The sequence below is a fragment of the Oncorhynchus mykiss genome, chromosome 18, assembly GCF_057628025.1.
Source record: "Oncorhynchus mykiss isolate SJ-2025 chromosome 18, ASM5762802v1, whole genome shotgun sequence".
Classification (NCBI taxonomy): domain Eukaryota; kingdom Metazoa; phylum Chordata; class Actinopteri; order Salmoniformes; family Salmonidae; genus Oncorhynchus; species Oncorhynchus mykiss.
In genome coordinates this window covers 40,084,500-40,228,678 of record NC_143039.1, presented here as the reverse complement: position 1 = coordinate 40,228,678, position 144,179 = coordinate 40,084,500, and the positions used below count along the sequence as shown (strand labels likewise).

The following is a 144,179-nucleotide window of genomic DNA, read 5'->3' as shown; positions in this document are numbered from 1 at the left end:
CGTTCGACGTCGCCGGTATACTAACCTCCGATCCTGGATCCATCATTACACACACCTGGCATCAATCATTCTGCGCATCTGCACGTCATCATCATTGAGTAGCCTGGACTCCTTAACCTCACTCATTACCTCTGGCACTCCCTTAGGTTCTTTCCCCAGACAATATTGTTTTCTGTTGTTCATGTCTAGATGCTACTCCTACATTGTATCGTTCCATGTTTCTTGTCATATTAAACTTACCACCTGCTTCTCGACTCCCAGTGTCAGATAGCCTTAACTTTAGGCTATTAACTGTATTACAAGTATTATTATAGAATTGATATTAAATTGTGTTTGGTTGACAACGCAACCACTGGTTTATTACATTCTTGAATTTTTTTTTTTGAGTTGGAGACGTGAAACAAACATTTAATTTGTAAACTTGTCGACAAGTTAATGGTCTATTTATTGTATTTTAAAAGTGATATTGAATCGTGTTTGGTTGTCAGCATAAACAAATATCAAGATTTGAAGACGATATCATACCATTAGGAATTAGAATACCAGAATGGACATAACTTATTATGATGGGGTATAGGTCAGCCATTGTGATTTTCCAGTGCTGTGATAAGATATTCTGTAAAATAATGAATCTGAAGAATTTCTCTGCACTGTTTGTTAGCTAGCTAGTCAGCAAGTTTAAGAGGAATGAATCCATATATTGTTCTAATTAACTGCCAATATGACAACATTCCATTCAAACAATGCAGTCAATCTACAGCCATATATATAATGGCTGAAATCAGTTGATGATAGGAGTTAGACCGGTTTTACATGCAACACGTACTGAGATTGTACTGTATCATATAATAGCACTCAGCTTTCCAAGAAAACAATAATTGAGACATTTATGGTCTGTTTACATATATTTAACTTCTTATGGCTGGGGGGCAGTATTGAGTAGCTTGGATAAATAAGGTGCCCAGAGTAAACTGCCTGCTACTCAGGCCCAGAAGCTAAGATATGCATATTATTAGTAGATTTGGATTTGGATAGATAAACACTCTGAAGTTTTTAAAACTGTTGGAATGATGTCTGTGAGTATAACATAACTCATATGGCAAGCAAAAACTTGAGAAAAAATCCAACCAGGAAGTGGGAAATCTGAGGTTTGTAGGTTTTCAAGTCTTTGCCTATCCAATATACAGTGGAAAATGTGGTCCGATTGCACTTCCCAAGGCTTCCACTAGATGTCAACAGTCTTTAGAACCTTGTTTCAGGCTTCTACTGTGAAGGGGGAGCAAATAAGAGCTGTTTCAACCAGGTGTATGGCAGAATCGCGCGTTCACGTGAGAGTTAGCTGCGTTCCTTTTCCTTTCTAAAGACAAAGGAATTGTCCGGTTGGAATATTATTGAAGATTTATGATAAAAACATCCTAAAGATTGATTCTATACATCGTTAGACATGTTTCTACGAACTGTAATGGAACTGTCGTCTGAACTAAGTGCCTGTCCCTTGTGAATTTGGATTTGTGAACTAAATGCGTGAACAAAAAGGAGGTATTTGTACATAAATGATGGACTTTATCGAACAAAACAAACATTTATTGTGGAACTGGGATTCCGGGAGTGCATTCTGATGAAGATCATCAACGTTAAGTGAATATTTATAATGATATTTCTGACTTCTGTTGACTCCACAACATGGCGGCTATCTTTTTGGCTGCTTTGTTGTCTAAAGGCTGTACTCAGATTATTGCATGGTTGGTTTGCTTTCTCCATAAAGTTTTTTTAAAATCTGACACAGCGGTTGCATTAAGGAGAAGTTTATCTAAAGTTCCATGTATAATAGTCGTATATTTATCAATGTTTATTATGACTATTTCTGTAAATTGATGTGGCTCTCTGCAATATCACCGCATGTTTTAGAACTACTGAACGTAACGCGCCAATGTAAACTCACACATGTATTGTGTAACATGAAGTCCTATGAGTGTCATCTGATGAAGATCATCAAAGGTTAGTCATTAATTTTATCTCTATTTCTGCTTTTTGTGACTCCTCTCTTTGGCTGGAAAAAAATGGCTGTTTTTCTGTGGCTTGGTGGTGACCTAACAATCATTTGTGGTGCTTTCGCTGTAAATCCTTTTTGAAATCAGACACTGGCTGGATTAACGAAAATGTTATCTTTAAAATGGTGTAAAATACTTGTATGCTTGAGGGATTTTAATTGTGAGATTTTTGTTGTTTTGAATTTGGCGCCCTGCACTTTCACTGGCTGTTGCGGGAGGGTTCTGCTAGCGGAACCCCAGTCCTAGACAGGTTAATTTATGAAGTCCAGTGTTCATTAACAATCTGGAGGGAGGGTTCTCCTCACACTGGCAGGCAGACCAGCATTTCACACAGACACCTTTCATGGAATGGAATGTTGTCTTATCACCAAGCCATCGCAAATCAGTTTCCAGCCCAAGCTTCAGAGGCTCCTCTCAGTTCACAGATACACAGATGAGAGAACCATTCGATGCAAACAGCCACAAAAATCATCATGTTGATACTGAGCACACTCCAATTGGTCAGTGTAGTGGAAATTAGAGGTTGACCGATTATGGTTTTTCAACACCGATACCGATTATTGGAGGACCAGAAATGCAGATACCGATTAATCGGACAATATATTTATTTATTTATTTGTAATAATGACAATTACAACAATACTGAATGAACACTTATTTTAACTTAATACATCAATAAAATAAATGTAGCCTCAAGTAAATAATGAAACATGTTCAATTTGGTTTAAATAATGCAAAAACAAAGTGTTGGAGAAGAAAGTAAAAGTGCAATATGTGCCATGTAAGAAAGCTAACGTTTACGTTCCTTGCTCAGAACATGAGAACATATGAAAGCTGGTGGTTCCTTTCAACATGAGTCTTCAATATTCCCAGGTAAGAAGTTGTAGGTTGTAATTATAGGAATAATAGGACTATTTCCGTCTACACCATTTGTATTTCAACAAAAACTTTGACTATTGGATGTTCTTATAGGCACTTTAGTATTGCCTTTGTAACAGTATAGCTTCCGTCCCTCTCCTCGCTCCTCCTTGGGCTCGAACCAGGTACACAACGACAACAGCCACCCTCGAAGCAGCGTTACCCATGCAGAGCAAGGGGAACAACTACTAGAAGGCTCAGAGCGAGTGACGTTTGAGAGGCTATTAGCGCGCGCTAACTAGCTAGCCATTTCACTTTGGTTACACCAGCCTCATCTCGGGAGTTGATAGGCTTGAAGTCATAAACAGCGCAATGCTTGACGCACAACGAAGAGCTGCTGGCAAAAGGCACGAAAGTGCTGTTTGAATGAATGTTTACGCGCCTGCTTCTGCCTACCACCGCTCAGTCAGATACTTAGATACTTGTATGCTTGTATGCTCAGTCAGATTATATGCAACGCAGGACACACTAGATAATATCTAGTAATATCATCTACCATGTGTAGTTAACAAGTGATTATTTTTGATTGTTTTTTATAAGATAAGTTTAATGCTAGCTAGCAATTTACCTTGGCTTACTGCATTCGCGTAACAGGCAGTCTCCTTGTGGAGTGCAGAGGCAAGTCGTTATTGTGTTGGACTATTAACTGTAAGGTTGCAAGTTTGGATCCCCCGAGCTGACAAGGTGAAAAATCTGTCGTTCTGCCCCTGAACAAGGCAGTTAACCCACCGTTCCTAGGCCGTCATTGAAAATAAGAATGTGATTTTAACTGACTTGCCTAGTTAAATAAAGGTATAAAAAATAAATATATATATTTTTTAATCGGTGTCCAAAAATAGCGATTTCCGATTTGTTATGAAAACTTGAAAATCGGCCCTAATTAATCGGCCATTCCGATTAATCGGTTGACCTCTAATAGGTAGTCATTCAAAAATCATATTGAACACTACTATTGCACACAGAGTGAGGCCATACTTATAATGTGACTCATTACGCACATTTTACTGCTGAACTTATTTAGGCTTGCCATAACAAAGGAGTTGAATACATTTGAGATTTTCATTCATTTGTAAAAACAAAAAAATAATACCACTTTGACATTATGGGGTATTGTGTGTAGGCCAGTGGGGTATAGGCCAACCAAATCTTAATTGAATAAAACATGTATTCAGACTAACACAACAAAAAGTCAAGGGGTGTGAATACTTTCTCCAGGCACTGTATATGGGGATATTATATTCCACTAGTGCGGGTGTCCTGACAGAGAGGGTATTTGGTTTTAGCCATTCGGTTTGGAAGGTGGGGAACAGACGTGTATGGTAGGCTACGCATTTGGGCCGACTCAAGCCAAATCGGTTCTGCTACAATGTGATACTGAGCCAAAGAGTATTTTCTTAAAAACGATTTTATTATGTTTTGGTCACATGAATGCAGTCATCAATGATTACCCTCTGCACCTTTATTCAATAAATCCTGCACCTGTAATGTGTGTAATTTTAGTCATTGTTGCAGCAGTGGATGCCAGTGGATGCCAAGGGAAGCCAGGCTTTCCCAAAACGTTGAACTTTTTTTTAAACTAAAAAAAAACATTAAAATTGCTTTCGTCTCTTGTGTTTTATAATTTTCCTTCAGCTCGCAAGTGTTTGAATGGATCTCACCCCAGAAAGCATCCTAGCGTGCAAAACACCGGCCCTTTGTCTCAGTATGTGTAACCCATGATTCTGATTCTGTCTGGCCAAAGAAGGTACAGTATGACATTGTTACCGCTCGTAGCATTGAATTCAATAGTAAGTAAAGCCAGCGAGCATAAAAATATATAGAGTACCAGACAAAAGTTTGGACACACCTACTCACTCAAGGATATTTCTTTATTTTCACTATTTTCTACATTGTAGAATAATATTGAAGACATCAAAACTATGAAATAACACATGTGGAATCATGTAGTAACCAAAAAAACAGTTATACAAATCAAAATATATTTTAGATTCTTCAAAGTAGTCACCCTTTGCCTTGATGACAGCATTGCACACTCTTAGCATTATCTCAACCAGCTTCACCTGGAATGCTTTTTCCAACCGTCTCAAAGGAGTTCTCACATGTGCTGAGCACTTGTTAGCTGCTTTTCCTTCACTCTGCGGTCCAACTCATCCCAAACCATCTCAATTGGGTTGTGGTCGGGTAATTGTAGAGGCCAGGTCATCAATGCAGCACTCCATCACTCTCCTTCTTGGTCAAATAGCCCTTACCCAGCCTGGAGGTGTGATGGTTATTGTCCTGTGGAAAACAAATGATAGTGGCACTAAGCGCAAACCAGATGGGATGGCGTATCGCTGCAGAATGCTGTGGTAGCCATGCTGGTTAAGTGTGCCTTGAATTCTAAATAAATCACAGACAGTGTCATAGGCAAAACACCCCCACACCATCACACTTCCTCCATGCTTGTCGGTGGGAACCACACATGCAGAGATAATACATTCACCTATTCTGTGTCTCAAATAACCATGGCGGTTAAAATCAAAATTCGCAAATGTGGACTCATCAGACCAAAACCCAGATTTCAACCAGTCTTATGTCCATTGCTCGTGTTTCTTGGCATAAGCAAGTCTTGTCATCTTATTGGTGTACTTTAGTAGTGGTCCTACAATTCGACCATGAAGGCCTGATTCACGCAGTCTCCCTCACTAGCTTTAAACACCAGCTGTCAGAGCAGCTCAAAGATTACTGCACCTGTACATAGCCCATCTATAATTTAGCCCAAACAACTACCCCTTCCCCTACTGTATTTATTTTGCTCCTTTGCACCCCATTATTTTTATTTCTACTTTGCATATTCTTCCACTGCAAATCTACCATTCCAGTGTTTTACTTGCTATATTGTATTTACTTTGCCACCATGGCCTTTTTTTTGGCTTTACCTCCCTTATCTCACCTCACTTGCTCACATCGTATATAGACTTATTTCTCTACAGTATTATTGTCTGTATGTTTGTTTTACTCCATGTGTAACTCTGTGTTGTTGTATGTGCCGAACTGCTTTGCTTTATCTAGGCCAGGTCGCAATTATAAATGAGAACTTGTTCTCAACTTGCCTACCTGGTTAAATAAAGGTGAAATAAAAAATAAATACATTTCCCAGTTTTTATGTTCCCTGTTATTTTTCATTGTAGAAAATAGTAAAAATAAAGAAAAACCCTGGAATGAGTATGTTTGTCCAAACTTTGGACTAGTACTGTAGGTCAACCTTACTGACTGAGTTCTACCATTCAAGTGTCATCCCAGATTATAATTTTTAAAATAATGTATAATTTATGTGTATGTTGCCCATTACAACAACCTGAACCTCCTTGCCATCCAGGGGGGAGGATAAACCCACTTGAACACCACAGAGTACATGTACTATCTGCAAAAGTACAATGGAATTACTAGGTTTTACACCGGATTTAGCTAGTTAAAATAAAGTGTATCTTGAAAGGTACTTACTTGCAATGAATGTGTACTTACAAAAGGTACCTTACCATCCTAACAGCTTGGCCATTCATTTGAAAGCTTCTGGGAGAAGTTGTGCTAACAATAATGAACTAGCTGCTTACATTGAAAAGGAACTACTCGTAGGTGTGTTGACACAAGTAGATAACTAAATCGCTAACGTTAACATGCTGAGTGTGTCTCACGTTATACCATTTGATACCGTACGGATACCCTGAGAACAAGGTTCAGGGAAGAGAAGACCATGGAGCCCAGCTAGCTAGCCATGTGCAAGATGTAGGTAGCTAGCTGGCTAACGTTAGCTCTCATAGCATGGAAAGTATATTCTGTATATGTTAATTAACTAAGTTAGCTAGCTACCTAAATCTGTCTAAAAGCTAGCTAGCTGGGCTCCATGGTCTTCTCTTCCCTGAACCTTGTACGGTATCAAACGTGAGACACACCCAGCATGTTAACTTAGTTATCTACTTGTCAACACACCTATGAGTAGTTCCTTTTCAATATAAACAGCTAGTTCATTATTGATAGCAAGCACCATTTCCCACAATGCCATTTCCAACATGCCCTACCAAAAACAACAGCTAACTTTTGCTAGCTATGATTTAGGTAGTTGGCTAGCTAGCCAACACTAGGCTAGCTACCTGGCAAACGCTAGGTAGCTAACTACCTATGCTAAATGTACCAGCCCACTTTTTTTTTAATCCAAAAGCTCAATAAATTGCATGGAAAACCTACCTTATCTCTATTGTGTGGACGTTTTGTCTCCCTTACAACACTTTGTTTCTTTCGAGGAAATTGGATTTTGGATTTTGGATTTTATTCACAACCTTATTCTTGATCCCGGTTCTTTGCGCACTATCACTATGAGTCGGTGTCAACACAAATTGTGGGCATATTTGAGGTCCCCATTATTTTGAGTGCTTTGCTTAGATAGGCATATCTTAATGTGATGCTTAATTCTTAGGATAAATAAGTGCACCAATGGATCTCATCTAAACGTGAGAATGTTAATTTATACATTTATAAACCAATATTCAACCAAGTTTATAGGCTCAAAATGATGTAAACCCCTGTTTTTGCCCTTGCTCTTATAAGCTTCCATGCACTTCAAACAAAAGCTGAACCTGGGAATCAGACTCCAGAGCCCTTTATAGGAGAGTTGTGTCAATTAAGTGGTTTGGTTAAAATTGGCTTACAAACATTGGTTTGCGCAGGCTGAAAAAAATAGCTTTCTGGTTGCTATTGGAAATTTGAACACATTTGTAATGAGCCTGGTAACAAGCAATTCGTTGTTACACCTCTGTAATTACAGACTGCAATTACCACATGTTGTTAGTGCAATGTAACTATGAATTATTACAATTAATTACAATACGTGTTACAGTACAATTACATATCTAATAACACTGTAAGAAGGACCACCTTATAATATGTGGTTTTTCCTGGCTTGGCTTCTACAGTGATTTTACCAACGCACTGCTACTGCATCGCTGTAAATGTCTGAAATGGGACGTAAGCGTTAGATAAATGGTACTGTCCAACTTCATCATTGGAATTATAGTAGCCTGGTGCTATTTCTGTTTGCTCTGCACAATCACTAGAGAGCGCTGTCCCAGATGATTCCACTGTGAAACAAGGTTTCTGCTGCTCCCGGGCTCTATATTCTCACATCTCTACAATACTTCACAGTGAACATAATCCAGTGGTTTTGTATGCCTATATATTTTTTTGTCCCATGTTAGTTTTAGTTTTGGGAACAATTTTCATAATAGGGATATAATTCCTACCCCTTTTATTTGTGTATGTTTGTGTGATAGCCTAATATCAACCTATTAACCAATTCGTTTCTAAATCGAACGGAACATAGTGTCTATTTAAACACAGCGTTGTTTATGTGATATTTATCAGACCCCCAAATAAAAATGTAAAAGCTTCTTTAGGGTCAAATTTAGAATGTGCAAAAGTGGCATAAGTGACCAATGGGCTTCATCGGTGTCAACGCGAAGTGGCAGTGCTCTGTATTTTTCTTCTTGTGGCACGTTCTTCTTGTGGCACGACTGTCACTGCCAACCCTCTCCATACATTGTCCTCGTCGTACTTTGGTTTCACCGGCGGGTGCGTGCCTGAATAAGGAGTTTAGATAACGCCGTGGCTCTTTCCCGAGCTGTCTTTTCGTTCTACATCACCGGTTACCTCAGACGGAAAAATTATTGGCAGTGGGATTTGTATCGCATATCCCTTTCATATAACCGTTTGATTATGAGGACAATATCAGATGTTACATTAACTGAAAACATTGTTATTATTTTTTAATCTAAGAGTTAGGATTAAATCCAAATGAAAATGAAATACAACAAATCTAGAAAAATGTGGTTCTTTAATTAAATATAGGTTTAGGCTATTTGATCACATCTAGGCTAATTATTTAGCCTTTCCATTCAATTAATTAAACCATTCCCAAAAGTAGGCCTAGCCTTTATATTATTTGCTTGGTTGATAGCCATGATTGTTTAGGATATTTTCCCTTTTAATGAAAGGTTATTCAATTGCTCTCAATTGATGGTAATTTATGATATATGTTTTATGAGTAGGTTTTTGTGAGATTAATAACAAATTCATCTCAAAAAGGGATTATTTATTTTCATTGTGAAAACCACAGACCTCACAGGTGACACTTTCACTTTTTCACCGTTTCCTGTAAACAGGCTCAGAGCCACTTGACATATTTGCTGCTTGATACAAATCTGTCACTTCAGAAATAACATATGAGGACTGGAAGATGTGGCGTGCATAAGGATCTAAATAAAGGAAAGTTCTTTATTATTATGTAACATTTTAATTTCTTATAATTTGATTCCATTTGATTTTAACATGCACACTTTCGTAGAATTCGAAGAGAGATTTTTCAATAGCAGGCAATTCAATTTGACATGTGAAGAGTTCTCAACAAAGAAAACGACCAATAAGGAGTATGCATGGTATGCATGGACGCTTAGAGCACGTGCGGACTGATATGACTCTGACAAGAATTGTCTAATTAAAGGTTGCTAAATTCTAATAATTCTAATGGTGCACCTAATTTCAGTGTATGTAACACAACAAGCAAGTATAGTGTAGAGAATCATTGCACAATCTAAACCGCTTTGAAATATATTTTCCATAACAACAAATATTGTAAGCTATTTTCTGGCTGGTGTACAAAACCGAAAGTAAAAGAAGTAAAAACGAAAGTTAAGAACGGGAAGCATAGAAATAGGCCACATAGAACAGATCTACCGCTTCTTAGACTTGCTTTCAATCAGTATGACAGACCTATAACTTACATTTCTATATGAATTTGGTTGGGTTGCCCAAAAAGTTACATGTTGGAGCTTTAAATGCATGAGGTTTGTTGTTGTAACTTGGCAAAGGGTATGTTCAATTTCTTGCATACAATGTAGGCCCGACGAATGTGTAAAGTAACAAAATACCCCCCAAAATACGTAAAATATGACCAATACGTAAAATATGTTAGTTGTGTAAATAGTTCTATAAGAAAACAAATGGTCCCAACATGATGTCTCTAGCTTAATCCGATCAAAAGTTATAGGAGTTTTTACCCTTGTACGATGGCCACAGGGTGACAAAATCAATAGAGACAGAAAAGAATATGGTAAAAAATCAGGAAAATTGCATCACTTCAGCTGTGCAAGAATGAAGGCTACTGGCTAACTGACAGGTTCACTTTCCTGTTGAACTCATCATCTTTATTCTCGAATCCGCAGGACATTAAACAATATAGAGGCAAGATGGATATCGATTTTGAGACATGACATGAAGTATTTTCATATTTTAGATTACGTTTTTCGTATTCATTCCAAATTCCTGTTATTTTTCTCACAAAAACAAGCGTATCTCTGTGAAATGTCAACGAAGCACTGAGCATATACAAGCTTTTCCTTTTCAAAGCCTTTTAAATTTAATTCAGATCTTGTCATGCTAATTTTGCTTTTTGCGATGCGCGTAAATAACTTTGAAGAAGCAAGCACAAAATGTAAAATCCTCAAAAATTACAACAGAAACCACTGCTGTATCAACATAGCTTGGTGCTTATTATCAGATGCATTAGGTTACGAAATCCGAATTGTTGGATATAATGCTAATGCTATGTTAGAGAAAGACCCCACTGAATTATTATTGGTAAAAATGCATTTTATAACTTAAGGAAGTGACATTTCATCACCAAACCGTGTTTTCACCCACTCTGTGTGGATATCTCCCACTTTCTTTAATATATTTTGGGAAGAAACTGTTGATTTCCAGTCCTTCAGGCAAACTTTCAACAAACTGTAAAATGTTCATATAACATCGTTGCATATAGGCTAATTGCTTTTATCCAGAATATTAGCAAACATTGCGCATGAATATCCTAACAATTTAGCGAATTCAATGTCATCATATGCCTGTAGAATAGCCTAAATCGTTGTCAGAATATACGGAATAGGCTACCCAAAGTCCGTGCAAATGTGCAATGGATTTAAAATGGTTAGGTCAAATATGGTAGCCTATGTCTAATTTAATTAAATCCGTGAGTTTAACCAATGGGCATGGAAAGGGTTGTAGCTTATTACATGGATCCCCCAAAAGCTCCTCCCCTGACGCTTGCCATGAGTTGGGTGTTTAAAGAAGGTGATCATATAAGAGCCCTTGAACAATTCTTGAGCAGATCATAATCGTATAGTGTGCGTAAATCCGTAGGTGCAACTGAGAAGGTCAACGTTGGTTAGCAGAGGAGAACAGGGACGGCCACAGAGGACTCCTACCAGGGCGCAGTGGTGTAGCGTCTTGGTGGTTGCGATTGTAGCCTATTTTTGGATCCTTTAATTCTGTAGTGTTTGCTATTTCAAAAATAATGCAGCTAGAGAATATTCTTCCCAGCGCATCAACCATCAACTTACCCAAGACGTTTTACAACCTCACATCATCAGATAGTGCAAATAATAGCCCGGGGCCATCGCAGATCGAATATCAAGTTGACCGGACAGAATCCGAACCAAGGAACGGTCCTAATAAATATTTGAGCGGAGTGGGGAACGCCATGATGGGTGAGGGAGAGGGCGACGCCTTCACTGGGACTAAAGCCACCCCAGACGGAAGAAAAGGCTCACCGATGGTTGGTGAGGATGACCTGTCCACTGGCCGGCGGTACAACATAGATGAACTTGGCTCTGACAGATATTTCATCTCGTCCTCTCAGACGAGCTCCGATATGGCAAACCCGTGTTCCCTCTTTCCATACGCAGGACAAACGGGGACAGTGTACAGCGGGTCAAATGGATCCAGGTATTCCTCCCTTCATTACGGATCGGTCTTGCCACCGACGGGGTTTTCGTCCTCCGTGTGCACTAGCCGGAGTCAGTTTGGCAGCAGCTACCAGTTCGGCCAGGGTCCAGGATGCCTGTATCCCTCCTATCCGGGAACGGGTTCATGTATTGGTTCCATGGCTCTCCCGGGGTCCACACCGGGAGCGAGGGCTCAAGTTTATCTCTGCAACCGTCCCCTGTGGCTCAAGTTTCACCGATTCCAGACCGAGATGATCATCACGAAACAGGGCAGGTGAGCAGAGGCATTGAAAACAAAATAGCTTAAACTTCATGACTAATGTTCAAACTTAAACGTCAAACGGAATCAAGATTCTGGTCTAATGCTTCTAAAAATGTTAGGCATAACCGTGTTCATTGAGCTCTCAACTAGCGTTGCACCTCACAGATTAGGGTGTCTTTGGGGGGATCATTTGTACTGTGAGGTATCAGTGGTTTATTACCACCATGTTCTGAACTTGGTGGGACACTACACTTTAAAATTAAGGTTTTGGTTATGGTTAGACTAATAAATAATCTGACCTTCTCTGATGTTGCAATAGTTGTTAATATTTCGTTGTCATATTTGAATATGATTTACTTGTTTATTTATAAATAATAAGTTAGGTTATACAAAGTTTTAAAGCCTTTTTATTTTATTTTTATGTGAGGAAAATAAAGTGGCAAGTATTAATTAGTGCATGCCATGACCTAACCTTACGAATCTTCAGAAATGCATTGACTTAACTCTTGTAATTTTTGTTTTGAGTGCACCCTTGACATTTTTATTTGCAATAATTGTGCCATCAAATTTGTTCTTTTCTTTCAGGCGGATGTTTCCATTTCTCAGTTTCAACATCACTGGACTGAACTTGACGGCGCATTATAACGTGTTTGTTGAGGTTGTGTTGGCCGATCCAAATCACTGGCGATTTCAAGGAGGAAAGTGGGTTACTTGTGGGAAAGCAGACAACAACATGCAAGGTGAGACTAATATTAAATGCACCTTTAATGTACATATTTAGAGGCATATTTCGAAACGAAATAAGGCCTCTAGCCATATAGTCTACAGAAGCAGCACATCTACACTAACGGGGATTAAATTACATTTAGATCGGGAACGTTTCGTTAGATATTTCCCTGCAATTTACACCCAATCAACTGGCTATTTATGCTGTGTTCTTTGTTTTTGTTTGTTTATTAACCCCATTTTAAAAGAAAAAGACAACCATTCAAACATTGTTAGCTGATGGCATTCATATCAAGAGCACAACCTTACAACATGAACTCGTCCGTAATGTGCTTGGCCTGTTTTCAGTTTTCACGGAAAACAGATTCAATTGTAATTCATTATCAGAAATGTGTAATTTTGTACATTTATTTTCATATAATGTAAAATGGCCTGCCAATGTTTTAATAATATTTGAATTGTAAACTTCAATCTTCCATTTGCATGTTTTTTTGCAATTGAATCATTTTTAAATGTTATCCTAATAGCTCCACAGTTTCACATCTGATTGCTTTTAACGTTGAAATCCCGAGCACATGATTCAATAATAGTTTGACTGCAAGTTACTTGGTATAAATTGACAAATTGCTGTTTTTTGTTTTTTTTAATGTAAGAGAAGTTCAAGTTCAAGAAATGGAAAATATCTGTGGTATTCTTTCAATGTGTGTTTTGCATTTGTGCTGCATTGTACTTCATATGTTTATGTTTTATGTCCCACATCATTTACAGGGAACAAGATGTATGTTCATCCTGAATCCCCAAACACTGGCGCTCACTGGATGAGGCAAGAGATCTCCTTCGGCAAACTGAAGCTGACCAACAACAAAGGGGCAAACAATAATAATACACAGGTGAGGCCTACACCATCATTTAGCATTTTTTATTTTTTAATTGCGACTCAAATGACTTGGGCTACTTTTAAAAAGCTATCTTTGGTATTCTAGTAGGCATAAGAGATCACAAATGAGTCCAAAACCATCGTTTTCTTTTATTTTGAGAGTGCTATTGGCAAGAGTCTCCAAAATGTAATTGGTGATGTGACAAATGACCCAACCACAGAAACTGTTTCGAAAGCATTCCACGAGAACCCCAAGCTCTAACTTTTAATTCACACTTTTTTTCTTGTAGATGATTGTCTTGCAGTCTCTTCATAAATACCAGCCTCGGCTCCACATCGTGGAGGTCACAGAAGAGGGAGTGGAGGACGTAGGCAGTGAGGCTAAGACACAGACTTTTACCTTCCCGGAAAACCAGTTCATCGCAGTCACTGCCTACCAGAATACAGACGTAAGATACCCACTACTATCATCATATCTACATAAGAAACATCTTATCTGCTTAAGATTTTTCTTAAGTTTCTATATTGACTGTGTCTATAAAATGTGTTTTTGTCAACACTGCCGACCATGGCTTGAACATGTATCTTCTCTCCTTTCCAGATCACACAGCTTAAAATCGACCACAACCCCTTTGCTAAAGGCTTCAGAGACAACTATGACTCGTAAGTGACAATGACTTGCATCCTATTTTGCATGCGGTTTTGTCGCCATTTTTTACTGCTCTGCTACTTTTAGTCTGTCAAGTGTGAACTTGTTTTTCTCTTGCAAATTACTCATCCTTGGACCTTTGTCTCTCTCTTCCACAGGATGTATACAGCCCCAGAGGGTGACAGACTGACTCCCTCCCCGACAGCCTCCCCTCGCTCTCACCAGATTGTGCCGGGTGCCCGCTATGCCATGCAGCCCTTCTTCCAGGACCAGTTTGTAAACAACCTGCCCCAGAACCGCTTCTACACCGGGGAGCGGGCTGTGCCCCAGACCAACAGTCTTCTCTCCCCCCAGGCCGAAGACGTCGGGGCCAGCTCGGCTCAGCGCTGGTTTGTCACCCCAGTCCAGCAGTCAGGCTCTAACAAGCTGGACCTGTCCTACGACCAGGACTACTCAGCCAGCAGTTTGCTGTCCTACGGCATTAAGCCCCTGCCCCTCCAAACCTCCCACGCCCTCAGCTACTACCCCGACTCGGCTTTCGCCTCAATGGCGGCCAGCTGGGGCACCAGAAGCACTTACCAGAGAAAGATGACCACAGGCCTGCCCTGGTCCCCTCGGCCCAGCCCCCCAGCCTTCACAGACGACCAACTGGTTGCTAGCAAAGACAAGCTGCCCGAGGAGAGCACCGCAGCCTCCACCTGGATCGAGACCTCCCACTCGCTGAAATCTGTGGACTCTAACGATTCGGGCGTATACTCCATGGTCTGCAAGAGACGCCGGATGTCACCTGGTGGGTCGAGCACAGAGAACTCGCCCACCATCAAGTGTGAGGACTTGACCACAGCGGAAGAGTTCAACAAAGACAACCCCAAAGGCATGGGCTACTATGCCTTCTACACAAGCCCCTAAAAAGACTGTATTTATTCAAATCGTATAATTTGTTGTTTTTAATTCAGTGCTCCCCTTTACCTTTTAAACACCCTTTATTAACTTTTATCTAAAAGGTGCCAAAGCTTCTTGCTCCCAAGCAAGCTGCACAAGCTCACCCCACAACCCCATACCTGAACACACACATGCATTGTGACAAATTGTTGTTTTTAAAACATGTCCCCAGGTAATTTTATTTTTTACAAATGTGATTTTATTTAAAGTAATTTCGTTGTACAGTATTTGTGCACTTTAGTATGTGATGTATCTTGTACAAATTGTCTTCATGGAGGTGTTATGAAATGGGTAATAAAAACAATCTTTCATAAACAATCGTCCCACTTTGCAAATTGAGTCTTGAAATGACGTTGCCACAAGCAGCAGCGCATATATTTAGATGCAAGACTTCGCTCTCTTACATTCACACATAGTATCTGCGTATATACAAAGGTTCACTGCATGCTGCTCACAGCGTGGTAGCCAGGGTACGAAAACAGCAAAGAAGTTGAGCCTCACTCTTCTACACTCTTTTGTTGTGGAAATAAATAAAAGTTTATTTGTCGCCTACACAGTTTAGCAGATGTTATAGCAACGTGTGCAGCAAAATGCTTATGCTACTAGCTCCTAACAATGCTGCATAAAGTCAAACAGCACTAATAATCCCCCCCAAAATGTTTAGAAGAAGTTTTGGAACTAATCCAATTTAACAACCCAAATAGCACTGTAACAGTAATCCAAATGCAATCTATGTGTATATACACCATAAGAATTTAAACAAGATATAGTAAGAATGATGTGTGCATCAATATACCTATTAGTGAGCTATGTCAAGAATCCATTATATAAATGAATATGCGGTGTTTATAAACAGCAAATAAAATGCAATGTATAGTAGTAATATTAGAATGAGCTATGTCGAGAATACAGTGTTTAAATAGACAGTACAAAACCCCATTGCAAAAAGGATAGAATTGCAGGAAATTATCTTATGAACCAGAGTCCGGAATATACTGCGTACAAAACATTAGGAACACCTTCCTAATATTGAGTTGCACCCTCTTTTGCCCTCAAGAACAATCTCAATTCGTTGGGGCATGTGCCTTCGGAAAGTATTCAGACCCCTTCCAAACTTCTCTCATTTAAGAATGGCTTGATTTGGAAAGTCTCACACCTGTCTACATAGAGCAAAAACCATGTCCAGTCAATGGAAGTTACCACAGGTGCACACGAATCAAGTTGTAGAAGCATCTCAAATGATGATTAATGGAAACTGGATGCACCTGAGCTCAATTTAGAGTTTCATAGCAAAGGGTCTGAATACTTCTGTAAATAAGGTATTTCTGTTTTTGAGTTTTAATACATTTGCAAAAAATCTCCAAAAACCTTTTTTTTTCCTTTGTCATTATGGGGAATTGTGTGTAGATTGCTGAGGATTTATTTTTTTAAAGTAAAATATTTTTAGATTAAGGCTGTAATGTAACAAAATGGAAACTGTTGAGTTTGAAAAATACAGCAGCGTTGCAGTTCTTGACACACTCAAACTGGTGTGCCTGGCACCTACTACCTACCATATCCCGTTCAAAGGCACTGACATCTTTGTCTTGCCCATTCACCCTTTGAACGGCACACATACACAATCCATGTCTCATTTATTTCAAGACTTAAAAATCCTTCTTTAACCTGTCTCCTCCCCTTCATATACACTGATTGAAGTGGATTTAACAAGTAACATCAATAAGTGTTAATAGCTTTCACCTGGGTTCACCTGGTCAGTTTATGTCGTGGAAAGAGTGTGTGTTCTGTACACTCAGTGTATACAGTGCATTCGGAAATTAATCAGACCCTTTGACTTTTTCCACATTTTGTTACGTTACAGCCTTATTCTAGAATTGATTAAATTGTTTATTTTTCTCATCAGTCTACACACAATACCCCATAGTGACAAAGCAACATAATATATTTTATGAAATTTTTGCTAATATATTTAAAAAAAATATCACATTTACACAAGTATTCAGACTCTTTACTCAGTACGTTGTTGAAGAACCTTTGGTAGTGATTACAGCCTCAAGTCTTCTTGGGTATGACGCTACAAGCTTGGCATAGGTGTATTTGGAGAGTTTCTCCCATTCCTCTCTGCAGATCCTCTCAAGCTCTGTCAGGTTGGATGGGGAGCTTTGATGTACAGCTATTTTCAGGTCTCGACAGAGATGTTTAATCGGTTTCAAGTCCGATCTCTGGCTGGGCCACTGAAGGACATTCAGAGGCTTGCCCCAAAGCCCCTCCTGTGTTGTCTTGGCTGTGTGCTTAGGGTTATTGTCCTGTTGGAAGGTGAACCTTCTCCCCAGTCTAAGGTCCTGAGTGCTCTGGAGCATGTTTTCATCAAGTATCTCACTGTACTTTGCTCCGCTCATCTTTGCCTCAATCGTGACTAGTCTCCCGCAGCATGATGTTGAAACCAACATGCCCCACCATAATGATGGTGCCAGGTTTCCTCCAGATGTGACGCTTGGCATTAATGCCAAAGAGTTCAATCCGGGCAGCCAGCTCTAGGAAGAGTCTTGGAGGTTCCAAACTTCTTCAATTTAAGAATGATGGAGGCCACTGTGTTCTTGGGGACCTTCAATGCTGCAGAAATGTTTTGGTACCCTTCCCCAGATCTGTGCCTCAACACAATCCTGCCTCGGAGCTCTATGGAAAATTCCTTTGACCTCATGGATTGGTTTTTGCTCTGACATGGACTGTCAACCGATAATATTGAAATGGAAGGAGTATCAGACCACTGCAAATCTACCAAGACCTGGCCGTCCCTCTAAACTTTCAGCTCATACAAGGAGAAGACTGATCAGAGATGCAGCCAAGAGGCCCATGATCACTCTGGATGAACTGCAGAGATCTACAGCTGAGGTGGGAGACTCTGTCCATAGGACAACAATCAGTCGTATATTGCACAAATCTGGCCTTTATGGAAGAGTGGCAAGAAGAAAGCCATTTCTTAAAGATATCCATAAAAAGTGTCGTTTAAAGTTTGCCACAAGCCACCTGGGAGACACACCAAACATGTGGAAGAAGGTGCTCTGGTCAGATGAAACCAAAATTGAACTTTTTGGCAACAATGCAAAACGTTATGTTTGGCGTAAAAGCAACACAGCTCATCACCCTGAACACACCATCACCACTGTCAAACATGGTGGTGGCAGCATCATGGTTTGGGCCTGCTTTTCTTCAGCAGGGACAGGGAATATGGTTAAAATTGATGGGAAGATGGATGGAGCCAAATACAGGACCATTCTGGAAGAAAACCTGATGGAGTCTGCATAAGACCTGAGACTGGGAAGGAGATTTGTCTTCCAACAAGACAATGATCCAAAACATAAAGCAAAATCTACAATGGAATGGTTCAAAAATAAACATATCCAGGTGTTAGAATGGCCAAGTCAAAGTCCAAACCTGAATCCAATCGAGAATCTGTGGAAAGAACTGAAAACTGCTGTTCACAAATGCTCTCCATCCATCCAACCTCACTGAGCTCAAGCTGTTTTGCAAGGAGGAATGGGAAAAAATGTCAGTCTCTCGATGTGCAAAACTGATAGAGACATACCCCAAGCAACTTACAGCTGTAATCGCAGCAAAAGGTGGCGCTACAAAGTATTAACTTAAGGGGGCTGAATAATTTTGCACGCCCAATTTTTCAGTTTTTGATTTGTTAAAAAAGTTTGAAATATCCAATAAATGTCGTTCCACTTCATGATTGTATCCCACTTGTTGTTGATTCTTCATAAAAAAATACAGTTTTATATCTTTATGTTTGAAGCCTGAAATGTGGCAAAAGGTTGCAAAGTTCAAGGGGGCCGAATACTTTCGCAAGGCACTGTAGCATGCATCTGAGCTCAATTTCGAGTCTCATAGCAAAGGGTCTGAATACTTATTGAAATAAGGTATTTCTGTTTTTTATTAAACAAAAAAAATAATTGCTGAAGGAAAAAAACATTTATTAAGAATAAGGCTGTCACGTTACAAAATGTGGAAAAAGTAAAGGGTTCTGAATACCTTCCAAAGGCACTGAATGTATTGACTGTGAATGGTGTATAGACAGTATGGACAGTATGTGAATTATTGCTGAGCGATTAGTGCTTTTAGAAGTCGGTTCGGTTTCAGTTTGATTAGAAAAAAATGGTTACGGTTTTTGATTTTGTTTCGATAAAAAAAAAATACACTATGCATTATGTGGGTTAAATGCTGTAACAACACAGAATAAAACTATTAATACTAAGTAATATTAAGTCCCATGATGGTGGCGACTACCCATTACTGCTTGTTACTTATTAACCATAATCTATTACTTTAATACAATATTTCAGTTGTGTATATTCTCTGTTTTAGGCCTATTTGATGACTTTATTATTTAATTCCAAGTCGTCATCTCATCTCTATAGAACTGCTGCCTATGCTGTCTGACAAATCACTATTTTAGTAGTTCTTCAAAGTAAATGAGGCATATTTTGATACATACTATCAGTGGCGACCCGTCATTCAGGGCAGGTGGAGCAGAGCCCGACCTGTTTTGAGCCCCACATTTTGGTTCCAAAATTGCAAAGAAAACAAGACTCAAGTTTTTGTGATGGACCTCATTCATCTACAAAGAACACGACCACATCCATATTATAGATAATCATTTACTGATAATTATTGTTATTAATATTAGCCCATTATTACTACAATCGGTGAGTTCATTCAATGCGACACGACAGTATGGTGGTGGTTGTGTAAGGCCTGGGTGTCAGCATCGCAATAGTTCACCACCATCAAGCAACATACAAATCCAACAAAAACCAGACTGATAACTGTAGTATAATAAGACTGTTCACTTCTGTCAAGAAGTCATTACAGGATATTGTTAGGCCTACAAGTATGATAGCTAATTTAAGCATATAACTGGACTCAGGGCCGGCCCTAGGCAAAAGCCACATAAGCGGAAGCTTAGGGCCCCCGGCTGCTAGGGGGCCCCAAGCCCCCCAAAAAAGGAACTCAGTCGGGTCTCAGCTTACTGTTGAGAGTTGGAATGGTAGAATCGAAGAGAGAGGGACAATTGGGCCCAAAATCTGTCTTCTCCAGCAGGTGGCATTTCTTTAGTTTTTTTCGCTCACCAAGCGAAGAGTCTTTATATGGAGGTCAATGAGAGTGTCAAATTTTGTTAACAAAAAATGTAATGGCTTATTTGCAAATATACGTTTTGTAATGATTAGGTTGTTACAAGTGTATTGATATAAGTAGGACGTGACATCCCGGCAACTTTGAGAAAAAACATTATATCGGAGTTGTGCATGGTCGTAGTTACAACAGCCCAAAAGTTCTAAACCCCACCTATTTCTACAATTGATGCCTTAAAATGTGATTTTAAACCTAAACCTAACCTTAACTACACTGAAAACATTGTGCTTAACCCTAACCTTAAACTACAATCAAAAGTTTTACAATATAGCCAATATTGACATTGTGGCTGTGATAACTAGTGGAAACCGCTGTTGTTCACATGTATCTGCCCTCTCATTGGCTCAACATTTTCTTTTCTTTTCATTGTTTGAGCAGCCACTCGAGTATCTGTTCAATATAATGGATAATCTGTGGTAGAATGCACAAGGTGCAATTTCAAAATTTGGTTGTGTATCAGCAGTTTTCCTCTCGTTATGTCAGTCACTGACAGTCACTCAATTAGCCCATGTCAGCTATTTGTTTTAGATTGGTAAGTTAGTCTATCCAGCTCATGCAAACTTGTACAACTCATGGACAAATTACCAACCGGGTACGAAGGCCACGTGCCCAGGGGCCGTGACCTCCAGGAAATCACTATTGATTTTGTTAGTCACTCTTCCTCAGATATGATATTAACATGGCATAAGTAATGGGAACATATTTTAAATGTCTCTGCTCCATGGTGAAATGTGCAAAATTGCAGGTAACTTGCTTTAAAACCACAACAGTTTCTCTATTCCCAATGGCAAAACATGAGGAATTGCAGGAAATTAACTTTAAAAAGTCAAAATGTTCTCTCCACCGTCAAGAGGGGAACCACTAAAATGTATTGTCCGCGAGGTGGTGGCCCCCAACCAAATCTTCCTTAGGGCCCCCAAAAGGCTAGGGCCGGCCCAGATTGGACTTAAAAGTGTATTTGGAAAAGATGGTGTTCTATTGTTACCATCTCAGCCGCCTTTGGACAGCAACTCTGCTTCTTTCCTCATTATACTAACCTTCATATAAATTCACCAGTAAACTGGTGTAAATCAGTGTAAATAATGAATAATATATGCCTTTTTGCAGAAATGTATGCACTATATCCAATGTACAAATGGTTGGTTCTAGTAAAGGGAGAAGTCATAACATTCGCATTGAGAACACTGATTTAAATAACCCGTATTCTAATTAATTCTGTTGTCAGACTCCTTGACAGAAAGTGAAGCGTCTGACTAACTCCAATTAACACCTCCTAACAAGCTAGAGTTCTGATTGTTCTGGCCTCTCAGGAAGGAAGCATGCAAGAAATAGACTCTTGGGGGATGGAGATTGGAACAAAAATCGACCTTGTTTGCTCTGTGTTTATGTCAGTGAATAAACGTATTCCGGAGCATCTGAAGCATCTGATGAGCTAGATGCTCTTGTTTGCTCTTGTGTATTGACCTCTGCCTATAGCACCAGGCATGAGGTGTGGCCATACAGTCAACTATGTAGCTTGACATTTAGACTTGTCAAGTGAACACCCAAGATATTTGCCTTGAAGGAAATGAGTGCTTTAAAAGTAGCCTGTATAGATAGATATTGGAGGGCAATGCAGCACAGGGCCACTAAGATCTCAAGGGACCCAGTAGCCTTGAGCCTATACACTAGAGGGCCACTTGCATTGGTGGTGCTTGAGGACCTTTATAGCATATGGTCTGGTCCTTTTCTCTTGCAGTCCATAATATACAGTAAAATCCTGCTTTGAATATGACATTTGGGACCCACCAATCCTGAAGAAGTTCATAGATATTTCCTAGACAAAACAAGAGAGAGCCATGGGAGCCACTACAAGTCAGAACTCCGACAAGTCGATAGACTCTGGTTGCCGTTCACAACCATTCATGGCATGCACTTGAAACTCAGACATTGTTGAGTACAAGAGCTGGGTGCAGTGGGAGGAGAGCAGCAATAGGAAGTGGAGAATTTACTATTATTTTTCAACAGCCGATGTGCACATTGTTTACTTAGCTTCCCATAACAATATTGTTTTTATTCAGTATCAGTTAGGCTCGGTATTAGCCATCTATTTCATCTACATTGAATTAACTGGCAAGCTGTAATTTGAACAACTAGGCCAATTGTATTGGTATATGTCTGGGTATACAGGGACTTTGTATGTGCCCTTCCCCATAGGCCTTTATTGGTCCCAGTGTTCGGTTTTCACATAAGAACCCAACTCAAACCCCAAAGAAAATGGAGTCTCCGTACATAACTACAGCAACAGAGATATGCACTTTGGGGCCGTATTAATTATTCACTGTGGGGCTGGGGCGAATGTGGTTCCGCCTTTAGATTATGCACTGTGTGGCCGTTTTAATTACAAAGTATTTTGACTTGTTTTAGCTGTCAGTCAAACTAAGCAAAAGTGAAACCGAAATGTTAAATTCAACAATTAAGTTTAGGCATTCATTCCGAGTGGTTAAGGTAGGGGCTAAGGTTTGGGATAGGGTTAAAACAGAACAAACTTGACGGTTAAGTTTAGGCATTCATTCCGAGTGGTTAAGGTAGGGGTTAAGGTTTGGGATAGGGTTAAAAATATATATTTTAAATGAATGCCTAGAGCTGGGATTGAACTCGCGATCTTCGGAGCCTTAGCACACGCGCCTACTAGATGGTAATAGGCGCTCGCACTGCCCCTAGTGGACGGTAGTAAATTGCAGTGGAAATAATAATGACACATTGGAGTCTTAATCTGGTGCATATAGTTATGCACCAATGAGCAGTGGCGACCTGTCACTCAGGGCAGGTGGGGCTTGCCTGTTTTGCATGTTATTTTGGCATTAATACGTGTCACTTACCAGTTTGCAAACAATGTAAAAAATATATATATATCATTGAGTTAATAAAGCCGCATAAAAACATGGTCTCTTTTATGCAGGGTAGCCTAGTGGTTAGAGTGTTGGACTAGGAACCGGAAGGTTGCAAGTTCAAACCCCCGAGCTGACATGGTACAAATCTGTCGTTCTGCCCTTGAACAGGCAGTTAACCCACTGTTCCTAGGCCGTCATTGAAAATAAGAATTTGTTCTTAACTGACTTGCCTAGTTAAATAAAGGTAAAATAAAAAATGTTTTCTTGAGTAAGGGAGCTCCAAAATGTAGGTGTTTCAGCCTAGCTCAGTGCTTTCTGTGGTGGTAGGGCAAGCCAGCAGAAAATACGGAGCGTTGCGCCGTGATTGGCTCAGTGTTCTGTCACTAATGGGGACACTACGTCACCGCCAAGACTAAGGGTAGAACTCTAAAGTTCTAGCCCCTTGGGTGCTGCCATAGAGTTACATTAGAAGTGTCCATCCATGAAGGCTCAAGGTCATTGGCCACAGATAAAATTACATCAAATCAAGTTATATCTACTGTAGCTTTGATTGGACTGATCATGTCAACATCATACTTTTAAAATCTTAGCTAGCAGTCATCATCATGAATCAAGTCAACAATCTACTGGCAAATCCTTTTTAATCCTTGTCATTTGAAGATAAATAATGAAAAGTTATTATAGAGAAAATGTATCAGTGCTCAAAGTTAGAAATCGCAAACTCAACAATGAGTTGAAGGAATCAGTGGCAAACTGTGAGTTCAAGATAACTGGGAACACGGGAAAAACTGGGAAAATACGTTTTGAACGCCAGACTTTGATGACAAAGTTTGATGACAGAATTTGACCAGAAAGGACTGCCGTGCCACCTTTCTGTCCAAAATGTCCAAAAATGTCTTGTAAACTGCTGCATAAATGATGTAATATGCCAGGGAGATATGTACAGTTGAAGTTGGAAGTTTACATACACTTAGGTTGGAGTCATTAAAACCAGTATTTCAACCACTCTACAAATTTCATGTTAACAAACTATAGTTTTGGCAAGTCGGTTAGGACATATACTTTGTGCATGACACAAGTCATTTTTCCAATATTTGTTTACAGATTTTTTCTGTCACGACATTTGAAGGAACCGGACCAAGGTGCAGCGTGGTGGGCATACATATTATTTTTATTTGGAAAATGCACCGAACAAAACAATAAACACCACAAGACAAACCGTGAAGCTACAGGCAATGTGCCAGCAACAAAAGTCAACTTCCCACAAAGACAGGTGGAAAAAAAAGGGCTACCTAAATATGGTTCTCAATCAGAGACAACGATAGACAGCTGTCCCTGATTGAGAACCCTACCCGGCCAAAACATAGAAATACAAATAATAGAGTATAGAATACCCACCCCAACTCACACCCTGACCAAACCAAAATAGAGACATAAACAGGATCTCTAAGGTCAGGGCGTGACAATTTCACTTATAATTCACTGTACCACAATTCCAGTGGGTCAGAAGTTTACATACTCTAAGTTGACTGTGAATTTAAACAGCTTTAAAAATTCCAGAAAATTATGTCATAGCTTTAGAAGCTTCTGATAGGTTAATTGACAACATTTTAGTCAACTGGAGGTGTACCTGTGGATGTATTTCAAGGCCTATCTTCAAACTCTGTGGCTCTTTGCTTGACATCATGGGAAAATCAAAAGAAATCAGCCAAGACCTCAGAAAAAATTGTAGACCTCGACAAGTCTGGTTCATCCTTGGGAGCAATTTCCAAATGCTTGAAGGTACTACGTTCATCTGTGGAAGGCTACCCAAAACGTTTGACCCAAGTTAAACAATTTAAAGGCAATGCTGCCAAATACTAATTGAGTGAATGTAAACTTCTGACCCACTGGTCAGATGAAAGAAATAAAAGCTGAAATAAATCATTATCTCTATTATACTATTATTCTGATATTTCACACTCTTAAAATAAAGGGGCGATCCTAACTGACCTAAGACAGGTCCTTTTTACCAGGATTAAATGTCAGGAATTATGAAAAACTGAGTTGAAATGTATTTGGCAAAGGTGTATGTAAACTTCCGACGTCAACTCTATGTTGTATGTGGCGTAGTAAGCTGTTAGTAACCCATGTGCCTAACCCTAATAATTTGGTCTATAAGCTTATAATTTATTTTTGGGAAATGTAATCATCGAATATTGTAAGAGCTTTCATTGTCTGCTTATATGCCCCCTTTATTTGTCCTATGGTTCTGACTTGTGGTACAGGGAGAACACTGTAAGAACAGCCCATGTCCTGAATACTGTTGCTGTAAATTTCAAATGTGCTAAACAAATAGTTATATTGAATAAGTCCGTTCTAGCTCGCTCATTAATGTCTTAATCGAAATTATGGATTGCCTCTTGTCTGCCTGTTGTCCCCTTACAGTGCCTTGCGAAAGTATTCCCCCCCCTGGGCATTTTTCCTTTTTTGTTGCCTTTACAACCTGGAATTTTGGGGCGTTTGTATTATTTGATTTACACAAAATGCGTACCACTTTGAAGATGCAAAATATTTTTTATTGTGAAACAAACAACTTAAGCGTGCTAGAGCGTGTATAAGTGTTCACCCCCCCAAAGTCAATACTTTGGTAAAGCCACCTTTTGCAGCTATTACAGCTGCAAGTCTCTTGTGGTATGTCTCTATAAGTTTGGCACATTTTTGCCCATTCTTCAATGCAAATCTGCTCCAGCTCCTTCAAGTTGGATGGGTTTCGCTGGTGTACAGCAATCTTTAAGTCATACCACAGATTCTCAATTGGATTGAGGTCTGGGCTTTGACTAGGCCATTCCAAGACATTTAAACTAGTGTTGCTTTAGCAGTATACTTAGGGTCATTGTCCTGCTGGAAGGTGAACCTCCATCCCAGTCTCAAATCTCTGGAAGACTGAAACAGATTTCCCTCAAGAATTTCCCTGTATTTCAAGAATTTCCAACATCCATCATTCCTTCAATTCTGACCATTTTCCCAGTCCCTGCCAATGAAAAACATCCCCACAGCATGATGCTGCCACCACCATGCTTCACTGTGGGGATGGTGTTCTCGGGGTGATGAGAGGTGTTGGGTTTGCGCCAGACAGAGCATTTTCCTCGATGGCCAAAAAGCTACATTTTAGTCTCATCTGACCAGAGTACTTTCTTCCATATGTTTGAGGAGTCTCCCACATGCCTTTTGGCAAACACCAAACATGTTTGCTATTTTTTTCTTTCAGCAATGTTTTTTTTCTGGCCACTCTTCCAAAAAGCCCAGCTCTGTGGAGTGTACGGCTTAAAGTGGTCTTTTGGAGAGATACTCCATCTTTGCTGTGGAGCTTTGCAGCTCCTTCAGGGTTATATTTGGTCTCTTTGTTGCCTCTCTGATTAATGCCCTCCTTGCCTGGTCTGTGAGTTTTGGTGGGCGGCCCTCTCTTGGTAGGTTTGTTGTGGTGGCATATTCTTTCCATTTTTTTAAATAATGGATTTAATGGTGCTCCATGGGATGTTCAAAGTTTCGGATATTTTTTTATAACCAAACCCTGATCTGTACTTCTCCACAACTTTGTTTCTGACCTGTTTGGAGAGTTCCTTGGTCTTCATGGTGCCGCTTGCTTGGTGGTGCCCCTTGCTTAGTGGTGTTGCAGACTCTGGGGCCTTTCAGAACAGGTGTATATATACTGAGCTCATGTGACAGATCATGTGACACTTAGATTGCACACAGGTGGACTTTTTTAAAACTAATTCAGTGACTTCTGAAGGTAATTGGTTGGACCTGATCTTTTTAAGGTCCTTCATATTAAAAGGGGTGAATACATATGCACGCACCACTTCTAAGTTTACATTTTCTGTTTTTTGAAACAAGTAATTTTTTTCATTTCACTTCACGAATTTGGACTATTTTGTGTATGTCCATTACATGAAATACAAATACAAATCAATTTAAATGACAGGTTGTAATGCAACAAAATAGGCAAAACACCAAGGGGGATGAATACTTTTGCAAGGCACTGTATGCCATAGTTTGAACATCTCAATTATCAGTATAAACCACATTTGTTTAATCAAGTCAGCCACATCAGCTATGTTGTTTTAAAAGGCAGTAAATGTGGCTGAATTAACTGTTTCGCTGCCAGACAAGGCTCCGCTGATAGCCAGGTGTAGCAGTGGTAAGGTGTTGGGACTACTGTTAGGACTCTGCTGTATTTTATTTGTCCCACCAAGATTTACATGCTAAAATCGCCACCGCCTAGGAGTCATAATCCGTACGAGAACGTCATATAAGAGCCATGAGAAAGGCCACAGTGGCCTCTGAGACAGAGATACAATGACATCCTCAGACCAGAACCTGAGGCTGTTTCCTCACCTCTCCAGTCACACACTATCACTGCTCTCACTGGCTAAATGGGACCACAGGCAACAACATGTTTCTGGGTCAGGAGGATTCTAAAGCTCCCCTTCAGAAAGTAACCAAAGATACGCATTGGTGCATTGAGATAGTGGTGATTGTTTTAAAGATGTAAAGTAGACTGTGTCTCAATGGGACTTTTCCTGGTTAAATACAGGTTCAGTCAAATAAAACATTTATTATTTGTGATATTTCCTCTTTGATGTGTTGGATATTATGTCAGCCGATCTGTTAAGATCATTTAACGAAAAGTCGCAGCTCAACAGATCTGTAAAAAGATAAGACAAGCATTTGGTTAACAACATGGACCTAGAGTCACCATGTCAAAGTATTGCTTTATTGGTACCAGTTTAATAAAACTTTCATGCAGTTCTCGGCATATTTCATGCCCCCCAAAAAAACCTTGCAAGCAAGGAAAATGTATCTTTGACTTCTCTATTTTCAGGAACTTGTTCTTCACACATACATAGACTGATCACAGATTTTTAACTTCTCAGCTCGGTTATTCGATCTAGCAAGCTTTCGGTTACTGGCCCAACGCTCTAACCACTAGGCTACCTGCCACCCCATGAGCTCTGTGACACTTCCACATTCCTTTATAAGGGAGACCGGGGCTGGGTGTCACTTTTTACTCAGACGTTTTACTCTTGTGTGTTTTTCTCAGCGACAGTACAAGACTATTTTCAACATGAATATAAAAACCAAGGTCTTGGGGAGAAATGGTGACCGTTTTTATCAGTTTTCAGCGAGGTCCAGAGGGCCGCACTGAAAATGTGTTATATTTCCTTGCTGTCAAAATGTTCAAAAAATATTATTCAGCTGTCCCCATAGGAAAACCCTTTTTGGATCCAGATAGAACCATTTTTGGTTCAAGGCGGGACTCTTTGGGTTTCATGTCGAACCCAATGGGAAAAGGGATATACTTGGAACCCATTAGGGTTCTACCTGCAATCAAAAGGGTTATTTCTGGAACCAAAAAGGGTTCTCCTATGGGGACAGCCGAAGAACCCTTTTAGGTTCTAGATAGTACCTTTTTTTCTAAGAGTGTAGCCAACTATGTCCTCCTCGGACCCTGAGAGTTAGAGCCATTGAGGGTCCCACTCGGTGGCGCATGACTAATGCCGGAGTGAGAGAGAGAGTGTCCTGCGGCTAGGCTGCACTTAACAGTGCATTGATTTTAAACCTCCAGTGCTCTTCCCATGGGGTGGTGGAACGCACCTCTGCCCCGCCGCCTTCCCCCGTCTATCGCCACACCACATCCTGTACCCGCCTCTGTGCCCATTTGGGTGAACTAGATTGGATCGGTCTCTCCATACACCCCCCCCCCCCCCCCCCTTCCCTAGCTTCCCCATGCTGGGGGTCTCAGGGGAGCCATCCAAGGTTCAGGGGCACTAAATCTCCCACAAGACCGCAGACATGGTTTGGAGGTGGGATTGGGCCAAGTGGAGTCAGGAGACGGCTGAGTGGAACAGGTCTGTGGTCAAAATCAATGCATTGGCAATTTGAAGGAGCGCTTCAGACACATTTGGGAATTTCACATTCCCTATACCCTTCTCTCCTTGCGCCTGGTAGAGCTGCACAACTAGAGAAAAACAGACGGATTACCAGGACGAGTACTCAGAGAAAGTGTCTTCACTGACATTTTCAACCTCTCCCTGACCCAGTGTGTAATACCTACATGATTAAGCAGACCACCATAGACCATATGCCCAAGAACGCCAAGGTAACTTGTCTAAATGACTATCACCTCGTAGCACTCATTCTGTAGCCATGAAACACTTTGAAAGGCTGGTCATGGCTCATATCAACACTATCATCCCAGACACCCTGGACCCACTACAATTCGCAGACTGCCCCAGCAGATCCACAGATAACACAATCTCTATTGCACTCCACACTGCCCTTTCCCACCTGGATAAAAGGAACACCAACAGTGCATTCAGAAAGTATTCAGACCCATTTACTTTTTCCACATTTTGTTACGTTACAGCCTTATTCTAAAATGTATTACATTAAAAAATGTTCCTCATCAATCTACACACAATAGCCCATAATGACAAAGCAAAAACAGGTTGTAGACATTTTTGCAAATGTATTAAAATTAAAAAGAGAAATACCTTATTTACATAAGCATTCAGAACCTTTACTAAGAGACTCGAAATTGAGCTTAGTTGATCCTGTTTGATCATCCTTGATCATCCTTGAGATGTTTCTACAATGGGATTGAGTCCAACTGTGGTAAATTAAATTGATTGGACATGATTTGGAAGGGCACACACCTGTCTATAGTTGACAGAGCAAAAACCAAGCCATGAGGTCAAAGGAATTGTCCGTAGAGCTTTGAGACAGGATTGTGTCAAGGCACAGATCTGGGGAAGGGTACCAAAAAATGTCTGCTGCATTGAAGGTCCCCAAGAACACAGTGGCCTCCATCATTCTTTAATGGAGGAAGTTTGAAAAGCCAAAACTCTTCCTAGAGCTGGCTGCCCGGCCAAACTGAGCAATCGGTGGAGAAGGGCCTTTGTCAGGGAGGTGACCAAGAACCCGATGGTCACTCTGTCAGAGCTCCAGAGTTCTTCTGTGGAAATGGGAGAACCTTCCAGAAGGACAACCATCTCTGCAGCACTCCACCAATCAGGCCTTTATGGTAGAGTGGCCAGACGGAAGCCACTCCTCAGTAAAAGGCACATGACAGCCCGCTTGGAGTTTGCCAACAGGCACCTAGAGGACTCAGACCATGAGAAACAAGAATCTCTGGTCTGATGAAACCAAGATTGAAATCTTTGGCCTGAATGCCAAGCATCACGTCTGGAGGAAACCTGGCACCATCCCTACGTTGAAGCATGGTGGTGTCAGGCGGTGTCAGAGGAAGGCCCTAAAACTTGTCAAAGACCCCAGCCACCCCAGTCATAAACTGTTCTCTCTACTACCGCATGGCAAGCAGAACCGGAGTGCCAAGTCTAGGACAAGAAGGCTTCTCAACAGTTTTTACCCCAAGCCATAAGACTCCTGAACAGGTAACCAAATGGTTACCCGGGCTATTTGCATTGTGTGCCCCCCCCAACCCAACCCCTCTTTTACGCTGCTGCTACTCTCTGTTTATCTTATATGCATAGTCACTTTAACTATACATACTACCTAAATGGCCCGACAAACCAGTGCTGCCACACTTCATCTAACTGGGCTATCTACATTGTGTCCCACCACCCGCCAACCCCTCTTTTTATGCTTCTGCTACTCTCTGTTCATCATATATGCATAGTCACTTTAAACATACCCACATGTACATACTACCTCAATAAACCTGACTAACAGGTGTCTTTATATAGCCTTGCTACTCTTTTTTCAAATGTCTTTTTACTGTTGTTTTATTTCTTTACTTACCTACACACACACACACATAAATTTTTTTTTTCTCGCACCATTGGTTAGAGCCTGTAAGTAAGCATTTCACTGTAAGGTGAGATGCTGTTGTATTCGGAGCATGTGACAAATAAACTTTGATTTGATTTGGTAGTGGTAGCATCATGCTGTGGGGATGTTTTTCAGCGGCAGGTACTGGGAGACTAGTCACGATCAAGGGAAAGATGAACGGTGCAAAGTGCAGTAGCCTACAGGATGGAGTCTTCTTTTTTCAGCGGGAGCCATTTGCTCTCCAACCTGTGTTTTACCTCAATTGTATTTGAGGCCTGTTTTGTCTGCATGCTGTTTTTTCACGGACAGATTTTCACTATTCCTTCTTATTGGGCTACAATCCACAGCTAGGCTATTTAAAAAAAGAAGCTATTGATCTTCTGTGGCTAAATGATAGGCCTTCTCGTGATGTAGTAGGCTATTCTGAATGATTTCATTTATTTCTGAACAGACAGCAGTAATTCTATAACTTTGGCAAAAGTATTTCAATTTATCAGGGGTGCTGCAGTTCCTTCCGAACCCTTTGCGTGGCTATGATTCTATAAGGAAATAAATGAGATTTCCAGGCTCATGTCTATCAGAGCAGAGAGGGAAAGAGATCATAGAAAGTGAATGTCATTCAAGTTATGTGCCAGATACTGGCGTGCTTCTCACATAGCCACTGGCACGCCTTGGTCTCAAACATAGGTTACAATATTTTGCAAACCATGAACCCTGGCAAGCCCAACCCGAATCAATTCTTGGAATATTAGGCTTGGCTGAAAATCTACTTTTCCACCTGACATTTTTTTGTGGGGACAGGAGAATCAACGAAGAGGCAACTCGATTGAACTTATGCTTCTTTTCAAATTTTTACATTGCAAAAAGTGAAAATAATTTTTCAGCCCAGTACATCACTGGGGCAGCTCTCCCTGACTTCCAGGACCTCTATACCAGGTGGTGGTGTGGACAGCCCAGTACATCACTGGGGCAGCGCTGTCTGACATCCAGGACCTCTATACCAGGCGCTGGTGTGGACAGCCCAGTACATCACTGGGGCAGCACTCCTTGACATCCAGGACCTCTATACCAGGCGGTGGTGTGGACACCCCAGTACATCACTGGGGCAGCGCTCCCTGACATCCAGGACCTCTATATCAGAGGGTGGTGTGGACAGCCCAGTACATCACTGGGGCAGCGCTCCCTGACATCCAGGACCTCTATACCAGGTGCTGGTGTGGACAGCCCAGTACATCACTTGGGCAGCGCTCCTTGACATCCAGGACCTCTATACCAGGCGGTGGTGTGGACACCCCAGTACATCACTGGGGCAGCGCTCCTTGACATCCAGGACCTCTATACCAGGCGGTGGTGTGGACAGCCCAGTACATCACTGGGGCAGTGCTCCCTGACATCCAGGACCTCTATACCAGGCGGTGGTGTGGACAGCCCAGTACATCACTGTCCAAGACTCCAGTCACCCAAGTCATAGACAGTTCTTTCTGCTACTGCATGGCAAGCAGTACCGATGCACCAAGTCTGGAACAAATAGGACCCTGAACAGCTTCTAAAGACTGCTAAATAGTTAGTAAAATAGTCCGGGTAGCTATTAGTTAACTATCTGCATTGACCATTTTTTCATTAAGTGTTTTGACTTCTTACATAAGCTACTGTTATTTGTCTATCCTGTTGACTAGTCCCATTATCCCTACCTATATGTACATATCTACCTCAATTACCTCATACCCCTGCACATCAACTTGGTACTGGTACCCTGTGTATATAGCCAAGTTATCGTTACTCATTGTGTATGTATTCCTTGTGTTATTATTTTTCTATTCTTTATCTTGTTTTTCTCTCTGAATTGTTGGGAAGAGCCCGTCAGCAAGCATTTCACTGTTAGTCTACACCTGTTGTTTACGAAGTATGTGACAAATAAAATGTGATTTGATTTGACATCCCGTGAATCTGCAGGGAAAGAGACAAGAGACTCCTGATTTCTGCAGCCTCCTTGCATAGAACATGACCGGTTCAATACTCATCAGTGTGATGGCCAGTTAAACACTCAAATCTATTGCATCATATGGAAAAGATTTAAGATGTTAGGCTTTTACTGATATCATCAACAGTACTATGTGAAAAGCCTATTGATTGGCTAATCATCACTAACTGGCAGGAGTTTCTAGGGTTCTGATCAAATTTGCCTCACAATATCACATTACAGCTGAGCAACTAATCTAAAACTGTAGAAAGTTCCCCCTTACTGCTTTTATAAGAGAGTTGCTTGATGATATTGCTTTCAACCTACAGTGCCTTGCAAAAGTATTCATCCCTCTTGGCGTTTTTCCTATTTTGTTGCATTCCAGCCTGTAATTTAAAGAATAAAAAATAATCTCAAAAAAAATAATAATTTCATTTCACACAAAATAGACAAAATTGTTGAAGTGAAATGAAAAAAAAACTTGTTACAATTCTTTTTTTTATGTCAAACTGAAAAGTTTTGCATGCATATGTATTCACCCCCTTTGCTATGAAGCCCCTAAATAAGATCTGGTGCAACCAATTACCTTCAGAAGTTATATAATTAGTTAAATAAAGTCCACCTGTGTGCAATCTAAGTGTCACTTGATCTGTCACAGTATATATACACCTGTTCTGAAAGGCCCCAGAGTCTGCAACACCACTAAGCAAGGGGCACCACCAAGCAGGTGGCACCATGAAGACCAAGGAGCTCTCCAAACAGGTCAGAGACAAAGTTGTGGAGAAGTACAGATCAGGGTTGGGTTATGAAAAAATATCAGAAACTTTGAATACCCCACGGAGCACCATTAAATTCATTATTAAAAAATGGAAAGAATATGGCACCATAACAAACCTGCCAAGAGAGGGCCACCCACCAAAACTCACAGACCAGGCAAGGAGGGCATTATTCAGAGAGGCAACAAAGAGACCAAAGATAACCCTGAAGGAGCTGCAAAGCTTCACAGCGGAGATCGGAGTACCTGTCCATAGGACCACTTTAAGCCGTACACTCTACAGTGCTGGAGTGTTCGCCAAAAGGTATGTGGGAGACTCCCCAAAAATATGAAAGAAGGACTCTGGTCAGATAAGACAAAAATGTTGCTTTTTGGCCATCAAGGAATGCGCTATGTCTGGCAGAAACCCAACACCTCTCATCACCCCGAGAAAACCATCCCCACAGTGAAGCATGGTGGTAGCAGCATCATGCTGTGGGGATGTTTTTCATCGGCAGGGATTGGGAAACTGGTCAGAGTTGAAGGAATGATGGATGGCGCTAAATACAGGGAAATTCTTGAGGGAAATCTCTTTCAGTCTTCTAGAGATTTGAGACTGGGACGGAGGTTCACCTTCCAGCAGGACAATGACACTGAGCATACAGCTAAAGCAACACTTGAGTGGTTTAAGGGGAAACATTTAAATGTCTTGGAATGGCCTAGTCAAAGCCCAGACTTCAATCCAATTGAGAATCTGTGGTATGACTTAAAGATTCCTGTACACCAGCTGAACCCATCCAACTTGAAAGAGCTGGAGCAGTTTTGGCTTGAATGGGCAAAAATCCCAGTGGCTAGATGTGCCAAGCTTATAGAGAGATTTTTTGTTTCACAAATTTTTATTTATTTCGCATCTTCAAAGTGGTAGGCATGTTGTGAAAATCCAATGATACAAACCTATCAAATGATACAATTCCAGGTTGTAGGGCAACAAAATCGGAAAAATGCCAAACGGAGTGAATACTTTCGCTAGCCACTGTAGATACCTCCCATTTTTAAACTGTGAAATCAATGCCTTTTGCTCTCCGCTTTGGTGTTTTGAGATTGAAAACTCGTCATGCATTGTTATGCAGAAATGTGTATGTGTTAATATCTCCCAGTGCATGTGGGGAAGCCTAAGTAGCTTTCATGTGTGCATGATATTTCAGACTGATTTCTTCCAGCTGCATTCAGTATGGTGCATGCTTTAAGTACGGAAGACGGCATGTTTCTCTGTGTGTTAATGGGCTCTCAGCCTATTAAGACTCAGGGCACAATTAAGAGGTGCTAGTTTGATCTCCCACCTCACAGTTCTATTTCAGCTCTGCCATGTGATTATGCCTTTGGGGAGGGAGGGGGGGGGGGGTGGCTCTATTTAAAGGTAGGCTCCCACGAACACTGTTGAAAGGCAGGGTTTGGCTGGTTAAACCTTTCTGTTTGACTTACAGCACTCTCATGTTGTAATGTTCAGAATGACTATGGGTATGTCTTTTATCTGAAAGACGGTGTTGGGGTTAATAACATAGAGAGACATCTGAGGGCTTCAAATTAAATGGAAAGGCTTGTTGATCAGACCAAACATGTCAGGGTTGGGGATGATTGTATTTCAGTGCATTAGGGAGTGCATTGGGATTCCAATTCAAGAATAGAACAATTTACAATAAATGTTCCATTAAATAAACAAATTATATTCTTAGGGGAAATTCAATACATTTCTATAATTTAATGTAGCTTATTAAACTGGAAATGATCCCAACCCTGTAACATTTTACAATGCATGAATTAAGAAAATATTGCAATGTCTAAGTAGTTTTAATCAAGAACTTAACTGGCCCTTCTATTCATAATATAGTTCAGTATTGTGATTTGTGTTGAGTAACTATAACCATATCTTCTAATGTGTGGACCATTCCTCCCTAGGGCGAAATGTAGTAATACTGGACTGCCACTTGCTGGTTAGAATGAGAAAGTGCATTCTAACTCTGACACTGATCAGACTCAGAAGCCTTACTTTTTAATCACAATAACAACAGCAAAAATGGTCTATATAGTTTGAATCATTGTAATACATACTTTAATAATAATCCAAATAGTTTTTGTTCCAAATTGTATAATTATATTCAGTCATGTAATTAACTTACATGACTGAATATGCCTTATATTTCTGGTTTTAATTGAGAAATGATGATGATCTCTGAGGTCTGCTGTGGAAACTTGACCTGTCCTTTAGTCTAGGGACTAGCAGTGATTCTCAACTGAAGTATCTATATCCACAGTAAAACGAGTCCTATATGGACATAACCTGAAAGGCTACTCAGCAAGGAAGAAGCCACTGCTCCAAAACCGCCCCAAAAAAGCCAGACTGCGGTTTGCAACTGCACATGGGAACAAAGATCGTGCCTTTTGGAGAAATGTCCTCTAGTCTGATGAAACAAAAATATAACTGTTTGGCCATAATGAACATCGTTATGTTTGGAGGAAAAAGGGGCGACGCTTGCAAGCCGAATAACACCATCCAAACCGTGAAGCAAGGGGGTGGCAGCATCATGTTGTGACGGTGCATTGCTGCAGGACGGACTGGTGCACTTCACAAAATAGATGACATCATGAGAAAATAAAATTATGTGGATATATTGAAGAAACATCTCAAGACATCAGTCTAGGGTATGTGGGGCGCTAGTCCCACCTGGCCAACATCCAGTGAGATTGCAGAGCACCAAATTCAAATACAAATTCAAATACAAATACAAATATAAATTCAGAAAATATACAACTATTTTACATAGGTTTAAAGATTAACTCCTTGTTAATCCAACCACGGTGTCAGATTTCAAAAATGCTTTACTGCGAAAGCATACCTTACAATTATTTTAGAACATCGCCTAGCAGTCAAATCATTACAAACAGTAACCAGCCAAGCAGAAGAGTTACATAAGTCAGAAATAGAGATAAAATGAATCACTTACCTTTGATGATCTTCATATGGTTGCACTCAGAAGACATTCATGTATTCAATAAATGTTAAGTGTAGTCTCTCTTTATATCCAAAAACCTCTGTTTTGTTTGCGCTTTTTCTTCAGTAATCCCCAGGCTCAAACGCAGTCACAACAGGCAGACAAATTTTTTAAATAGTATCAGTAAAGTTCATAGAAACATGTCAAACGATGTTTATATTCATTCCTCAGGTTGTTTTTAGCCTAAATAATCGATAATATCGCACGCATGAAAAAGCTCTGTGACACTGCAGGGTCCACTCATTCAGACAGCTCTTACTTCCTCATTTTTCAGAATACAAGCCTGAAACAATTTCTAAAGACTGTTGACATCTAGTGGAAGGCATAGGAACTGCAATTTGAGTCCTAAGTCAATGGATACTGTAATGGCATTGAATAGAAAACTACAACAACAACAAAAAATCCTACTTCCTGAATGGATTTTTCTCAGGTTTTCGCCTGCCAAATCAGTTCTGTTATACTCACAGACACTATTTTAACAGTTCTGGAAACCGTAGAGTATTTTCTATCCAAATCTACCAATTATATGCATATCCTATCTTCTGGGCCTGAGTAGAAGGCAGTTTAATTTGTGCATGCTTTTCATCCAAAATTCCAAATGTTGCCCCCTACCCGAAAGAAGTTAAAGCTTGGTCGCAAATGGGTCTTCCAAATGGACAATGACCCCAAGCATACTTCCAAAGTTATGATAAAATTGCTTAAGGACAACAAAGTCAAGGTATTGGAGTTGTCACGCCCTGACCTTAGAGAGCCTTTTTATTTCCCTATTTGGTTAGGTCAGGGTGTGATTTGGGTGGGCATTCTATGTTTTCTGTTTCTTTGTTTTTGGCAGAGTGTGGTTCCCAATCAGAGACAGCTGTCTATCGTTGTCTCTGATTGGGGATCATACTTAGGCAGCCCCTTTTCCCACATTTAGGTTATGGGATCTTTTCTTTGTTTGTTGCAGGTGTTGCACTCCGAAGCTTTACGTTCGTTGTGTTGTTTATTGTTTTTTTTGGTGGAACATTTAACAAAGAAAATGTACGTCTACAACGCTGCACCTTGGTCCGGTCATTCTGCCACTAACGACGGACGTAACAGGAGTGGCCATCACAAAGCCCTGACCTCAATCCCATAGAATATTTGTGGGCAGAACTGAAAAATTGTGTGCGAGCAAGGAGGCCTAGAAACCTGACTCAGTTACACCAGCTCTGTTAGGAGGAATTGGCCAAAATTCACCCAACTTATTGTGGGAAACTTGTGGAAGGCTATCTGAAACGTTTGACCCAAGTTAAACAATTTAAAGGCAATGCTACCAAATACTAATTGAGTGTATGCAAACTTCTGACGCACTGGGAATGTGATGAAAGAAATAAAAGCTGAAATATATAATTCTCTGTCACGACTTCCGCCGAAGTCGGCTCCTCTCCTTGTTCGGGCTGCGTTCGTCGATTGAAGTCACCGGCTTTCTAGTCATCGCCACTCCATTTCTCATTTATCCATTTGTTTTGTCTTGTTTCATACACACCTGGTTTTCATTCCATAATCACATGACATGTATTTAGTCCTCCGTTCCCCTTCATGTCTTTGTGTGTGTGGTGTATGTTTGTGTATTAATGGTGTATGTTCACGCGCTATACTTTTGTTTATTGGTCCGTGTTTTTGGTCACTTAGATGTCATTTTGTGCCTATTTTTTGACCGGAATAAAAGTGTGCCTGTTTACTGCACTCTGCTCTCCTGCACCTGACTTCGCCTCGATAACAGCCATAACATTCTCTCTACTATTATTGTGACATTTCACATTCTTAAAATAAAGTGGTGATCCTAACTGACCTAAAACAGGCAATTGTTACTAGGATTAAATGTCAGGAGTTGTGAAAAACTGAGTTTAAATGTATTTGGCTAAGGTGTATGTAAACTTCCGACTTCAACTGTGTGTGTGTGTGTATATACAGTGGGGCAAAAAAAGTATTTAGTCAGCCACCAATTGTGCAAGTTCTCCCACTTAAAAAGATGAGAGGCCTGTAATTTGCATCATAGGTACACTTCAACTATGACAGACAAAAGGAGAAAAAAAATCCAGAAAATCACATTGTAGGATTTTTAATGAATTTATTTGCAAATTATGGTGGAAAATAAGTATTTGGTCAATAACAAAAGTTTATCTCAATACTTTGTTTTATACCCTTTGTTGGCAATGACAGAGGTCAAACGTTTTCTGTAAGTCTTCACAAGGTTTTCTGTTAGTAAAATTATGATTATTAAATGACTGAACAAATCATTTTAAATGGAACTGTAACTAAGTAAAACTTATACTCTGTTATTGTATCTGATTAACAATATGAGTTCATAAGAAGGGATTGTGTGACACGGACAAGGAGTAATTAAAGTTAATGAACACCATTCCAACTAGGATAAACAAATGGGTTGGGGACTGTGTAAACACATAAGGTCGTTAACCTAGCGTTGAACCTACAGAAACTTAGCTCTGGGGTTTTTAGATAAGACAGTGAGTGCATTCCTAGGTTTTCTGTTAATTAGAACTGTCAGCTCAGTGGTGATCGATAATGTTGAGGGGTCAAAGTTACCTGGGAGTGTGTTAGTAAGTTAGAATGAACTTTTCATCTCACTTTGTCCCGGTCGAGAGGAGGGGATTCTGTAAAAGCAATGAAATGAGGTCATGATCTGTATATAAACTGTTGCTCGTGGTTAAGTAGCAGCGCGCTCCGAGAATAAATTATGTTACCTATTATTGAAAGACTGGTCTGCGTCTATTTTATGCAAACAAGAATCTTATAAATTATCATAAAATAGATTAAGGGTTTTCAATTGATGAAAGCACATTGGCATAATTAAATTACAATAACATTTTTACACACTGTTGCTGGTATTTTGGCCCATTCCTCCATGCAGATCTCCTCTAGAGCAGTGATGTTTTGGGGCTGTTGCTGGGCAACACGGACTTTCAACTCCCTCCAAAGATTTTCTATTGGGTTGAGATCTGGAGACTGGCTAGGCCACTCCAGGACCTTGAAATGCTTCTTACGAAGCCACTCCTTCGTTGCCCGGGCGGTGTGTTTGGGATCATTGTCAAGCTGAAAGACCCAGCCACGTTTCATCTTCAATGCCCTTGCTGATGGAAGGAGGTTTTCATTCAAAATCTCACGATACATGGCCCCATTCATGCTTTTCTTTACACGGATCAGTCGTCCCGGTCCCTTTGCAGAAAAACAGCCCCAAAGCATGATGTTTCCACCCCCATGCTTCACAATTGGTATGGTGGCCTTTGGATGCAACTCAGCATTCTTTGTCCTCCAAACACAACGAGTTGAGTTTTTACCAACAAGTTATATTTTGGTTTCATCTGAACATATGACATTCTCCCAATCTTCTTCTGGATCATCCAAATGCTCTCTAGCAAACTTCAGACGGGCCTGGACATGTACTGGCTTAAGCAGGGGGACACGTCTGGCACTGCAGGATTTGAGTCCCTGGCGGCGTAGTGTGTTACTGATGGTAGGCTTTGTTACTTTGGTCCCAGCTCTCTGCAGGTCATTCACTAGGTCCCCCCTGTGTGGTTCTGGGATTTTTGCTCACTGTTCTTGTGATCATTTTGACCCCACGGGGTGAGATCTTGCGTGGAGCCCCAGATCGAGGGAGATTATCAATGGTCTTCCATTTCCTAATAATTGCTCCCACAGTTGATTTCTTCAAACCAAGCTGCTTACCTATTGCAGATTCAGTCTTCCCAGTCTGGTGCAGGTCTACAATTTTGTTTCTGGTGTCCTTTGACAGCTATTTGGTCTTGGCCATAGTGGAGTTTGGAGTGTGACTGTTTGAGGTTGTAGACAGGTGTCTTTTATACTGATAACAAGTTCAAACAGGTGCCATTAATACAGGTAACGAGTGGAGGACAGAGGAGCCTCTTAAAGAAGAAGTCATTGTCTGTGAGAGCCAGAAATCTTGCTTGTTTGTAGGTGACCAAATACTTATGTTCCACCATAATTTGCAATAAATTTGTTAAAAATCCTACAATGTGATGGCGGTGCTGGCGGTGCTTTCACTCTAGTGGTAGCATGAGACAGAGTCTACAACCCACACAAGTGGCTCAGGTAGTGCAGCTCATCCAGGATGGCACATCAATGCAAGATGTGGCAAGAAGGTTTGCTGTGTCTGTCAGCGTAGTGTCCAGAGCATTGAGGAGCTACCAGGAGACAGGTCAGTACATCAGGAGACGTGGATGAGGCCGTAGGAGGGCAACAACTCAGCAGCAGGACCGCTACCTCCGCCTTTGTGCAATGAGGAGCAGGAGGAGCACTGCCAGAGCCCTGCAAAATGACCTCCAGCAGGCCACAAATGTGCATGTGTCTGCTCAAATGGTTAGAAACAGACTCCATGAGGGTGGTATGAGGGCCCGACGTCCACAGGTGGGGGAGAACACCAAGATTGGCAAATTCGCCACTAGCACCCTGTGCTCTTCACAGATGAAAGCAGGTTCACACTGAGTACATGTGACAGACGTGACAGTCTGGAGACGCCGTGGAGAGCGTTCTGCTGCCTGCAACATCCTACAGCTTGATCGGTTTGGCGGTGGGTCAGTCATGGTGTGGGGTGACATTTCTTTGGGAGGCCCCAGAGCCCTCCATGTGCTCGCCAGAGGTAGCCTGACTGCCATTAGGTACCGAGATGAGATCCTCAGACCCCTTGTGAGACCATATGCTGGTGCGGTTGGCCCTGGGTTCCTCCTAATGCAAGACAATGCTAGACCTCATGTGGCTGGAGTGTGTCAGCAGTTCCTGCAAGAGGAAGGCATTGATACTATGGACTGGCCCGCCCGTTCCCCAGACCTGAATCCAATTGAGCACATCTGGGACATCATGTCTCGTTCCATCCACCACAGACTGTCCAGGAGTTGGCGGATGCTTTTGTCCAGGTCTGGAAGGAGATCCCTCAGGAGACCATCCGCCACCTCATCAGGAGCATGCCCAGGCGTTGTAGGGAGGTCATACAGGCACGTGGAGGCCAAACACACTACTGACCCTCATTTTGACTTGTTTTAAGGACATTACATCAAAGTTGGATCAGCCTGTAGTGTGGTTTTCCACTTTAATTTTGAGTGTGGCTCCAAATCCAGACCTCCATGGGTTGATAAATTTGATTTCCATTGATAATTTTTGTGTGATTTTGTTGTCAGCACATTCAACTAAGTAAAGAAAAAAGTATTTAATAAGAATATTTAATTCATTCAGATCTAGGATGTGTTATTTTAGTGTTCCCTTTATTTTTTTGAGCAGTGGATATGTATATATATACTTACAGTGGGGCAAAAAAGTATTTAGTCAGCCACCAATTGTGCAAGTTCTCCCACTTAAAAAGATGTAGGACAGAGGAGCCTCTTAAAGAAGAAGTTACAGGTTTGTGAGAGCCAGAAATCTTGCTTGTTTGTAGGTGACCAAATACTTATTTTCCACCATAATTTGCAAATAAATTCATAAAAAATCCTACATTGTGATTTTCTGGATTTTTTTTCTCATTTTGTCTGTCATAGTTGAAGTGTACCTATGATGAAAATTACAGGCCTCTCTCATCTTTTTAAGTGGGAGAACTTGCACAATTGGTGGCTAACTAAATACTTTTTTGCCCCACTGTGTGTGTGTGTGTGTGTGTGTGTGTGTGTGTGTCGTCGCCCATAATGTCTTTGTTTGTCTTAGCAAATGCAGAGACGGAGAAAGATATGCTTCTGTCCCTGTGGTCCGGTCTCTGTACTGGATTGAATAGCTTTTGTTGTACAACACGTGGTGAAAATATGATTTTAAATTGTTTTGACAATGGCACCTACGTAAAGCAACCGTTATTTTGTTTTCACAGCTTTAACTTAGATTTTGGGGAATGCTAACAAGCTAGCCAAGTTGCTAGCTAATGCCAACAAGAAGCTTGTGACTTTATGTTTCTGTAAAGTATATGAAGCTCCTGAGGAGGATTAGCGAATCATGGGTCTTTCCTCCTCAGGAGCCATAGATTGTTCAAATCCTGCGTCCTCTCTACTTCGTCCCCACTAGCCTTTTGAAAAAAGTCAACAGTAAGAGAGGAGAGGGGAAAGTGGATGAAAATGTTCTTGTATGAAAGACTCTCCTCCAATTAAGCGTCATCAGGCAAATGAGGTGTACAGGGTAGAATCCCAAAACATATGTATAAAGTGATAAACACTAATTTAGCTAATTGTGTAAGACAGGGGTGGCACTTTGGTTTATAAATGGGTGAGACATAACCTAGCGGGGAATCTGGGGGTCCTCCCCCAGAAATGTTTTGGGTATTTAAAGCTAATTTCCTGCATTTTCACACAATCCAATATGCCGTCTCTGTTTAGAACAAAAAGTAAGCAAAAATGAACACAATCATCAAGCTAAGTAAGAGATTATTATTAGATATTAATAAGACTGAACTAGATCAATGATAATTCAATAATAAATATTGTGTTGCACCTTTAACCAGTAGCCTAACAAATGAACAACTCTTGAAAAAATACGAAGACTATTGATTGTCTTTATTAACTTTTTATGGCTGGGGGCAGTATTGAGTAGTTTGGATGAATAAGGTGCCCAGAGTAAACTGCCTGCTACTCAGGCCCAGTTGCTAGTATTTGCATATTATTAGTATATTTGGATAGAAATCACTCTGAAGTTCCTAAAACTGTTTGAATGATGTCTGTGAGTATAACAGAACACATATGGCAGAGAAAAAATCCAACCAGGAAGTGGGAAATCTGAGGTTTGTAGTTTTTCAACTCATTGCCTATCGAATATACAGTGTCTATGGGGTCATATTGCACTTCCTAAGGCTTCCACTAGATATCAACAGTCTTTAGAACATTGTTTGAATCTTCTACTGTGAAGGAGGGGGGAATGGGAGATGAATGAGTCAGAGGTCTGCCAGAGTGGCATGAGCTGGTCACGTGCGTTCACGTGAGAGTTCCATTGCATTTCTGAAGACAAAGGAATTCTCCATTTGGAACATCATTGAAGATTTATGTTAAAAGCATCCTAAAGATTGATTCTATACATTGTTTGACATGTTTCTACGGACTGTAACGGAAATTGTTGACTTTTCGTCTGGACCTAGTGATCGCACCTCATGAATTTGGATTTGTGAACTAAATGTGCGAACAACAAGGAGGTATTTGGACATAACTGATGGACTTTATCGAACAAATTAAACATTTATTGTGAAACATAATCTCCTGGGAGTGCATTCTGATGAAGATCATCAAAGATAAGTGAATATTTACAATGATATCTCTGACTTTGTTGACTCCACACAAGGCGTATATCTATATGGCTCGTTTTGTTGTCTGAGCGCTGTACTCAGATTATTGCATGGTGTGCTTTTTCGGTAAAGCTTTTTTGAAATCTGACACAGCGGTTATACTAAGGAGAAGTTTATCTAAAGTTCCATGCATAACAGTTGTAACTTTTATTGATGTTTATTATGAGTATTTCTGCAAAATCACCGGATGTTTTGGAAGCAAAACATTACTGAACATAACGCACCAATGTAAACTGAGATTTTTGGATATAAATATGAACTTTATCGAACAAAACATACATGTATTGTGTAACATGAATCCCATGAGTGTCATCTGATGAAGATCATCAAAGGTTAGTGATTAATTTTATCTCTATTTCTGCTTTTTGTGACTCCTTTATTTGGCTCTTCTCTATGTTTTTCTGTGACTAGGTGCAGACCTAACATAATCGTTTGGTGTGCTTTCGTCGTAAAGCCTTTTTGAAATCGGACACTGTGGTGGGATTAACAACAAGTAAAATACTTCTATGTTTGAGGAATTTAAATTATGAGATTTCTGTTGTTTTGAATTTGGCGCCCTGCACTGGCTGTTGTCATATCGATCCCGTTAGCGGGATCTAAGCCATAAGACGTTTTAAGACATCCTCTACGGTGCATTCGGAAAGTATTCAGACCCCTTGACTTTATCTAAAAAACGTTATGTTCCAGCCTTGTATTAAAAACATTATTCACACACTCAGAATTTATTGCTTCAACTTCAGTAGCCTAACTCCCTATTTGGGCGTGAGAGTTCAAGTGTGTCTAGTATGTGTGATCTCATCGAAATAGAGTAGGCTGCATACATGGGCGGAGAATCACGTGGCAGTTAACTTAAATATGAAATGAACGTAAATATGATTCGACTGTAGTTTACTTCAGTGTCTGTAAATAAATATTGACAATGGAAAGAAGTGGAGGGCGCTCAACCAACGTGAGTCGAAGTGCAATCAAAAAATGTCATAATTGAAAAGGCACAACAGGTTAGGCTACTATAGGTAGCAAGGTTTGCGCCTTTTCATTTTCAATAAGTATTGATTACCCATTTATTTGTCTCTGCCTGCAAATCGTCCTCCTAAAAGGTAGGCTATATCCTATAGGCCTGTGCGAAAACGTAGTAAGTGTTGCTGTCATCATTCTTGCTGCTTCAAGTTCAGTAGCCATACCAGTGAGATCAGGTGTGTGTGTGGTCTCAATTAAATAGAGTAGGCTATAGCTTATGCATAGGGAAGTTATCTTTCTAAGGAAATGTACTTCCTAAATAGTTTACAACATTGCCTAGAAATAGCCCAAAATATTGATCACCCATATTTCTCAGTCTGAAAGTCTTCCCATTCATAAAAGGTAGGCTATAAAAATAGCTCAAGAGAAAGTGCAAGTTTCTCCTACTCTCCTACTTTCTTCAAGCTACATATAGCATATTGGCTGATAGCCTAATACAAGAGCCATGTGAGAATCTCTGGTAATTTAAGCTATTTCTCAAGTTATTTTTGCGCATTTAAAATTGCCTATTGGGTGCAGAATTGATGGGACCATGGCTGGCAAGTGAGCTGTGACACATATGCCTGAAATAACATTGCAGGGCTGCGGTTGGATTCAGGACCAGTTCTTGGGGTAGCAGATCAGTGCTGGCAGAGTGAGGTATGAAAAGCTGTGGGAGCAGGCTAAAGAAATCGGTCTGAGCAGACCTCTACTGTGCACCATGACTCCTCTACTTGAGTGATGGGGTGGGACTAGGTCTGTGTGGAAAGCGGAGGGGAGAGGGATGACTCAAGTAGAGGAGTAAACTATAAAAATGGACATTACACACGGCGTGTCACATTTAACAAACCAAACATTCAATATCCGTTATAGAAGGTAAAGTAAAAACCCAAACCGGTCCGTGCATCAATACCGGTATATAGTCAAATACTGTATATCGTCCAGCCCTACACAGCACAAAAACATAACTTCAAATCCTGTTTAAAATAAATTAGCAAATTGGCCTTGCCTTGCTTTCTTATGAATTGTAGGAATGTACAATCCCCCATGTTTGTTTCAGCGTGTGTGTGTGTGTGTGTCTCAGCTGGCTTGCTTTGCCTCAGTGTGAGATTCCGAATCTGCCACCAGGTGTCACCCTGCCCCTCAGTTTCCATGGAACTGTATTTAATGCGAGGCAATGATCAGTTGTATGGCTTTGTCCTGTCTCTAGTCATTAATGACTTGTACCTTTCTGTGTATGAGACTGAAAGAGGAAAATTGATTTGATTTAGGTAGTGTAGGTCTATTTGAAATACCAGTTTCCTCATGTTGTAGACCTAGTCTGAGTCCCAAGTGGCACCTGATTCCCTATATAGTGCACTACGTTTGACCAGGACACACAGGGCCTATGTAGGTATAAGTGTGTCATTTGGGATACACAGAGTCCTTGATTTACCCTTTTCTGTCTTACTATTGCACAAGCATGATGTTACACTGACCACCCCATAAGTCCTATGTTTTACGACCTTATGGAACTGTTTGTGGACGTGGTATTCTGAGCGCATGAGTCATGAGTCTCCATGGAATTAGAAGGTGCTGAAAGATGTGTACATGACCTTGAGACTGTGATAAAGATACGAATGTAGCAGAATCAATGGAGGCAGAGACATGTAATGAACACATCTCTGTCTGTCCTTTTCAATTCTCATCGCCCTCTGGGTAATGTCTGTGAGAAATGTGTGTGCGTGTGGGTGTTTGCCCTGAATGCCACTGTGGGTGTGTGTGTGTGTGGAGGGGGGGGGGGGGGGGGGGGTGTGTGTCCTCTGTGTATGTCCTCTCTGTGTGTATGCCCGCCTGCGTGTGCTGGGCAAATTTAATATTCATGGTTGCGGGGGATTGGCTGCTGAGAAAGGAGCGGGTTGTCGGAGAGGAGCAGGTCTGTTTTAAGGCAGGCAGTGCTCTGCTCTCTCACTCCGTATAATCACAGGCGAGCCGGCAAGAGCAGCCCAGTATTCCAGTGTCTCAGTTGGAGCTCAGACACACACAAGTCCACATACACGCTCATAGAAACACACACACGGGAGATAAGAGAGAAGAAGCCAGCTAACGCCACAGCTGCCTCGGCTGCCACTGATGTTTTAGCCCAGATGGCGGGGAACTGTGAAGGGGAGCATGTGCTGACGGTAGGTCTGCTCTGCTCTGATAACATGAGTGTGTTTTTTTTGTGTGTGTGTGTGTCTTCTCCATCTCTGACATTGTCTTGCTGTACCGTAGAATAGTGGCCGTGGTTGCAGAATAGAATAGAGGGTGTTCTATAGGATGTATCTCAAAGGGGAAGAGAGAGGGCAATAATGTGGTAAAGGGGAGAGTCCCTGCATGTCTCTTAGAAAGGAAATGGTCATTCCCGCTCTTCACTAGCCGGAATGGGAGAAAGAGACAGGAACAAGATATGGCTGCATTAAAGAGAGACCAGGAGAGAGAGAGAAGGGAGGAGCGTGAGAGAGGAGCAGAGGAGGAAAATGTGGAAGTGGACTAGAATCAAAACATAACAGAGCATGCTCCTTTGATAAAAATTGATAGATTATGAATAGGATGTTTGTTTATCCATTGAATGGAAGTGGATGTCAGTCACACTGAGGGAAATAAGAAATGATAGGGTATTGAAATAGCCTAGATAAGAGGAGAATGACAGGGAAGGGAGAATATGTAGACACCTGTGGTTACTAGGTTGTACATACAAGGAGAGGAAAATGTGTTTTTAGAGAGGAGTGGAAATGGTTTCCATTTCTGTGTGGCCTATGCTTTAGCCTATTTATTGGGGGCGGGGGCATGCTATTTTCTGCTGCCTCTGGTATTGCGTTTGGCCTGTGTGTGACAGTGGAGATACAACTCAGGGGACTGGCGTGTCTATAGAGCTATGCAACTCCTCACTTATGTCACCTCCCCTGCCTGGAACGAGGCCCAGTAACGACATCCTGGAATAGAGGTAACCTGGCTGGGTCCGAAATCACTCCTACACTAAACCAGAGTCACCCACACCGATAACATTCACAGTGACAAGAACCAGGGTCGAATGCACAGTGAATTTAATTGAAAATGGAAGTCCCCATTTTAACAGATAGGCTATACAGTAACTGACCCTTCACACACACACACACACACACACACACACACACACACACACACACACACACACACACACACACACACACACACACACACACACACACACAGTTGTGATGGCCATGGAATTTTGGATTACGGTAATTGGACAGCCAAATTAATTTTTGGGGGACTCACATTTTCTCATCTCCTTAGCTCATAACTGCATTTGCTGCCATGTGCTGCCATAGAAATAGAATGAATAGTCCCCATTCATGTCAATAATGACATAATGGGTGGACTGGCGGCCATTGCGGGTGTACCCATAGAAGCAAAGCAAGGAAGTGTGAGCAGGAAGTGTACCCATCAATATTTTCTGTGATTTGTTGATTAAACTCAACTGACATTACAAAAAATACGTTCCATTGCATGAGCCACATCAGTTAATATCATTTGAATTAACATTCTACATTACCATGGAAAGGGAAAGGGAAAGGGAAAGGGAAAGGGGAATACCTAGTCGATTGTACTGAATGCATTCAACTGAAATGTGTCTTACAAAAGTATTGGGCAATACTTCACTTGACACCCAGCATCATAACACGTTATGACACGGTCATAACCATGTCAAAATATATCATAACAGCTGACATAACTTGTCGTAGCACATATATTTAGAACTGTTGTGACGTACACTACATGCCTAAAAGTATGTGGACACCTGCTCATCGAACATCTCATTTCAATATCATGGTTGTGGAGGCTGTCTTTTTAGACTTCAGTGCAGCTTTTGACATTATTGATCATAGTCTACTGCTGGAAAAACGTATGTGTTATGTTTTAACACCCCCTGCTATAATGTGGATAAAGAGTTTCTTGTCTAACAGAACACAGAGGGCAGCTTATTAAATATAATCCAGTTAGAATCAGGAATAATTTGCAAATAAATTCATTAAAAATCCTACAATGTGATTTTCTGGATTTTTTTTCTCATTTTGTCTGTCATAGTTGAAGTGTACCTATAATGAAAATTACAGGCCTTTCTCATCTTTTTAAGTGGGAGAACTTGCACAATTGGTGGCTGACTAAATACTTTTTTGCCCCACTGTAAAGCACCCACAATCATCGCGGGATGAACGAGTGACGAATTTCCGGCCAAGGGTGGTCCATTTAAAAATCATTCCTTCCTCCCTCGCCCCTTTCCCTGCAAGTGTATACTCGTCAGGCGTCATGATACGTCATCAGAAGGGTGCACTTAATTTAAGGGCTGTGGAGATAGGGTGTCTTTTAAGTGTTTGGACCGCATCCTTTGGCTACATTGAATGTTTTTTCTTAGCTACTTCTCAGCTGACATATTCTTGCTTTGAGTATTCCTCTTTGATTTAGAAGAAACTGTTGCACAAATGTAGGTCTACACCATCACTAGTATTATCAGGCTGTATAGCTAGTTACGTTTGCTCTGACTCAGCACATGTATTAGCTAGTTAGCGATTTTTTTATTTAATACATTTTAGAATATGACTAAGGTAATAAAATGTGGAAAACGTAAAGAGCTCTGAATACTTTCCGAAGACACTGTATATAGTATATATTGCAATATTTTATGGCTGGTTATGACACCTACATAAGAGTGTCAAAACACACAAAACCTACCACACAAGGCAAAACATTCCATTACACCAGTGGTTCCCAAGCTTGTTAATGTACCACCAAGTATATTTTGTTCTGCCTGGAGTACCCCTGAAGTACCCCCTCATGTGAATTTTACCAGTAGGCCTATGGTCTCATGAGTCTTTTCAAGTACCCCCTGTGGATGGGCCAATTACCCCTTGTTGGGAACCACTGCATTACAACATAGCCTACATGTCAACAGGCTATGGTTATATCACTTTTTTTTATTCACCATATTAAATTATCATTGAAATTGCACACACATTGATGTTAAGCATGCAGCTACCCCAATGCTCTGTTGCAGATTTAGGAGCAGATTTTAGGAGCAGGCCAAGACACCCTCTTTTTGACTGATGACTGATATAAGGGCGTGCATGTGATAGGCCTATCTGGCTTGTATGATTATGATGGTCATACACTTTATGACACTGTCAAGAAGCATTATTGTCTTAGTCCAATTACAGTGACACGGGATGGTCATAATGCTTCAGGACCGTGTCCTAAAGTTATTTAAAATATGATAATAAAAAAAAACATGACTGTAAAAACAACAAAAAAGGATTTAAGAAAGCAACTTTAAAACTAGAGCAAACTTCTTGGCAGGGAAAAACGAATTTCAATAAATTTGGGTTTTGACACTCTTATGTATGTGTCATAACTAGCCATAAAATGATGCAATATATGTCACAAAAGTGTAAATATTTGGTTCATGACAGTGTTATGACAGGTTATGTCAGGTGTTATAACATATTATGCCATGGTTATGACGTGTCAGAATGTGTTATGACACTGGGTGTCAAGTAAAGTGTTACCAAGTATTGTGTCACAACACCAGAGGGCCAATGTGAGTGTACCTATGAGTTTACCAGTCAAATTGCCAGGGTTAGAGGTTCCAAGCCAGGTCTATTCATTCTATTTACCAGTCAAATTGCCAGGGATAGAGGTTCCAAGCCAGGTCAATTCATTCTATTTACCAGTCAAATTGCCAGGGTTAGAGGTTCCAAGCCAGGTCTATTCATTCTATTTACCAGTCAAATTGCCAGGGTTAGAGGTTCCAAGCCAGGTCTATTCATTCTATTTACCAGTCAAATTGCCAGGGTTAAAGGTTCCAAGCCAGGTCAATTCATTCTATTTACCAGTCAAATTGCCAGGGTTAGAGGTTCCAAGCCAGGTCTATACATTCTATTTACCAGTCAAATTGCCAGGGTTAAAGGTTCCAAGCCAGGTCTATTCATTCTATTTACCAGTCAAATTGCCAGGGTTAAAGGTTCCAAGCGAGGTCTATTCATTCTATTTACCAGTCAAATTGCCAGGGTTAGAGGTTCCAAGCCAGGTCTATTCATTCTATTTACCAGTCAAATTGCCAGGGTTGAAGGTTCCAAGCCAGGTCTATTCATTCTATTTCGGTGTGTGCTGCTGCTGCATTGTGGGGGGCATTGCCTAGGCAACCAAAGTGTCCTTTGCTAGTTTCTTGTTTCAGCAAGGAGCAACAAAGCATCATCACGTTGTTAAGAGCATGTTACCGTAGAAACCGATTCAACTGCACAAATGCCCCCCCTTGCCCGTCTTTAGTTTTCATGGCAGTCTTCATCCGTAACCGTCAGTTACACGGTTATACTGTAATACGCGCTGCTGTTGACATTGACAGCTTTAGATCCCATGCTTCTTGTGTGTCATTGCCTTGAGAACATACTCATCATAGAGTATTCGAATATCAAGTCATGCTGTTTTTAAACTGCAGGACGTCCCTAGTCCCCCAAAAATCATATTTGTCTACAGTTCTCTACGGGGATCCAGTCTTTTGGGTTCAATAGATAGGTCTATCACCTTTTATGCTTGGCTGGTGAACTCTAGAGTGATCCTTGATGTCTGTGAGAGGTTTTGCATGATATTATGTAAACTATGGTGTGATCTTGGAAGGTGTCAGAAGCAGAGGGGGCTGGGTGCGCTTAGGGCACATGGGTTAGCTATGGGGTAGAGGATGAGATGACTTTGTTATTGCTAGGGAGGTTGGCTGCCAGCTTCGCCCCCACCCCTTGTTACCCCCTGGCCTTGAATGAACAGGGTTGGGAACGGCTTATCCCAAATGAGGCTCTATGCATGCCCCCCATTCTGCTGCTCTCTCACACTCCAGGTGACGTTATGGTCCCTGGGTCGTGAGCCCCCCCATTTATAGTCCCCCTCCTCTCTCTCTCTTTTAGGGACAGTCAGACCTTGCTGTCACCCCCCCCCCCCAACCCCCATTTGCAGCTGTGTTCTGTGGGTAACTGGGCATGACCAACCAGCTCCCATGGGGGTTATTTTGGACTGGAGTAGCCGCAGCAGCAGGTTGCATAATGTGTTTTGAAATTGTGATGAGCGGAATAAACCAGCTCTGATTCTGAACACATGTGCTTAACTTACCCACACCATGGACTCAAGAAATGAAATGCATACCAAACACACGCTGCCTGACACACATACAATAAACAGCTTCACATGCATGCTAACAGATTTCCGCAGGCACTAGGCCTATTTTAAGAGGCTTTGAAGTGGTAATGAACCTGGAATAATCATCATTTCTCAGGTGTAAACATTGGCTTAGTATAGCCTTGGACTATTTGATGCCTTGTATCCATCACAATGAACAGTCAACAACAGTAGCAATGCAGTCCACTGAGCCAAGCCCAGCATCATCAGTCCAGCACTCCTAGCCCACTATCAAACCCCTTTCTTTATTTCTTGGCTCACCTCTCACCTTCTTGGCTCACCTCTCACCGTCTTGGCTCACCCCTGAGTGTGCAAAGCTGTCATCAAGGCAAAGGGTGGCTACGTTGAAGAATGTCAGATGTATTTTGATTTGTTTAACACTTTATTGGCTACTACATGATTCTATATGTGTTATTTCATAGTTTTGATGTCTTCACTCTTATTCTACAATGTAGGAACTAGTAAAAAATAATGAAAAACCGTGGAACGAGTAGGTGTGTCCAAACGTTTGACTGGTACTCTATGTAGTAGCTCATGAGATTGGAGGCTCAGTTCAAGAGGGGCTTGCATGGTTCAGTGAAGAGAGAGCAGTCGGAGCAAATGAGACTCCAATGCCAGAGAGATGTGCTCTGTGCATATCATGTTCCTATCCTCCCACTGTGTGTTTAACATCCTCACCTATCGAATCAGCTCTCTCTGCTGCTTAGCAGCAGTACTTATCTGTGTTTAGTGGGATATCTCAATGCCTCCTCCAATGGAGGAGGATGTTTCAAATTTCTGACGGTATTTGACAATACCTGAATATACATTTTGTTTGAGCTGTTTATGACCCTACGGTGGCAACACTTAAATGATAAGTTATTTCAATGGGGGTTTCTCCATTCTGATTGTTTTATACTGTTCAATAAAACTTCAACCAAAAGAGTGTCTGATTTGAGATAATTTCCACACTGCCACGTAGGGCTGCACGATTTTATTCCAATTGCAATTTAGATAAAAACAGTTGGGTGAACTGTTGGAGTCATGGAAATAGAACGATTATTCAAATTCTATAGTTAGAAAGTAATATTGGGCCGGGGAGGCTTTTATAGAATCTCTTTGGAGGTGTTATTGTTACAGGGTAGGAACCAAAGTATTGGTCAGTGTTTCCCAGAGGAGTGGGACCCTATGATCTTTGGCTACAGTTAATGTTTTCTTTTACTTCATGTAGCTAACATATTGATGCTTCGCCTATTCCTCTCTGATTTAGAAGATACTGTTGCACATTCAGGCCTACACCAGCACTGGTATCAGGCTGTATTAGCTAGCTATGTTTGCTCTGAATTAGTACAATTATTAGCTAGCTAACTAGCGATTAGCATAAGTGGCTAACACAAGTTGCTAAGAAAATACAAAATAGCTGTTTGCAGACAGTAAGATACACAAACGAATAGTGTAATTATAGAACGCTTGTGGATTTATATTAAGAATCAAAGCTGAAAGCATTGTCATCAATATATTGTTACATCTGCTGCATTGACCATGCAAACCAAAGAGTGAACCAAAGAAAATACAGTAACTCACTGTGAACTATCGGTAAATGATCTCGTGGTCGAGCAACAACAAGTGCTCTCCTTGAGTGACAGGAGGCAGGGATTGGTGAGAGAGAAGGAGAGGGATGACCCAAGTAGTGGAGTAAACTATTAAAAACGGATTGGCGTATCACATTTAACAAACCAAATATCGAAATATATCAAATCAAATGTTATTGGTCACAGACATGTGATTAGCATATGTTATTGCAGGTGTAGCGAAAAGCTACCTTCTAGCTCCGACAGTGCAGTAATATCTAACAAGTAATATCTAACAAATTACACAACATATACCCAATACACAAATCTAAGTAGGAATGAATTAAGACTATATACATATATGGAACGAGCGTCCATATATGATGTTGATGTTCTTGATGATCTTTTTGGCCTTCCTGTGACATCAGGTGCTGTAGGTGTCCTGGAGGTCAGGTAGTTTGCCCTGAACGATAGCTAAGAGGTCGGTGAGAGTGGAAAGGCAGTTTACCAGTTAACTTACAACAGCACGTCCCCTGAACGATAACTAAGAGGTAGGTGAGAAGGGAGAGGCAGTTTACCAGTTAACTTACAACAGCACGTCCCCTGAACGATAACTAAGAGGTAGGTGAGAAGGGAGAGGCAGTTTACCAGTTAACTTACAACAGCCCGTCCCCTGAACGATAGCTAAGAGGTAGGTGAGAAGGGAGAGGCAGTTTACCAGTTAACTTACAACAGCCCGTTCCCTGAACGATAGCTAAGAGGTAGGTGAGACGGTGATGAAGCATACTTCATGAGCTGTAACCGTAAAACAACTGGTATTTGGAAAGTTTGAGGTGAGGGAGAAAGTGTGGTGGAACAAGTTTTGTTAACATTATTAAGTAACGTTATCTTACTAGCTGGATCGATTTCTCCGTTAGATAGCCAGAGAAATGTTTAGCAACATTTGCCAACTTAACTGATAAAATATTTGAATTCATGATGTGAAATTTTGCTGGCTAATAATGTCAGACAGCTAACATTAAGTACTTAACGTTACAATATCAGATGAGCTAACGTTAGTAACCAAAACAATTCGCTAACTGGTATACGACTCCTTGCCGTTCCTCAAGTTATAACGTGTTAGTTGCTTACTGGACCCTGGCAATCTGTGTGAAATGTTAGCTAGCTAACGAACTAACTGCTATCTGCGAACTAATGTTTTCCCTTTACAGTATGTGGTTAATTTTCAGAATAAGAGAATTAGGTGAAAATGAGACTTGCTTGTTAAACAAGTGTAGTTGGAGCTGGGCCTGGCTTAAACTGGAAGCCACTATAAAGGTGAAAGAAACACCACACACTTTCCCTCTTTCTCACTTTTTCAATACAGTTGATAAAAAGGGTTATGCCAGGTGTACTCTGCCTGAAAGAGATCAGTTATGCCAACAAAGGGTATCATGCTCTACTGGCACATTGTAGAACCGTTGTCCATAGGCACATGTACAGTGTAATAATGTGTAGCCCAAAGATATTGCTTTTGTTGTGTTGAACGTGACAGTAACACGTGTGAGTGAGGGGGGAGGGGGGTATTTAATGATCTACTCAGTGAACTATTTTTGCATACACATAGCCTTGTGCACTTGATCGATGTCTACTATAGTGGCCACTATAATACGGTAAAAATAGAATGTCTGTTAGTTTCAATCTATTTCTACTTTAAGATGTTTTTTCCCCCAGGTGCAATATTTAGATGTGTGGTAAAAAGTATTCTATTATAATATTATAAAGGCTGTCATGGCTAACTGCAATATTAGTGTATTGTTTTTTTCTCAAGACTTGAGTGTCATTCGCAGTAAAGTCTAGGCAACAGATAACATTGGATTTCTTTCTTTACATTTTTTTGCTATGAGCTAGGTTCACATTAACCACTTTTTATTTTACACAGCGACTGATCATGTAGATCATATTCTTTGTTTAATTAGTTAAAACCTGAATTTCCCCCTAGCAGAAATTGTGTCACCTTTTTGGGCCCTCACCAGTTTGTATCCCTGCTGTAGGCTGTCTCATTATCGTTGGCAATCAAGCCTACTACTGTTGTGTCGTCTGCAAACTTGATGATTGAGCTGGAGGCTTGCTTGGTCACGCAGTCATGGGTGAACAGGGAGTACAGGATGGGGCTGTGCATGCACCATTGTGGGGCCCCAGTGTTGAGGATCAGCGGAGTGGAGGTGATGTTTCCTATCTTCACCACCTGAGGGCGGCCTGTCAGGAAGTCCTGGACCCAGTTGCACAGGGCGAGGTTCAGACCCATGGCCTCCAGCTTAATGATGAGCTTGGAGGGTACTATGGTGTTGAATGCTGAGCTGTAGTCAATAAACAGCCTTCTTATAGATGGCGATTGCATCGTCTGTGGATCTACTGTGGCGGTAAGCGAATTGAAGTGGGTCTAGGGTGGCAGGTAAGGTAGAGGTGATATGATCCTAGAAGGTAAAGTAAAAACCCAAACCAATCCTTGCATCAATACCGGTATTAGGGTAAAATACGGTATATCTGGACAGCACTCCTGGTTTTACAGAAATAAAAGCCAAAACACTAGAGAATTGCACTAGCAGTCTCTCTCCATGCTGCTTACCTCACAAGACCTAGCCCGCCCCCTGTCACTCAAGGAGCACATTTGTTGTTCCTTGACCACGAGACACTTTCATTCAGTCTGCATGGTCAATGTAGCACATGCAACAATGTTGATAACAACAATGCTGTTTCCACTTTACGTCTTAATATAAATCCACAAGCATTCTATAATAACACTTAGTTTGTTTCCTACATCTGTAAATCAAATCAACATTAGCAAACAGCTAGTTTGTCTTTTCTTAGCAAGTTGTTACTAAATCGTATTAGCCACTAATGCTAATCGCTACTTAGCTGGCTAAGTGTACTGAGTCAGCTATGTAGGTCCCCTAGAAAATACTGACCAACACTTTGGTTCCTACACTGTAACAATAACCCTGGCATTATAATAATAATAATATTTTAATAGTTATTCTATTTCCATGATTCCAACAGTTTACCCAAGTGTTTTGATCTAAATCAAATCGCAATGCACCATAAAAATAATGCCTAGTTTTTCTGCCAATATCGTGCACCCATACATGGCAGTGTGGAAATGATCTCAAATGAATGCAGAAACTGCAGAAATGGATGAAAATGCAGAAAAAGATTTATGGTTGAAGTTTATTTGAACAGTATAAACCAATAAAAATTGAGAAAACCCAAATCACTTACAATGTATGTGTTGCCACCCTAGGGTCATGCCCCTACTCATAAGTCAATGTATTATTCTAAAACATAAAATAACATCAGAAATTAGATAAATACTGTGATATGATATTTTGGCCATATAGGAGGCACAGGCAGGTCAAAAATAGTCTCCTCTCCCAGTCACAATACCTCATGTGGGGCTGAAATAGACACTGTGGTGGGTGCTGGAGAGTTGAGAGACCTCTCTGTCATCGTCAGGGGGCCATAGGAAACAGTGGGAAATATTGTGAGGAAGCAGAGTGATGATCTCTTCTTACATTTGGTTGAATTCTGGTCACATATCAAGTGTAATTAGTAGACTAGGCCTATTGTGTGTTTCTGCCCTGCTTGTCAGGGCTGAGTGTCTGTCACTAATAAAAAACACAGTGTTTTTTCCTCTTCCTGTCTGACTGCACTGCCAGCCAGGCAGAACCTCCCCTGTTCCTCTGCACTGCCTGCCAGCCAGAATCTCCCATGTTTCACTGCATTGCCTGCCAGGCAGAACCTCCCCTGTTCCACTGCACTGCCAGCCTGGCAGAACCTCCCTTGTTTAAAGCAAATTCATGGTCAATCTCGAAAGTGTACTGTCCGTACATCATTTACTGCGATGCGGCCTCTGCAGAAGTGAGCACATTCATACTTGCGCTTCGCAGAGCTGTTGTGAAGGAAGTTGTCAAGGAAGTGAGTTTGTGTGTTTATACAGGATGTGCACCCCTACCTACCCAATCATGTGAATGCAGAGCTATAGGGAGCCCTCCGCATTGTTAAAACATTTGGGATGCACACGGCGATGCCTTGATTTGAGACTTGATTTGGTCTCCGCAAGCCTCCAGAGGCTTTGCAATTGCGTCACAACATCCGTACGGAGCCTCCGGACCTCATTGCCTGATCAAGCATAAATCGGCTTTTACATGCACTGCCAGCCAGGCAGAACCTCCCCTGTTCTACTGCACTGCCAGCCAGCCAGCCAGGCAGAACCTCCCCTGTTTCACTGGACTGCCAGCCAGCCAGGCAGAACCTCCCCTGTTTCACTGGACTTCAAGCCCACCAGCCAAACATAACCTCCTGTTCCACTGCAATGCCAGGCAGGCAGAACCTCCCCTGTTCCACTCGACTGTCAGCAAGCTAGGCCATACAGAGTGCAGCTTGCATTATTGAAGCCCCAAAATTATTGGTGTAACTCCCACAGTTCAAAGTCAGATGCTGAGCACTGCTGATTGTGCTGGTTAAACGGTAGACTCAGCAATGCATGAAGTAAACGGAAATATCTTGTCGAATTCAGCAACAACCAAGACCGTTGGAGCATGAGGCTAACTCCACTGTTTTGGTTCTATAGCTATCATGTTGTAGCTGGGTGAAGCGCACCCTTGCACATGCGCAGATACTGTGTGAGAGCAGTGTTGCATCGTGCTCATCTGAATATCTGCGCTGCTGCTCATACCAACATCACTGAGTCAGTTTAATATTATATTATTTTAAAGCCCATCTAGTTACTGATGCGTGCAACTCCCACAGTTCAAAGTCAGTTGCTGAGCTTTGCTGATAGTGCCGGTTAATATTATATTATTTCAAAGTCCATCTAAGGACTGATGCTGCAAATTTGGGCAAGCTTTAAAGGACCGTTTAAAAAATATATGTTTTACCAAATCTCTATTTTTGATGAAAGCACGCATTTGCCTGTGCACTAAAAAGTATTGCTCAAATCCAACAAAACAGAATATAAAATACTGAAATTACACTATTTCACGTGTACAACATCGCCATCACTATATTATAGTTTTGCATTTTTTAAAACGACGTTCATTAGTGTTTTTGGAGCTTTGTCCATGTTTTCTGCACGCCCACATTCTGCCGAATGAGCCTGAGGAGGTCTATCGCTGGTCGGGTAAGTTTCTCAGAACCAAGTGAAATGACATAAAAAGTGTCTGTACACTTTTATAGCATGCCATCCTTTAAGCATGATGGTGCAATGCTCTGACTGTTGATAGGCCTAATTCAATGTATCAATGTTTGAAACTATAAACTTTTTTATTAAATTACCCCATTTCTGGGATGCCATTTTGCATCACAGCATCAGTACATTTATGATAAAAGAATACATCTACTTACTTACTGTAGCCAAACTGATTTATGTTACCTTATGCTAATACTGTTCCAGTACAGGTCCGTGAGGAATAATTAAAGCAGATATGTGACCCACCACCTGGATTCGGTCCTACTGTATGTACTGTAGCTAAATTTGAAGCTCAGAGCTAGAAAAAAAATCTCATACACTGCAGTTGTATGGTAGTGTACTAAACAACCAAAGGTTTCAAGACAAAAGACTGGGTTATACTACTTCTATCGACATGTCTGTATACAGTTGTTGCAGTGACATTATGAACATTCAATTGTCGTATGACATCAAACTTGTTCTTGTCGTTATGAAAAAGTATAAACACAAAATCAGTCTGGTGGTCCAAAATAGCATAACTGGTGTATTTTAACACCAATAAACCAATTTAAACCAAAAAGCAACTTTCTAAACAATGCTTTGGTTAGTTTTTAGCTTGTTAGCTAGCTAGCTAACGTTAAGTTAGCTGGCTAGCCAGTTCAAATAATGACCACATCATATAGCTGACAAAGTATTCATTATTACAGGAAAATAAACTCACAACAAGATACTTCTTTACAAGTTAATTACAGAAAATAGCTTGGTTGTGAGTGTGATTAAATAAAAGCAGGGCATTCTACCAGATAATTTTAGAATTTGGACACTGTATCGTTGGCCTAACGTTATATCCTAATTTGACTTTGGTGCATGTTTTGACTTTCATGTGTCATGTTGTTCTTCACATTACCGCCTCTGTTAAACACACAATATCAAATCAAATCTAAGTTTATTTTTCACATGCACAGGATAGAGAAGGTGTAAACGGTACAGTGAGCTGGTTACTTGCATAGTGGGGTCTTTTGTTTAAACATGTAGTTAGCTTAACTAGCTAAACAATGAACCATAATCCCAACTCATAACGTTACTATCCTGCATGAATCTACAGGTAGCTAAAGCTAACCGAACTAGGTTCAACGTTAGCTAGCTAGCTAACATTAGGCTATAACACGCAATGCAAATGGCTCTGAGATATGAATAATATTACTACACAGATCATACATGTAACATTAGCTAGCAAGCCAGCCAGCTAACGTTAGCTAGCTAACAGTACGCTTTAACTTACAATGAAAACAACTTTCTGACAAAATTTGAAATGTATAATATCTAAAAATGTAGCTAGCTAGACTCTCTTCCACGTATACATGGATGAACGCTTCTCCCACTCTGTCACGGATGCCATGGTTGCCCTTAGTTTGAAGATGTAATCCGGAGACAGGGGTTTTATACAACAGCTTTTTGTGTGTTCTCTTTTCGACTCCCTCCACATACTTGCAATCAAACACCTGAATTTTATCCTTCTCCTTAGCTATCATACTCTGCTTCCACCGAACATTTCACTGATTTCAAAACTCTACCCTCCAGAAAGTGGAGAGCATTAGCAACACATCTGCAGTTCTTTGTGATATCTTTCAAAAATATGCGTTAGAAAGGATTACCTACACATACTGAGCAACTCATGTTATAGACGGAAACGTGCTACATGGCAGACCAATCCAAACTCATCTCTCGGCATGTCCAGCCCATCCATTATCCCAGCCAATCGTGGCTAGTGGGAAGGTTCCTTCCTTTTTCCGTGGCTAAACCAACTATGCTTATAATTTAACAATTTTATTTGTATTTACAGATGGCATACAAGTTTGTTATTAAGGCACATGAAAGTTCATATGTTCCTGAAGGCATTTCTGCCAAAAAACACATTCTGTAAGAAAAAAAAGGATTACGTTCAAATGCCTCTTCTGTGAACAAGTCACATATAGGCCTAACCCCCTAGTGTAGGGGTATTAAAATCTTACCCTATAAGTTCCGGAGCTTGCTGGTTTTCTGTTCTACCTGACAATTAATTAATGATACCCACCTGTTGTCACAGGTCTAAATCAGTCCCTGAATAGAGGGGATTTTCTTTTTTAAGCAGTAGAACTGGCTTTGAGGTCCAGATTTGGATTTGAGGGCCCTAGTGTACCTCACAACAAAGATCTCCTGGAACACGCCTGTGATAAAGTACCATTACCTTTCCTTCAGAGGATGGAAAAATAGGAATCTCAAGCCTCGTATGACCATCCTGATCTCACGAGCGTACGGTATTCTGTTTTGCTGCACGGATTCTGTTAAATGAAGCAAAACAAGAGTGCAGTGGTCAGGATGGTGGATCAGGCTAACATTTCCTAGCCCAGGTGCAGGAATACTGTCAAATAGGCCTAATCCCGAAGACAATACATAATAATAGACTGTTATTCCTGAATCCTGAAATCAAATCAAGCACAAATGCTGTGTGTCAAAGCAGCTTGTTCTCTGCAAAGGCACCAAAAGCTGTTGTTCCTGTTGTTCTTTGAATATCAGACAAACATCCATCTTGTTGGTAATTTCGGTAGTACCTATACTAATGGCTGAAGGTGCTGTGATACCAGTCTGGTGGTCTTATAAAGTCGTTTTTATAAGCCTCTGGCTCAGTCGCGGTTTCAACTGTCAGTTTATTAGTCCATTAAAGGCCTAAAATCTCTTTCCATCTCTCTTAGGGTCTGGACGAGGAGGCCATCATTGACCTCGGGAAGACCAGCTCCACCACCAACACCAACTATGAGACGGAAGACCTGGAGAGTAAGTCTAGTCTAGACTTCTTCCCTGGTCCATACAGCCCTACCAACTTACTGTACCTATGTGTATGTCTATGCCTGTGTGTTAATTCCTGTGTGCAATGTGTTGGAGAAATGGTGTGCTAGTTGAATTGGCTCAATTCAGTCAATTGAATTGAAATTGAACTAAACCCTAGTTCCAGTCAGCCTCTGTGAATGTACCAGTTTGTGTATCTGCCTTTATTACTGTTGTGTCTAGATGCCCGTTTTTCTGTCTCTGTGTGGATGATTTCTGTCCACATTATAGGCCTAGATACGTGCTGTGAATAGAAAGAACAGGTGTTGCTGGTTTTGTTTCTCAGGGGGCCTTGGCAGATTAAAGCCAGCCCCAGCCTGGCTCTCCTCACCTGGGTGTGGGGTATGTTCATTAGCCAGACAAACATGAGCCCACTGACATATGGCAAATGTAATTGAGCTTAACTGTTGTGTACGCCTTTATTCAAGTCCAGCTGGTCGTATCACATGAAAGTACTGTACATATGACACGGTGGTGTCTGACACAGTGGTGTCTCCTTACAACCCAAACATTCTCTGCCTATCTGACTATGATTAGCCGCAAATCTGGCCTCTGATTATCTGGCCCGTCTAGGTAACAAAGTTAGCATTTTCTCTCTGAGCTGTACATTCCAGGGGATTTCAAACACGACCTGTGATTATCTCTAATGGGTACTGAGAACGCCTACCAATCACCTGCCTAGTTCCCCAAGCAGAAATAGGCTGCATGTTTCATTGGAGCTTGCAGTGAAGTACATGGTATGGTTGACTAAGAGAGTACTAAATGGTCAGTAGACTGTCTATGGTCATACAAAACAGTATGATGAGTAACTTTTTATTAGACATCAATGTGTATGTCATGAAATTAATGACTACTTTCAATTTATGTAGGAAAATCGAAATAAACAAAAACTGAGATGCAAGGTTTTTCCAGGAAGCAGACGATATTTGAGTTATAATTAATTTAGAAACAGAGCTGGCAGCGAGCCAGTTGTTATTGAAACCACTCCTCTGTGGTCCTTCTCCTGGGAACGAGGCAGAGACAGGAGAGTGTTTTAAAGGAAGTGTCATTGCACAGCTAGCAAATAACATCATTACCACATGTACTGTACATGTTCTCTTTCTCTCTCTCTCTAGTTTGCCATTCTCTCTCTCTCTCTATCCATTATCCCTCTCATTTCCCCTGTTTTGTTTCTGGTATTTTTGTCTCTCTTCATTCCACTCAAACACTATATCCCTCTCTCTATTGCCTTTCTCTTTTTCTTTGTATATCCATCTGTTAGGCTCATGTCTTTCTCTTATCTTTTCCTTTTCCTTCTCCCCTTCTTATGTATTTTTTTCATCAGCTCTCCCAGAGTATCTCTCAAATCAAAGTAGAATGACTCATCCTCCCAAAACATCTATTGGCACAAGAAAACTAGGACATTTGCATTTCATAGCAAGAATCCAACAAACAGTGAAAATAAACAAATATGAAAAAAGTGATAGTATTTTTTCCTGTCTAAGTAGGTTATTCACAGGAAATGGAGACTGGTAATCTGTAAATCTCTCTGGTTTGGTGTGGTGTGTCTCAGGCCACAGGGCGGTCTATGTCGGGGTCCATGTGCCGCTGGGCCGGGAGAACAAACGCAGGCACCATGGCAGAGGCCACAAACACCACCGCAAGAGGAGGGAGCGGGAGGAGGACCGCGAGGAGGAGGACCCCACTTATGGTAACTAACTTCTACCTTAAAGTCCAGTTAAAAGCATCAGCTGACGGTTAGAAATGTTAGTAGAGGTGCTGACTAAAGGATTAGTAAACGTCAGACACTTTATAGGCTGACAGAAATTGCTGACAACAATTTAATAGGTTAACAATTTTCATCTATTAAATTGTTGGGAGCATACATAGAATGTGCGACTTTCTTTGTTTTTACCCAACAAACTTCTACCTTCCTTGATGCTCTTTATGCATCTCCTCATGCAATTGAATAAATGTGTGTTGGAACATATGGCTAAATAGACTTAAATCCATGTTGTTACCCTACATATAAGTCGTCTATCATGGGGTAATTTGGATAAAGAGTCAGGGCTTTTAGTGCCGTGCTAATGTACCGGTAGACATAATCATAATGTATTGGAATCGTGTCAATGCAAAAACTCCCACCACAAATTGCCCTTAAACATTTCCCCCATGTGATTTGTAACAATTTACTTTATTTGTTGACATTTCTTAATTTTCACAAGCATCCCCCCTAAAAAATGACAACTAACATAATGCCCCTTTTACCCCCCCCCCTTCCTTCCCACACAGAACATCACTCTCCCCAACACATACACAGAACAACATGCTACATGCTACACCCCCCCCCCCCCAGTATTGGCCTCAATTATGTACAAAATAACAAGACAGAGTGTCCTCAAAATCAAATAATAGCAGATGAATGAATCAACACAAATACAATATACACTCACTGGCCAGTTTATTACGTACACCCGTCTAGTACTGGGTCGGACCCACCTTTGCCTCCAAAACAGCCTGACACAAGGTGTCGGAAATGTTCCTTGCTTGGTATCAAGGGACTTAACGTGTGCCAGGAAAACCTTCCCCACACCAGTACACCACCGCCACCAGCCTGTACCATTGAGACCAGGCAGGATGGGTCCATGGACTCATGTTGTTAACGCTAAATCCTGACTCGGCCATCAGCATGACTCAACAGCATTCGTCGGACCAGGCAATGTTTTTCCACTCCTCAATTGTTTGTTGTTGGTGATCGTGTGCCCACTGCAGCCACGTTTTAGCTGATGGGAGTGGAATCCGGTGTGGTCCTCTGCTGGATTAGCCCATCCAGATCGACAAGATGTGTGTTCCGAGTTGAAGTGTTATTTTTATACAAAAGTGTTGAGAATGACACAAATATTAATTTCCACAAAGTTTGCTGCTTCAGTGTCTTTAGATATTTTTGTCAGATGTTACTATGGAATACTGAAGTATAATTACAAGCATTTCATAAGTGTCAAAGGCTTTTATTGACAATTACATGAAGTTGATGTAAAGAGTCAATATTTGCAGTGTTGACCCTTCTTTTTCAAGACCTCTGCAATCTGCCCTGACATGCTGTCAATTAACTTCTGGGCCACATCCTGACTGATGGCAGCCCATTCTTGCATAATCAATGCTTGGAGTTTGTCAGAATTTGTGGGTTTTTGTTTGTCCACCCGCCTCTTGAGGATTGACCACAAGTTCTCAATGGGATTAAGGTCTGGGGAGTTTCCTGGCCATGGACCCAAAGTATCGATGTTTCGTTCCCTGAGCCACTTAGTTATCACTTTTTTATTTATTTTTATGGCAAGGTGCTTCATCATGCTGGAAAAGGCATTGTTCGTCACCAAACTGTTCCTGGATGGTTGGGAGAAGTTGCTCTCAGAGGATGTGTTGGTACCATTCTTTATTCATGGCTGTGTTCTTAGTCAAAATTGTGAGTGAGCCCTTGGCTGAGATGCAACCCCACACATGAATGGTCTCAGGATGCTTTACTGTTGGCATGATGCAGGACTGATGGTGGCGCTCACCTTGTATTCTCCAGACAAGCCTTTTTCCGGATGCGCCAAACAATTGGAAAGGGGAAAAATGACTTTACCCCAGTCCTCAGCAGTCCAATCCCTGTACCTTTTGCAGAATATCAGTCTGTCCCTGATGTTTTTCCTGGAGAGTAGTTGCTTCTTTGCTGCCCTTCTTGACACCAGGCCATCCTCAAAGTCTTTGCCTCACTGTGCGTGCAGATGCACACACACCTGCCTGCTGCCATTCCTGAGCAAGCTCTGTACTGGTGGTGCCCCAATCACGCAGCTGAATCAACTTTAGGAGATGGCCCTGGCGCTTGCTGGACTTTCTTGGGCGCCCTGAAGCCTTCTTCACAACAATTTAACCGCTCTTCTTGAAGTTCTTGATGATCCGATAAATGATTGATTTAGGTGCAATCTTACTGGCAGCAATATCCTTGCCTGTGAAGCTCTTTTTGTGCAAAGCAATGATGACGGCATGTGTTTCCTTGCAGGTAAACATGGTTGACAGAGGATAAAAAACTGAAATATCATCTTTACAAGTATTCAGACCCTTTACTCAGCACTTTGCTTAAGCACCTTTGGCAGTGATTACAGCCTCGAATCTTGGGAGCGTTGCTGCACAGTTCAAGTCCGGGCTCTGGCTGAGCCACTCAAGGACATTGAGACTTCTCCCGAAGCCACTCCAGCGTAATCTTGGATGTGTGTTTAGGGTCATTGGAAGGTGAACCTTCGCCCCAGTCTGAGGTCCTTAACACTCTGGAGCAGGTTTTCATCAAGGATCTCGCTGTACTTTGCTCTATTCATCTTTCCCTCGATACTGACTCGTCTCCCAATCCCTGCTTCTGAACAACATCCCCACAGCATGATACTGCCAACCCCATTCATCCAGAAGTGATTCTTGGCATTCAGGTCAAATAGTTCAATCTTGATTTCATCAGACCAGAAAATCTTGTTTCTCATGGTCTGAGAGGCCTGTAGGTGCCTTTTGGCAAACTCCAAGCAAGCTGTCATGTGCCTTTTACTGAGGAGTGGCTTCCATCTGGTCACTCTACCTTAAAGGCCTGATTTGGTGGAGTGCTGCAGATATGGTTGTCCTTCTGGAAGGTTCTTCCATTGCCACAGAGGAACTCTGGAGTTCTGTTGGAATGACCTTCGGGTTCTTGGTCACCTCCCTGACCAAGGCCTTTCTCCCCCCGATTGCTCAGTTTGGGCGGACAGCCAGCTCTAAGAAGAGTCTTGGTGGTTCCAAACTTCTTCCATTTAAGAATGATGGAGGCCATTGGGTTTTTGGTGGCGGCCATTGGGTTTTCAATGCTGCAGACATTTTTTGGTACCCAACAAAACCTGCCAAGAGAGGGCCGCCCACCAAAACTCACGGACCAGGCAAGGATGGCGTTAATCAGAGAGGCAACAAAGAGACCAAAGATAACCCTGAAGGAGCTGCAAAGCTCCACAGTGGAGATTATAGTATCTGTCCATAGGACTACTTTAAGCCTTACACTCCACAGAGCTGGGCTTTACAGAAGAGAGTCTAGAAAAAAAGCCATTGCTTCAAGAAAAAAATAAGCAAACATGTTTGGTGTTCGCCAAAAGGCAAGTGGGAGACTCCCCAAACAAATGGAAGAAGGTACTCTGGTTAGATGAGACTAAATTGAGCTTTTTGGCCATCAAGGAAAACGCTATGTCTGGTGCAAACCCAACACCTCTCATCACCCCAAGAGCACCAGCCCCACAGTGAAGCATGGTGGTGGCAGCATCGTTCTGTGAGTATGTTTTTCCATTGGCAGGGACTGGGAAACTGGTCATAATTTAAGGAATGATGGATGGGAAATTCTTGAGGGAAACCTGTTTCAGTCTTCCAGAGATTTGAGACTGGTGACGGAGGTTCACCTTCCAGCAGGACAATGACCCTAAGCATACTGCTAAAGCAACACTCAAGTGGTTTAAGGGGAAACATTTAAATGTCTTGGAATGGCGTTGTCAAAGCCCAGACCTCAATCCAATTGAGAATCTGTGGCATGACTTAAAGATTGCTGTACACCAGCGGAACCCATCCAACTTGAAGGAGCTGGAGCAGATTTGCCTTGAAGAATGGGCAAAAATACCAGTGGCTAGATGGGCCAAGCTTATGGAGACATACCTCAAGAGACGTGAAACTGTAATGGCTGCAAAAGGTGGCTCTACAAAGTATTGACCTTTTGGGAGTGAATAGTAATGCACGCTCAAGTTCTCTGTTCTTTTGTATTTTTTCTTGTTTGTTTCACAATAAAACATATTTTGTATCTTCAAAAAGTGGTAGGCATGTTGTGTAAATAAGATGATACAAACACCCCCAAAAATCTATTTTAATTCCAGGTTACAAATGATCAAAATAGGAAAAATGCCACAAGCCACTGTACTGGACAGGTGTGTACCTTTCCAAATCATGTCCAATCAATTGCATTTACTACAGGTGGACTCTAATCAAGTTGTAGAAACATCTCAAGGATGATCAATGGAAACGCACCTGAGCTCAATTTCAAGTGTCAGTGCAAAGGGTCTGAATACGCATGTAAATAAGGTATTTCAGTTTTTTATTTTTAATACATTTGCAAACATTTCAAAAAAAAACTTTTCACTTTGTCATTATCGGGTATTGTTTGTAGATTGATTAGATGTATTAATTTAATCCATTTCAGAGTCTGGCTGTAACATAACAAGAAGTGGTAGAATTCAGAGTCTGAATTTTTTACGAATGCCCTGTATACTACATAACCAAAAATATGTGGACACCTGCTCGTCGAACATCTCATTCCAAAATCATAGGCTTAGTATCAATGTGTTCCCCCCTTTGCTGCTATAACAGCCTCCACTCTTTTGGGAAAGCTTCCCACTAGTTGGGACATTGCTGCAGGGAATGTCTTCCATTTAGCCACAAGAGCATTAGGGAGTTCGGGCACTGATGCCGGGTGAATAGGCCTGGCTTGCAGTCTGCGTTCCAACTCATCCTTAAGGTGTTCGATGGGGTTGAGGTCAGGGGTCTGGGCAGGCCAGGTAAGTTTTTCCACACCGATCTCTGCAAACCATTTCTGTATGTACCTCGCTTTATGCTGAGGAAAGGGCCTTTCACAAACTGTTGCAACAAAGTTGGAAGCACATAATTGTCTACAATGTTAATTTATGTAGCGTTAAGATTTCCCTTCACTGGAACTAAGGGAACTAGACCTAACCATGAAAAACAGCCACAGTCTATTTTTCCGACTACTCCATACTTTACAGTTGGTACTATGCATTCAGGCAGGTAGCGTTCTCCTGGCATCTGCCAAACCCAGATTTGTCCGTCAGAATGCCAGCTGGTGAAGCTTGTTTCATCACTCCAAAGAACGTGTTTTCATTGCTCCAGCTTCAAATGGCGGTGGGCTTTACACCACTTGGCATTGCACATGGGGATCCTAGGCTTGTGTGAGACTGCTCGGCCATGAAAACTGATTTCATGAAGCTCAGAACAAAGTTCTTGTGCTGACGTTGCTTCCAGAGGCAGTTTGGCTACGAGGACAGACGATTTTTACGCACTGCGCACTTCAGCAGTCGCCGGTCCTATTCTGTGACCTTGTGTGGCCTACCACTACGCGGCTGAGTCGTTGTTGTTCCTAGATGTTTCCACTTCACAATAACAGCACATACAGTTGAACAGGGCAGCTCTAACAGGGCAGAAATTTGATGAACTGACTTGTTGGAAAGGTGGCACCCTATGACCGTGCCACATTGAAAGTCACTGAGCTCAGTACTACTGCCAATATTTGTCTATGGTGATTGCATGGCTATGTGCTCGATTTGATACACTTGTCAACAACAGGTGTGACTGGAATAGCTGAATCCCCTAATTTCAGTGGGTGTCCACATACTTTTGTATATATAGTGTATATGGACACAATCCAGTTGTTCGTTCTATATGTTCCGTTCTTATCCCTTGCTTTCTAGCTAGCCAACTATCTACGGCTAACACAGTCACTACCTCTGCAGCCAGAATAACAGCAAAGAAGCTGCATTTGAGTTTGTTTAAGCTGTTTTCTAAATCAAATCTGAAATCCAGGTTTATTTGTCACGTGCGCTGAATACAACAGGTGTAGTAGACCTTACAGTGAAATGCTTACTTACAGGCTCTAACCAATAGTGCAAAAAAAGGTATTAGGTAAACAGTAGGTAGCTAAAGAAATAAAACAACAGTAAAAAGACAGGCTAAACACAGTAGCGAGGCTATAAAAGTAGCGAGGCTACATACAGACACTGGTTAGTCAGGCTGATTGAGGTAGTATGTACATGTAGATATGGTTAAAGTGACTATGCTTATATGAAGAACAGAGAGTAGCAGTAGCGTAAAAGAGGGGTTGGGGGACACACACAATGCAAATAGTCCGGGTAGCCATTTGATTACCTGTTCAGGAGTCCTATGGCGGCTGGGGTCTTTGACAATATTTAGGGCCTTCCTCTGACACTGCCTGGTGTAGAGGTCCTGGATGGCAGGCAGCTTAGCCCCAGTGATGTACTGGGCCGTATGCACTACCCTCTGTAGTGCCTTGCGGCCAGAGGCTGAGCAGTTGCCGTACCAGGCAGTGATGCAACCAGTGCTCTCGATGTTGCAGCTGTAGAACCTTTTGAGGACCTCAGGACCCATGCCAAATCTTTTTAGATTCCTGAGGGGTGAATAGGCTTTGTCGTGCCCTCTTCACGACTGTCTTGGTGTGTTTGGACCATTCTAGTTTGTTGTTGATGTGGACACGAAGGAACTTGAAGCTCTCAACCTGCTCCACTACAGCCCCGTCGATGAGAATGGGGGCATGCTCGATCCTCCTTTTCCTGTAGTCCACAATAATTTCCTTAGTCTTGGTTACGTTGAGGGATAGGTTGTTATTCTGGCACCACCCGGCCAGGTCTCTGACTTCCTCCCTATAGGCTGTCTCGTCGTTGTCAGTGATCAGGCCTACCACTGTTGTGTCGTCTGCAAACTTAATGATGGTGTTGGAGTCGTGATTGCCATGCAGTAGTGGGTGAACAGGGAGTACAGGAGGGGACTGGGCACGCACCCCTGGGGAGCTCCAGTGTTGAGGATCAGCGTGGCAGATGTGTTGCTACCTACCCTCACCACCTGGGGGGCGGCCCGTCACGAAGTCCAGGATCCAGTTGCAGAGGGAGGTCTTTAGTCCCAGGATCCTTAGCTTAGTGATGAGCTTTGAGGGTACTATGGTGTTGATGTGAGCCATTACCAACCTTTCAAGACACTTAATGTCTACAGACGTGAGTGCTACAGGTCTGTAGTCATTTAGGCAGGTTGCCTTTGTGTTCTTGGGCACAGGGACTATGGTGGTCTGCTTGAAACATGTTGGTTTTACAGACTTAATCAGGGACATGTTGAAAATGTCAGTGAAGACACCTGTCAGTTGATCAGCACTTGCCCGGAGCACAAGTCCAGGTAATCCTTCTGGCCCCACAGCCTTGTGTATGTTGACCTGTTTAAAGGTCTTACTCAAGTCGGCTACAGAGAGCATGATCACACAGTCGCCTGGAACAGCTGATGCTCTCATGCATGCAGCTCGCGGCTGTGCTTCCCTTTGTAGTCTGTAATAGTTTGCATGCCCTGCCACATAAGACGAGCGTCGGAGCCGGTGCCGGTGCCGAATCGGAGCCGATTCAATCTTAGCCCTGTATTGACGCTTTGCCTGTTTGATGGTTTGTCGCACGGCATAGCAGGATTTCTTGTAAGCTTCCGGGTTAGAGTCCCGCACCGTGAAAGAGGCACCTCTACCCTTTTCCCTGTGTATTTATCCCTGTGTTTCCTGTCTTTCTGTGCCAGTTTGTCTTGTATGTTAGTCAAGTCAACCAGTGTGTTTTTCCTGTACTCCTTTTGTTATTCTCTTTCTGATCATCCTGCCTGTTTTGACCCCTGCCTGAATCTGGACTACTTTCCCCCCCCTGCCTGACCTGACCTTGATTCTGCCTGCTCTTCGGTACCTTTTGGACTCTGAACTGGTTTTGACCTTTTGCCTGTCCACGACCATTCTCTTGCCTTACCCTATTGTATTAATACATATTGTAAGACTCCAACAATATGCCTCTTGTATCTGCATCTGGGTCTCACCTTGTGTCATAAGTAGTTTGTTGCAAGCAAACCTGTCAATATGACAACCCGAATTCAAAAATATCTGAAACCAGCTGCTCAAACCAGAAACAAGGGATCAATTCTGACGTTATTGTTTTGCTGATTCACTCAGTCTTGAGTTCCGGCTCTGTTCTTTCACATTTACCTTTTTCTACTCCCACCACAACACATTTAATTATTCCACTCTTTGTAATGCAGAGGAATTCACAGCACTCTATCCAGAAGCTAAGCTTTGGCTCCTGCTCTTCCCACACTCTCCTCATCTCTATATCTCCTGTCATCTCTCCCTGCCTCCCCCATCTAGACACACCCTCCCAGCGGGTGCAGTTCATCCTGGGTACAGAGGATGATGATGTGGAGCACGTCCCCCATGACCTTTTCACCGAGTTGGACGAGCTGTCTTTCAGGGACGGGAGCGCCACTGAGTGGAAGGAGACCGCCAGGTAGGTCAGGTTCCAGACTCCCTACTCCAGGGTCCATGTGGCTTTAGAGAGGCCATGTTATTATGCCATTCTTTGTTCATTCAGGCCTAGATTCAACAGCACTTTATTGGTGCCGTAGGTTTTCCCTGAAATGTTGATGACTTTAACTAATTTTGAAGTAGTCTCCTAGACTGTGGTAAAAGATTCAGGGAAACTGACTTTTTAAAGCTAAAACTGTACTGCTGCTAGACTGTTGGGGAATGGTTACGTGTCTTGAATGTGAATGTGTGATTAATGGGTAAGATTGACAGAGCTCTACTGCCTACAGGTCTGACTGTGAGTCTATCTTAGTCCTCCTCCATAGCCATGGCACCATCGCCATCCCAGACATTGTCAGCCTACGCTCACGGGCTCGGACACAAATACCCAGCAATTTACCGATCTTAAAAAATGAGTTAAAAGCCTAAAAAACGGAATCAAAGGTTTTCCATTACCTCTCAAAAGTGAACACCTCAAGGCAAGGCAAAATGTCTGTTTCTGCTCAAGTTGTTCTTAGACAGCGTTTGGGAAATGGAAGTATGAGTATTGAAGCCATATTCGTGTGTGTTGTGTTGTGTAGGTGGTTGAAGTTTGAGGAGGACGTGGAAGATGGAGGGGAGCGTTGGAGCAAGCCCTATGTGGCCACCCTGTCTCTACACAGCCTGTTTGAGCTGAGGAGCTGCATCCTCAACGGCACCGTCATGCTGGACATGAGGGCCACCTGTATCGAGGAGATTGCAGGTACAGAAGACGTTTGTGTGTTCACATTTGCATGCTATACGATTAGCTAGATTTGTGTGTGCACCAGAGGTAAACGATGATAAACAATGATAAAAAGTTGGTTGAATAAGGTGAAATTTAATTGATCTCTCTCTGTGTGTGTGTATGCAAGCTCATTTGCAAATGAACAACAATACAATGCGCCCGTGTCTGTGTGTGTCCACGTGTGTCCAGACATGTTGATTGACAGCATGGTGGCGTCTGGCCAGCTGAAGGAGGAGCTGCGTCAGAAGGTGCGTGAGGCCATGTTGAAGAGACACCACCACCAGAACGAGAGGAAGCTCAGCAACCGCATACCGCTGGTGCGATCAATCGCAGACATAGGCAAGAAACATTCAGACCCGTTCTTGCTTGAGAGAAATGGTGAGATCCCCTGCGCCGCGCACACTCCATTTCTTTTTCCTCGTCTTCAAAGGGCGTTGAAATAATCTATGTAATCCTTGGTATTCCAAAAAAGGAAAGCTGACAGCATCTCGTACATGTGACCACAACAATCATGTATGTGATGTTTGCCATTTAGCAGATGCTTTTATTAAGTGACTGACAGTAAGGTGAGTGCATACATTTTAGTATGGGTGGCCCCAGCGGGATTCCAATCCACAACCCTGGCGTTGCTAGCGCCGTGGTCTTACCAACTGAGCCACACAAGACCAAATCCACCATGGCTGTTCAGGAGGTGTCAAACTAGTGATGTGAGTAGATGCTACGATGAGGACATAAGCCTCATAGAGACAACTACTACACCCCAATGTGAAAGAGAAATCTGGGTGCGGATGGTGCAAGCATGTGTGGCTGCCCTGTCTCAGGGTTTTGCTTCTGAGAATTAACAATGGCTTCTACTCCATGTTGGAATGGTTGGGGTAATGCTCTTCTTGCAGTTCAATATGTTTTGTTTACTGAGCATGACCTCAGGTTGTGGTGTGTGTGACTGTTTATGTGAATGAAATAATTAGCTCGTGCTACAGTTTCAATGCTCTCTGGTCTCTGTCCTACTGCCACATTTTGTTTTATTAATGCAATGTTGCCTGGGTATAAAATATGTGTGACATGTCATATATTGCATAGCTTGCTTGCAGTGTATGTATACCAAACACGAGACCTGTATGTACACCTCTTCTCTTGCCTGCAAGCATCTCTCTACCCAAAATGCTCTCCCTTAGTACAATATATGTCACTGTGTGATTGGTGAGTGGACAAGCTTATTGTTCTGTGTGGACACCTCACCTCTCTCACCGTTCCCCTGCAAGAACCTCTCGACACCTCTGTCTCTCTCTAACCACACTCCTCCCAAGCTCCCCCCACCTTCCTTCTGCCACCAGATAATGCACCCCTAAAACCACCTCTCTGATGAAATCCTCCCTCATATGTTTCTCCTTTTACCCTCCTTATTCTTTTTTCTCCCTTTCTTCTCTCCCTCCTCTCCCTTCTTTGTTGTTGTGTCTTCCTGCCGCTCCAGGGGAGGGCCTCTCTGCCTCCCGCCACTCCCTGAAGCCGGGGTCCTCCGTCTCCAACCTGTCCCAGAGGCGAGAGTCCCGGGTCTCCATCCTCCTCAACCTCCTCCTGCCAAACTCCTCCTCCAACTCCGCCGGGGGGCCCTCCACCGGACCCTCGCCCCTCACCACCCCCCAGAACACGCCTCCTACTCCCCGCCGCTCCCCAAACCCTCCCCGCGCTTCTGGCCCCGCCCCGGTCCGCCAGGCCATCCCTGAGGTGGTGGTGTCACCGCCTGAGGATGACGAGTCTCCACCCACCGACATTACGAAGGATGAGGAGGCGTATTCCGTTCGGCAACCGTCGCTGCAGACTAGAGGGCTCCAGCAGCTGCCCTTAGAAGGCAAATATCTGTGTAGCCTGCCAGTGTGAGTCACGGCTTGAACAGAGAACACTAGCACCAGCATGCTGGCTGTGCCCTCCTTCTCTACCCTACCATAAATCTATTATCAACCCCCAGCAATGTTCACTTTTTATACCCCTCCATTGACTCAACAAGACCTCACACAGCTCTCTCTCTCTCTCCACCTCACTCGGGTTTTCTCTACCTCATTCCATTCTTGCATACCTCTCTGTTTCTCTATCAAAACATCTTTCTGCACTCTCCCTTTCTCTCATATCGCGCTCCATTCCTAGACTATTTCTTGTTCACATTCCTTTCTCTCTATCTCCACCTTTCTTCATCCAGCCCTTCCACACTACCCTCACCTTGCTTGGCTTGGTCCCTCCACTTCTCTTTGCTCAGTGTGTGTGCATGGCTCTTCTCGAGAACGGAAAAAGTGTTTTTATCATTTTACCATGCCATAGTTCTGCAGTGTCCGACATCAACGAGGGCCCGCTGTCCCGGGGCCAGTGAAAACGTGTGTTGGGCCAGTAACTTCTGAGTGCATTTTGGCATTCCAGTTTGACATTTACCTGCTGTGTAATCTCTCATGGACAGATCTACGTAAACATAACTGGTACCGTAGAATCTCTTGGGAAGGAATGGGATGCGTGGGATAGAGAGCAGCAGTAGTTCTGGTGTTTTTTTTTTGTTGTTTTCTGTAGCTGGTTATTTGGACATATCACGATTTCGCAGGTGTGAGCATCTTTCGAATTTCGGCAATGGGAGGGGGATCTTCGGCCCCATAACTTGTTCTGGTTCCGCTCCTCGTTCTAGCATCTCTTCTCTCAACACGTATGGACCCAGAATCGAGCAGCTGACTACAGGAAACTTTCATTTGGGGTTAACCAAGATTATCTGCTCTGTCGCTGTCTTGAAAACCATTTGAAGACTACACGTGGAAAAGTCATGCTATTTGTATTTCAGCAATATGATTGGTCATTCATTCAACCATACTCCTCGCGAGTCAATTTCTCGAGCAGTACATACTGTAAGCTGATGCGTTCACACGTGAGCTGTCCAGAATAAAAAGAAGCGCTCACCAATCCATTTCCTTTAGGAAAATTTATTTATAAACGTAAACCTTCAATAGTGAACATATAGTGCTAGCAATATGCTGGCTACTGTTGATAAAAAGACGCCTGGCATTCATCTTGGCTAGCCTACTTTAGCCAGATTAATATCTTCCCTTTTGAAAGGCAGTTGTCATAATGGGGAAGCATCCTATTCTTAGATCCTCTCAAAATAACATACAAAAGTGAATGCAATTAATACAATGCAATTCTAAATACTGATTTTGCTAGATATTGCTAGATTCTATTGCTCGATTATATTCTACAGCATAATAACCAAATGTAGCCTATTACTAGCTAAACATAGAGAGAAATCATGCCAACCTATAGGCCCAGTATGACCCCAATGCATTTTAACTACACCATGTTCGGGCCAGTAGAGATTATATTTGGGCCAGTGAGAAGAGAAGGTCACCTTTCACTCTGGTTCTGTGATTATTTCTTTGTCCACTTTTTCATTGCAAACCTTTTTTTTATTCATTCAGTCCTAAAATGAGACCCTGAAGGTGTTTAATTGACTGCAAGTTTTCCATCCCTTGAGGCTTGTTTAGTCTAGTCAGTGTAAGAGATGAGTCGACAGGTCTCATATTCTGGGTTATTTTTCCAGTTACTGTCACTTCTCTCCATGACTGTCCCATTGTGAATATACTGTACAACCAGGACAGACTTAAAACACTTCAAATATCTTGTATTTTTCCAGAGCAGCATCGTTTGGCGCCTCCTCCATAATTCCTGAGTATAAACACATACGTCTCAGACGTTTTCCCCATAAAGAGTCTAGCAAGGGACTCCTACAGTACATGTGCAAACAGCATGCTAAATATAAAGCCATAGAGAGGGGTTGAGGTGGGAGGGTTTTAACGTTGACACGTAACTCTCTCAGTCCCAGTGACATCCACAGTGACTTTTTTGTTCTTCCCGGACTTGGATAGTATTTAGCCCCTGTATTTATAGCTGTGTGTGTAGAAGAGAGCTGAACTGGAAGGCTGGGTCATGAGAACTAGAGACTTCTAGTTTGGAGGGAAACATGATTTAAGGTGGGCAACTGGTTGTCTTATTATAGGTACTAGTGAGGTTCTGTAATCTTCCATTACTTCTGTCTAGGAGACAACGTTTGCCAAGAAACTATATACTGTACTTGACCACGTTGTGAGTATCGCTCGAGTGAAGTTTGAATCCCATGTTTGACAACAGTTACCAAGAAACCAAATACTAGACACTTACTTCACCTCGTTCTGAGTATCGTTCATTTGAGTTTGAATCCCATGCTTGCGTAGACAGGAAGTGTAGGATGATTTCTAAGAACTATTAGGCTAAACCTCATAACACCCAAACCAGCTATCTCACCCACAAAATTGCTTGGTAAACCACCTCTCCCTAATGGCAGGCTATAGAGAGTTATTGTAGATTCAATAGAGCGTCAAATGCCTTCATTGCATCCGACACACGATGAATGCATTCCTGATCAGGCCCTGGGGTCACTTTAGGCTATTCTTCACCGTTAGTGTCCGCTAACAACATAATTGACCCTGAGAGTTATAACTGCAATCTACACTGTATCAGCATCAGGGGAGTCAGATCATCATCAGTCTTCCTACCAAGGCTTATATACAGTTGTGAACTAAATATATTGGCAGCCTTGCACTTTTCTTAAATAATTCCCTATTTCATATAAAATAAGTTGAACTTGAAAACAACATTTGGTCTCCACACCTTTTGTTATTGGATTTTCAACATTGCAGAACAAATTGTATTTTTGTAAACTTAAATTGGCATGGACAACATTGTTGGCACCACCCTGGAGCTAGTACTTGGTTGCACAGCCTTTGGCCAAGATAACTGCCAACAAACATTGCACTCCAAAACACCTTGATAATCTGCTGATTTCATGCTGTCTTGTACACATTCAAGGACCCCAGTGCCAGAGGCAGCATGGCAACACCACAGCATTAACAAACCTCCCCCGTCTTTTATTGGGAGGGTGTTATTTTCTTTATTGAATGCTTCAATTGGTGGTTGGTAAACATAGGAAGTCCCCACTGCTGAAAGAGACACAAGAAAGCCTGATTCAACTTCTCATAAACCCACCTTAACAAGCATAAACCCTGGGGACAATGTTCTGTGGACCAATAAAACCACATTTGAGCTCTTTGGAAATACAAATCAGCGCTGTGTCTACTGACAAATTAATCACACCCTCCTTACAATCAAAGATGGGAGGTTTGATAATGCTGTGAGGTTTCTTTGCTGACTCTGGTCCTGGGGGCCTTGAACGTGCACAAAGCATCATGATCACACTTCCTCAATTCAAAAATGATGGCGACACTTTCCCAAAGATGGTTTGGTATAGTTTAGAAACTTTGGGAACCAAGCTCGAGTTATCAGTGTTATCACTGTTTTTGCCTGAACAAGTTGAAATGTCATCATCCCAGAAAAAGAGTGAGAACTTTCTCTAGTAATACTAGTCCTGTGTGAGTGGGGCTATAGCCATAATAATAACACGTGCAGAATTAAGCTTTTCTTGCAGTAAAATGATACACCAAATGTAGGAAGAATGTGGACTTGGGAACAGGATTGGAGAAATATGATTCATTTATTTTTGAACATGTGAGAATACAATGCTCAGTTAGCACCTTCACAGATGGTATCTTTATCATAAAAGCGTCATAATATAAAAGCTGATTAGTATTTCAACCACATAAAATATGCATCAAAGCCGAACTGAAATCCCATCAGAAACAAGTTTGGTCGTTTTCACAGCCTTCTTTTTCCTTACAGCCGGTCAAACTGATGTCATTAGGACATTTTACACAGAAAATCTTTCCTGTTTTATTTTTGCTTTATTGTAATGTTATTTTCTCCCCAGGCCCTAAACTTCTTTGCTACACAAAAGAAGACAGAGAAAAATTGACCGATGTCAACTAGATTGAAGAATTCATTCTTCAATTGATCTATTACATTCTATTTAGTCTTCTAGGGCAACATATAACACAAATGAGAAGCTACATTAATCTAATTATAGACAAGTTGACTAACAAATAGCCAACCAAAATGTCAGAAATTATAAGCAGAAATATCTAAAACAAGCAACACCAAATCCTGCACGCCTGTCAAATTGTTCTGCAGTCTTTGACTGGAGCCTGTAGCACATGTTCTATATATGCAGGTTAGGGTTGGGTGCGGAGCTCAGATTTTCACTTTGTCACATAGTCGGGCAGTTGTGGATGGGTTATTAGCAATTAGCAATTGCGGATGAACAAACGGCTGACCCATGCACCACTACCAGGGCGCCAATAATTTTGTCCATGCCTTTTGTCTTTATTTTCTGAATTAAAATTGACTGAAGTTTACAAAAATAAAATTTGGTTCTGCAATGTTGATAATCTAACAATAACATATTTTTTACTTATTTGAGAAGAAATGGGGAATTATTTAAGAAAAGTGCAAGGGTGCCAATATATTTGGCTGCAACTATATATACAGTACACCTGCTCACCTTTTGACTGCCGGATTCTTTAGTAAGAACTGTCTAATGCCACTGCAGCACTCATGTCACAGTACCACACAACATGTAGTGTCAGCTCTTGGTATGCAGATGAAGACAAATGATCATAGAGTCAGTAGTGTTTATCCTCAGTGTGCCCCTGGTTTTGGAATGATATGATTTGATTAGTCAAACTTGTTTACTGTACATATAGCGTGGCCTGAGGTCCAGCATGGAGCGCGCATTCCGGGTTTAAGCTTCCGGATGCAATCTCCCCTAATCCCTGTCACTCCCAGGGGCTTTGTAGGGAATGTGAGCAATAGCGCTTCTGTTCGTCCCAACATGGCTGCCTCATAGCCCGCAGGGCCGAGTTAGAATAGGTCACAGGTCAAGGATGACCGTCACCCATTCATATTCATTTGAACATTCCTCTACGTTCTAGGTGACTTGAGACGGAGGGAATGGAGTGTGTGGTGTCGCTATGTTACAGTTCATTCATTTCTGTGGTTCTTTCCTCAATGCACGTCTCCCTCGCTGAAGTGCTGGCGTTTCCTGTGTACGGCTCACCTCACATGGCTATAGGGCGCATTGAAGTTGAGGTGCAATTTCTTGAACCCTTACCACTGCAGGCCATAATGACGTTTCATTATGTTGTCAATTAATTAAGGTCTTTTGAGATTGTATAAATTGAACTTTGTATCAAATACTATTTAGCAGTATGCATCGGTAGTCTAGGCCTATACAAGAGAACCTATAGAAAAATAATTGTAATTAATTGATCAGAGTATGGCTACATCATTTTTGTATAGATTAAGGCTTCTCAAATTAAATATGAGAACCGGTATTGTGTTTTGATGCTTTGCAAACTGTCTGCATATGAGTGATATATGAAAAACACAATATTATCAAAAGCAGGCATTCTAATCTCAGTATCCACGAGAATGCATTGAGCAGCAGGAGCCCCGGTGCTCCAGAGCTGACATTGCTAACACTCTTCTGCCACTATCCCCTGTCTGTTTGTTGTTTCAGGGCCACTGATATCCACACACTCTGTCCCCAGTAACCTGGATAGCAGCAGCAAGGCCGGAGACAGGAGGCCCTCCAAAGTTGGGGTCAGTAAAGATAATAGCAATGTGGACTTCAGCAAGGTAACCCCTGCTACTGGGCAAAGAAACAGATGGCAGTTCTGCTTCTAGCTCCTAAGAAACTTTGCAACAAGCATTTCACTACATCACAAGTGTTTCGCTACACCCCCAAAAACATCTGCTAAATATGTGTATGTGACCAATAACATTTTATTTTCACCACATTCATCCAGAGGACCAAGACAACCATTATCAATCCACAGCTCTTACTCTCTGGGCATAATAAACATCACCTGACTTCTATAACCAAGAACCAGTCTCAAAGTTAACTGTACGGTGTTTTATTTCAATAACTGGATTTGGTTCAGTGAGCTCTCCCTCATTATATCATTTTACGACTCTTTCATCGATGTAATAAGTAGGCTGGCGGCCATGAGGAGTCATCAGCATCTAACCAGCTTTCATGTGTATGCCAAGAAGCAACCTCTTACTGGGGGAGTCTAATCAAGAGAGGGAGACGTACTGTGTGTGTTTTTGAAAAGAGGGAGATGCAGATATGACCCATCTCAGTGGGCAAGCTTTCCCAGCTCTCTTAAATAGTTCACGCAAACGACCTTGTGACGAAAGGAACTCCATTGCCCTGTACTGCCCTTATATTCTCCCTCTACGCCAGTGGTTCCCAAACTTTTGGGTGCGCCCCCTAGGGGAACTCAGTGCGGTGTTCAACTTAGTCTTGAAATTGGGTAGTGCATCATCCGTATTCCTCTTGTCATGTCAGTCATTGCATACCTCAGAGAGCTATTTATAACTTGTCAGAAATGTCCAGATCAACTAGCCCATGCCAGCTAACTTTTCTTTAGCTAGTTTTTTTAGCCCATGTTTGAGTCACTCAAATATCACATGAATACACATTAGACATGGTAAAATGTATAGAATTGCAAAAAAATAGCTTTAAAACGGCTAAATCTTCTCTGCACCCTATGAGAAAATGTGTTGAATTGCAGGAAATAAAATTTAAACCTGCAAAATGTTATCTCCACCAGCAAGAGGGTTGTGAACAGTGCTTGTGCCCATAGAAATAGACATGGGGGGGGGGGGGGGTAGATACTCCAGGTAGATACTGTATAATGATACAACACACCAGTGTTTCCCAATATAAATCTGCATTCCCGTGGGCATCCCCCGGGACCCGACAGACATCATTGCAGTGTGGTTGGCATTTTTCAAGCTATGGGTGTGGGGGTCAGATAAAATTTGGGCTGAAAATGTTGTATGGTATATCCCCACTGATTATTTAGAACAGTTGTCTTTCTGTTTTGTATGTGTTATCTATTGTATTAAAACCCCCCGCAGAACTGTAGTTAGCATAATACAAAAAAATCCCCATACAAATCTGTCAGTTTAAGCTAGAGATTTGTTTTGCATTGGATGAGTCTCAATCCGCCGATGTCGCACTTCATCTGCGGTGAAAGGTGGCAGAGCTAGAGCGGTGTTTGCTCTACGATCCCCACAAGCGTCTTGGGACTCATCTGAAGTCGGTACAGCCGATCTGCCAACTTCTGTCTGTAGCATCTGAACAGTTTGGGCTACTCGCTAATATGACCCCTTTGTGGAAATGTGAGACTCTCATGAACACGTGCATGTGGTTTTGCTCTAGGTCTTGCACGACTCGTCTGAAGGTCCCCCGGTACCAGTTGAAAAAATGAATGAAAGTATATGGAGACTGTTAGTGCCAAAAATAAGGGGTTATATACATGTCAATACAAAATGAAACATGTTTCCTTATCTGTCTTATATCTAAGATATAGGACAATTAATACGATAGCCTAATATAATGGGCCACTTGAGAATCTCGGGTATTTTAACCTATTAGCCTATTTTTGTGCATTTTGATCTTGCCTAGGTTGGCAAAATTGCTAGGACCAGGGCTGCAAAGCGAGCAATGTCACATACACCTAATATGTCACATACACCTAAAATAACATTGCGGGACTGTGGTTGGGTTCGGTATCAGTTCTTGCGGGAGCGGTTGGGAGTCGGACAAGAACTCAGCAAGAGCTAGAGGGCGTAGTATGAAAGGCAGTGGGCGGGAGCGGGATCAAGAATTATTTCCTGCGCAGACCTCTCTCCCTAACACTAACACTCTCGATTCAACTAATCAAGCCTTTGCTAGGGCAACAAAAAACTCAAATGTGCTTTGGGATTGGGAGACACTCTCTTATAATGTTGTTACTCCCTAAAGTCTCTCTCTCTGTCCCATTCGGGTCCTATAGGTGGACATGAACTTCATGAAGAAGATTCCTCCGGGCGCTGAGGCGTCCAACGTGCTGGTAGGTGAGGTGGACTTCCTGGAGAAGCCCATCATCGCCTTTGTACGCCTGTCTCCCGCCGTCCTCATCACAGGGCTCACGGAGGTGCCCGTGCCCACCAGGTAGGTACACTACATCTCTACACCCACTCTTTCACTGGTCTTTCTCTGTCTAACCTGCTTGTCCTAGGCTTTATTCATGCACCTGCTCCCCTACAGTAACCTAAACTATTTGGAGTCATATGTCCTATCACCAAATACACTCACTTATGTTGGGTTTTGAGTAAAATACATTGTATTAGCCTATATCTGTCCATCTACATATATTTGCGTTGAGTCTAATGTGTGAAAATGGTTTGTGTCCTCTTCAGATTTCTGTTCCTGCTACTGGGTCCACACGGGAAAGGCCCTCAGTACCATGAGATTGGCAGATCCATGGCCACACTGATGACAGATGAGGTCAGGGGAGGGGAGATGTTTTAAATGCTGTTTGTGCAATTATTATTTTATATTCTTATCAGGATTAGTAACATTCATTCATAAACATTAATTATATCCCCCCCTGACATGCATAGAACATAATAACCTTGAAACCTTGAATCCTTAGGTGTGGCATTCAGATTAGATACATTTTACGTTAATTAGATCAACATTTAAAAGCTATACTCTTTCCTGCATGTCTCTGTAGATATTCCATGATGTAGCGTACAAAGCCAAAGACCGGACGGACCTGCTGTCTGGGATAGATGAATTTCTGGACCAGGTGACAGTTCTGCCCCCAGGAGAATGGGACCCCACGATACGAATCGAACCCCCCAAGAACGTCCCATCGCAGGTGTGGGTCTAAGATGACAATGAGCTTGCCTATAATCAGAAAATGAACAAACCCATACAAAAATATATATACATAGATGTCTGAAGTTAAGTTAAACCTGATGTTAGATATTGGTCACATATTTAGTGCTCTTCAATCATGATCCTGGAGACCCCCAAGAGGTGCAGGCTTTTGTTTCTGCCTAGCACTAATACACTTGATTAAACTAGTCAAGGGCTTGATAATTAGTTGAATCAGATGTGTTAATACTAGGTTGGCGATATAGCCTGCACTGCACCACCTGTAGGCCCCAGGACCAGGATTAAAGAACACTGGCTTGCATGGTAGTTTTCCATAATGTTTTTGATGATGTGTATGACTGTGCCTCCTGGTGGCAGTAGAGGATATGTCAGCCCTGTAATAACTTAGTCATGCATGCATACATGTGGGTGGCCCCAGTGGAAATCGAACCCACGACCCTGGCGTGGCCAACTCCATGCTCTACAAACTGTGCTACACCTATAATGACTCTCACCTTTAGATGAAGAGGAAGATACCCTCCCAGCCCAATGGGTCGGCCTCACCCTCTGGGGAGATGTTGGAGGAGGATGAAGGCCACGGAGCTGGGCCCGAGCTGCAGAGAACCGGACGGTGAGTTAGACATATGAATTCACAGGGGAGGTTTCCCGGGGCACAGATTAAGCTTAATTCTAGATGTAAAAGCATTTTCAATGGGGATTCAATTTTGAGTTTGTTTTTTAGTCCTGGATCTTAATCTGTGTCTGTGGAAACTGCCCCATAGAGGAGAGTTGATAAGGCAAAATAATTCAAGGCGAAAGATCCGGGTGCCTTGAGAGGATCAGGTGGCAAGTGGCTAATCTGCCCTTGCCTTCCATTCTGCTAACTAACATTAAATCGCTGGAAAATAAATGGGACGAACTGAAATCACATATCTTATCAACGGGACATTAAAAACTGTAATATCTTATGTTTCATCGAGTCGTGGCTGAACGATGACATTAAGAACATACAGCTGACGGGTTATATACTCTATCGGCAAGATAGAACAACAGGGGTGGGGCCCTATGCATTTATGTAAACAACAGCTGGTGCACAATATCTAAGGAAGTCTCAAAGTTTTTCTCACCTGAGGTAGAGTATCTCAAGGTAGAGTATCTCATGATAAGCTCATGATAAGCTGTCTACCTAGAGAGTTGTCATCTATATTTTTCGTAGCTGTTTTACATACTACCACAGAGCGAAGTTGGCACTAAAACCGCACTCAATGAGCTGTATTCCGCCATAAGCAAACAGGAAAATGCTCCCCCAGAGGTGACGCTCCTGGTGGCCGGTGACTTTAATGCAGGGAAACTTAAATCAGTTTTACCAAATTTTTATCAGCATATTAAATGTGCACCCAGAGGGAAAACAATTCTAGATCACCTTTACTCCACACACAGTACAAAGCTCTCCCTCGCCATCCATTTGGCAAATCTGACCATATCCTCCTGCTTACAAGCAAAAATGTAAGCAGGAAGCACCAGTGACTCGGTCTATAAAAAAGTGGTCAGATGAAGCAGATGCTAAACTACAGGATTGTTTTACTAGCACAGACTGGAATATGTTCCAGGATTGTTCCGATGGCATTGAGGAGTACACCACATCAGTCACTGGCTTTATCAATATGTGCATCGAGGACATTGTCCCCACAGTGACTGTACGTACATACCCCAACCAGAAGCCATTGATTACAGGCAACATTCGCACCGAGCTAAAGGGCAGAGCTGCCGGCTTTCAAGGAGCGGGACTCTAACCCAGAAGCTTATAAGAAATCCCACTATGCCCTCAGACGAATCATCAAACAGGCAAAGCGTCAATACAGGACTAAGATCGAATCATACTACACCGGCTCCGACGCTCGTTGGATGTGGCAGGGCTTGCAAACTATTACAGGCTATAAAGGGAAGCACAGCATGAGAAACATGCATGAGAGCATCAGCTGGTCCAGATGACTGTGTGATCACGCTCTCCGCAGCCGATGTGAGTAAGACCTTTAAACAGGTCAACATTCACAAGGCCTCTGGGCCAGACGGATTACCAGGACGTGTACTCCGAGCATTCACTGACCAACTGGCAGGTGTCTTCACTGACATTTTCAACCTCTCCCTGTCTGAGTCTGTAATACCAACGTGTTTCAAGTAGACCACCATAGTCCCTGTGCCCAAGAACACCAAGGTAACCTGCCTAAATGACTACCGAACCGTAGCACTCACATCTGTAGCCATGAAATACTTTGAAAGGCTGTTCATGGCTCACATCAACACCATCGTCCCAGAAACCCTCGACCCACTCCAATTTGCATACCGCACCAACAGACCCACAGATCTCTATTGCACCCCACACTGCCCTTTCCCACCTGGACAAATGGAACACCTATGTGAGAATGCTATTCATTGACTACAGCTCAGCGTTCAACATCATAGTGCCCTCAAAGCTCATCACTAAGCTAAGGACCCTGGGACTAAACACCTCCCACTGCTACTGGATCCTGGACTTCCTGATGATCTGCCCCCAGGTGGTGAGGTTAGGTAACAACACATCCATCCAGGACCTCTATACCAGGCGATGTCAGAGGAAGGCCCTAAAAATGGTCAGACTCCAGCCACCCTAGTATTAGACTGCTCTCTCTGCTACCGCATGGCAAGCGGTACCGGAGCGCCAAGTCTAGGTCCAAGAGGCTTCTAAACAGCTTCTACCCCCAAGCCTTTAGACTCCTGAACAACTAATCAAACGGCTACCCAGACTATTTATGCATATCCACATTAATAACCCTACCTGCATGTACATAATTACCTCGACACCGGTGCCCCTGCACATTGACACATTGACTATGAATCGGTACCCCCTATATATCCCCACTATTGTTATTTACTGCTGCTCCTTAATCATTTGTTTTTCATATCTCTTACTTTTCTTTGGTATTTTTTTGGTATTTTCTTAAAACTGCATTGGGCTTGTAAGTAAGCATTTCACCTGTTGTATTCGGCGCATGTGACAAATATAATTTGATTTGAAATAAATGTTATTCGTTTTGAAATTCATTAAACATTTTTAAGGCAAAACATTATTGAAACTGTTTATGAAGTCAAAAATTAACGGCATACAATTCCTACATACTGTGACAAGTCATGAACATAACTGCACAGCACATAACCACGAATATTGAATGGTTAATTTTAATGTTGTATAGATCATTATGACTGCACAATTACGATGCTGGCATAAAATGCTGGCATAAATAGATACTCAGGTTCTAGGTGTGAAAGCCTCTGTGATCACATGGCTGCTTGTAGAGTGTGTTTATTTGTAGAGTGTTTATTTGTGCTTGTGTAAGTTAGGTGAGTGTGTGAGGTAGAAAGATGGGCTGACTGGTATCTGGGTCTGAGAGCAGGAGTGTCCAACCCCCTAGGGAAATGTGAATGAATGCTTGTGAAATAAGTGTCAAAAAATCTGTACCACCAATGAACTGCCATTCACCTACTGTGATGCCCCCCAAAAGTTCTCTGCAGGCTCCAAAAAGTAATCTGGCAGACCCTATTGATGATCTTCTGAAAATGTTAACTGCTGGTCCTGAAAAAATATCTGCCGACCCTATGGAAGGTCCAAAAGAGTCGACAAATGTGTTATGGTCCCCTATATGGTATAAAAACCAAATCCAGAAGTACAAGATGTTATCTGGGGTACTCTACCCCATTAGTATAATGCTGCTACTTCAGTTAGCCTGCTGCAATGTGTTGTGGTTTTCCTTTCCTCTAGGATCTTTGGAGGCCTGGTGATGGATATAAAGCGGAAGGCCCCGTTCTACTGGAGCGACATCCGGGACTCGTTGAACCTGCAGTGTCTGGCCTCCATCCTGTTCCTCTACTGCGCCTGCATGTCCCCTGTCATCACCTTCGGAGGGCTGCTGGGCGAGGCCACAAAGGGCAACATAGTGAGTGGGTCCTTGTACATGAGTGTCAATGAATGCCACTCCGATTACATCTGTTTGTCTTCTATCTGTGCTATGTCACCTAATACAGTTGAAGTCGGAAGTTTACATACACCTTAGCCAAATACATTTAAACTCAGTTTATCACAATTCCTGACATTTAATCCTAGTAAAAATTCCCTGTCTTAGGTCAGTTAGGATCACCACTTTATTTTAAGAATGTGAAATATCAGAATAATAGTAGAAAGAATGATTTATTTCAGCTTTTATTTCTTTCATCACATTCCCAGTGGGTCAGAAATGTACATACACTCAATTAGTATTTAGTAGCATTGCATTTAAATGGTTAAACTTGGGTCAAACGTTTCAGGTAGCCCTCCACAAGTTTCCCACAATAAGTTGGGTGAATTTTGGCTCATTCCTCCTGTCAGAGCTGGTGTAACGGAGTCAGGTTGTAACGGTTTTCTTGATGTGAAGGAGAGTCGGACCAAAATGCGGCGTGTCTATTGCAATCCATGTTTAATAAAGTAACACACTAAACACAAACACTATCAAAACAATAAACTTAACGAAAACCGAAACAGCCTATACTTGTGTAACCTAACACAGAACAATGACATCAGGACACTAAGGACAATCACCCACGACAAACTCAAAGAATATGGCTGCCTAAATATGGTTCCCAATCAGAGACAACGATAAACACCTGCCTCTGATTGAGAACCACTTCAGACAGCCATAGACTTAGCTAGAACACCCCACTAGCTACAATCCCCACACATACACACCACATACAAAAACCCATGCCACACCCTGGCCTGACCAAATAAATAAAGATAAACACAAAATACTTTGACCAGGGTGTGACAGAACCCCCCCCCTAAGGTGCGGACTCCCGAACGCACCTCAAAACAATAGGGAGGGTCCGGGTGGGCGTCTGTCCATGGTGGCGGCTCCGGTGCGGGACGTGGACCCCACTCAATCAATGTCTTAGTCCCTTCTCCTCGCGTCCCTGGATAGTCCACCCTCGCCGCCGACCATGGCCTAGTAGTCCTCACCCAGAACCCCACTGGACTGAGGAGCAGATCGGGACTGAGGGGCAGCTCGGGACTGAGGCAGCTCGGGACTGAGGGGAAGCTCAGGAGTGAGAGGAAGCTCAGGAGTGAGAGGAAGCTCAGGCAGGTTGATGAATCTACCTGGCTGGCTGGTGGTTTCGGCAGATCCTGGCTGACTGGCAGATCCTGGCTGACTGGCAGATCTGGAAGAGTCTGGTCGACTGGCAGATCTTGAAGAGTCTGGTCGACTGGCAGATCTGGAAGAGTCTGGTCGACTGGCAGATCTGGAAGAGTCTGGTCGACTGGCAGATCTGGAAGAGTCTGGTCGACTGGCAGATCTGGAAGAGTCTGGTCGACTGGCGGATCTGGAAGAGTCTGGTCGACTGGCGGATCTGGAAGAGTCTGGTCGACTGGCGGATCTGGAAGATTCTGGTCGACTGGCGGATCTGGAAGATTCTGGTCGACTGGCAGATCTGGAAGATTCTGGTCGACTGGCAGATCTGGAAGAGTCTGGTCGACTGGCAGATCTGGAAGAGTCTGGTCGACTGGCAGATCTGGGAGAGTCTGGTCGACTGGCAGATCTGGAAGAGTCTGGTCGACTGGCAGATCTGGAAGAGTCTGGTCGACTGGCAGATCTGGCTGCTCCATGCTGACTGGCTGCTCCATGATGACTGGCAGCTCTGGCTGCTCCATGCTGACTGGCTGCTCCATGCTGACTGGCAGCTCTGGCTGCTCCATGCTGACTGGCTGCTCCATGCTGACTGGCAGCTCTGGCTGCTCCATGCTGACTGGCTGCTCCATGCTGACTGGCAGCTCCATGCTGACTGGCAGCTCTGGCTGCTCCATGCTGACTGGCTGCTCCATGCTGACTGGCAGCTCTGGCTGCTCCATGCTGACTGGCTGCTCTGGCTGCTCCATGCTGACTGGCTGCTCCATGCTGACTGGCTGCTCCATGCTGACTGGCGGCCCTGGCTGCTCCATGCTGACTGGCGGCCCTGGCTGCTCCATGCTGACTGGCGGCCCTGGCTGCTCCATGCTGACTGGCGGCCCTGGCTGCTCCATGCTAACTGGCAGCTCTGGCGGCTCCTTGCAGACTGGCAGCTCTGGCGGCTCCTTGCAGACTGGCAGCTTTGGCGGCATCCTGCAGACAGGCAGCTCTGGCGGCTCCTTGCAGACTGGCAGCTCCTTACAGACTGGCAGCTCTATGCAGACTGGCAGCTCCTTGCAGACTGGCAGCTCTATGCTAACTGGCAGCTCTATGCTAACTGGCAGCTCTATGCTAACTGGCAGCTCTATGCTAACTGGCAGCTCTGAACAGGCGGGAGACTCCGGCAGCGCTGTAGAGAAGGAAGGCTCTAACAGCGCTAAACAGGCGGGAGACTCTGACAGCGCTGGAGAGGAGGAGGGCTCCGACAGCGCTGGACAGGCGAGGCGCACTATAGGCCTGATGCGTGGTGCTGGCACTGGTGGTACTGGGCCGAGGACACGCACAGGAAGCCTGGTGCGGGGAGCTGCTACCGGAGGGCTGGGGTGTGGAGGTGGCACAGGATGGGTTAGACCGTGAAGGCGTACTGGAGATCTTGAGAGCGGTGCTGGCACAGGACGTGCAAGGCTAGGGAGGTGCACAGGAGGCCTGGTACGTGAGACTGGCACCATCTTAACCAGCCGACTAACACGCACCTCAGGACGAGTATGGAGCGCTGACCCAGGTGCCATCAAATCCCCGACACGCTCCGTCGGGCGAATTCCATGTTTAAAACACCAACACAGCAACTCCCTCATTTCTCTCTCCTCCAATTTCCCCATTAACTCCTTCACAGTCTCTGTTTCGCTCACCTCCAACACCGGCTCTGGTCTCCTCCTTGGCTCCTCACGATAAACAGGGAGAGTTGGCTCAGGTCTGGCTCCTGACTCTGCCACACTCTCCCTGAGCCCCCCCCCAAGAAATTTTTGGGGCTGACTATGGGGCCTCCGTCCGCGCCGCCTTGCTTGCTTCGCAAACTCCATTCTCCTATATCCTTCCGCGCACTGCTCCATCGAATCCCAGGCGGGCTCCGGCACTCTCCCTGGGTCGACCGCCCACCTGTCTATCTCCTCCCAAGAAGTATAGTCCATACTGTACTCCACTTTGGGCTGTTCTTGCCTGTTGACACGCTGCTTGGTCCCTTTGTGGTGGGTGATTCTGTAACGGTTTTCTTGATGTGAAGGAGAGTCGGACCAAAATGCGGCGTGTCTATTGCAATCCATGTTTAATAAAGTAACACACTAAACACAAACACTATCAAAACAATAAACTTAACGAAAACCGAAACAGCCTATACTTGTGTAACCTAACACAGAACAATGACATCAGGACACTAAGGACAATCACCCACGACAAACTCAAAGAATATGGCTGCCTAAATATGGTTCCCAATCAGAGACAACGATAAACACCTGCCTCTGATTGAGAACCACTTCAGACAGCCATAGACTTAGCTAGAACACCCCACTAGCTACAATCCCCACACATACACACCACATACAAAAACCCATGCCACACCCTGGCCTGACCAAATAAATAAAGATAAACACAAAATACTTTGACCAGGGTGTGACACAGGTTTGTAGGCCTCCTTGCTCGCACACAATTTTTCAGTTCTGCCCACAAATTTTCTATCGGATTGAGGTCATGGCTTTATGATGGCCACTCCAATTCCTTGACTTTGTTATCCTTAAGCCATTTTGCAACAACTTTCGAAGTATGCTTGGGGTCATTGTCCATTTGGAAGACCCATTTGCGACCAAGCTTTAACTTCCTGACTGATGTCTTGAGATGTTGATTCAATATATCCACATAATTTCCCTTCCTTATGAAGCCATCTATTTTGTGAAGTGCACCAGTCCCTCCTGCAGCAAAGCACACCCACATCATGATGCTGCCACCCCCGTGCTTCACGGTTGGGATGATGTTGGTGATGGTGTTCTTCGGCTTGCAAACAGTTTATTTTTGTTCCATCAGACCAGAGGACATTTCTCCAAAAAGTATGATCTTTGTCCCCATCTGCAGTTGCAAACCAAAGTCTGGATTTTTTATGGCGGTTTTTGAGCAGTGGCTTCTTCCTTGCTGAGCGGCCTTTCAGGTTGTTGATATGGGACTCGTTTTACTGTGGATATAGATACTTTTGTACCTGTTTCCCCCAGCATCTTCACAAGGTCCTTTGCTGTTGTTCTGGGATTGATTTGCACTTTTCGCACCAAAGTACATTCACCTCTAGGAGACAGAACGTGTCTCCTTCCTGAGCGGTATGACAGCTGCGTTGTCCCATGGTGTTTATACTTGCGTACTATTGTTGGTACAGATGAACGTGGTACCTTAAGGTGTATGGATATTGCTCCCAAGGATGAACTAGACTTGTGGAGGTCTACAATTTGTTTTCTGAGGTCTTGGCTGATGTCTTTAGATTTTCCCATGATGTCACGTAAAGAGGCACTGAGTTTGAAGGTAGGCCTTGAAATACATCCACAGGTACACTTCCAATAGGCTAATTGACATCAAAAGCTGCATCCAAGCTGTTTAAAGGCACAGTCAACTTACTATATGTAAACTTCTGACCCACTGGAATTGTGATACTGTCACGGTTTTCTAGGTGTGAAGGAGAGTCGGACCAAAATGCGGCGTGTCTATTGCAATCCATGTTTAATGAAGAAACACACTAAACACAAACACTACCAAAACAATAAACTTAACGAAAACCGAAACAGCCTATACTTGTGTATCCTAACACAGAACAATGACATCAGGACACTAAGGACAATCACCCACGACAAACTCAAAGAATATGGCTGCCTAAATATGGTTCCCAATCAGAGACAACGATAAACACCTGCCTCTGATTGAGAACCACTTCAGACAGCCATAGATTTAGCTAGAACACCCCACTAGCTACAATCCCCATACATACCACCTACAAAAACCCATGCCACACCCTGGCCTGACCAAATAAATAAAGATAAACACAAAATACTTCGACCAGGGTGTGACAGATACAGTGAAATAATCTGTCTGTAAACAATTGTTGGAAAAATGACTTGTCATGTACAAAGTACATGTCCTAACAGACTTGCCAAAACTATAGTTTGTTAATGATACATTTGTGGAGTGGTTGAAAAACAAGTTTTAATGACTCCAACCTATGTGCATGTAAACTTCCGAATTCAACTGTTTCTGCCAGTCACTTAGCTGCTTGGTGAAACAGGTTTACAGCAAGGTCTTACCCTATTTGTTTATCACTAAAAGCATATAGGATGCATATCACTATAAGCAAATAGTAGGTGCTTAGATGGTGTCCCTCTTCCTCATTGCGAGCTACTCTATATACTGTCTCTGTGCTTTGATCCTGACAATGACTTACACACACACACCCTACAGTGACCCTAGATGTCTTTATTAGGAGGACGACTGTTGGCATAGCGAGCGTCAGCGCGCCGGGGTGTGTGATGTGTCTGAGTAAACTGACCAGATGACGAGTGGCGGAGGGATATTACAATTGGCAGGCCGACGTGGTGGAAAAAGCAGAGAAGTTTATCTAGGCAGTCTGATGCTAGGCGGTCTGGAATGTCAGTTTTAAACATATGTATTATGTTATGTGGGGTGTTCTGTTCGCTTTGCCTCTTTTCCCCTTAGTCTCCCAGTCTGTCTAGTTCCTCTATGTATTTACCCCCTTGTCATCCTCCCCTTTTCCCTCCCTCTTTTCCTTCTCTTGCTACAGAGTGCCATAGAGTCTCTGTTTGGGGCGTCCCTCACAGGAGTGGCTTTCTCTCTGTTTGCGGGGCAGCCCCTCACTATCCTGGGAAGCACGGGGCCTGTCCTGGTTTTCGAGAAGATCCTCTTTAAGTTCTGCAAGTGAGTGCTACACCGATCCTGGTTACACTTATTCGCACTGTGGCCTTCTGGCGGTAGCAACCTGCAAGGACAAGTTCCCTACTGACATTTGGGGATTTCTCATTTGTTTCTCAGTAACTCCCTGAGTTTTATATACTGTACATGTACAGTAAGTTACAAGGCCTGGAGTTTTTTCTGGTCAAGTCACATGGTCAGGAAAAACTTTGGGCCCTAACTAGTTGTTAGAGAAGTTGGGACAGGTGATGAATCCTCAATCATTTCATAAGGCATAGTCCGAGTGATTGCGCCTCCCCTACAATTGTCATAAACGCTATGCTTTAAGCTTACTGCTTCCAGTCCCTAATAAGATATGGATGTGAAAATACACTGAAAACACCCAAAGTACATCATCTATACAGCTAAAATCTGCCGTACAATGCCGTGTAAAAATAAGTTGACATTGAGGTTAAATAAAGTGTGCTTTCTCAATTTACCTAATTTTGCTAACCATTACTTTAGACAAAATCAAGACGTTAATATTTTTGTAATGTTTTTTAAATTTTAAATCTTACATTTTGAATTTGAGCAAATTCTAAATGTGCCATTAATCACAAAATCCTGCTAGTTAACTCAAATACATTTTTAAATCGTTTGACAGCCCTAATATTGAGTCTTGATCTTAATTACCGTACTATCCACCCAGGGACTACGGCCTGTCCTACCTGTCTCTGAGGACCAGCATCGGCCTGTGGACGGCCTTCCTCTGCCTGGTCCTGGTGGCCACAGACGCTAGCTCCCTGGTCTGTTACATCACCCGCTTCACAGAGGAGGCCTTCGCCGCGCTCATCTGCATCATCTTCATCTACGAGGCCCTGGAGAAGCTCTTCCAGCTCGGGGAACACTACCCCGTCAACATGCACAACGAGCTGGACAACCTCACACTCTACTCGTGAGTCAGGGTCAGAGAGCCTCGGTGGAGGGCAAAAGACACGAGAAGTGGGCACTGCCATTTTTCTGCTTTCTTCAGGCAATGTATCTTTTCTATTTGGATTTCTATGTTTTAGATGTTACCACTGACTATAAAAGGGGAGCTTATGGTTTTGTGCTATTTATGATGGGGAGTGTAATATTTATTCTCTTGACTCAGGTGTCAGTGTTCTTCACCGGCCAACGCCTCCGCTCAGATCTTGCAGACGTGGAACCAGACAGGACACACACCAGACTCTATCTCCTGGAACAGCCTCAACGTATCGGTTAGTCAGAGGACACACACACTGCAAAAACATCTGTTGAGCCTGTGTATTTCTCTGACCCTTTACACTCTTTGCCAGATGTGTAACCTGCTCCATGGAGAGTTTGCTGGTCCTGCCTGTGGTCACCACGGCCCCTACATCCCAGATGTCCTTTTCTGGTCCATCATCCTCTTTTTCACCACCTTCTTCCTCTCCTCTTTTCTCAAGGAGATCAAGACCGAGCGATACTTCCCTACAAAGGTGTGTTATTCACTTGGGAGCATTGTGTGTGTGTGTGTGTGTGTGTGTGTGTGTGTGTGTGTGTGTGTGTGTGTGTGTGTGTGTGTGTGTGTTCATCTAAAATGTAAATGTGTGAACTGTTTTATTGTGCTGCATCAATATTCACAATTAACTTCAAGGTCTTCACATTCTTCCCACACAATATGCTCCACATTTAGCTATTACTGTTAGCTACTGTGTAGGTGTTCCCACTGAGTGAATTTTAATGACTGTGTTTTTTACACGTTACCATGATTATGTATTGTGGTTAATATGGGTTGTGCAGGTGCGCTCCACCATCAGTGACTTTGCCGTGTTTCTGACCATTATGATCATGGTGCTGGTGGACTATCTAATGGGCATCCCCTCTCCTAAACTCAACGTACCCGACCGCTTTGAGGTAGGACCCCCTTGACTTATTCCACATTTTGTTGTTACGGCCTGAATTCAAAATGGATGAAGTATTTTTTTTTTTATCTCATCCACCTACACACAATACCCCATAATGATAAAGTGAAATTTTTTTCATTTTTTTTGTGCAGAAATATGTAATTTACATAAGTATTCACACCCCTGAGTCAATACATATTAGAATCACCTTTGACAGCAATTACAGCTGTGAGTCTTTCTGGTTAAGTCTATAAGAGCTTTGCACACCTGGATTGTACAACACTTGCCCATTATTCTTTAAAAAACTTATTCAACCTCAACTTGGTTGTTGATCATTGCTAGACAACCATTTTCAAATCTTGCCATAGATTTTGAAGTAGATTTAAGTCAACTGTAACTCGGTCACTCAGGAACATTCACTGTTTTCTTGGTAAGCAGTCTAGTGTCGATTTGGCCTTGTGTTTTAGGTTATTGTCCTGCTGAAAGGTGAATTCATCTCCCAGTGTCCGGTGGAATGCAGACTGAACCAGGTTTTCCTCAAGGATTTTGCCTGTGCTTAGCTCTATTTCATTATTTTTTTATCCTGAAAAACTCCCCAGTCCTTAACAATTATGAGCATATCAATAACATGATTCTGCCACCACTATGCTTTAAAGTTGTGAGAGTGGTGTTCAGTAATATGTTTGGGGCAAATCCAACATAAAACTTTCTATTCAGGACAAAAGGGAATTGCTTTGCCACATGTTTTGCAGTACTACTTTAGTGCCTTGTTACAAACAAGATGCATCTTTTGGAATATTTTTGTTCTGTACAGGCCTCTTTTCACTCTGTCAATTGTGTTAGTATTGTAGAGTAGCTACAATGTTGTTGATCCATCCTCAGTTTTCTCTTATCACAGCCTCATGGTGAAATGGTTTCCTTCCACACCAGCAACTTAGTTAGGAAGGATGTCTAACTTTTTTGGTTACTACATGATTACATATGTGTTATTTCATAGTTTTGATGTCTTCACTATTATTCTACAATGTAGAAAATATTAAAAATAAAGAAAAATGCTGGAATGAGTAGGTGTGTCCAAACCTTTGACTGGTAGTGTATATACACTACATGGCCACTGTGTGTGTCCACAATCAGCTCCTTCGTTTTGATGACATTGAGGGAGAGGTTATTTTCCTGGCATCGCTACGCCAGGGCCCTCACCTTACCCCTGTTAGCTGCCTTGTCGTTGTTGGTAATCAGGCCTACTACTGTTGTGTCATCTGCAAACTTGATGATTGAGTTGGAGGCCTGCTTGGCCACACAGTCATGGGTGAGTACAGGAGGGGGCTGAGCACGCACCCTTGTGGGGCCCCAGTGTTGAGAATCAGCATAGCACAGGTGTTGTTGCCTACCTTCACCACCTGGGGGAAGCCGCCAGGAAGTCCAGGACCCAGTTGCACAGGGTGGGGTACAGACCCAGGGCTTAAGGATGAACTTGGAGGGTACTATGGTATTGAAGGCTGAGCTGTAGTCAATGAACAGCATTCTTACATGGGTATTCCTCATGTCCAGATGGGATAGAGCAGTGTGCAGTGCCAATGGCGATTGCATCATCTGTGGATTTTTTGCTGCGGTATGCAAATTGCAGTGGATCTAGGGTGTCTGGTAATGTGAAGGTGAATTGATCCTTAACTAGCCTCTCAAGCACTTCATGCTGACAAAAGTGAGTGCTACAGGGCGATAGTATTTACTTTCAGTTACCTTCGCTTTTTTGGGTACAGGAACAATCTTGAATCAAGTGGGGACAGCAGACTGGGATAGGGAGAGATTGAACATACTGTAAACACTCCAGCCAGCTGGTCTGCGCGTGCTATGAGGACGCGGCTAGGGATGCCGTCTGGCCCGGCAGCCTTGCAAGGGTTTTACTCACGTCGGCCACAAAGAACGAGAGCTCACAGTCCTCAGGAGCGGCCCATGTCAGAGGCACTGTGTTATCCTCAAAGCAGGTAAAGAAGGTGTTTAGCTTGTCCGGAAGCAAAACATCGGTGTCCGCGACATGGTTGGTTTTCCCTTCATAATCCGTGAATGTCTGGAGTCCATAACACACACGTCTCGTGTCTGAGCCGTTGAATTGCGACTCCACTTTGTCTCTGTACTTACGTTTTGCCTGTTTGATTGCCTATCCACGGTTTCTGGTTTGTATAGGTTTTAATCGTGACAGTGGGAACAACGTCCCCTATACACTTCCTGATGAACTCTGTCAATGCTATTCTCATAAGCACATACAAAAACACACACAATCAAAACCACACACACCACAACTGCTGCTGGACTTCTTTTTAATATTCCACAAAACACTTTGCTCTCCATATCCCACTTCCCTGGCACACTTGTAAATATCCTAATGCAAATCTGTTTGAGTGATTCCCTTATGTTTTATACTTCTGCTAAAATGTTATTCAATTTGTGTTCCGTTGAGCTTCTATTCTATTAATTTATGTTTATTACTTTATTTTTATATTATTGTTATTGCATTGTCCAGAGTTGAACCTGCAAGCATTTAATTGTACTGTGTTCCTGTGCATATGACCAATATACTTGAACTTGCACTTACAAGCTCTTGCTAGCGAACACTGTACCCAGACTGCAAGCCAGTAGCTTCAGTTTAAAAGCTAACTCTATGCTCTGGTCTACAGCCTACATCCAAGCATCGCGGCTGGCTGATCTCCCCGCTGGGCCCCAACCCCTGGTGGACCCTGCTGGTGGCGGCGCTGCCCGCTCTGCTCTGCACCATCCTCATCTTCATGGACCAGCAGATCACCGCCGTCATCATCAACCGCAAGGAGCACAAGCTCAAAGTGAGCAAGCACTGGTTCATGGCATAGACGTCCGTAGTCTACAGACTCCATTTCCACTGTCAAGGTGGAACAGAAACACGTTTACAAAGATGTTGTTCTGTCACCTTGTTCTGCCCATTATATTATCATTCACTGTGTTGAATGTAGCAATTGTTTTCAATTCGGTGGTCCAGCTATACTAAAATGGCTTTTTATCCTCTTCTTTACCCCCCTCGTTTCCCCCCTCTTCTCCGTCATGTAGAAAGGCTGTGGCTACCATCTGGACCTGCTGGTGGTGGCGGTAATGCTGGGGGTTTGCTCCATCATGGGCCTGCCCTGGTTCGTAGCCGCCACCGTGCTCTCCATCTCCCACGTCAACAGCCTCAAGGTTGGCAAGCCTGCTGCGGTCTTTGTTTAGTCTTTGTTTATGTCAGTGGTGTCAAACTCAATTCCTTTTTTTGCTCCTCCCTTTTACGCGATTGATCAATTCAGGTCGTCGATTAGTTAGGAACTGCCCTCCCCTGGTTGTCAAGGTTTTAACCGGACACAAATGGAAATAACAAATAAATGAATAACACTCGGCCCTCCAGGAGGTAACTAAGGAATTAAGTTTGACAACTCTGGTCTAAGTGAGTTATGGATTTGTTATTTGTGTTAATGTACAAGTCTGGGGGAAAAAAATGTGTTTCTCTGAGTATAATAAATATGAATCTAATGTAATCAAATCTAAAGGTGGAGTCGGGCTGCTCGGCCCCAGGAGAACAGCCCAAGTTCCTGGGCATCAGAGAGCAGAGAGTCACCGGCTTCATGATCTTTGTCCTCATGGGCTGCTCTGTCTTCATGACCTCCGCACTCAAGGTGACAGCTCTTTGGGTTTCAGAGAAGTGTTTTATTAATAATCCATCTTTATTTTCACAAGACAATGGGACACCAATGCCATGACAGGCAATGTGAATGATAAGCAGTTTGACTGTTATACAGTATATTCACCTTACAGTTGAAACAAGTGTCATGTCATTTTTTAAAGGCAGTTTATATCCCATGTATTATTTATTATATACTGTATGTTCAACTTCTGCCCCACCCTCCAGTTCATTCCTATGCCAGTGCTATACGGAGTCTTCCTCTACATGGGAGTCTCTTCACTCAAAGGCATTCAAGTGAGATTATATTCAATGACATGATTGATTGAAGATTTGATCAGTGTTTTTTTCTTCTTTAAAAGTAAAGCAATGCCTTGTCTGTAATGATGAGCTTACTCCTTTGTAATTAATCTCTCTTTTATCAAGAAAAACATCATCACATTTAAACTCAAAGAGCGTGTTTCATGACTAAAATATGAAATGAACAATAAACGGGTCTCTCTCTCGCTCTCCCTTAGTTCTTTGACCGTATCAAGTTGTTTGGTATGCCAGCCAAGCACCAGCCTGACCTGATCTACCTGCGCTACGTTCCCCTGTGGAAGGTCCATGTATTCACCCTGGTACAGCTCACCTGCCTCATACTGCTGTGGGTCATCAAGGCCTCGGCAGCTGCCGTCGTATTCCCAATGATGGTAATACCCATAGAGAGAAATGTGCTATAGTAATACTGCTACCATCCCATCTCTCTATAGTAATATCCTCTCCACATCTACAAACTGGAGAAACGTTCTATCGTGTCTACCAACAAGGGTGTTTGTAAACATGAAAATATCGAAAACCTTCTGTATGAGTCTGTGGTCCTTTTGCTCCCTCTCCCTTAAAATATCCTATTTTTGCTTAAAGGTGCTGGCCCTCGTCTTCATTCGGAAGCTTCTCGACTTTTTCTTTACCAAGAGGGAGCTCAGCTATCTGGACGACTTGATGCCCGAGAGCAAGAAGAAGAAAGAGGATGACAAGAAGAAGAAGGAGCGGGAGAAACGGGTAACACACACTAATACTTTTAAAGCCATTAGTTCACTGTCTAGCACGCTTACATGACCTGTCCCCACAGAAATCAAATGACTAGAACGGGCAAAGGGGCTCAGACCATGGCAATTTACCTGCACCCTCATGGGTACACTCTATTGTAATTCTCTGCGTGTCCCCTTGGTCCCAGGAGGCCCAGGCTTTATTGCTCATAGAAGAACAGGTGGGCGTGAATGCTGTGAAGGTCCATTATGACGGTGGGAACCTGCTCAAGATCCCAGTCAAAACTCTCTCAGGGAGGTGAGTGCTGCCCACCATTCAACCAGTGTACAATACATTATACTGGATAGCTAAATCAAGGACATGCTTTGTCTTTGTATTATATGATTTTGTTATACTATTCAATCTCTACATTCTTGGTATTGCATGTAAAGGTAACAGTGATGATGTTAGGTCTGTAACGTGTTTATCTTGAACAGATCGTACAGAATAATCGCTCATACCCTCCCATTGGATGAAGAGGCGGTAGGGGTGGGTGTCTGATATATCCAGCCCACGTGCTGAGTTTTAATCCTACTCAGTAATATACAGTAACATCAATGAGCGCATGGCCAAAATCGTAACTTGGCTATTTACTATACCTGTAGATGATGCCTTTTTATTGAAAACACACTCCTAGCGTGTTGCGTTTGTGTTTTGGCCGGGATTGTTATGATACATAATGCTACATGGTATCATGGCAAAATAAAAAGGCTCTAAAACCATGTGAATACTAATGACTAATGTACACATTGATTACGTAGAGAACTCACCGCAGACAATCATTGTCCAAGAGTAACAATTGGCAACAGAGAAATTGTTACACATAAGCCAGTACATATTTTTAGTGCAAGATACAATGACAGGGAACTGGTGCCAAGTAGTCATGTGTGCACTTCAATCTTTTGTTTGTTTACCTTATCCATATGCATGCATCTCTATCTCCCTTCCCCTGTTCTGTCCTGTTCCTCGCTGCATGTAGCTCATGTGACCTCGGCAATGTTAATATCTCTGAGGAAATGGCCAAAAGCGGGGCATGCAAAGCAGTGGCGATGAGCGCCGACTTCGGCCCATCTATGAAGCGTAGCCGAAGGTAGCTATGCTGAAAATGACTCCCCTTTAGCTGACCGCCCCACCTTCTAAAAATGGAGGAGCTTTTTTCCAGGCACACCTCAGGTCTACTGAAATCTCACTAAGACAAGATCACATTGATAACTCACCCCTTATAGATCAAATAATTATATTATATTCTGTGACTATTCTAATCCAATAAACTAGTCTACTTAATTCTGTGACTAGCCCATTAATTAATAGGTATGACAAGAACAATGCATCCATTCTTATGTAATGAAAGTATTAAGTTATTGCTTTTGCTGTGTCATAACTTGTGTAATGTTCAGTTGCATGTATGTTGTGACATCTACATTTAGTGTGGATGTTTGCATAAAACAAGACTTGATTTTGTTTTCCTGAATATTGTATTTGCCTACAGATGCATTCATATATTACAATATATATGAATGTATCTTGTAATATATTATATTACATTACAGCATATAAATGCAAAGTGTTCAAGAGGCTTTGCCCTGATGTTCTGACGTCCTGAGGATCTAACACGATGCTGACACATTTAGTCTTTTTACCCCAATTATAATGGTTAACAGCATACTTTAACACATGAGCCCGCCATCTTCAAGTTGAGAGTGTTAACAACTGTCTATACTTAGAGCACGGAATGAGCTTTGAGTTTCATTTGAGCATCTCTGTCTGACATTCTTTCAGACAGCATTGCACTTAAATCAGCAACACATTTCCTGCTCATCCTTTACCCATTGATATTCTGGCCCAGCACAGCACAACCAGCCCGCTGATGCTTCTCTTCCCATCCATCTCTCTCCCTTGTCTCTGGCAGCCAGGAGAAGGTGGCCTGTGTTAGAGTCAATATGGACACCACCGAGGCAGGAGGGCAGAGTTCAGCCTTGGAGACGGCCTTGTGATTGAGGAGACCTTTGTCCTACCACCCTCTCTGTTACAGTGAGCAAGGTGAGAGGGTGAGCTAGACCTGGAGCAGATAAGTCAGACTGGTCTCTGGAGAAGCCCCTTTTGTGCGTCTCCTCGGTCAACAGTTGAGCTCCAGTTACCTCCAGTGGTCCAGTGTAGCTCTGGGGATCCCGAGGCCCCCTCAGCACACAGAGGACTAACTTCCTTGCAGTGGAGAGCACATTACTAAGATATAAATGAACCAGACTGACACTGCCCACCGACCCCCACCATTTTGGGTCAAACTCCAATGTGAACCAATTATTTCCCACCCATTGCCACAGCTGCCAAAAGATGGGGCCACCACTGCCACACTGATGCGGAATCTTCTTCGATTGTCATGTATGCGTGAATTTACTTCATTTTAAAATGTATATTTTCTCATCAAAATTTGAAGCGATATTTTGTAAAAAATAAATAAATTAAGATTCATATCCTGAGACATTCTGGTCTCTGTCAAATAATATATATTTACTTTAAATGTACTATACACAAACCAGCTACACCAGCTCCAGAAGCATGTCACTCAAGCAATGATTCAGGTTGTTATTTCTGTGATTTCAACAGTGCAAACTGGTTCCATCATGACTAGACACTGGTGATCTAAACTGTTGCAAACCAAAAGAAGAATGTAGACATTCAAGCCTCTATACCCCCTAATCTTTCTTGGTTGTGAAACATTGACAGAAAGGTTGGAGTGGCAACCTCTTTTTACTGCCCTTGTACTGTATCCGTACTGTATACTCTGCAAGTTGCATTCTCAGTATTGATATCGCTGCTCAGATCAAGTTGTTCAGCAATTTTTTTTGTTTGTCACTGTTGTGCTGTTTTAGTGGAATTGTGTGCTTTTTATGTTTTAATGGACAATTAAAAAAAAGACTAATTTAAAATTAAGGAAGTAATGATATGAATATTACAATAAGCACTTTAGATTTGTTTGCCAGTAGGAATTAGTGCACAGGCCTGAATTGAGTTAAAAACATTGAATCTGAAGATCCACAAAACTGTTGCTGAAATGTCTAGAAAAAGCAACGACTCAGGAATCTACATGATTTCTGATTGTGGAAAGTTCTTTACTCTCATTTGTCTCACTACTCATATCGTATTTCAATAGAATAGCCTACTTCTCTTATTGTTGGGACAATTCTTTTTGATAAACAGGAAGAAAAAAAACATCTAAATTACTGTGCCGTTCAGTTTTCTTCTAATAGCAATTAACGTTATTCTGTGCAGTAAAACTGTATTGTACAACTTATGCTGCACATGTTTTAATACTTGTCACATGTAAAAAGTAAGTTCAGTATTACAGACATTTCCAAAAAATGAGCCGTAAAATGTATTGCAATTATATATTTCTAATTTGCTTAGCACACATGCTCCTGATTTAGCAATAATAGACGAGTGATGTGAGTACAATGCGATGTGTGGAGTGATGGTTCTATTGAGCTGTCTAGGGGGAGTTTGTCAAACCCCATCCACTTTGTGTGTCTGCTCTATTGACTATGTTAGTGTGTCGCTGATTATACAGACAATAGCTTATGTGCCTTGTGAATGCTCTTTGTGTCTTTTAGTCATACTGTAATCAAACTTTTCAGGTAGTACATACACAAACACACAGCAGTAATGATCTGAATGTTTTTGTGAAAATCATATCCTCTTCAACCAAACCGGCAAACTGAACTGATTAATAAGTTACAAATATTAACTCATTAGTACTTCATTGTGCCCATTTTCTGTCAAGATATGTACTGTATGTTTCTATGTCACAGATGTAGTGTTTGTTCACAAATAGGAAGAACTGTAATGTACTGTAATCAAATAGATTGTTTTATGCAATATCAGTGAATGTGCACCGAATTATTGCAACTTTAATATCACTGGTGAAAATGACAATTCTGACACATTTCTCTAAACCTTTTTTTTTTTAACAAAACAATAATTTCAGTTTGATTCAGAATTCAGATAAAATGTTGGCTATTTCAAGTCATTACAAATATTGTCTTGGTGATCCTATATGTGCGAAGTAGGTACCACAATTCAATGTAGAACACAAATGGTATTGCAGTGCAATGGATTCGAAGTGTATTATATGATCTGTACCATAGAAACAGGGTGTTCTTTAGGATAATATGCCATTTAGCAGACAGTTTTTCCCAAAGCAACTTAGTCATGCGGGCATACATTTTACATTTGGGTGGTCCAGGGAATTGAACCCAGCACCCTGGCGTTACAAGCACCATGCTCTACCAACTGAGCTCCAAAGGACCACTTTAGGACCATATACAGTGGGGCAAAAAAGTATTTAGTCAGCCACCAAGTGTGCAAGTTCTCCCACTTAAAAAGATGAGGCCTGTAATTTTCATCATAGGTACACTTCAACTATGACAGACAAAATGAGAAAAAATCCAGAAAATCACATTGTAGGGTTTTTAATGAATTTATTTGCTAATTATGGTGGAAAATAAGTATTTGGTCACCTACAAACAAGCAAGATTTCTGGCTCTCACAGACCTGTAACTTCTTCTTTAAGAGGCTCCTCTGTCCTCCACACATTACCTGTATTAATGGCACCTGTTTGAACTTGTTATCAGTATAAAAGACACCTGTCCACAACCTCAAACAGTCACACTCCAAACTCCACTATGGCCAAGACCAAAGAGCTGTCAAAGGACTCCAGAAACAAATTTGTAGACCTGCACCAGATTGGGAAGACTGAATCTGCAATAGGTAAGCAGCTTGGTTTGAAGAAATCAACTGTGGGAGCAATTATTAGGAAATGGAAGACATACAAGACCACTGATAATCTCCCTCTATCTGTGGCTCCACGCAAGATCTCACCCCGTGGGGTCAAAATGATCACAAGAATGGTGAGCAAAAATCCCAGAACCACACAGGGGGACCTAGTGAATGACCTGCAGAGAGCTGGGACCAAAGTAACAAAGCCTACCATCAGTAACACACTACGCCGCCAGGGACTCAAATCCTGCAGTGCCAGACGTGTCCCCCTGATTAAGCCAGTACATGTCCAGGCCCGTCTGAAGTTTGCTAGAGAGCATTTGGATGATCCAGAAGAAGATTGGGAGAATGTCATATGGTCAGATGAAACCTAAATAGAACTTTTTGGTAAAAACTCAACTCGTCGTGTTTGGAGGACAAAGAATGCTGAGTTGCATCCAAAGAACACCATGTCTACTGTGAAAAATGGGGGTGGAAACATCATGCTTTGGGGCTGTTTTTCTCCGTGTACAGGAAAGAATGAATGGGGCCATGTATCGTGAGATTTTGAGTGAAAACCTCCTTCCAATCAGCAAGGGCATTGAAGATGAAACGTGGCTGGGTCTTTCAGCATGACAATGATCCCAAACACACCGCCCGGGCAACGAAGGAGTGGCTTCGTAAGAAGCATTTAAAGGTCCTGGAGTGGCCTAGCCAGTCTCCAGATCTCAACCCCATAGAAAATCTTTGGAGGAAGTTGAAAGTCTGTGTTGCCCAGCAACAGCCCCAAAACATCACTGCTCTAGAGGAGATCTGCATGGAGGAATGGGCCAAAATACCAGCAACAGTGTGTGAAAAAATTGTGAAGACTTAGAGAAAACGTTTGACCTGTCAATGCTTGATCTGTCAATGCCAACAAAGGGTATATAAGTATTGAGATAAACTTTGTTATTGACCAAATACTTATTTTCCACCATAATTTGCAAATACATTCATTAAAAATCCTACAATGTGATTTTCTGGATTTTTTTTTCTCATTTTGTCTGTCATAGTTGAAGTGTACCTATGATGAAAATTACAGGCCTCTCTCATCTTTTAAAGTGGGATAACTTGCACACTTGGTGGCTGACTAAATACTTTTTTGCTCCACTATTACACTGACCTCACTACTGCTGTCAGTCAAGCACAGAAAATCCTCCTGTCATGTTATTGAATACCATAACATAGGATGTAAAGAAAAAAAAAAAAGTTTTTTACTTTGCTGATAGAAAGCAATAAAAAGTGTGTAAAATGTCTTATTTCTCTCTCCATATTTAACTCAGCTGCAATTCACACCATCAGCATGTGAAAGTACACAGTGCACAATACGCAGAGCTTTTTAAGGTGTTCAAGAGAAATGCGTTGTCCTGTAGAGAAAAAAAAAGACACACTATTGAAATTGAACATGTTTAATCAAAATGATGTCCCTATATTAAAAGGTCCTATTTGGCATCTTTGGGGATTTTCAGCACCTTGTAGACTTTATTCTCGAACATTGTGGTGAAGTGAGGTCGGGAGTCGATGGATAGGAGGGTACATAGCGGCAACTTTCCTCTGTTCTCCTGATCCTCCACGTCCCAGATCTCAGGCATGCTGCAGCCTGGCCTGTGAAGTATAGCACAGTTAGATTGGAATCCGAGATTGAGAGAACATAGTACTACAGGGCTTTGTTCATTTGGCACCAAAAGGAAGGAAACAGACTGAAACGGGGAGGGAAAGTGGCTAATAAGAAACCTGCTTTAATTTTCTATTGCAAAATGTTTTGCTATGGTATGCTTTATAATACCACCATGTTTACCTGGAGCGTCGGTTACACCAGGAGTCCTCCAGGATGAAATAGTCTGCCTGCAGCTGCATCAGATTCCTCTTCACCTCCTTGGCCGGTTTACGGCTGTACATGGTGTACACCAACTTGGTTCTTTCCCTGTGGGAATATGTTAGACGTAACTTACTGACAAACACAACGGGTGGTGTCTCATCAGATATTGTTGCAAAGTATAACCCATAGGGGAATTGTAGCAGTCTTACTTCTGCCAAGTGTCCTCGTAGTGGGGATGATTCACGACGGCTCTACCAGTGGACAGTTTCACACTCGCCATGGTTGGCATGGAGCCAGCAAACACAGCATCTTGGAACACACACAATTTAATTTCCCTTTTTGCAGCCGATTCCTTGTATCCCTCAATACATTTTTTGCATTACAAAAAGTACACTAATTCAGATCTATCCTAGATAGTAATGCATCTACAGAGCTTAGCAGCAACTGAACTAGCTCAGCCTACAACTGTATGCCCACTAATCTCATGCCCCTGAAAAGCACACGCTATGAATAAGTCCTAACGTGACATGACTCACTGGGCATGGTGTTGGCATTGATCCACTCCAGGAGCTGCTCCTGAGGCAGGTTGCTGAAGTCTCCTACGATTCCTCGCTGGCTCTGGAAGTTGGCCACGCCCTGGATGGCCATGATGGACAGGATGCCAAACACAGTGATGTGGGACTTGAAGTGCTCCCCTATCCAGCCAAACAACTGCGGAGCATTGGAGAACATGTATACCGGCAGATCAATGAAGACCCAGCGTAGATCATTTATCAGGCAGTCTTTATTAGAAATCCATTCACAAGGACATTTGATTTGGGGGATGTTTTTCATTATTATGTGCTCTAACTGCCTGGCATAACCCTAATGCTGGTGGAGTACAAATAAGAGATTCATTTGTTTCATTGCACTAGCCATCTGTCCACTCTTTACGCTAGATCAGCATGGCTTCTATAGCTGGTATGATGGAGGTCAATTAAGGAAAATGGAAAGTGATCCATGTGATTTCTATTGTCTCTCCATGCCTGTCTGTTTGTCTCTGTCAGTGTCTTGTCTACAGACGTCTCACCTGTCTAGAGCAGATCAGGGAGGCCATGAGGCACATCAGCGGGGCTAGGAAGAGTTTGATTCTCATGACCAAGATCGCCAGCACGGCAAAGGCCACCAGCTGCAGACTATGGTACACCATCTGACACACGCACGCACACAAGGGCAGGGAAACACAGTGGAAGTTATGAGCGCTGTAATGATTCATGAGTCATTGTGCCTTCAAAGAAAACAGCTGCTAATATGGGCTGTGATGTTGTTTTGAAAGTGAAAATAAGTAGCTAAGTTGGCTTACCTCCCCATTAGCAAACTGTGCCATCCTAAAATATGATAGAAAATGTTTGCATGAGGAAGCTATCAGAGATCTGTAGGTGGCGCTAGTGTCCAGCGAATATAATACTTAATGCTACTTGTTGGATTGGAAGACTTACTGCTCAGTGTCAATATCGACGTCTTCTTTAGAGTCAACTCTTTCGCGCCTAAGAGATCTCCAGACTTCTTTAATTGCCTTCAAAGGAATTATTTATAATACTACAATATACACTCAAATGGACTTAAATGAGCTGCAATGTCAAAATCGAGAATAATGTGTCTCACCTTTCCAGAAATGATGGCTACAATAACTATGTTTACCGGGAGTATCAATGTCTTAACGTATCCCAACAAAGTCTGGAAACAGAATACAGTATAAGAAAAGCACTTAGGCAAAAAAATAAAATAAACAACCAAATAGTAGTGTCAAAAGTAAGCTCGGAGGCAGCACTGATGAAATTAAACCTACCTCCAGCTCAATAAAGTCGAACTCTGCAGCACAGGTGTACATCAACGTGTGGAAATCCTTGTAGTTGGTCAACTTGGATCTGATCAAGTTGCCAATGTGAGCCTGTGGGAAATATAGAGAAACACACAGTGAGGTTAAAGTCATACAGACATTCACACCTTCATATGGAAGCATTTGAAACAGGAATTGACATTAAATGAGTAGACTCCATCAGTGAAAGAAAAAGGAAGGAGAAATACATTGTGGGGAACTTCATGGGTCACTCATAGCCCACGTTAAGATCATGCTGAACAGACTTTCATCTAAGAACTTACATCATTGGACGCTCCGAGGATGAACGAAATGAAGAATTTGAGAAGCACGGTGGAGGTAAACCAGGCAATACCTTGAACAAACTGAGGATTTAGAGAGGAAAAAGTTAACATTCAAAACCTGTTATATGTTGCACTGTGCCACTAAATAATGCTGTGTAATTGCATGTTACGATTGGGGGTAGAGTAGAGACCCTTGGGATGGTATAATACCATGGGAATTCAATATATTTATCTTAAAGTCATGGAAAAATGGCAAATTCTGAGGAACATAGTTTCACCAATTAACCCCAGCATGTAACTAAATAACTAACATTATTATACACAAATTATTCAAATAGGATTTCATACAATTGTGACGATTCCAAGTTTGCAGACTCTTGTGATATCGTCTCTCAGTGCGATGATGGCCTGGAAAACACCACCATACAGGTATGAGGAGTGACAGAATGACACTTGTGTATTCAGGCATTTCAGTCTATTTCCCAGTCAACTCACCCAGCCAGCAACCAGGGAAGAAATGTAAAAAGATGTCAAAAGTTCCAATTTCCCAAACAGCATGACAAAGCAGATGGCAAATGAAGCCTGAACGGAGAAATAAATAAATAACTTTTGTTCAGCAAATCAAAATACTGTGATCCATCATCATAGCATAATTGATGAACATTGTTCATGTTGGAACTGTTCTATCACCAATTTCACAACCATAGCGGATGCTAGTATGTTTCTAAGCCTTAAACCTGTGACGATCATGTCTAAATATCAATTCAGTAGTAATACTTACCAAATGCACAACAAGTAGTGATTTCATCTTGGAAGTGGAGAGATAGCCCATAAAATAACATGCAAACAGGCATGCAATCTGAAGAGGCAGACAACATAGGCCTTTCAATTCATTGTCACTGTTATTGTACAGCTAAGGAGCTTCAGTACAATAACATAATCTTTTACGATGACTGGTACATCCACAGGAACGTTACCAGGCTATTTTCCAGGCATGCATTTTTACCTCGGTGTGTGGATTTATTTACCTGAGTTAGCAAAACAAACTGGGCAAATGGCCAAGGAAGAAGGAACAACACATTGCAAGCACCAAGAGCTACTAGGGATCTTCTTTCAAGTTTGGAACGCCTACAAAATTATACAAAGACAACAGTATTATTTGCATTTATACATTTTCAGTGACATACACTGGGTGTACAAAACATTAGGAACAACTGCTCTTTCCATGACATGACTGACCAGGTGAACTCAGGTGAAAGCTATGATCCCTTGTTAAATCCACTTTAATTAGTTTAGATGAAGTGGAGGAGACAGGTTAAAGAAGGATTTTTAAGCTTTGAGACAATTTAGACATGGATTGTGTATATGTGCCATTCAGAGGGCGAATGGGAAAGACAAAATATTTAAGTGCCTTTGAACAGGGTATGGTAGTAGGTGCCAGGCACACCGGTTTGAGGGTGTCAAGAACTGCAACGATGCTGGGTTTTTCACACCCAACAGTTTCCTATGTTTTATCAAGAATGGTCCACCACCCAAAGGACATCCAGCCAACTTGACATAACTGTATATTGGAGTCAATTTGTGCCAGCATCCCTGTGAAACGCTTCCGACACCATGTATAGTCCATGCCCCAATGAATTGAGACTGTTCTGAGGGCAAAAAAAGGGTGCAGCTCAATATTAGGAAGGTGTTCCTAATGTTTTGTACACTAATATATATAAATGTATCTCAGTTATAAAACACAGATAGGACTTTGAAAAGATTGGTGAAACCCAAGATGATGGTAAATGGTTTAGTTCAAAGGCATGTAAACTGAATATACCTGAGAATGCGTGTTAACAGCAGCATCTGCAGGACAAAGAAGGGATAGGAGAAGCTCTCCCTCAGCGGTGGAGTCCACATGACCCGAGTGCTCTGGAATACATAGCATGAGTTAAGATAGCATTCACCACCAGCCAACCGCCATGATGATCTAAGTTTACATACACTGTATGAAACAATCAAATGACATTCATCTCAAAGAAAACATTAATTGTACAGTGAGGAAACTTTAATATGGATTGCACTATGAGAACACAGCTCCAAACTGCAAAACCCTCACCTCTCCATGGTTGAAGAAGAGACACAGGACAGTGACGACCCCTCCAAGACGACTGCCACTGGAAAGACCCCCCCCCACAAAAAAAACATCAGATTGTCTCCTAGAGTGGCAAGGGGCACTAAAACAGATACCCAAGATGATGGTTTCATGGCATACCATAGTGATAAACTAGCCTGGGTACCAGTCTATTTGTGCCATCATGCAAATCCTTGTCATGGCTTACATGACAGCATGGAGTACGCAACAAAACAAACAGATCTGGGACCAGGCTAGTGAGAAACCAACAACAGTAAGAACTCATTACCTTAGGTAAGTCCCGTAGATGTAGAACAGGCTCATCATTACCCCATTAAGCAGGAAGACACAGGAGACATAGAAGTAGGCTGCATCCCCCATGCCTAAAAGTGGGAGAAAATTATATTCTCAGTGTCAATTTACTGTGCCTCCCAGTCCTGACAGTGTGACACACTATATACAAGACACTATTTACAATGCATAGTAGGGTTGGGCGGTTTCCAGATCTTCAAACCGCCATACCGTTTCTGTACATTACCGGTGTATACAGTATTATTGGAAGTGCACACAAGGGGTGCTATAAGAAATGTTAAATAACAATTCAGCCAACAGGGATCTTGATCCAGGAGGGGATTTAATGTCTCTAGTCTGGGTACCAGTCTTTTTAGCTAACATTCTACTTCTTGCTAGTGGTATGGGTGATCGATTTCTCGAATCCTTGCCCGTCGACTCCCGGTGTCGACCCCCATTTCTGGGTGTCAAGTTTCGATTCCGCTAAGAATAGACTCCAGAGATTCAGTATTTTTACAATGGAGGAACTAGTTGCTGTCGTCTACTTCGAGAACAAACTCTTGCATCTTTCACAGCAAAGAAAGACAGAGCTAGCGATATAGCGGTATAACTCAATAACTAATTCACCATTTGTCACAGAAACAAACTAGGTATGATTTATTCTATAAATGTCTAGCATACTTTTACGACCTTTGTTTTGAGGACAAATTCCAGTTTTGATTTGATAGAGGGCATGTAGTCTATCAAATTTTTATTTCTATCAAATCAAAACTGGAATCTTTCCTCAAAACAAAGGTTGTAAAAGTATGCTAGACATTTATAGAATAAATCATACCTAGTTTGTTTCTGTGACAAATGGTGAATTAGTTATTGATTTATACAGTTTTAAATGGCATTTGATGTATTTCTATCAAGTCAAAACTGGAATTTGTCCTCAAAACAAAGGTTGTAAAAGTATGCTAGACATTTATAGAATAAATCATTTCAATTTTTATGTTTCTGTGCGAATCAATTAATTATTTATTGATTGATTTTTACAATTTTAAAATGGCTTTTGGCGAATGTCTGTTGAATGTCCAAATGTGTGAATATAAAACCAACTTTGCCTTGGTCGCAGGCAGGCAGACAGACTGTCAGAACCATGCACATAGCAAGATACAGATGACCATAATATAGCCTATTTCTTGTATATCAATGCCTCGTAAATTCACCAAAAGTATATTAAAGTATATATTAGGCTATCAATGACTATGGCTAAGCTATTCTTCATAGTGCCAGTGAATTGAAATTGAACATCTCCAAATGCATCAGTTTAATTAGGTGCAATAAAAAGTATTGTGTCTATAGTTTATTTAATGAAACCCTGGCTGACTGTTGATGTCCTAGGCCAAGGCTCTCCAACCTTGTTCCTGGAGAGCTACCGTCCTGTAGTTTTTCGCTCAAACCGCAGTTGTAACTAACTAGACTCAGTTGATAAACTATCTAATTTTTGAATCAGATGCACTAGATTAGGGTTGGAGTGAACCTACAGAAAGGTAGCTCTCCACGAACAGGGTCGGAGAACTCTGTCCCAGGCAATAGATCTCAAAGCAGGTCGTCCGCGCAAAACTTTTGGGAAATGGCAAGTTCACTTTCTCATCCATAAACACATCTCAAGCGCAAATATGGTTCAGCAGCTTAATTATTATGATCACATTTCATCAATTTAAATATTATGGGAACATCTATACATTTGGCAGCCAAGCACGAGTTATCAGTGTACCTACCCTATGATGTTAAAATATCTTCACGCCTACACTAAAAACCTCCAGGCTTCCGTCATAAGAGTCAATTATATTTGAAACATTTCGGAATTACAGGGGGGGAAATGTATCTTGTGTGAATCGTCCTCTGGAATAACGCACATGCTTGGATAATAATTACAAAACCAACGTCTCTAGTAATACCCATCCGAATAGGACTATAACATGGCAAAGAATAGGTTAATCAGCGTAGTGCGTTGTATCATCCCATGTCGTGTGATCCATCAAGACTGCACACAGCAGAGAAATCACTGAAATATTCAAGTTCCTACACTATCGTTCCTACACCTCAACTATATTCAAACAAAATAGGCCTTTTATGGGCTAAGTAGATGACCAAATGGGCAGCATCATGCTCATGTCAGTCCCCTAGAACGCAAATGTAGCCTTCCTGGTGGGACTCTGCAGTAGTGAAATGATGTATACCTGTGCACATCCGTTTCAGCGTGTTTTTTTCCCCCGGAGTCGACTCCAACCGCAGGAGACAGAGTCGCACAAGAGTTGACTACTTTTCGACTCCAGCCACAGGAGTCAGAGTCGTGCATGACTACTCCTTGCTACTCCATGTCATTGCCAAAGAGGCAATCTCAACGTTCAATATGCAGCTGGATTGATGGTGGAGTTGCTCATTGGTTGTTGGAAATATTTTCCATGACAACATGAATTAGACTTATTACAAATTCAAAAAAACAAACATTTAGCTGTTAGCTAGGCAAGTTGTTGTATTTTGAGGCTTAGCAAAGAGGTTTTGTGGTTGGAATTGCAGTACATATTTAGTTTGAGAATTTAGAGGTGAAGTTTCCTCTGGACAAACAAAAAATGGTTGCTTAGCAACCGGATACCAACATGTTCTGTGGAGAACAAAAGTGAGAGTTCCAATATTTTGATTATCTTTGTGATTGGAAGATAGCTGTGAGGGTTATCGAATCAGGATCATCAACTCTGTTCTCCTCGAGCTCATTAATGATGTAATGTTCATATTTGACAATGGCAGAAAGGCCAGTCTCTTTTCAAATGACAAGGAGTGGAATGTTAGCTAAAGAGACTGTACTCAGCAAGGCACTCAGGCTAGAATGTCTCTGCTGTAACCAAGAAGCTAGGTATTAACATCTAGCCAATTAGCTAGCAAGTTAGCAAACCAAATGCAAAGCTGGAGCCCTGCGCTGGATATAATTTATTTGACACATCCTAGATTCCTTATAGTTAGGTGGGGTAGCCCCCAACCCCAAAATCATACGTTCGGTATTTAGAAATATACCGTATACCGGTGTATCGCCCAAGCCTAACGCAGTTATTTTCTAGGAGTAGTTGTACCTTCACAGCTCTCTACTGGATTCAGTCCATCTGCTCTGTTGACATTCCAACATGCCTTGGTGGGGATTCCAAAGAAGTCCATGATGCCAGTGTAAATCCTGAACAGGCTGCCAAGGAAAACCTATCAACAGAGAGGGGATCACTGGAATAAACACTCTGTAACGAAGAAACAGAAGAACAATACAATGTTTTTGAGATCCACTGCACTGCACAATTAAATGATCGCCATTGTTTCTTTTTTGTCTTTGTTTGGTGAAATAAATAAATGTCTGCACTTGCATATTTATAAAATGCAAAAATCTTGCTTGCAAAATAATGACATAGTTCCAGCTCCTATAGTACCTCTGGGTACAGATTGAACCTCTTCAGAGCATTGATAACAAGAGGATACTCAGAGAACCTGTCATTCATGATCAAGTGGAGACCATGCAAAAAGGATGGCGCGTTGATGAAGATCTTGAAATAGGAATAATACAGACCCTGCCAAATAAAACCAACATGTGAGTGAACTGGATGCTGAAATTGCAGATGAGACTATTTCTGTACCAATGTGTCCATTTCTTCAATAACACAGGATGTCAAATCTAAAGCCCCCTTGGAATGGCAAATGTGTGAAGCAGTGAAGGACAGGAGGGATATGTTTCAATTGGTCCATCTCAACATTTCTCTTACCATTTCAGTGCGGAAAGCCATTTCTTTTTCAATCGAAGATAGGTGTGAAAAATGTTTGTCATTTTCAAAGAGGTTTGTTAGATGAGCCCTAAACAAAGTATTAGACATGACATCAGCAAGGGGAAGTGTCTGTCTGTCAGACTGAATGACCTGACTGAATGAAGTATAGGCCTAATCCTTTAGACGTCCACATTTCTACATCTGGCCAACATTTGTAGGTTATAACAACATACAGTACCTGGATAGGGAACTTACCAATGTAGAAGTCCAGCCAAGACAGCTGTCAAAAAGATGTACACAGGTTTGTCATCAAAAAAATGAATGCTCAGTCATAGGCTGATGAATAACGTTAACTATTACGTTCATTAATAGATGAGGCAACTATTGAAACTTACCAATAATGACTGTGATTCCAATGTTCATAAAATACCGCACAGTTATGCCTACTTTATCTCGAATAAAAGCAGAGTCAGACCCGTCAGAAACGCCATCTTCGGTTTGCAAAACGCAGAGAGAAACACATTTTCGTGCTTGTCGTTTGTTGACATGAAGAGCAAATGCAACGCGTTTACCCTTTCCATCATTTGGGATGTCTTTGGTTGAGTTGAACAATTCCTCGTCACTTTCAGGGCAAAACTGGGCCTGGTCGCCTGACCGGCGAGTCTTCATAGCCATGTCCGAGAATGTCTCAAAATATGACATAAGTGGTAGATACACCAGGTAGGAACTCGTTTCAGTATTTTCAAATTGTTATTTTCTTTGTCAAAAGTTAAAATGAGCTAACGTTAGTTTGCTAAATGCCATTTTTCTGGCCACTCAAGTTCAAAGGACGCACCGCAATTGAACTAGCAACCATGGAAACCCAGGATCAGCATTCTTCTAAAACGGTTCTGCTGCGCAGTCATTTATGAATGCGTATTAAAAACATTAGCTAATATTCATGTCTGGGTTGAAAGGGTCGCGTATCACGTGGTTCTGAATCACTAGTCAAAGGGAACGCGTACCACACTTGTGGCATACCACATTCACCATATGGTGTGATTGGTAAGATTTTCAAACATTTTAATCGGGTGCTTTTTTATACTGGATCCAAATGTTTTTACATTTTTTTTTTTTTAAATGTCTTTGTTTTTATTCATGACTCGAACAAACGAACGTGAGGGTTCCATCTGAACTGAAATTCATATTACCCTCATATAACACAACAAATAGGATTTAGGGTGTTGTTCTTTAAAACTGATTGATTCAAGCCAGTCCTACAAGTTTATATTAAATACAATATTACACAGATTTACAGTTCACATACTTTATTTATTATTTCACTCAAATAGGTTTAATTATCATGGTATTAAACATAATATTACACAGGGATGTCCTTTTCCCCCAAAGCTCATTGTTGTTCACTTCAAAACCAGTTCAAAGCCTTTCTGTTTGTGTGGCTGAGTGACCACTCAGTTCTTCTGTAGTGCCCTGTGATCCAGTAGATGTACAATGATTGTGTAGACAAGGGTGAACTCGCTGGGCATACTAAGATAGTGTATTCAGTCCAGTCAGTAGTGCCATTCTCACATGGCTCATTGGCTCAGTTGGCAGCATTGGGTGGCCCCTCAGGTATGAGAGACATGAAGAACGTGACAATAAAAGACCAAGTCGTAGAGAGAAAGCCAGCATGGGGAATACCATTGGGATCCTCCAGTCCTTCCTCTCCACTGTCCCCATCATCGTCCCCCAAGCCTTCATCCATCACCCGCTCCTGTAGGCCAAACATGGCAACACGTAAATTAGTCATCACATAGAAACTGGAATACTGGATAAATGTTTTCCTCTAACATTTCCAACAAACTCTTTCCATCAAATTCATATTTGCTACACGCATCAATGCAATTGTAATCATTCACCATAGCAATACCATATTATGTTACCAGACACGCATTACATAAATAATTCATCACTGCTATTACAAATTAAATTACTGTATAATTCAAGGAGTTATCTGTCCTGGGATGCCTTTGGTTGAGTTTAACAATTCCTCATCGTCACTTTTAGGGCAAAATTGGGCCTGAGGCACTTTAACCTTTAGTTTACGGTCAGAGGTCAATAATGACCTACCATCTCTTGGAAGTCATGATGAAGGTCTGCCTCCATCTCATCCTGTTGGGGCCCATATCCATGGTTCTGAAATTCATTCTCTGGGTTAAAAGGGAACCACCCTGCTTGGTGCCTAACGTAAATACAGAAATAGCCATTGACAAAACCTGTGATCCATAATGGGTGACTGTTCACAACACATTTGTTGGGTCAAAGACCCAAGAAGTCCCAGATAGAAAAGGTATAGGGTTAATATAAAGGATTCAGAACAATCTCATTTTCAATTTACAGTCTAGCCTGGTCCCAGAGCTGTATAGCTAATGCTATGGATATTGGCAAGATAGCACATACAGATCTGGGTCCAGTCTAGTATGTCACTTAGCAGGGACACATAGTATTAAGTTGAGAGGGTGCAGGGGAATACTCACAGATATAGCAACAACATGGCGCCCATCACCATGACAAAGCGGCTAAAGGAGGAGTAGAAGTAGACTATGCTGAGCAAGATGGCGATGCGTGACACCGTGTACACCCAGTCCAGCCAATCACGGTTCTGCTCTTCTTCATTTAGATGCACCTCTCCTCCCTGGGCGTTCATCTGGATGTCAGGCTCGCCACGGCGCTCCTCCAGGGGAGGTGGGTTCAGAGGATCTGATTGACTGGGCTGGGTCGAGAGCAGGTCAGTCCTAAAGTGGTGAGATGAGGCAGCCAACATCTGACTGAGGGGCAAAAGAGACAGAGAAAAGAGAGAGAAATGGATGTAAAGAGAAACTAATCAGCGACAGATTTCATGAGAATATTCAAAAATCTGCATAAAAACGATATGCACATTTTCCCAACAGAGATAATTCCATCAAATGGACTTGTTGCGGATAAAAGGTTGTGCATGATGACATGGTGCGAATAAACATTTATTTTGGGGTTGAATTCCCATGTACCGTATAAAAGATAAATGGGTTTCCATCGCTCGGTAGCCTAATAAACTGCCTGATTTCCCGAGACGTTGTCACGACCGTCGTATGAATAATTGGACCAAGGCGCAGTGAGTAGAGTTCCACATTTTAAATGATAGTGAAACTTCCAAAACAACAACGAATATAACAATCGTGAAATACGTAGCGCACATAGACACTCACACAAAACAATATCCCCCATAGCAGGAGGGGAAAAAAAGGACACACTAAGTATGATCCCCAGTTAGAGGTAACAATTATCAGCTGCTTCCAATTGGGAACCATACACACACACACACACACACACACACCAACATAGAAATATAATACCTAGAAACCCCCCTAGTCACGCCCTGACCTATTACACCATAGAGAGCCCTCTGCGTGACAGACGTAGTGGGAGGACTACACACCATATCATTGCGTGACTTCAAGTTTACTTTGATATGATAGTTATTATATATATATTATATATATATATATATATTTCTCACATAATTATTTTAAAGACACAAAAAGATCCCGCCATGCTGAAAAACCACATTTTCTGTAAACAATTATGAAATTGTAGTCATTTTTTTTCCCCCCATCAGCCCCGTCTTGACTTTTTTCACACGTCAATTCATACTGAAAGTCAGATAATTGTGATTGAATCTCAATGATCGCATATCTCAGCAAGGGCAATTGAGCATATTGTCCAACTGTTGTTGTGAGACAGCAGACTTACTAGTGCATGTAGTATTGCCGGGCGTACACCTGCTGCCACCACAGCAGCGTCATGGGATTGTACTGTATGCCAGGGTAGGCTGGCATGTTGTTGGTAGGGCCTTGCTGTGGAGAGAACTGGTTCCACATGTAGCTGCAATAGAAGTACACAGCTACGGGTAAACAGTTCGGCATTACCTGTAGAACAATTAACACATACAAACACAAATCTATTAGGAAGTGAGAGCTCTCAACAGTACTCCACCTCTTGGACAATCATAACATGTGGCCAGAACTAACAGTGTTATAATTGAGAGGTTGGTGTATAAGGGCTTACGCTTGCATTAAGGCAGGGTGTGCTGCATGGTTAGGGGCGGGGCCTGTGTGATGTCTCAGCCCGTCAGAGCGCTCTCCAGTGGAGGTTGATTGGCCATCTTGGCTATGGGAGGAGAGACGGGGGCTCTGACCCGTCTGAGAAAACCAATCAAGAAGTTGATTACTTTACTTCTGACTCCACTTAACAAACTTCAGTAGCTGTGTGGATTTACAACAGAGAGTAGGCCTAGGTTAGCCTTGTCCCAGATCTGTTTGTGCTCTTGCCAACTCCATAGCTCATTGACAAGCCATTTTTTGGCATGACAATGAGTGACAAGGAGTTGGCATGATAGCACAAACAGATTACAACTAGTCCTAGGTGTGCTGGGATGATGAAATTAGTGGCAATGAACAGAGCAGTAGGATAGGTGTTGCATGCATAAGGGTAACTCACCGTGAAGCCAGTAGAGGGGACTCCAGGGGCCTTGTTACTGTGGCTGATGTGGAGCTTGGGGGACCCAGGAGGGGTGCGAGATGCACACACCAGGTGGACCACGTGGTACTCATCCTGCTGTAAGAGTCATCCGTGGCCATTAGCAAGGACAGCCACACTATTGCATTGACAAAGTACAATCATCAGAGGAATCAGCTTGACTTTAAGAATGAGATCTAGGATGAATGCATACATTGCTGTAATCTCTGATCAGAATATCTATGTCAAGATGAAAGATAAATGAATATAGCAGACAGACCTTTCTGAGCACATCTTTCAGTATTAAGTGATCCAAGAGGAGCTTCCCAGAATACACCAGCCTCTGGTCTTTGAAGCTCTACAATAAAAATCAGACAGTTGAGAACATAGTAAGCATTTCATTGTAAGGTTGTATTCGGAGCGCGTGAGAAATAAACGTGGATTTGATTTGATAGACCAGATTTATTATCTGACCCTGCTGGTCATGTATGACAGTCTTGAAAAACGATCTGGCCTTAATGGCCACATCTACTCTTAAATCTCTAGTCAGAAGAGCAACCAGAAGAGGACTGGCCACCCATTGGATCCTGGTTCCTCTATAGGTTTCTTCCTAGGTTCCTGCCTTGTATCAAGTTCTTAGCCACTGTGCTTCGGTCTCTACATTGCTTGCTCTTTGGGGTTTTATGCTGGGCATCTGTAAAGCACCTTGTGACAACTTCTGTTGTAAAAAGGGCTTTATAAAATATATTTGATGGATTGATTTGATAACCCCTGAAAACAGGGGCTTTCCTTTCGCTTTCCTTCACTTTGGGTCCAGAGAAGATTCCCTTTCATTTTCTTATAATTCATAAGAACATGTAAGTAGTAGTGATTGAAATAACTAGAATAGCTTAGACTCAGCTCCCAGACTGTGACGGAAGAGACTTGGAAGGATGGCAACGCGAGACTAGTCTTACATGCTGACCACACCGCTCACGTTCCGTGCGCTGCAAAATAAATATACACATACATGTTATTCAGTAATTTCATCCAAACAGCTTGAGCGGCTGCATAGCCAGGCACTAAAATAGAACTTGGTTAGATTTTTGACACTTGATGCACTGGAAAGATGAACTAAGGTCCACACTCCAGTCCAGTTGGTGGTGGTAATGCACTTTAAAGTTGGTTGCCAACCGCCATAAAGTCCACAGAAGAAAAAGAATGAAGGAGGAGTGATTACTAGAAACCAACCAGGTTTCCCCTTTTATCTGTGGATTCATTGTCAGAGTAGAGAACACATGATTTTGTGTGACTCATGAGTCAATATTCTACAAAGAAGAAGAGGACCTTGTTCCTTTCAGGTAAAAGAACAACCCAATGTTTATATCTCAGGTCAAATTAGCTAGCAACAGCGCTCAAGGTCTCCGCTAGGTAAAGCCCCGCCTTGTCTCAGCTCACTGGCCACCATAGCAGCACCCATCCGTAGCACAAAGCCAATTCTTCCTTTGGCGGCCTCTCCTTCCAGTTCTCTGCTGCCAATGACTGGAACGAACTGCAAAAATCTCTGAAGCTGGAGACTCTTACCTCCCTCACAAGCTTTAAGAACCAGCTGTCAGAGTAGCTCACAGATCACTGCACCTGTACATAGCTAATCTGTAAATAGCCCATCCAATCTACCTCATCCTCATACTGTATTTATTTATCTTGCTCCTTTGCACCCCAGTATCTCAACTTGCACATTCATCTTCTGCACATCCTACCATTCCAGTGTTGAATTGGTATATTGTAATGACTTTGCTACCATAGCTTATGTATTGCCTTATACCTTTCTTATCCTACCTCATTTGCACATGCTGTATATAGAGGTTTCTACTGTATTATTGATTGTATGTTTATTCCACGTGTAACTCTGTTGTATGTGTCGAACTGCTTTGCTTCGCAGTTGCAAATGAGAACATGTTCTCAACTAGCCTACCTGGTTAAATAAATAAAGGTGAAATAAAAAATACAAATAACTTGCCTACAACTTTAAAGATGCAAAATATATTTTGTGTGAAACAAACAGAAAACTTGAGCGTGCATAAATATCCCCCCCCCCCCCCCCCGCCCACCCACCCAAAGTAAATGCTTTGTAGAGCCACATTTTGCAGCCATTACAGCTGCAAGTCTCTTGGGGTATGTCTCTATAAGCTTGGCACATCTAGCCACTGGGATATTTGACCATTCTTCAAGGCCAAACTGCTCCAGCTCCTTCAAGTTGGATGAGTTCCGCTGGTGTACAGCAACCTTTAAGTTATACCACAGATTCTCAATTGGATTGAGGTCTGGGCTTTGACTAGGCCATTCCAAGACATTTAAACCACTCAAGTGTTGCTTTAGCAGTATGCTTAGGGTCATTGTCCTGCTGGAAGGTGAACCTCCGTCCCAGTCTCAAATCTCTGGAAGACTGAAACAGGTTTCCCTCAAGAATTTCCTTGTATTTAGCACCATCCATCATTCCTTCAATTCTGACCAGTTTCCCAGTTCCGTCATATGAAAAACATCCCCACACCATGATGCTGCCACCACCATGCTTCACCTTGGTGATGGTGTTCTCTGCGTGATGAGATGTGTTGCGTTTGCGCCAGACATAGCGTTTTCCTTGATGGCCAAAAAGCTCAATTTTAGTCTCATCTGACCAGAGTACCTTCTTCCATATGTTTGGGGGTCTCCCACATGCCTTTTGGCGAACACCAAACGTGTTTCCTTATTTTTTTCTTTAAGCAATGGCTTTTTTCTGGCCACACTTCCGTAAAGCTCAGCTCTGTGGAGTGTACAGATTAAAGTGGTCCTATGGACAGATACTCCAATCTACGCTGTGGAGCTTTGCAGCTCCTTCAGGGTTATCCTTGGTCTCATTGTTGCCTCGGAATAATGCCCTGCTTGCCTGGTCCGTGAGTTTGTGGGGGGCCCTCTCTTGGCAGGTTTGTTGTGGTGCCATATTCTTTCAATTTTTTAATAATGGATTTAATGGTGCTCCGTGGGATGTTTTGGATATTTTTTTGTATCCTAACCCTGATCTGTACTTCTCCACAACTTTGTCCCTGACTTGTTTGGAGAGCTCCTTGGTCTTCATGGTGCCGCTTGCTTGATGGTGTTACAGACTCTGGGGCCTTTCAGAACAGGTGTGTGTGTGTATATATATATATATATATATATATATATATATATATATATATATATATATATATATATATATATATATATATATATGTACACTGAGATCATGTGACACTTAGATTGCACACTGATGGACTTTAATTAACTAATTATGTGACTTGTGAAGGTAATTGGTTGCACCAGATCTTATTTAGGGCCTTCATAGCAAATGGGGTGAATACATATGCAGCACCAATTTTCTATTTTTTAGAATTTTTGGAAGCAAGTAATTTTTTTCACTTCACCAATTTTGGACTATTTTGTGTATGTCCATTACATGAAATCCAAATAAAAAACGATTTAAATTACAGGTTGTAATGCAACAAAATAGGGAAAATGCCAGGGGGATGAATACTTTTGCAAGGCACTGTATGTGACTTGTTAAGCACATTTTTACTACTGAATTTATTTGCCATAAAGGGGTTGAATACTTCTTGACTCAAGACATTTCAGCTTTTCATTAGTAACATTTTTGCTCAACATAATTCCACTTTGACATTATGGGGTATTGTGTGTAGGCCAGTGACAAATCTCAATGTAATCCATTTTAAATTCAGGCTGTAACACAAAATGTGGAAAAAGAACAGGTTTGAATACTGAAGGCACTGTACAGTTTAGTTAATCGGATTGACAGGATTTAGGAAACCAAGGATTAGGCTAGACGTATTAGGGCAATGACAGCGTCAGTGGTAGCGAGACATTTTTGAGTTTACATTGACATTCTTGTGATGTCAGTGCTACAGTAAAGCTGAAATCTAAACCAAAATGGTATCTTTTCAACAGACTGTTTTTGTTAAGGCTCCGTCACCTGGTTAATACTATTATGGTAAACAGTAATGAGATCGATGACATGAACCAGAGAAGTTGGAGAACACACAACAGACGGAGATTACTAGACAAGAGTGCTGTTAAGTGCTCAGTGTTTACAATGATTACGGAGCAGGAACCGTTATTAAATCAGATTATAGGGGAGAACAAAGTAATCGCAGGGCCCTTATTCCAGCCGGACGTCAAATCTACACTTTCAAGCCAAGAACATGTTCAAATATATGCTTAGCACAACCTTTTATTCATTGCTTTTTCTTCCAGCCTCTTTTCCCTGTAGAGTAGTTTGCTAAGGTGTGTTTTGACATTCTTTCAGATGCGGTTATGGGTTATAAAGTCTCATTCCCACAGGTAATAGGTTTTCACATCACTGACATTAAGCTATGCATTTCAGTAATATGACATGACTTCAAAAGTGTTGGCCTACATATAAGCAGATGTATTTCCAGGTTAGGAAATCACTGTGTAGCAAAAAGCAATTACTGGGGTACACAGGATGTTGGTGCAGAACATGTGAAGCTATAAAAATGCAATTATTGTCTACATTCGTTTTTGCCACGTTTATTTTGTTAGACACCTTGAAGCATACTTTTAAATTATTATGTGAGCTAAACATAAAAATATACTATGTACTAATCTTACTGTCCCCACTACAATTATTATTTATTTATTTATTAAATACATGTCATTTTGGCCTTGAATCATTTCATTGAAACATGAGGACTGCTTCTTCTGTGGAGTGCCTATATGGCCGACCGGTGGCTTCGAAGCCTCTCAGTGGCCAATACATAGCATCAGCAATCCAGGGTTTATATACAATGCATTTGGAAAGTATTCAGACCCCTTGACTTTTTCCACATTTTGTTACGTTACAGCCTTGTTCTAAAATTGATTCAATTACTTTTTTCATCAATCTGCACACAATACCCGATGATGACTAAACAAAAACAGGCTCTACATTTTTGCAAACGTATATAAAAATAAAAAAATACCTTATTTACATAAGTATTCAGACCAATTGCTATGAGACTCGAAATTGAGCTCAGGTGCATCCTGTTTCCATTGATCATCTTTGAGATGTTTCTACAAACTGATTGGGGTCCACCTGTGGTAAATTGGACATGATTTGGAAAAGGCACACACCTGTCTATATAAGATCCCACAGTTGACCGTGCATGTCAGAGCAAAATTCAAGCCATGAGGTCGAACGAATTGTCTCGGAGCTCTACGGACAGGATCGTGTTGAGGCACAGATCTGGGGAAGGGTACCAAAAAATGTCAGCAGCATTGAAGGTCCCCAAGAACACAGTGGCCTCCATCATTCTTAAATGGAAGATGTTTGGAACCACCAAGACTCTTAGAGCTGGCCACCCGGACAAACTGAGCAATCGGGGGAGAAGGGCCTGGGAGTTCCAGGGAGAACTTTCCAGAAGGACAACCATCCCTGCAGCACTCCACCAATCAGGCCTTTATGGGAGAGTGGCCAGGCGGAAGGCACTCCTTAGTAAAAGGCACATAACAGCCCGTCTGGAGTTTGCCAAAAGGCACCTAAAAGACTAACCATGAGAAACAAGATTCTCTGGTCTGATGAAACCAAGATTGAACTCTTTGGCCTGAATGCCAAGTGTCACGTCTGGAGGAACCTGTTTTTGCATTGTCATTATGTGTTATTGTGTGTAGATTGATGAGTGCTGCAGAGATGGAAAAAGCTATATAATCAATTTTAGAACAAGGCTGTAACGTAACAAAATGTGTAAAAAGTCAAGGGGTCTGAATACTTTCCGAAAGCACTGTACATCATTGATCTGAACAGACCTCAATCTCACTGTACGTAAGCCAACTCACCGGTTTACTGGGATATACATGTGAGATATGGGTTTTTAGTTTCTCCACTGTCCAGTTCAGGAAGCAGTTGATTGTCTGGTCATCATACTTCTGGTTGGGTGCCTTGATGACAAGGATAACAGGACTGTCGGCAACACCCTGGTCCATGTTTTAAACCATCAGTGAGTGTCCTCTTGGAGTCTTATGGTGCCTTGCACATATCACAGATATGTTGGGCTGGAACAACAGAATGCTGGAACAGAACGGTCTCTCCCAATGCAGAGGACTACTAAATATGACAAATCTCCAGCTGCAAGATGTAACGTTAGCTAATACTGGGGCACAACATTGAAAAAGATGAAAGCCACATTGTTTGGACAAGTTTACCCTGTTATGCAAGTGAAGTCAAATGGACTTACACCGACTAAATCTCTAGCTAGTTAGCCATCTATGGTTTGTCAGAACAGAAAGTGGCAGGTATAAATGAGGATCACCTCTGATAATGCTTAACGTTACTTGAGAACTTCACAGATATAACTTTAAAAAAAGGTACGACATTGACTAAGTACTAACTACTGCAGGCTTGTCAATCAGGTAAACTGAGTGTTAGCACATATAGCTAACTAGCAACCAGCCTATGGTACCAGCAGAAGTTTCAGCGCTAACGCTGGCTAGCTAACAACAGTTATCTTAGGTTATCCTAAATGTTGGTAAAGCAGATGACGATGATCAGTCTCTCGCAATATCAGGCCGATAAAATATATTTACCCACCTTAGCTTCCAGCGACTGAACTTTAACTTGATCACCTTTAATTAAAGATCAGTTACAAATCCTTGAATATAATCTAAATATCCGACGTGTTGTTGTTGGCCTGCTAGCTAGCTGCTAGCTAAAGGAAGTGGAAATCATTATCGTGTCTAAAACAGCTGTTCTGCCCACATTCGGAATTCGTGTGAAACGAGTCTGAAAAACGGTAGTACATTTCGTTATATGCTTGTTATATACTCGCTGTATTAAATTATATATTTTTGTTTAGTATAAATGTATCATATTTTACTGAGTTAGTTACTGAGTTACATGGGGGGGGTCTGGTTTTTGTGCATCTAAAACTTATTTCCTGCATTTTCACACAATCCTATATGCTGTTTCTATTTAGAACAAAAAGTAATAAAAAATGCCCACTGTCATAGAGCTAAGTAAGAGATCATGAAATATGTTTAAGTGGTTAATAAGACTGAACTATATCAAAGGTAATTAAATAATACATAGTGTTACACCTTTACTAATAGCCTAACAAATGAGCAACTCTTGAAAAAATAGACTTTTGATTGTCTTTATTAAGACATCCTCTATATCAAATTTCAGCCAGACCAACCAGCCAGCCTGAGCCGCCTGCACACCTGACCCCCACTAGTCAATAGCTCTCTCCCAACACAAGTTCCTTCCTAGTTCCCACAGATTTTTTTTAAATTCCCATAAAAAAATATATATATAAAAAACAAAAAACACATACACCTCAATTATACATTAACACACAGAAACAGCAAATCCTCCATATAATTAATCTCATAGGCCTAATAGTACTGTAGAGCTTTTTTTACTTGTACACAATATAGTTGGGTCGCCCCGTCCTGTCCCTAGGGGTCCACCACCCTGCAGCACCCCAACCCAACACACCCCACTCAGCTTTAGGATCTTAGTGAACATACATTATTGGTTTCGGGTGTGTTAGGCCGAGGCCAGAGTGAAAACCCACAGGACGGCAGACCCCCAGGGGCAGGACTGAGCAGCCCAGCAGCTAGGGATTTCCTAAATAGGTATCTGACGTGGGCATGTTTTCAATACAGACTCCTTTGGTCGTACTGTATTCCATAGAAGGCATCCAGAATGTATGAATGTTGCCGAGTATTCACTTGATCTGGTAATAAATCAAAACTAGTGATAGATAACTTGACATTGTGGGAGGATAACCAACCTTCCAGTTAATGGCAATGCATTTCTTAGCTGCTATAAATGCTTGGTTACACAGTTTCTTCAGATAAGTCTCCAGTATCAACATTTCCAAACAAACAAAAATAGGGAGAATCTGTAAACATGCTGAGATAAAAGAACATACTCTTTGCAATACTCTCAAATGTTATTGGTCACATACACATGGTTAGCAGATGTTAATGCGAGTGTAGCAAAATGCTTGTGCTTCTGGTTCCAACAGTGCAGTAACATCATTCTTTGGGGATGCTTTTCTGCAAAGGGGACAGGACGACTGCACCGTATTGAGGGGAGGATGGATGGGGCCATGTATCGTGAGATCTTGGCCAACAACCTCCTTCCCTCAGTAAGAGCATTGAAGATGGGTCGTGGCTGGGTCTTCCAGCATGACAACGACCCGAAACACACAGCCAGGGCAACTAAGGAGTGGCTCCGTAAGAAGCATCTCAAGGTCCTGGAGTGGCCTAGCCAGTCTCCAGACCTGAACCCAATAGAACATCTTTGGAGGGAGCTGAAAGTCCTATTTCCCAGCGACAGCCCTGAGACCTGAAGGATCTGGAGAAGGTCTGTATGGAGGAGTGGGCCAAAATCCCTGCTGCAGTGTGTGCAGACCTGGTCAAGAACTACAGGAAATGTATGATCTCTGTAATTGCAAACAAAGGTTTCTGTACCAAATATTAAGTTCTGCTTTTCTGATGTATCAAATACTTATGTCATGCAATAAAATGCAAATTAATTACTTAAAAATCATACAATGGGACTTTATGGATTTTTGTTTTAGATTCCGTCTCTCACAGTTGAAGTGTACCTATGATAAAAATTAGACCTCTACATGCTTTTTAAGTAGGAAAACCTGCAAAATCAGCAGTGTATCAAATACTTGTTCCCCCCACTGTATATATTCATTCATATATATATATATTGGGGTTAAATAAATATATAAAACAGATATATATATATATATATATATATATTAAACATCTTTTGACATTGGTTCTCCCTTAACAATTACATTACATCAATCTGGAAAAGGGCGGAACAGCTCTTCCGGATGTGAACATGAAACAGATTTTAAATTCACTGTCTAGAACCATTTCAAAGTGGAGGAGACACAGGTGGAAAAGTAACCCACTATGGCTTCTCTGTTCTCCCAATCTATCCTTACACTGAGTTGTGCAAGGCAGATCAGGTTTCAAGCATCTGGTCAGCACTGCCTGGCTTTGAGTCAACAGATACTGACAGAACGATGTCTTCGGCCAACCAGAACACAGGCTGTAAAAGAAAGTAAATAGACTTCTAGTGACAGTGATCACACATAAATCAGCATCTCCAAAACAGTTGGATGAATGGTCAGAAACTTAAGCATCCACAAGACGTGGTTATCAGAGTTATGCAGGTTCCGAGTGAAACCAAACACATCATAAAAGAGAAACCAAGTGTGTCATTATTGCGGGATTTCTGGTCACTGGCAACGAGAATGTCGGAAAATAACTTGATTTTATGAGAAATGGCCAGGAGAAGGGTCCGTCTAAGGGAAAATGGAATCAGGACAACAGCCCCAATGACACAATACTTGTGCAGAAATTTAAGAAGCTCTCTCCGGCTCAGCAGCAGACTTTGTTGGATGCTGCGGAGGTAAACTAATAGACTCCCGCTTACGTCCCATCTCAGCTGGTGTACACATGAAATCAGATGGAATATATGTGAACATGATGGTTAAAAACTTTGCAGTAGATACGGGTGCTGAAATCACTGTATTGCCCAAATCTTATGCAAAACATGTCCTCGGTACACCGGCAAGAAGATGAGAGCAACAGGAGTGGGTCCAATATATTGGTCCAATGAAGATTGATGCAGGGATGTGGATAGGCTCATTTAAAACAACCTATTTTAGGCCTTGATGTTATTATGCAACTTGACTCTACATTGAACATTTCTGAAGGAAAGGTGACGTGGCAAATTAGGCAACTGCAAGGCTCTGCAGTTCAGAACCTTACTATTTAGACTACGACGAAAAATGGGTGTGTAACTTTGGATATCGAATCAGTGTGCTTGACAGGTGACAATATCCCATTAGCAAGGAAGCTATGGACGCTACTAAAGTAGTGATTAAAGAGTATAGTTGGGTATAGTGGGTATAGTTCATGGGTATAGTTGAAAAGACACCATGTAATCCAGCTACTCTGAAGCTTCCTCAGATACCACATTACTTGAACACGACTGTCATGAGTTGTTTTGGATTAGCTCTCTGATGGGTTTATAGTCATTCATTGGAAAACCCTGAGGTTCTTATACACAGACGGTTCAAGCATTGTGGGGGGGGGGGGGGGGGGGGGGGGGGTGTGAGGCAGGCTGGGCATGGTTACTTACTACAATGTACAATGTGATAATACAGGCATGTTAGATTTGAGAAAAGCAGACGTTCACTTTATGAGTGACACAATGCTTAACTATTGTACACAACTCTAATGGGGAATAACTCCCGAGGGGGGACATGACATAGTACCAGGACAGTGGGTGATGGTAAAAAAAATATGTAACAGACACATTAAGGCCAAAGTGGGAAGGTCCTTATCAAGTTTTGCTCATGATGAGGTCAGCAGTGAAAGTCCAGTGAAAATCACAATGGACACACATCATTCATTGCAAGGTTGTCCATTTTGATGGCAAATTGATTGATTAGCAATCGGGGGTCAATCTCCGGTGAAGAAGCATGGTAAGATGATCAGAACCTGATAAGCTTCTATGTTGTATACCGCAGTCGCCATATTAGGGATATCTAGGTGAAATGTCCAATGTTTTCCTGAAAATTGGGACAACCTTACTTAGGGAAGTTTTGATATTTCACATGTCTTGAAACCGGGATATGTTACTCACTTTTTTGTTTCCTTTGTTACAGGTTATGAGAATCTACAGTCGGAGGCTGCAGCAATATCCCTTGACTGTACCTGAAACGATACAAGATCACCAGTGAAATGTAACCAGTGGAATGGAAGAAGAATTCCTAACGAATGGCAGACAGTCAGAACATCATTTCCAATAGTTATCTATGGGACTGATACCAGTGTGGAAGAGCTGGTCACTTTTAAAGGGACTTTGTGAATGATTACATTCACAATAGGACATTTGAATATTATTGTATTGCAGACAAGTGAAAGATGTTTGACATTTCTTTTCTTGTGAGTTTCCTCCTAATTCTGAATGTGGGTGGGGTTTCCATTTCTAACACGGAGATGCATCAGCAGGATGAGGGACACTCGGGCGTCAATACGTTTCTCTCTCTACACAATGCCACAGTTGTCAAAGTAGTTGCGGTGTTTGTACATCTTCTCCATTTACATCAAGGGCAGGTATTCCATTAAGGGTTATTCCTTTTAACCAGAGTGAAATGTTGGGTTTCTGGAGATATGTTAATTGGTATAAGGCAATTATTGGTACTAATATGGGTGATAATTTTGAGTGTCACATGTGAGAGTACCTCCAGTACCTTCCTTAATTTGAGATTTTCAATGACACTAATCAGCGACCACCTTACCTAGTATTTATACATGCCCCTGTTTGGGTGGTTGTTTTAATAGGTCACTCTCTGAATTTGTCTCAACTGCACCAGGACGCGTTTGTCAAAGTAGGACAGAGTGAGCAGACAGATCTGCCTGTGACAGTTGAATTGATTCTCAGTAATGGGACTTACTTTATCTGTGGATCCTATGCCTATTCCTGGTTACCAAAGTTGTGGAAAGGGTCGTGTTATTTGGAATATGTAAGATATTCTGTGAATTCTCCTTTTTCACAACGTCATAAAAGGGATATCATAAGATTCATCAATGGTGTCAGTGGTGTTCACAAGAATGTGGTAGGGATCATAAGGCTCTTCGTCATCACAGCAAGCCTCATGATTGTGGTCAATGTGCCCGTTGTAACTGTCCTCGGTGCTGTAACGAATCATGCGCTCTCAGATGTGGTATCACAACTGTTAATACCTCTTTTCTATAACTTTGTGTGAAATCTATTTCTTATTGCAACGGCAAATAAAATATGCCCTTTGTGTTTTATAGGAATGCAAGGTGTTTCATGTGAATGATTTTATCCTTACTGCTAAGGTCTTTTATTCTGTATACTTTTTCACATTTTCTATTGTTTTCTAAAAATATATAAGAATAAGTATAAGTATAAGAATATTTTGAAGATAAATACACTATGCAGAGGACTAGAGTTAACGATCAATTGGAGTTGGTTCAGTTCAATATTTGTTTAGAATCTGTGGGATGTCAGTCCTGACGCCAACATCCCGGAGTCACCTCTTCACGTTGAGACTGGTGTTTTGCGGGTACTATTTAATGAAGCTGCCAGTTGAGGACTTGTGAGGTATCTATTTCTCAAACTAGACACTAATGTACTTGTCCTCTTGCTCAGTTGTGCACCGGGGCCTCCCACTCCTCTTTCTATTCTGGTTAGAGCCAGTTTGTGCTGTTATGTGAAGGGAGTAGTACACAGCTTTGTACGAGCTCTCCAGTTTCTTGACAATTTCTCACATTGGATAGCCTTCATTTCTCAGAACCAAAATAGACTGACGAGTTTCAGAAGAAAGTTATGTTTCTGGCAATTTTGAGCCTGTAATCAAACCTACAAATGCTGATGCTCCAGATACTCAATTAGTTTAAAGACCAGTTGTATTGCTTCTTTAAATCAGGACAACAGTTTTCAGCTGTGCTAACAATTGCAAAAAAAATTATAAACTTGGATTAGCTAACATCGTGCCATTGGAACACAGGAGTGATGGTTGCTGACAATGGGTCTCTGTACACCTATGTAGATATTCCATAAAAAAAAATCTGCCAATAGACTCTTGCCAAGAAGGAGATCAAGGAGGGTAAGAGGAGCATTGTATTTAAAGACACTGCACCGTAGCCGAATAGAAAAAGAACATGTATTACTTTCTACATTGTAGAATAATAGTGAAGACATCAAAACTATGAAATAACACATATGGAATCATGTAATAACACAAAAATATATTTTATATTTGAGATTCTTCAAAGTAGCCACCCTTTGCCTTGAAGCTTTGCACACTCTTGGCATTCCCTCAACCAGCTTAATGAGGTAGTCACCTGGAATGCATCTTGTTAAAAATCAGTTGTGTTGTGACAAGGTAGGGGCGGTATACAGAAGATATCCTTATTTGGTAAGAGACCAAGTCCATATTATGGCAAAAACAGCTCAAATAAGCAAAGAGAAACAGTCCATCATTACTTTAAGACAAAAACCATCAAGCGCTATGACAAAACTGGCTCTCATGAGGATTGCCATAGGAAAGGAAGACCCAGAGAGACCTCTGCCGCAAAGGATAAGTTCATTAAAGTTAACTGCACCTCAGATTGCAGCCAAAATAAATGCTTCAGAGTTCAAATAACAGACACATCAACATAAAGTGTTCAGAAGAGGCTGCATGAATCAGGCCTGGTCGAATTGCTGCAAAGAAACCACTACTAAAAGGACACCAATAATAAGAAGATACTTGCTTGGGCCAGGAAACACGAGCAATGGACAGATCCTTGCAATCATTGTAAAAAAGAATGTTCTTAACGGACTTGCCTAGTTAAATAAAAGTTACATTTAGATTGCCGTGTCTTTGTGAGATGCAGAGTAGGTGAATTGATGATCTCCGCATGCGTGGTTCCCACTGTGAAGAATGGAAGAGGAGGTGTGATAGGGTGGGGGTGCTTTGCTGGGGACACCGTCAGTGATTTATTTAGAATTCAAGGCACACTTAACCAGCATAGCTACCACAGCATTCTGCAGCGATATGCCGTCCCATCTGGTTTGCGCTTAGTGGGACTATAATTTGTTTTTCAACAGGACAATAACCCAAACACACCTCCAGGCTGTGTAAGGCCTATTTGACCAAGAAGGAGAGTGATGGAGTGCTGCATCAGATGACCTGAACAGCATTCTCACATGTGTTACTTTTGTCAAGGTGGGAAAGGGCAGTGTGGGGTGCGTCTTCTGTGGATCTGTTGGGGCGGTATGTGAATTGGAGTGGGTCAAGGGTTTCTGTGATGGTGTTGATGTGAGCCATGACCAGCCTTTCAAAGCACCATGGCTACCTTCGTGAGTGCTACGGGGCGGTAGTCATTTAGGTGACGTTCGCTTTCTTGGGCACATGGACTATGGTGGTCTACTTGAAAACTTAATTGGTCCGCGCATGCTCGGAGTACACGTCCTGGTAATCCGTCTGGCCCCGCGTCCTTGTGAATGTTGACCTGTTTAAAACTTCATATGGCTGGGGGGCAGTATTGAGTAGTTTGGATGAATAAGGTGCCCAGAGTAAACTACCTGCTCCTAGGTCCAGAAGCTAAGATATGCATGTTAGTAGAGTTGGATAGAAAACACTCTGAAGTTTCTAAAACTGTTTGAATGATGTCTGTATAACAGAACTCATATGACAGGCAAAACCCTGAGAAGAAATCCAACCAGGAAGTGGGAAATCTGAGGTTTGTAGTTTTTCAACTCATTGCCTATTGAATATACAGTGTCTATGGGGTCATATTGCACTTCCTAAGGCTTCCACTAGATGTCAGTCTTTAGAACCTTGTTTAAGGCTTCTACTATGAAGGAGGAGGGAATGAGAGCTCTTTCAAATCAGGTGTCTGCCATGAGCCGATCACGCTCGCTCCCGTGAGAGATAGCTGCATTCCTTTTCATTTCTAAAGACAAAGGAATTCTCCGGCTGGAACATTATTGAAGATTTATGTTAAAAACATCCTAAAGACTGATTCTATACATCGTTTGACATGTTTCTACGGACTGTAACGGAACTTTTTTACTTTGTCTGGACCTAGTGATTGCGCCTCATGAATTTGGATATGTGAACTAAATGCGAACAACAAGGGAGGTATTTTGACATAAATGATGGACTATCAAACAAAAAACATTTGTGGAACTGGGATTCCTGGGAGTGCATTCTGATGAAGATCAAAAGTAAGTGAATATTTAGAATGCGATTTGACTTTGTTGACTCTTTGTTGACCATGTTGTTGACCACAACATGGTGGATATCTGTATGGCTCGTTTTGTTGTCTGAGCGCTGTACTCAGATTATCGCATGGTGTGCTTTTTCCGTAAAGCTTTTGAAATCTGAAACCGCGGTTGTATTAAGGAGAAGTGGATCTATAATTCCATGTGTAACACTTGTATCTTTTATCAATGTTTATTATGAGTATTTCTGTAAATTGATGTGGCTCTCTCACCGGATGTTTTGGAACTACTGAACATAACGCGCCAATGTAGACAGACTCTTGCATATAAATATGAACTTTATCGAACAAAACATACATGTATTGTGTAACATGAAGTCCTATGAGTGTCATCTGATGAAGATCAAAGGTTAGTGATTCATTTCCTCTATTTGTGCTTTTTGTGACACCTCTTTGGCAGGAAAAATGTTTTTTCTATGACTAGGCACTCACCTAACATAATCGTTTGGTGTGCTTTCGTCGTAAAGCCTTTTTGAAATCGGACACTGGTGGGATTAACAACAAATGTATCTTTAAAATGGTGTAAAATACTTCTGTTTGATGATTTTTTTAAATTATGAGATTTGCTGTTTGCATTTGGCGCCCTTTCACTGGCTGTTGTCATATCGATCCCGGTAGCGGGATCTAAACCATAAGGTCTTGTTAACATCAGCTACGGAGAGTGTGATCACACATCAGGTACTCTCATGCATGCTTCAGTGTTGCTTGCCTCGAAGCAAGCATAAAAGGCATTTAGCCTGTCTGGTAGGCTTGCGTCACCGGGTAGCTCAAGGCTTAGTTTCCCTTTGTAGTCTGTAATAGTTTGCAAGCCCTGCCACATCCAACGAGCATCAGAGCCGGTGTAGTAGGATTGGATCTTAGTCCCGTTTTGATGCTTTGCCTAGTTAATGGTTCATCTGAGGGCATAGCGGGATATATTATAAGCTTAATGTCCCACTCCTTGAAAGCGGCAAATCGAGCCTTTAACTCTGTGCGGAGGTTGCTGTAATCCATGGCTTCTGGTTGGGATATGTACATACGGTCACTGTGGGGCCGATATTGTTGATGCACTTATTGATGAAGCCGGTGACTGAGGTGGTATACTCCTCAATGCCATTGGATGAATCCCGAAACATATTCCAGTCTGTGCTAGCAAAACAATCCTGTAGCGTAGCATCCGCGTCACCGCCTCCGTATTGTGCGAGTCACTGGTACTTCCTGCTTTAGTTTTTGCTTGTAAGCGGGAATCAGGAGGATAGAATGGTCAGATTTTCCAAATAGAGGGCGAGGGAGAGCTTTGTAATGAGTCTCTGTGTGTGGAGTAAAGGTGGTCTAGAGGTTATTTTCCTCTGGTTGCACATGTGACATGGAGGTAGAAATGAGGTAAAAACAGATTTAAGTTTGCCTGCATTAAAGTCCCCGGCCACTAGGCGCGCCACTTTTGGATGAGCATTTTCTTGGTTGCTTATGGCCTTATACAGCTCGTTGAATGGGATCTTAGTGCCAGCATCTGTTTGTGGTGGTAAATAGACCGCTACGAAAAATGTAGATGAAAACTCTTGGTAGATAGTGTGGTCTACAGCTTATCATGAGGTACTCTACCTCAGGCGAGCAATACCTCGAGACTTCCTTAATATTAGACATTGTGCACTTGCTGTTATTGACAGACACAACCCCTCGTCTTACCGGACGTAGCAGTTCTGTCCTGCCAATGAATGGAAAACCCACCCAACTGTATATTATCCGTGTCGTCGTTCAGCCACAACTTGGTGAAACATAAGATATTACAGTTTTTAATGTCCCGTTGGTAGGATAGTCTCAAACGGTGCTCATTCAGTTTATTCTCCAGTGATTGCACTTTGGCCAATAGAACGGAGGGTAGAGGCGGGTTACCCACTCTCCGATTAATTCTCGCAAGGCACCCCAATCTCCGCCCCTTGTCCCTCCATCTTTTCTTCACACAAATGACAGGATTTGGGCCTGGTCTCGAAGAAACAGTATATCCTTTGTGTCGGACTCATTTAAATAAAAAATATTTGTCCAGTTTGAGGTGAGTAATCGCTGTTCTGATATTCAGAAGCTCTTTTCGGTCATAAGAGACGGTAGCAGCAACATTATATACAAAATAAGTTAAACAATGCGACAAAAGACAAATAGCACAGTTTGTTAGGAGCCCGTAAAATGGCCGCCTGGTCTCCGGTGCCATCCAGATTGTGGATTTAAAAGAAAACAGGAGTTGTTGGCGTACAATGACACATTTGTTTTTTAAGCTCTGGATTTCTAGCTCCTTGATATTAATGTTTGATCTGATTTTAATAGATAGATAACATTTCATTGGCCATAATAGATATGCCGATAGTGTACAACCTTTTTTTATTCTTCTTGACAGTTTAATACTTTCTGGAAAGTAGCCGTTATTTACTTTCTTACACCTGGGATTACTATACATAACTTTAACCCATTTGTATAAAATATTCTCCAAAATTAAAATATTCCAGGCATTTATTTACATATAAATTCTAGTCGTACTTGTCCAGATAATTACAGTATGACACCTTCAAATGGGGGAACTCAATGCATAAAGTGCTTTAATTTCTAAACAGTAAAAGTGTATGAAAATACCCTCAAATAGGTGACATGCTGTACTGTATTTGATCTCAAACCCAAAATGGAGTATAGAGAGCTAAATTAAACGTTTTAGTTTCACTGTCCAAATAAATACGTAGGGGAGTGTATGTCTCTTGCAGAATAGAAGGGGATTTAGCCAAATTGAATTTAACATTTCTATTACACATTCTACCTGTCTATCCAAAGTTTTTTTGTTGTCCGATCTTAAAACCTGGTCCATGTTTGAAACATGTTTTTTGTCTGTGGTGACCGAATTAAGCTCAAAAGCTTTGGAGGGGGAATAGCTCAAATAGGTTTGGAAACCTCTGCCATACTGTGACAGTGGTATACAACAGCAGTGCAATTTGACTTGTCGCCACTGGATGACAGAGAAGCTCTAGAAGAGATCGTCAATTAGACTCTAAATTGTTGATTGGTAGCTGATTTAAGACTAGTTAACTTAGGTTGCCGAGTGCCCTGTACAATGGGTTCATTATGTGACAAAACTATCTTCAGATAAAGATGGGAAGTACATGGCTGCATTCCAAAAGGCATCTGTTCCCTAAATAGTGTCTTGCTGTTGACCGAGACCCATAGCTAAAACAATGTTTTAAGTAGTGTGCTATGTAAGAAATAGGGGGGCATTTGGGATGCAAATGTTTCTTTGAAACAAAAAGTATCTCATGAATAGACCTGGAACCAACGTATTACTGCTGAGCACTATGACTGTGGGATTGAAAATAACCCATTTGGAGAGTTAATGGCTTTTACCCCAAAAGTACTTAGTGTGGGTATGTTCAGCTGATGACATGAAACCGTAATAGACCTTACTTAGTCTATTCATTCTACAACGGCGCAGGAAGATATTTCTCTTGACAACATGTATATAGTTTTCATGTTGCGTTTCTGCTTTTTCTGTAAATGACCTTGGGCAAATGGAGGCGTTCGGGTAAAAACCTTCTAACATGATTGACTATTTTTGTATTTGTTTAGCAGTAGACTAGTCTACACCCACTGGAGACTGTAGGTTCCACCCACTAACTGTTTGGGGACACATCATTGATGGTCACCCCTTGACAATATTGTTTGTTTTTTGAAACTTCCTCTTTACTTTACCAAAAAACTTATGCTAGACCCAAGGTAAACTAACCCCTCAGAGACACTAGGATACACTAGGTGTCTAGTGAAAGTCTACACCCCCCTTTGCACAGTTTTCACATTCTGCTGCCTTAAATTTTAATTCAAAAATGCAATTTAAAGTGAGAAGACTGCAAAACTCTCAGAATGGATTAATTCCGTTTGTTACATGAAACCCTGATAGACCTTGCTGTGACAATTAATTCTACAATGGCACAGGAAGATGGTTTTATAATCTGACTGTTCTTCGTATTCCATTTCAGCTTTTTCTGTGAATGACCTTGAGCAAACGGAGGGTCACCACTTTTAAACATTCAAGAATTTTCCTGCAAACGGTATAGGCTACTTTCTTAGAATACCGTGGAATACAGTCTTTGAGAGTGCATGAAAGTAGTGTACAGGGGTCATCTTCCTGTCAACTGTCTTTCTGCAACATACTGTATGCCTGGGGGATAACACAGATGGCTACATGTTACCAAGGAGGCATGTACTGCCAGCCTGCCCATACTAGTCCCTCAAATGGTCCACACTGCATTAGCAGCTAAGAGATGTCTAATTTATTTAATTATCTTCTCCCTGTGTTAATACGTCCATTTATTTCCCTTACACAAAGACATTTTTTTCACACTGCAGCTCCAAAACCCTCCATGGGCATTACTCTTTGATGACACTCCCTGTGTGTTACTGGTGTTGGAGGAAATGCAGCAATAGCAGGGGTCCAAATCAAAACAGCAATAGATGTGAGATGTGATTACATGACAAGACATAAGGCTTTTTACTCCTCTAACGCTTACTCACAAGCTTTTTTCAATCTTATTTGTCAACAGGTGATGAAAATCATTTAAAAGGTCCACTGCGGTTGGAATGAGATATCTTCAATCTTATCTAGCCTATTCTATTCGGCAGGCTAGATATAGGACAACTCAGAGGATGTGTGCGTATGGGTTGCTATAGTGTACAGTAGTTCCATCTGATTTGATGTCCGATATGAACAGTAGACGGAACAGATTTTAATTAATTCAGAGTTGTCTAGGCTAGATCACACAATATGCAGGTTAATTCAATCCAGTACCCCCAAATGAATAAGAATTTACCTACACTACTTAAATAAACCCATGCCCATTTACAGCCCAGGGAAAAATCTTCTGATACCACAGCTATTAACGTTGTTTATGTTGCACAGACAAGGGCTTTGAACAGGACATGGAACAGTAGTGAATGCAGATTAGAACTCCAGGTGCACTGAAACAGCTCGTCACTCCTGCTCCCGCTCTCCTCCCTGGCGCTCAAGGGCGCCAGGCTCCCCAGCGATTATTGGACTCAACTGGACTCTATCATCTCTGTCATTACCTTCCCTATATACAGTTGAAGTCAGAAGTTTACATACACTAACGTTGGAGTCGTTAAAACTCAATTTACAACCACTCCACAATGTCTTGTTAACAGACTATAGGTTTGGCAAGTCAGTTAGGAAGTCTACTTTGTGTGTGACAAGTAATTTTTCCAACAATTGTTTACAGACAGATTATTTCACTTACAATTCACTGTATCACAATTCCAGTGGGTCAGAAGTTTGCATTCACTAAGTTGACTGTGCCTTTAAACTGCTTGGAAAATTCAAAAAAAAATAATGTCATGGCTTTAGAAGCTTCTGATAGGCTAATTGACATCATTTGAGTCAATTGGAGGTGTCCCTGTGGATGTATTTCTAAGCCTACCTTCGAACTCAATGCCTCTTTGCTTGACATCATGGGAAAATCTAAAGAAATCAGCCAAGACCTCAGAAAAAGTATTGTAGACCTCCACAAGTCTGGTTCATCCTTGGGAGCAATTTCCAAATGCCTGAAGGTACCATGTTCATCTGTACAAACAGTAGTACACACGTATAAACACCATGGGACCACGCAGCTGTCATAACGCTCAGGAAGGAGATGCGTTCTGTCTCCTAGAGATGAACGTATTTTGGCGCGAAAAGTGCAAATCAATCCCAGAACAGCAGCAAAGGACCATGTGAAGATGCTGGAGGGAACAGGTACAAAAGTATCTGTATCCACAGTAAAACGTGCCCTATATCGACATAACCTGAAAGGCTACTCAGCAAGGAAGAAGCCACTGCTCAAAAATCACCATAAAAAACAGACTACGGTTTGCAACTGCACATGGGGACAAAGATCGCAGTTTTTGGAGAAATGTTCTCTGGTCTGATGAAACAAAAATAGAACTGTTTGGCCATAATGACCATCGTTATGTTTGGAGGAAAAAGGGGGAGGCTTGCAAGCCGAAAAACACCATCCCAACCGTGAAGCACGAGGGTGGCAGCATCATGTTCTGGGTGTGCTTTGCTGCAGGAGGGACTGGTGCACTTCACAAAATAGATGGCATCATGAGAAAAGTATGTGAATATATTGAAGCAACATCTCAAGCTTGGTCACAAATGGGTCTTCCAAATGGACAATGACCCCAAGCATACTTCCATAGTTGTGGCAAAATGGCTTAAGGACAACAAAGTCAAGGTATTGGAGTGGCCATCACAAAGCCCTGAGCTCAATCCCATAGAAAATGTGTGGGCAGAACTGAAAAAGCATGTGCGAGCAAGGAGGCCTACAAACCTGACTCAGTTACACCAGCTCTGTCAGGAGGAATGGGCCAAAATGCACCCAATTTATTGTGGAAAGCTTGTGGAAGGCTACCTGAAATGTTTGACCCAAATTCAACAATCTAAAGGCAATGCTACTAATTGAGTGTATGTTAACTTCTTACCCACTGGGAATGTAATGAAAGAAATAAAAGCTGAAATAAGTAATTCTCTCTACTATTATTCTGACATTTCACATTCTTAAAATAAACTTGTGATCCTAGCTGACCTAAGACAGGGAATTGTTACTAGGATTAAATGTCAGGAATTGTGAAAAACTGAGTTTAAATGTATTTGGCTAAGGTATATGTAAACATCTGACTTCAACTGTATATAAACTTGTTGATTTGAAGATTAAATGTTGAAATGGTGCCGGAATAGCGGAGGCAGTGCTCCTGTTGTCTTTGTGCTGACTTGCGGTCCATCGTTCTAAATCAGTAGATGTTTAGTAAACTGTCGAACATGCTTGACCACGGCTATATTGTAATTGTGCTAGCCCTAAATGAAATTAAACTGCATTGCAAATACAAATTGAAAAACGAATAGAAAAAAAACAACCACTATAATAACCTTGGTCTTAACTCAACTCACTGTAAGCCTGATGTAGAATGTGCTCTTCTGAATAAAAATTAATGGATTGGTCACAGACATGAAAGTGCCACTAGCTTACACTGGGTGGCGGTAATGAGATGAAAGTTGAAAAACTAAGCAAGTTCACAGAAGAGCTTCTATTCCTATATGTGTTTGGAAACCTAGAGGGGAACTTTTTTTTTGTTTACAACAAAGGCTCTTTTTTATTTGATAAAACGAGTCTAGTAGAGATTGCTTAAGGAGCTTTGTAGAAGTAAGTGAATAACCCTGTAACCTGGCCCCTTGTCTATACACAATTGTGGGGGAGAGTGTTCTTTGTTGTGATGTCAAAAGTCTACCAGACTAAATGCTCTGTGGAGACAGCACTGTTATGTTCAGTAAGCTGCAAATGAGCTCTATAGTCAATTGCTTTGCTCTTGCATATACCTCAGAGCAATTCATCTTTCAAAATTGAATTGAGAAATGATAGTGCTTTGCAGTTGATATGCCTCAATTCCATGCAGTGTTCTTCAATGCATCTGTTTAAACCAATCATCAAACCCTTGATTTACGGAATAAGGTGTTTTAGTACAAGGCTGGAACAACCCCCCACTTCTCAGACATTTTAAACACACACCTTTGCAATGCCAGGGAAAGGTGATTGCATTATATTCGACATTTATAATGCAATGAGCAGGATGAATTCTAAGACAAATCATCCAAACCAAGCAATTGATCTCATTCCTGTGTTTGCATGCGCACTAAGTGCTTTGACTGGTGAGTCCGTGAATGCATGTTCTTTCAGGCTGCAGGATTCAGATCAACATGTTTGACTTACTAGGAACACATAGCCTCGAACACCTAACTAACCCTTGTTTCTTCAGCATACATCAATATGTAGAGAGAGAAGTTGCTAGTGGAGATGATGACTGACTCTTTCTGGTCTCTAACACACCAGCGGTCTAGTCTCAGCCTCAGAGAGTGGCAGGAGCTGGCTGCTGTCCCCATGGCAACAGGTTTTTCGAACTCCAGGAGAGCTCCATCAGCATAACCGGATTTCCTGAGAAAACAGAGGGAGGGAGAGGGAGACTGAGTGAGAGAGGGAGGTGGAGAGAGAGAGAATAGGTTAGCAAAGTCCCACCAAGTTTCTGAAAGAGGTTTCTGAGGTGCCCAGTTCGATGAAAAAAATCTAAGCCATAAAACTTTTTTGCCACTTTTTTCGAGTGTGAGACAAAAGCACTTCTGACATTTTAGCTTCCAACAGTTATATCACTGCATAAGTTAGCGCTAAGTGGATAATGGCAAAAAACAAAAACAATTGGAGGTTCCAGTGCAATGCTAGGTGAACATGGTACATACTGAAAAAGCGTAAACATTGGTGCTCAATGTCCTCAAAATCTTCATTCCATTCATTAATGTATGGGCGTAACAATATAATTGCTCACATTGTTGAGCTTAAACTCTGCACTGTTCAGCACATTGTCAATGGGTGAATCATGTTTCCGGGACGTAAGCAAAGCTCTATACTTTCCCTTTTCCATTCACCGCTGAGCCTCAAGACTTCCGTGGTATACCTAAGTCAATAATGGGTATCGGGATGAATGAGATCAGCCTTCAGAGTCTGACTCAGACTGTCTGCTTATTCACTGTAATGGCACTCAGTCCTGAGACGGAATAGGTAGACCAATTTAAGAAACGCTGTGAGGTCATTTGCTCACTCATTGGACAAACTTGTTTCCTCAGGTTGACAACCGGCCTGTTAATTTGGGGTACAATTTTCACAATGGAGGTGGAGCGTCATTTAAAGCGGGGCTATTTCCGGCCCTGTTAGTTGTTGTGTGCTAGCCTGGGCCATCAGAGTTTGGACAAGATTCCTCAGTCCTTGTGTAATGACTCCACCATGGTTCCACCATTGAGACGTATTGCCATCTGTGTGCACATGTAACAGTCGGTGCCTAAGGGTTATTTCTGGTACCCACCCACCCCAATCTGTAGGACAGAGAACCATGAATAATTCGCCCACACCCCATTGGGCGGACCTCAGACAGGAACTTCTTGTCAAGGGCATGAGTGAAAAAATACCCCCCATTTAGCTAAATGAACACTTAGCTCCACCGACCAAAAATAGTTACAAAGGATACAATCACCAGTGTCTATCTAGATGTGTATTTATATTCAAAAGTCACCCAAAATGGAATCTGCACCCAACACGGGAACAATTGACACATTTTCTGATTGCTTAAACCAAGAATGGTAGTAATGATAGAAAAATACACGTGTTGACTCATAATACACAAAAAGGGGCTTATTCATATGGGGTATAATTGGTTTTAAAAGACTTAGAGCCATTTCATTGTTGGTGTTGTCTGGCTTACACCTAACTCTCGAAGTCCTCTGGAATGGCTCTATTTGATGTTGTTGGCACATAATGTCTATAATGAAGGGGGCTGTGCTTTTACTGGTTGGCTGTCCTCTTTCTCACTCACCCACATAGCCCCAAGCACCGCCCCCTTCCATTACAACGATCAGATTTTAAAATCCATGTCTCAACCCCCAAAGAAAAAAGTACTTTTGAGACAACCAATCAAACCCATATCTCAATTTCTTATTTTATTTTTTATCCCATTTTCTCCCCAATTTAATGGTATCCAATTGTCTAATCACTGCGACTCCCGTATGGACTCGGGAGAGGTGAAGGTCGAGAGCCTGTGCGTCCTCCGAAACACAACCCAGCCAAACCACACTGCTTCTTTACACAATGCCTGCTTAACCCGGAAGCCATC

General features: G+C 42.0%; 4 protein-coding genes across 32 annotated transcripts; 2 read left to right on the top strand and 2 right to left on the bottom strand.

The window, feature by feature from the left end:
* The first annotated feature begins 11,161 nt into the window (after positions 1 to 11,161).
* Positions 11,162 to 15,545, top strand: eomesa (eomesodermin-like protein a-2). Its single transcript, NM_001281418.2, is given in 6 exon segments — positions 11,162 to 12,053; positions 12,627 to 12,781; positions 13,536 to 13,657; positions 13,935 to 14,093; positions 14,246 to 14,307; positions 14,452 to 15,545. Coding segments are annotated over 6 exon segments (1,953 nt in total). The 5' UTR covers positions 11,162 to 11,349; the 3' UTR covers positions 15,203 to 15,545.
* A 31,442-nt stretch (positions 15,546 to 46,987) lies between these two features.
* Positions 46,988 to 106,185, top strand: LOC110496030 (sodium bicarbonate cotransporter 3). Of its 20 annotated transcripts, none has more exons than XM_021571657.3 (27): positions 46,988 to 47,362; positions 61,910 to 61,991; positions 63,595 to 63,732; positions 72,010 to 72,148; positions 72,747 to 72,907; positions 73,121 to 73,309; positions 74,403 to 74,780; positions 80,406 to 80,488; positions 82,735 to 82,892; positions 83,141 to 83,228; positions 83,458 to 83,604; positions 84,125 to 84,234; positions 87,400 to 87,574; positions 93,378 to 93,511; positions 94,194 to 94,439; positions 94,638 to 94,743; positions 94,822 to 94,983; positions 95,288 to 95,401; positions 98,067 to 98,228; positions 98,470 to 98,595; positions 98,940 to 99,065; positions 99,299 to 99,367; positions 99,589 to 99,762; positions 99,974 to 100,111; positions 100,287 to 100,396; positions 101,118 to 101,228; positions 102,048 to 106,185. In XM_021571657.3, the coding sequence occupies exons 1-27, from the start codon at positions 47,327 to 47,329 to the stop codon at positions 102,130 to 102,132; spliced, it is 3,747 nt and encodes a 1,248-aa protein (XP_021427332.3). In that variant the 5' UTR covers positions 46,988 to 47,326; the 3' UTR covers positions 102,133 to 106,185. The 20 variants fall into 20 exon arrangements, 17 of the variants coding, with proteins under 17 accessions (XP_021427332.3, XP_090064534.1, XP_036808411.2 ...); XM_090208408.1 differs by lacking the exon at positions 101,118 to 101,228 and adding an exon at positions 100,576 to 100,627 and having other exon boundaries at positions 47,088 to 47,362; positions 73,121 to 73,270; positions 94,951 to 94,983; XM_036952516.2 differs by having other exon boundaries at positions 47,088 to 47,362; positions 73,121 to 73,270.
* Positions 106,186 to 106,322: 137 nt separating this feature from the next.
* LOC110496028 (protein C-mannosyl-transferase DPY19L1) lies at positions 106,323 to 116,047 on the bottom strand. Of its 2 annotated transcripts, XM_021571655.3 has the most exons (21): positions 115,481 to 115,977; positions 115,341 to 115,365; positions 115,086 to 115,173; positions 114,414 to 114,534; positions 111,296 to 111,389; positions 110,992 to 111,049; positions 110,713 to 110,804; positions 109,919 to 110,018; positions 109,672 to 109,749; positions 109,386 to 109,472; positions 109,239 to 109,298; positions 108,891 to 108,971; positions 108,577 to 108,678; positions 108,393 to 108,464; positions 108,227 to 108,303; positions 108,091 to 108,115; positions 107,818 to 107,937; positions 107,285 to 107,459; positions 106,958 to 107,057; positions 106,728 to 106,853; positions 106,323 to 106,534 (listed from the first exon to the last, which is right to left on the bottom strand). In XM_021571655.3, exons 1-21 carry the CDS (start codon positions 115,785 to 115,787, stop codon positions 106,372 to 106,374), a joined length of 2,151 nt encoding a protein of 716 aa, XP_021427330.2. In that variant the 5' UTR covers positions 115,788 to 115,977; the 3' UTR covers positions 106,323 to 106,371. The 2 variants fall into 2 exon arrangements, with proteins under 2 accessions (XP_021427330.2, XP_090064540.1); XM_090208414.1 differs by lacking the exon at positions 115,086 to 115,173 and having other exon boundaries at positions 115,481 to 116,047.
* Positions 116,048 to 116,375: 328 nt separating this feature from the next.
* Positions 116,376 to 126,551, bottom strand: LOC110496027 (homocysteine-responsive endoplasmic reticulum-resident ubiquitin-like domain member 2 protein). 9 transcript variants are annotated; one of them, XM_036952513.2, is made up of 9 exons: positions 126,217 to 126,399; positions 125,466 to 125,681; positions 119,899 to 119,976; positions 119,601 to 119,717; positions 119,169 to 119,302; positions 118,854 to 118,985; positions 117,602 to 117,892; positions 117,195 to 117,306; positions 116,376 to 116,838 (listed from the first exon to the last, which is right to left on the bottom strand). In XM_036952513.2, the coding sequence occupies exons 2-9, from the start codon at positions 125,610 to 125,612 to the stop codon at positions 116,668 to 116,670; spliced, it is 1,182 nt and encodes a 393-aa protein (XP_036808408.1). In that variant the 5' UTR covers positions 125,613 to 125,681; positions 126,217 to 126,399; the 3' UTR covers positions 116,376 to 116,667. The 9 variants fall into 9 exon arrangements, with proteins under 9 accessions (XP_036808408.1, XP_090064543.1, XP_090064546.1 ...); XM_090208417.1 differs by having other exon boundaries at positions 117,195 to 117,260; positions 126,217 to 126,356; XM_090208420.1 differs by having other exon boundaries at positions 118,854 to 119,029; positions 126,217 to 126,336.
* Positions 126,552 to 144,179: the final 17,628 nt, after the last annotated feature.

Excerpts from the sequence above, each read along its gene's own strand:
- LOC110496028 (XM_021571655.3), bottom strand. The coding sequence starts at position 115,787 with ATGTCATATTTTGAGACATTCTCGGACATGGCTATGAAGACTCGCCGG. Across the intron at positions 115,366-115,480 it reads TGGAATCACAGTCATTATTG|CTGTCTTGGCTGGACTTCTA; the intron begins GTAAGTTTCAAT and ends TCTTTTTGACAG. Across the intron at positions 108,304-108,392 it reads TAGCCATCATTTCTGGAAAG|GCAATTAAAGAAGTCTGGAG; the intron begins GTGAGACACATT and ends ATTCCTTTGAAG.
- LOC110496027 (XM_090208415.1), bottom strand. The coding sequence starts at position 125,612 with ATGGACCAGGGTGTTGCCGACAGTCCTGTTATCCTTGTCATCAAGGCA. Across the intron at positions 118,986-119,168 it reads CACCCTGCCTTAATGCAAGC|CTACATGTGGAACCAGTTCT; the intron begins GTAAGCCCTTAT and ends CTTCTATTGCAG. Across the intron at positions 117,893-118,853 it reads CGGCAATACTACATGCACTA|TCAGATGTTGGCTGCCTCAT; the intron begins GTAAGTCTGCTG and ends TTTGCCCCTCAG.
- LOC110496030 (XM_021571657.3), top strand. The coding sequence starts at position 47,327 with ATGGCGGGGAACTGTGAAGGGGAGCATGTGCTGACG. Across the intron at positions 61,992-63,594 it reads TGAGACGGAAGACCTGGAGA|GCCACAGGGCGGTCTATGTC; the intron begins GTAAGTCTAGTC and ends GGTGTGTCTCAG. Across the intron at positions 98,596-98,939 it reads CCCACGTCAACAGCCTCAAG|GTGGAGTCGGGCTGCTCGGC; the intron begins GTTGGCAAGCCT and ends TCAAATCTAAAG.